This window comes from Callithrix jacchus, chromosome 3 (genome assembly GCF_049354715.1).
Source record: "Callithrix jacchus isolate 240 chromosome 3, calJac240_pri, whole genome shotgun sequence".
In the NCBI taxonomy this organism is placed as follows: Eukaryota; Metazoa; Chordata; class Mammalia; order Primates; family Cebidae; genus Callithrix; species Callithrix jacchus.
Genome location: NC_133504.1, coordinates 98492399 through 98636577, shown reverse-complemented (window position 1 = coordinate 98636577; position 144179 = coordinate 98492399). Strand labels below are relative to the sequence as shown.

General features: G+C 39.5%; 1 protein-coding gene, 1 long non-coding RNA gene and 1 other non-coding gene across 10 annotated transcripts; 1 reads left to right on the top strand and 2 right to left on the bottom strand.

The window, feature by feature from the left end:
- Nucleotides 1-49488: 49488 nt before the first annotated feature.
- EIF4E (eukaryotic translation initiation factor 4E) lies at nucleotides 49489-90810 on the bottom strand. 8 transcript variants are annotated; one of them, XM_054253126.2, is made up of 8 exons: nucleotides 90768-90810; nucleotides 73840-73914; nucleotides 71364-71470; nucleotides 59604-59699; nucleotides 57670-57733; nucleotides 56866-56979; nucleotides 54652-54791; nucleotides 49489-51325 (listed from the first exon to the last, which is right to left on the bottom strand). In XM_054253126.2, the coding sequence occupies exons 1-8, from the start codon at nucleotides 90783-90785 to the stop codon at nucleotides 51211-51213; spliced, it is 729 nt and encodes a 242-aa protein (XP_054109101.1). In that variant the 5' UTR covers nucleotides 90786-90810; the 3' UTR covers nucleotides 49489-51210. The 8 variants fall into 8 exon arrangements, with proteins under 8 accessions (XP_054109101.1, XP_035149165.1, XP_035149166.1 ...); XM_035293274.3 differs by lacking the exon at nucleotides 73840-73914 and having other exon boundaries at nucleotides 90499-90810; XM_035293275.3 differs by lacking the exon at nucleotides 73840-73914 and having other exon boundaries at nucleotides 90568-90810.
- Nucleotides 90811-92435: 1625 nt separating this feature from the next.
- LOC144581781 (uncharacterized) lies at nucleotides 92436-109504 on the top strand. The gene is made up of 3 exons (XR_013533014.1): nucleotides 92436-92540; nucleotides 103759-103852; nucleotides 109367-109504. It is a non-coding gene; the product is annotated as an uncharacterized LOC144581781 (long non-coding RNA).
- A 16411-nt stretch (nucleotides 109505-125915) lies between these two features.
- Nucleotides 125916-125976, bottom strand: LOC118152578 (U7 small nuclear RNA). The gene has a single exon (XR_004741324.1). It is a non-coding gene; the product is annotated as a U7 small nuclear RNA (small nuclear RNA).
- Between the last annotated feature and the right edge of the window lie 18203 nt (nucleotides 125977-144179).

Below are 144179 nucleotides of genomic sequence, written 5' to 3'. Positions count from 1 at the left end.
TTGATTAGGTGTTTTTGCCATTTTTCTATTGCATTTTCTTATCTTTTTCCTTCTTGATGCCGTTGAAGTACTTTATATATTCTGGTTGGCTATATATACTGTAGTTGTCTTCTCCCCCTCTATTGCTTGTGTTTTTACTATCTTAATGATCTTTTTTGAGAAATACAGACTCATAATTTTAATGTAATCAAATTAATTATTTTCTTAACATTAGTGCTTTTTGGGACATGGCCAAAGGCCATGAAGATATTATCTTCTAAATGCTTCACTGTTTGGCCTTGTATTTAGGTCTCTGATATGGTTTGGCTGTGTCCCCACTCAAATCTCAACTTGAATTGTATCTCCCAGAATTCCCATGTGTTGTGGGAGAGACCTAGGGGGAGGTAATTGAATCATGGGGGCTGGTCTTTCCCATGCTATTCTCCTGATAGGTAATAAGTCTCATGTGATCTGATGGTTTTATGAGGGGTTTCTGCTTTTGCTCCCTCATTTTCTCTTGTCGCTGCCATGTAAGAAGTACCTTTCACCTCCCGCCATGATTCTGAGGCCTCCCCAGCCATGTGGAACTGTAAGTCCAATTAAACCTCTTTTTCTTCACAGTCTCAGATATATCTTTATCAGTAGTGTGCAAATGGACTAATACAGTAAACTGATATCAGTAGAGTGGGGTGTTGTTTAAAAGATATCCCAAAATGTGGAAGCAACTTTGGAACTGGATAACAGGCAGAGGTTGGGACAGTTTGGAGGGCTCAGAAGAAAACAGGAAAATGTGGGAAAGTTTAGAACCTCCTAAAACCTCTTGTTGAATGGCTTTGACAAAAATTCTGATAGTGACATGGAGACGGAGATGAGGAACTTGTTGGGAATTGGAGCAAAGGTGACTCTTGTTATGTTTTAGCAAAGAGACTGGCAGCATTTTGCCCCTGCCCTGGAGATCTGTGGAACTTTGAACTTGAGAGAGATGATTTAAGGTATCTGGGAGAAGAAATTTCTAAGCACCAAAGCATTCAAGAGATGACCTGGATGCTATTAAAAGCATTCCATTTTAAAAGAGAAATAGAGCATGAAAGTTTAGAAAATTTGCAGCCTGAGGATGCAATTGAAAAGAAAAACACATTTTGAGGGGGTAGAAATTCAAGTCAGCTGCAGAAATTTGCATAAGTAGCAAGGAGCCTAATGTTAATCCCCAAGACCATGAGGAAAATGTCTCCAGGTCATATCACAGACCTTCACGGCAGCCCCTTCCATCACAGGCCTGGGGGATCAGGAGGAAAAACTGTTTTTGTGAACCAGGCCCAGGGTCCCCGTGCTGTGTGCAGCCTAGAGACTTGGTGTCCTATGTCCCAGCCACTCCAGTCATGGCTGAAAGGGGCCAACATACAGCTCAGGCTGTGGCTTCAGAGGGTGGAAACCTCAGGCCTTAACAGCTTCCATGTGGTGTTGAGCCTGCAGGTGCACAGAAGTCAAGAACTGAGGTTTTGGAACCTCTGCCTAGATTTCAGACAATATATGGATATGCCTGGATACCCAGGCAAAAGCTTGCTGCAGGGTTGGGACCCTCATGGAAAAATCTCTGCTAGGGCAGTTTGCAAGGGAAATGTGGGATCAGAGCCCCCATTGAGTCCCTACTGGATCACTACCTGTTGGAGCTGTGAGAAGAGGGCCACTGTCCTCCAGACCCCACAATGGTAGATCCACCAACAGCTTGAACTATGCTCCTGGAAAAGCCACAGACACTCAACACCAGCCCATGAAGGCAGCTGGGAGGGAGGCTGTGCCCTGAAAAGCCACAACAGTGAACCTGCCTAAGACCAAGGGAACCCACCTCTTGCATCAGCATGACCTGGATGTGAGACCTGGAGTCAAAGGAGAACATCGTTAAGCTTTAAGATTCAACTGCCCTGCTGGATTTCAGGTTTGCATGGGGTCTGTAGCCCCTTTGTTTTGGCCAATTTCTCCCATTTGGAAAGGCTGTATTTACCCAATACCTGTACCCTCATTGTATCTAGGAAGTAACCAGCTTGTTTTTGATTTTACAGGATCATAGGCAGAAGGAATTTGCCTTGTCTCAGATGAGACTTTGGACTGTGGACCTTTGGGTTAATGCTAAAATGAGTTAAGACTTTGGGGGACTGTTGGAAAGGCATGATCGGTTTTGAAATGTGTGAACATGAGATTTGTAGGGTCCAAGGACAGAATGATATGGTTTGGACATATCCTCATCCAAATTTTAACTTGAATTGCATCTTTCAGAATTCCCATGTGTTGTGGGAGGGACCTAGGGGGAGGTAATTGAATCATGGGGGATGATCTTTCCCATGCTTTTCTGGTGAAAATGAATAAGTCTCATGAGATCTGATGGGGTTTATCAGGGGTTTCTGCTTTTGCTTCTTCCTCATTTTCTCTTGCCCCTGACATTAAGAAGGGTCTTTTGCTGCCCACCATGATCCTGAGGCCTCCCCAGCCATGTGGAACTGTAAGTCCAATTAAACCTCTTTTTCTTCCCAGGCTAGGGTAAGTCTTTATCAGTAGCATGAAAATGGACTAATACACTTTTTATCTCATCTGGAGTTACTATGTGTGTGTGTGATATCAGTTTGGGCTAAAGCTTCCTTTGGTCTACAGCAAATCTACATTTTCCTGCACCATTTGTTGGAAAGGCCATCTTTTCCCTCCACTGATATGTACTGTCATCTTTGTCATAAATCAGGTGTTTATATATGCATGAGTCTACTTCTGGGTTTTCTATTTTATTCCATCGTCTTATTTTCTGATCTTTGCACCAAAACCCTGTATTGTTTAAGTTCCTAATACTTAAAAATAAGTCTTGACATTTGGTAGGGCAAGATCCCTCAAAACAATTCTTCTTTATTGAGTGTCTTGTCTATTTTTAGCCTTTCATTTCCACATAAATTTAAATCACTGTTAATTTACACAAAAAATTTCCATTGCCATTCTGATTAATAATGCATTAAATCTATAGCTCCATGGGCAATTTGAGTGAATTGACAGCTTTACAGTATTGAATTTTTCATTCCATGATCATTACATATTTCTCCCCTTAATCTTTCAGTAATCTATTTAGCTTCCTGCATAAAGGTCTTTCACATTTTTTTTTTCATTAGATAGATCTGTTTCATTAGATCTGTTTAGACATTTTTGATGCTAATGCTAATATTGGCTATTTTAAATTTTATTTTCTAACTGCTTATTAATGATATATAAAAATTTTCTTGGGCTGAGCACAGTGGCTCACGCCTGTAGTCCCAGCACTTTGGGAGGCCGAGGTGGGTGGATCACGAGGTCAAGAGATCGAGACCATCCTGATCAACATGGTGAAACCCAGTCTCTACTAAAAATACAAAAAATTAGCTGGGCACAGTGGCATGTGCCTGTAATCCCAGCTACTCAGGAGGCTGAGGCAGGAGAATTGCCTGAACCCAGGAGGTGGAGGTTGCGGTGAGCCGAGATCGCTCCGTTGCACTCCAGCCTGGGTAACAAGAGTGAAACTCCATCTCAAAAAAAAAAAAAAAAATTTACATACTGTTTATGAACCCAGGAACCCTGCTAAATTCTAAGTTCACAATACTATTATCTGCAAATAATGACAATTTGATTTTTTATCTCACACTTCTGTGCATTGCCATTTTCAGATTTAGTGATCTCTCTAGGACCTCCCTTACAATGTTGAATAGAAGTGGGCAAATTTATCTTTCTCCCATTCTTAAAGAGAAACATTTTTACTTTCTCTGATTAAATATAACATCTGCTGTAAATTTTGGTAGATGCTCTCTGTAAGATTAAGGAAGTTCCCTGCTATTCTTAATTTACTAACAGTATTTTTAAAATCATGGATATTGGATTAAGTGTAATCCTTTTTTTACATTTATTAAGAAATCTTATCATTTTTCTTTACTAATCTATTAATTGGTGAGTTGTGTTGGTAAATTTTCTGATATTAAGCCAACTTGAAATCCTTACATAAATCCAATTTGGTCGTGATATATCATCCTTTTTTTTTTAAGTGAAAATAAATTTATTAAGAAAATTAAAGACTGAAAGAACATCTACTCCATAAGCAGAGCAGTGGCCTGAGCTGCTTAGCTGCTTGTACTTATTGTTACTTCTTGATTATATGCTAAACAAGCAGTAGGTTATTCATGAATTTTCCAAGAAAGGGGTAGGCAATTCTGGGAACTGGGAGTTCTTCCCCAATTTAGACAATATAGGTTACGTTCTGATATTGCCACGGCATTTGTAACCTGTCACGGTGCTGCTTGGAGGGTCTTTTAGCATGCTAAGCCATTACAGTTAGCATATAATGAACAGTGAGAACGATCAGAGGTCACTCTCATCACCATCTTCGTTATGATAGGTTTTGGCTGGCTGTTTTATAAGCAAGGTCTTTATGACCTGTATCTTGTGCTGACCTCTTATCTCATCCTGTGACTAAGAATGCCTAACCTCCTGGCAATGCAGCCCAGCAGGTCTCAGCCTTATTTTATTTAGCCCCTATTCAAGATGGAGTTATGCTGGTTCAAACACCTGTGACATATTCCCTGCCTCTTTTATAAGAGAACCTGTAATCCTAATAGTTGTAGAGGAATAAACATCCATCTTCTGTAACTTCTTCAGGCTGAATGGGGGCAATGATATTCCTGCCTATTAAGGTCTCTTGTATTCAGGGTAGAGATAAGCTCAGTCACAAGCTATCTGTATGTTGAGGGCCATTCATAACTCTGAGTTCTGACAAAAGGTGATATCTGGAAGATTAATAAGTGTTCAAATTAAGAAACATTAAGTAAATTTACCCTTCATTCCTAAATAAAGAATACACCATCAATATTTTCCACAACAATAAAACCAAATCAGTAAAATTATCCAATAAATAAGAGGGCTTTCCATGAACTGGGCAATTGTTGAAACTAAGCTGACATGGGTTTGCTAGCTGATTCCAATATGTGGCCAGAATTAGAATATTGATCCAGATTTTTACATTACCCATCTTGTTTCTTCTGAGCTACGGTCAGAGATCACTTGTTGGTTCACAGGAATACACAGTCTGTCTAAATTTCTGGAAAAAAAAAACCCTCAAAAACAACTGATGAGACTAGAATCTAAGAACAGTTGTATCATAGTTCTTGAAATAATTTTTTTCTCTCTCCAGTCTCCCATTTTTAGTAAAGACAAATTATGGCAAGACTTATTTGCTTTATTGTACTTGGTCTGGTTATTTGTATAAAGTGCAGAAAGAATAATTATTTTTTACACACGCTTTTAAAATTGGCTTTGATGGACCTTTGTTCCATAAAAGGAATGTCAGACTTTTTTTTAAAGCTGAGCCTAGCCATGGGTTTGTAACCTCAAATACTTATGAATTAGGTAAATTCCTCTCCTCTTGATGTCCCAAGATAACTTGGGGCTCCTGGGCCTCTCAAAAAGTAACATTCTTTACTTACCACAGGTTAGGAATCTTGTACAGGGACTGTGTAAACAAGGTATGAGGTCAGTTTTCAGCTTTTATTGTCTCTACAAGTCAAATTGGAATCCTTAAAGGAAAGCAACTATTCCAGCCAAAGCCTTGGCAAAATAACTAGCTTCTCCAATTATGACCTGTTGCAAAAGAAAACATTCTTATTTCATTCATGCAAAGAACTATATTGCTATAGGTTAAGAATACTCACAAACAGTTTTCTAATGCTGGAGAAATCAGTTAGTGAGAAACAAATATGCTCCAAAGTTTGTAGGCAGGAGTATACTTTGCTCAATTGTTAAAAGCTTTAAATAGTCCAAGAGAAGTTTTCTTGGGTCTGATCAACAAAACAGGATCAGCAGCATTTTAAGCAAAAGGTCAAAAAGATTACTTCAGTCTTCTATTAGTTCAGTCCATGTAATTAACTTCTGTTCTGCTTAATATTCATGAACATTCCAGCTCTCAAGAAGAGCCCTGAAAGATTTTTCCTCTATTCTAATGTCACAATCACCAACATTACTAGAAACCTACATTCAAGAGTGTGGCATACAATAATTGTACATAACAATTATAATTGTTATACACTAATATCAGAATTACAGGAGTTTCCCATAATTTTGGAATACATACCAATAACATATTTTTACAAATATAGCCCAAAGAAAGCCAAACACGATTTCATATTTGACAACACTTTCTGTATGATTTTAATATGCCAAATATGTCATTTTTGGACTTTAGGGGACCTAATACCTAGAAGATTAATTAGGTAAGAAACAGACATACTTTATAATTTCATTTTGGAAAGTTTGTCAAATATTAAAGGTTTACATACATGATATTTAAAAATAGAATCTGAGGTTACTGTAAGCTATTCATTTAGCCAAAATAATAACTCAAATTTTTGAAAAGGAAAACCTTTATGTATTAATAGAGAGAAGACTTAGTTTTCCAAACATTCTGTTTGGAAACATTCTTTTTTCCCTTCTTTTTCCTGTAGTTTATTCAAAAGGCAAACAAAAAATTTTCATTTTTTAATATAACATGAAAATATTGATGAAGAGAAAGCCTAAATTTCTCCTTTGCATTAATGCATTATTGATGTTAAACCCAATTATTAATAAAACCTTATGGACAAGTCTATCAAATTTTAATCAGTTTAATTATAAGTTAAGATTCTCATAAATCTTTAATAACCCCTTATCATTTTTTTTGTTAAAGAGCAGATCATTGCTCTCAGGAAACCCTGTTGTGCTTTTATTCCAATGTTCAATTTATGGAAAAAGTGAATAATACCCCTTAGACTTTAGCTAATATGTTCACACATAATTTTTTTACAAGATTAATTTTTCATAAACCTTTCAAAACTTTTCCAAACCTTCAGCTTTTTCCTAGCTAACTTAAAACAATCCTTTAAAACTTTAGGCAAAAAGATCCACATTCCCATGATTTCTTAAAAATTTTTACCAAAAACACATTTCACTTTTCTTATATACCTAGCATGTAAAACTGTTTCTTCAGTAGTCTCAATTATATGTTATAATGTTGACTCTTAGAAAAGTTTACTTTTGGTAAAAAACCTGAGACCTAAGTGATTTTAATTATGTAGTAGGTGTGGAGCCTAGGACGTCAGACAAAGTGCAGATAAGGTTTGCCTCTTTCCAATAGCTAGGGGGCACGGCTGACTCCACATGTCCCATGCCTTATCTAGAATCAAATGCTCCAAAGTAGTTAAGTGGAACAATTTTCAAGAGTCAAAGAAGCTGGGCACAGTGTCTCATACCTGTAATCGCAGCACTTTGTGAGGCTAAGGTGGGTAGATCACTTGGGGCCAGGAGTTTGAAACCAGCCTAGCCAATATGGGGAAACTTTGTCTCTACTAAAAATACAAAAATTAGCCAGGTATGGTAGTGCATGCCTGTAATCGCAGCTACTCAGGAGGCTAAGGCATGAGAGTCATTTGAACCCAGGAGGCAGAGGTTGCAGAGAGCCAAGATTGTGCCACTGCACTCTAGCCTGGGTGGCAGAGTTAGACTTGGTCTCAAAAAAGAAAAAGAGAGTCAAAGAAACAGTTTATGATCTTAAAGCATTTAGTAAATCTGATATCTGACCTTAATTTATACCAAATGTGTAAATTTTGAAGACATTTTAATTATACCAATAATCTTCAAAACTGTCTTTATTTCCAGAAGATTAAAGTCACATGAAAGAAAAGACATTAAAGTTTCTATTTATTTTTATGAGAAAATATTATTTAAGTGCTTATTTTTCTAAGCCAATTAATCAGAGCTCTTTTATATATAAACATCACACACACAACACATATAAGTGCACAGACAGAAGATCCAGTAGTTGTAAGGTTTTTTATTTGCCTGTTTCTTAATTGGATTACTGGTTTCAGGGTGGAGCCCTTGGAGGAACAGGGCCAGGAAGGTACGCAGTTTCTAGGGCCTAATAGGAAGGCATAGCTGGAAGTCAAAACCAGACTCCCCAAATTAAGGGTACCATTTTATACTGGATCCTGGGTCCTCACAAAGAAGAAAAATACTACAGGAAAAATTAGTGCAATGCTTCTATCATGCATTCCATTGCAAGGCAACCCAAAGCCAGTCAGTCCATTCTGTGATTAGCCCAGCCCCCATAGAGTCTTCTGTCAGTGAGGGGTGAGGTGTGGGATGGCGAAATATCTCCATACCTTCCAGGTGGCCAGTAGCAAGCTTCTCTGATCCAAACATGCAAAGAGCTGAGTATCCTCCATAACTGCCATTAGACATCTCTAAAGGTACATCTCCTACCTAGTTATTACACACCAAAGCTCTCTCATACTGTAAAGTAATTTCTGATACTCCCAAAGGTCAAATATGTCAGATAATGCAATGCAAAACAAAACAGACCCTTAGATTTTGAGAGGAATCTATCCACTTTCAATTCCTGGGATTTCATGAGGAAAACAGGTTTTTCTCAAAACAGGATCTTGGCGCCTCCTCAGTTCTTCCCAAGAAGTCTCAGCCTTTACAAGCTTGAATATCTGCTTTTAATCAAGATTTTAACCATAGCGCTCTTAAAAGAAAAAAAAATGTCCTTTTAAATCTATTACCTGACTTTAGCCATGCCAAACCACCAATACTTCTGGCTTTGAACTTTACCAAAGATAATATCCCAAGTGTTCAGAGAAAAAAAAAAATTCAAGATGATTCATGGAAAGGAAGAGAATCAAAAAATGTCAATGGTCATTCAAATATCAACCAGAAAATTCTCATACCCTAAGTCAGGATTGAATCCAGGCTGCCATGGTAAAATGGCAAAGCCTTGGCTGCTGAGCAACAACATTGGGTGGTTTCCATTGTCCAATGCAGAAGGGAGTCCAGAGCAGCCAATTTTGAGCTTGCAAAGGCTTTTAGCTGCTCAAGATAATTTTTAGGGCTATGACAGGAGCCCCAAAATTCCTTTTCCATGGAAGATGAAGACTGTCGTGTGGTTACAAGGTCACACTCCCAAGGACATTTTCAACATGTGGTCTCTGGGCAGGATGAAAGAGTGGACAGTTGCCCTGAATAACAGAAAAGAAAGAAAAGAGAAAGGAAATAAAGGGAGAAAAGCATTGTCTGCAGCAGAGTGGGGAAGGTAAGGAGTTCAGCCAGAGAAAGGCCCAACCATTGCAGTGACACTGAATCAAAACTTCAGGTGGTTGCTTGTGAGTAGCGAAGGAATCTTTTCCAGCAGTTCCATCAGCTCTCGAGTTTCTCCCTTTGGGGAGGAAAAAAGTTCCCCATGTCCCATGATCCTGTACATGCCTAATCCTGTCACCCAGAGCCATCAGCAAAGAGTGCAAGGCAGATTAATCCAAAAAGAAAGCAATTAACATCCTGTAGTGCCAAACCTGTTCTTAGCTGAGGGCCTTTACTGAGAGGGACCTCTAACCTCCTAAATCTTAGGAAGAACTCTAACCTTCCTAAGTCAGGCCTTGAACCCAGGTTCAGTCAAGCGTCCCTGCCTTTTAAGAGAGCACTTTAACCAGCTCTGCCTTAGGAGAGACTTTAACTGTCCTAAATTGGGCCTGTTACCCAATCCCATCCTTAACTCCAGGTACCCCACCACTTACCCAAAGTTGGCCAATTGGTGTTGTAGTCTACTTCCTTTGGGTCAGGGGTCTCCTCATTACAGTCCCTTTGGGGTTTGCCAGGAATATGTCACTGGAAATGGGTCCTGATCTAGACCCCAAGAGAGGGTTCTTGAATCTTGTGCAAGAAAGAATTTGAGGCAAATCAGTGGAGTAAATGGAAAGCAAGTTTATTAGGCAAGTAAATAAGGCCAGGCACAGTGGCTCACACCTGTAATCCCAGCACTTTAGGAACTGAGGCAGATGGATCACGAGGTCAAGAGATCAAGACCATCTTGGCCAACATGGTGAATTCCCGTTTCTCTGAAAAAGACCAAAAAAAATTAACTGGGTATGGTGGCGCACGCCTGTAGTCTCAGCTTTCAAGGTGGCTGAGGCAGGAGAATTGCTTGAACCTGGGAGGCAGAGGTTGCAGTGAGCTGAGGTCAAGCCACTGCACTCCAGCCTGGTGACAGAGTGAGACTCTGTCTCAAAAAAAAAAAAAAGAATGTAAATTAAAAAATGGCCACACCATAGTCAGAGCAGCCAGTCATGATATATTATTTTTTAAATGTATTGCTAAATTTGTTTTGACATTATTTTATTTAGCATGTTTGCATCCGTGTTTATAAATAAAATTGGCCTTTACTTTTCTTTTCTCATTTTGTCCTTGTTGGATTTTTGTATCAAGATTTTGCTAGATTTACAAAGTGAGATGGGAAGTTTTTCTCATTTTCTATTCTCTAGAAGAGTTTACAGGATTGAGATGATTTCTGCCTAAATGTTTGGCAAAACTTTTAGTTGATGCTGTCTGGGCCTGGACACTTTTGTATGTGTGTGATAGGTTTTTAATTATTAATTCAGTTACTTTAACAGTAATACGATTCTATTCCTCTTTCTTTCACAGGTTTAATAAGTTGTATTTTTGTTGAAATTTGTCCCTTTAAATCAAACTTTCAAATTTATTGGCATAAAGTTATAAAAAATATGTTTGTCACTTTTGAATGTTTATAGAATCTGAAGTGATATTTTCCTTTAAATTCCTGATCTTGGTATTCATTTTGCTTTCTTTCTTGATCAGACTGAACAAATTAATCAAAGGTATTAATCTTTATAAGGAATCCACTTTTAGCTTGGTTGGTCCTTGCTTTTGTAGATTTATTTTCTGTTTCACTCATTCTCTTATGCTTTTCCTGAGCTTTCATTCTCTTATCTTTATTACTTCTTTCTTTTTTACTTTTTTTTCTAATTTTAAGCATTAAAATGAATGCTTAGCTTATTAGCTTTCAGCCTTTTTCTTTTCCAATGTAAAGTTTTCTGCAAATAGTGTTTTCATTGCATCTCACAAGTTGAGGAGCCACTGTTAATTTATGTTTATACTTAGAAAAAAAAAAGATTTGCTAATGTTGATTTGTCTCCCTCCTCTGGAATATAAGCTCAATGAAGGCAGATATTTTTGTTCACTGACTTATCCCCAGAAACTATTACTGTGCCTGGCTCACAGCAGGTAATCAAAAAATATTGAAGAAATGAACAACTTAGAAGTCGAGGGCACAGTGGCACTCACTTGTAGTTCTAGGTACTTGGGAGGCTGAGGTTGGAGGATTGCTTGAGCCCAGGAGTTCCAGACTGCAGTGAGCTATGATTGTGCTATTGAACACCAACATGGGTGACAGAGTGAGACTCTGTCTCAAAAAGAGAAGGAAGGAAGGAAAGAAGGAAGGGAGGGAGGGGAAGAGGGAGGGAGGGAAAGAAAGAAAGGAAGGAAGAAAGGAAAGGAAGAAAGAAGAGAGAGAAAAGAAAGAAAGAAGAGAGAGAGGAGGGAGGAAAGGAAGGAAGGAAGGAAACAGAAAAAAGAAGTTGATGCTTGTAAAGAAAATAGAACTGGGTGAAGAAGATTGGGAAACAAAATGGACTTTTTACAATTTGAGGAATTAGAGTCAAGGTAGAGCTCAATGAGCAATGACTTGAGGAGGAGTGGGAATATGCCATATGGGTAGAGAAATAGGCTCTAGGCAGAGGGAAAAATGGAAAAGCCTTGGGACTGGAATATTCTAGAAACATCAAGGAGAACAGAGTGGCTGGTGTGGAATGAACAAGGAGATTACTAGGTGAAAGTAAAAAAAAAAGAGAGAGATAAAGAGGGCCAGAGCACATAGAGTCTTTTGGATATTGAAAACTTTGTCTTTTATTATATGACATGATGAGCTATTACAGTGTTTTGAGAAAACACATTGCATTTTTAAAGGATCATTTTAAAGAATCATTCTGGCTGTGCTGAGAATATAACAGAGAAGCAAGGATAGAAGTAGAAAGACTAGTTAGAAGGTAGGTTAAGACTTAACTGAAGTGACTTCAGGCAAAAAATGGAAGAATTAAATTGGATACAACAAACAAACAAACACATTTTTGAGTTTTGCAGAAAAAGGAAACAGAAATGATTTAAGCAAAGGTTTTATTTTTTTAAGATGGTAGAGATAAACAGATATTTGTATACTAATAGAATGACCCAATAGAGAGTAAAGCACGGGGTAGGGGTTCCCAAAACCCAGGATTCTAACATCTGGGAGAGGAAAAGAACCAGTACAAGAGGGAGAAGGGAGAAGAGCAAGAAAGATATTATGGCCTGATGGAGAGTGAGGTCACTGAGAAGACTTTTGTGTAAACACTAGTTTCAAATTTAGCTACCAGAAATACCAATCTTCCTGGAAAGTTTCAAAGTAGGGTGGCCTGTCTCCATCCCCTTCCACATAACCACTGCTACAGTTACAAACCAGGGAAGACTGGTTTCACACAGAACTGAGAGTGGGTTTGTCAGCCTTTTCTCCAGCCTCCATGGGGAACTGCTATTGGCCCCGTAGTTCACATTACTACCATTTCTTCTTCGTGTTCTTGATTTTATTTTCGGTGAACTGCATGTGGTTTACCATAATATATAAATCCTACCTCCCCACTCCTGCCCCATGTTCTCTCATCAAGACAAGTACTGTCTGTTCTCTTTATTTTTCAAATCCCATAGAAGAATTAAGTGGGTGGGTTATTTGCCAGCAGGATATTCCTTTAGAGAAAGATGTAATCATCTAAATTCGGGCTTCTTAACCTCAGCACTATGACATTTCGGGCTGGATAATTCTTGGTGGTGAGGGGTGCTTTCTGGTGTATTGTAGGATGATTGACAGCATTCTTGGCCTCTCCCCACAAGATGTTAGTCACACCTTCCTCCTGGCTTTCCCCTCATCCCAATTGTGACAAAAAAAAAAAAAAAGTACTCCATACATTGCCAAATGCTCCTAGATTTCAAAAATTGCTTCCAGCTGAGAACCACTTATTTAGACATAAAATTTCTCAATTCTTTGGCCAGAAGCAATGGCTCACAGCTGTAATTCCAGCACTTTGGGAGGCTGAGGCAGGTGGATCATCTGAGGTTAGGAGTTTGAGACCAGCCTCATCAATATGATGAAACCCTGTCTCTACTAAAAATACAAAAATTAGCTGGGTGTGGTAATGGGCACCTGTAAATCCCAGATACTCAAGAGCCTGAGGCAGGAGAATCACCTGAACCAGGGAGGTGGAGGTTGTAGTGAGTCAAGATCACACCACTGCACTCCAGCCTGGGCAAAAGAGCGAGATTCCACCTCAAATAAATAAATAAATAAATATAAATAATAAGTAAATAAAATATCTTAATTTATTATCAGTAAATCCTGGTGGTGTCAATAATATATGGAAAAAAACCGAGGATTTATTATCTATATCTCTATTCTCTGATATGTCATGGATATCAGTGTTCACCTTCCACTTCTTACAACTATTCCAAAATGAGTATCACAGACCCTCATTTTAACAACTGGTACCTTTCCGCACATGATTTGCCTGGGGAGAATAAAGGAATAAGAATAGTTGGACTATGGAAATTTAAAACACTATTGGTGAGATTCTACCATCAGAGGCTCTTCAAAATATTTGCCTTAAGCATCATGGAAGAGACGTTTTTTTCTCTCAACTGATTGCTGATAACCTAAAATTGATTTTATCTGCATTGGGCCCATAAATATTTATTACTTTGTGAGGTATGAAAAAAAAAGCCACAGAAAAGGTCAATCAAGCTTGAAAAAGATAAATTTGAAGAATTTACACTACCAGAATTCAAGACTTAGTGCAGAGTTGCAGGAGTAAAGATAGTGTGGGATTGCCACAAGAATTTGCAAATAGACCAGTGGAAGAGAGGAGTCAGAAAAAGAGTTGATTTGTCACAGATATCAGTGCAACTCTGCAAGGGAATGAATGGCTGTTCAAGAATTGGTATTGGAACAATTGGACTTATAGGACAAAATTAAACTTGACCCCTCCCAATCATGATATGCAAAAATTAATTTGAGATATATCACAGTTCTGAGTGTATAAAATAAAACAATAAAGCATTTAGAATAAAACAAGAGAACATCTTCAAGACAGTCTTAAATAGAACACTAACCATAAAAGACTAGCTTCATTAAAATTAAGTACTATACTCATCAAAAGACACACCTAAACATGTCAAAAAGCAAACCATAGGATCCATAGGCTCGGCACAGTGTCTCACACCTGTAATCTCAGCACTTTGCCGGTGAAGGTGGGAGGATTACTTGAGATCAGGAGTTTGAGACCAGACTGGGGCAACAAAATGAGACTACATCTCTACATCTAAACTATACTTAAAATTAGAATTAAAAAAAGCAAACCACAACTGAGAGATTTTTATGATACATACATCCAACGAAGGCTCATATCCAAATCAGCAAGAAAATGACAAATAATCTAATTTTTTTAATGGGCAAAAGACCTTAACAGGTCTGTCACAAAAGAGGCTATTCAGGTAGCCAACAAGAATATGCAAAGGTGTTGAATATAATTATTTGTCATAGAAATAATAATTAAAACTACAATGAGGCCCGGTGCATTTTAGTGCTATAATCCCAGCACTTGGGGAGGCTGAGGCATGTGGATCACTTGAGTCCAGGAGTTTGAGACCAGCTTGGGCAACACGTCGAAACCCCGTTCTCTACTAAAAGTACAAAAAATTAGCCAGGTGTGGTGGCAGGCACCTGTAGTTCCAGCTACTCAGGAGGCTGAGGCAGGAGAATTGCTAAAACCCGGGGGGACAGAGATTACAATTAGCTGAGATGGTGCCACTGCACTCCAGCCTGGGCAACAAAGTGATACTCGCAAAAAAAAAAAAAAAAAAAAAGCTACAATGAGATAACTCACCTAACATAATGGTAAAAATTAAAAAGACTGTCAATATAATATATTAATGTGGCTATGAAACAACAATTGGAACCTTCATATATTGCTGTTCAACCACTTTGGAAACTGTTTGTCAATAGAAAAATTGATGGCACTACGTGTTAAAACAAAACAGTTCTACTTCTAGGTACACACCCAAGAGATGAATGCATGTGTCCAACAAAATATAGCTTTAAGATTGTGCACAGCAGCATAATCCATAATGCTAAAAAAACTAGAAGCCACTCGAATGTCCCTCAATAGAATGAATCAGTTATGGTATGGTCTTACAATGAACAGTACACAGTAATTTAAAAAAACTCAAAAACCTTGACACTTGCAACAAAACAGATTAATAGTATAGATACTGTATTAAGTGAAAGAGGTCACAACAATACATACTGGATGATGCATTTACATGAAGTTTAAGATTAGGCAAAACTAATGAATAATGACAGAAGTCAGAATAGTGACTGCTAAAGGTGGTATTGACTAGGATGGAACATGAGGAAACCTGAGGAGACAGAAATATTCTACAGATGGATGATGGTCTCATAGATCCTCTAGAAAGTGCAGATCACTCTTCTGAGGCATTTTGCTGTAAAGCAGAGAATGAAGGCAGTGGTTGGCAGAGGAAGTGAGGTTAGGAGAAGTTTCCTAGAGAATGAAGAAATAACATATTTATGTGCAGATAAAATAATTAAATAGCAAATGACAACTGATGATGATAGAGAGAGAAAATGATGGCGTCAGACAAGGGTGGGAGGTGATGAGACAGTGTGCTCCCTTGGAGTTGAAAGAGGTTCTAAGGCTGGGCACAGGAGCCCTCATCTGTAAACCCAGCACTTTTGGAGGCCAAGATGGGAGGATCACTTGAGCCAGAATTTAGATATCAGCCTGAGCAACCTGGCAAAACCCTGCTTCTACAAAAAATACAAAACTTAGCTGGACATGGGGGTGCATGCCTGCAGTCCCAGTTACCCAGGAAGCTGAGGTGGGACAATCACCTGAGCCCAGGAAGTTGAGGCCGCAGTGAGCCAAAATCATGCCACTGCATTCCAGCCTGGGTGACAGAGACCCTGTATCAGGAAAAAAAAAAAAAAAAAAAAAAAAGCAAACAACAACAACAACAAAACTAGCTCTATAGGAGCAGAGATGAGATCAGAATACCTGTGAGTCATTGTCTATGTGAGCAGATGAGATGGGAGCTACAAAATTTTCTTCTGATTGCCTCCATTTTCTTGGAGTTAGAAAGCAAAAATCAGCAGCGTGAGGACAGAGGAAGTGACTTGGAAGTATGGGGAAAGAGCAGCACGGGATAACTGGAACAGGAACGCAGTGAATGGACCAGGGATATATACTACACTCATGAGGTGGGTTCAGGGTGGGGAATTTCATGTGGGTGGGTTTCTCTGCAGTTATGTTCTGCTGCACCGGGCACAGGCACTTCTTTGAGAGGAGACTTGGATTTAACCAGCCTTGCAGTTTTACTGTAGGGTAAACATACCTTTTGTGCATGAGATCATGTATACCTACGAATCTTAGTTTTACCAATTAGGGCATCATCACAGCTAGGTTCTTTCAGTGCACAAAACTAGAAAATTATTTAAATATATTTGAATAAATTCATGTTAATGTTTATAATTCATATTTTAAAATTACAGGGATCTTTCTGAACTTTTGATGTGATACTTGCATCTTTTTTCTCTGGCAGTGAAAATCTTGGTTGATAATTACAATACTGGTATTACTATCAGCAATAAAACTACTAGCAAAGTTTTAAGTTCCTTTTTTTCTTAGAATGTATCCTGTTAAGGATGTACAAGTGGAGTACTATATTTAACAGTCACTTGGAATCATTAATTTCTCCGTATAGAGCCTAACAATACAAAATAAAAACAGGTTCTTTAATTGTTTGAGTTAAATTTGGATGTTTGCTTTTTACGCTTCTAAATTAATTTTTAAAACATATAATACACGTTGGTAAGTAGAAAAAACTATAGAAAAGGTTATACTCAGAAGTCTTGCTTCTTTCCTTGTCCTCTCCTTATTTCCCCCCCTCATTCCTTACAGGTGACCATTTCTTACTCTGAAAGCTGGTAGTTTAAAGGAAAGAATTAACCTCTGAGGACAAACCAAAATTTATCTGCAGCTGATGAGTGAAATTTCTTTCCGGCTGAGAGAAAGTGTCAGCTAATAAATGAAGAGGAATTTACTTGGAAAATCTTTCTGCAAATCTCAGTAAAGTAATTCAGACAAGGATGCTAAGACCATTAGATATAACGTTGTTGGAGAAGAAAATATTGGCACAGAACAAAAGTATCACCCCATTCTGAGCTGAGTTCAAAACAAACAAAGTATCACCCCACAGATTACTTGCTTGTTGCAAAGGAAAAACGTATCACTACAACAGAGAGCTCTCACGTTATCATCTTAGCTGGGTGGTCAAGCTTGACATCATGTGCTTACTGATGGGAAGCAATATGCCATACACAGCATCAACCATGAAGCTCTCTTTCAAAAATAATTAACATGATTCTAGCCAAGCTATTAGGCTGAACTTCCAGTTTAGAACTGGAAGAGGTCCAGGCGCGGTGGCTCACGCCTGTAATCCCAGCACTTTGGGAGGCCGATCACTTTGGTGGGCGGATCACAAGGTCAAGAGATCGAGACCATCCTGGCTAACATGGTGAAACCCCATTCTCTAGTAAAAATACAAAAATTAGCTGGGTGTGGTAGTGTGCACCTGTAGTCCCAGCTACTCGGGAGGCTGAGGCAGGAGAATTGCTTAAACCCGGGAGGCAGAGGTTGCAGTGAGCCGAGATCATCCCACTGCACTCCAGCCTGGCGCCTGGTGACAGAGTGAGACTGTCTCAAAAAAAAAAACTGGAAGAGGATAGAGAAACAAGTTAAACCATCAGACAAATCTGGGAGGTGGATCGTCCCACAAAACAACTGATATTGTTTCTTCAAATAGGCAGTGTCAATGGGGAAAAAGTTACAGAACTAAATGAGACTAGAGTTTTATTTCTTTATTTACTTATTTATTTTTTTGAGACGGAGCTTCGCTCTTGTTACCCAGGCTGGAGTGCAATCGCGCGATCTCGGCTCACCGCAACCTCCGCCTCCTGGGTTCAGGCAATTCTCCTGCCTCAGCCTCCTGAGTAGCTGGGATTACAGGCATGCGCCACCATGCCCAGCTAATTTTTTGTATTTTTAGTAGAGACGGGGTTTCATCATGTTGACCAGGATGGTCTCGATCTCTCGACCTCGTGATCCACCCGCCTCAGCCCCCCAAAGTGCTGGGATTACAGGCTTGAGCCACTGCGAAGACAGAATGATAAAAATAACAAAGTATTCATACCGGATACCCAAAGTGCAATGCTGTGCAATATTAACCCAACTCATTATTACTCTTAAATGTATATATAAGTAGTTGAAGAAGTAATACGTGAAATGTACCAGTGATTTTTTACACTGGCAACAAGGTAGACATTAAACATTAGAATTGCAGAGTTTTATTATATAAACCATTTATTAACATTTTATTAATGTTTCAAAAATTATTTTTCTTTTAAATTAAGACAATTATATTTTTATTGTGTCTTTTAAAAATAATGTTGAGGCCAGGCGCAGTGGCTCATGCCTGTAATCCCAGCACTTTGGGAAGCCAAGGCAGGTGGATCACGAGGTCAAGAGATCGAGACTAGCCTAGCCAATATGGTGAAACCCTGTCTCTACTAAAAATACAAAAAATAGCTGGGTGTGGTGGTGTGCACCTGTAGTCCCAGCTACTTGGGAGGCTGAGGCAGGAGAATTGCTTGAACCCGGGAGGTGGAGGTTGCAGTGAGCCGAGATCACGCTACTGCACTCCAGCCTGGCACCTGGTGAAGGAGCTAGACTCTGTCTCAAATAATAATAATAATTTTAAATATTTTAAAACACTTTTGAAAACATGAAAATAATTTTTAATATTTACTTGACTTTTCATTTTCAATGAAATGTATGTAAATATTATACATTTGAAATACATTTTTTATATTTGGTATTACTGCCAACAGAACACAAATAATGAAGAAATTCATTTAGAAGCAGAGGCAGAAAGATTGCTTGAGCCCAGGAGTTAGAGGCTGTCATGAGCTATGATTGCACCACTGTACTCCACCCTGGTGACAGAGCAAGACCCTATTTCTAAACACACACACACACACACACACAGAATTAAATTAATGATTTTGTTAGGAAGAAAGGAAGACAAAATTGAGAACGTTTCTTCAGAATGAAGATTTGAAAAGACAAGAGATCAAAACAATGGAAGAATAGCTAAATATATAGATAATAAATAGAAAAAAGCAGAGCTCCTGAAAAAGAGATTATTCAGGAATATTAAAAGGAATATTAACCAAATATATGTTTTCATCACTCACCCAAACATTGCTGCTAAACACCGGCATAAGTGAAATAATGGTCATCTTTGATATTTTGCACTGTGTCATATACAAACCACAATGTTACACATCTTTCTTAATATTATTATAATGAAAAGTTATTTGCCAAGGTAAGAAGATAGAATATACTTTATGTTTGCTAGCTTGATTTGAATATTTTATTTTATTTTTTATTCTCCCTTTCTTTTTCTTTGAGACAGTGTCTCACTCTGTTGACCAGGCTGGAGTGTAGTGGCACAATTACAGTTCACTGGAGCCTCAACCTACAGGGATCATATGATCCTCTCATATTAGCCTTCTTTGTAGCTGGGACTAGAGGCCTATGCCACCATACCTAACTGATTTTTTGCAGAGACAGGGTCTCACCTTGTTGCCCAAGCTGGTCTCAAACTCCTGGGGTCAAGCAGTCCTCCCACCTCAGCCTCTTAAAGTGCTAGGATTATAGGTGTAGCCACTGTGCTCAGCCAATTCAAATATTTTCGTTAAGAGATATCATATGCAGATCTTCATTTGAAATCTTGCCTTGGGCTCTACAGCTGCAAACATTAGTGAGTGGGCCTGACTGCAATTTTTAAATGCCAAGAATAATCAAGCAATATCTATAAAGTTTTCAAAGAAAAACATTGCAACTGAAGAATGTTAAATTATTTGTACCTATTCAAGTTTCTTTTAACATGTAAGAGAAATGAAAGAACATTTCAGATATTCAACGGCTGAAAAATATACCATCTATAAATCCTTCTTGGAAAAATTATATAAAGACCAAACAGCACAAACTACAGAGCTCAAGGTTAGGAGATTTCAGGGAATACAGCCATATGAATGTGTTCCTGCCATTCAACTGTCTTTACTCCAGCCCAATACCAACTGCTTTCCCAAGTAGACAGGTATGGAGTGTGTGAGCTAACCCTTAGGTCTGCTTAGATCATTTCCAATAAAGGAAATTTAGGACTTTCCCCTCTGGGCCAGATGAAGACGTGGGGACCTGTAAAAATAACAAGAGCCTTGGGATGAGGATTGAAAAGTCACCAATATAAGAATGGCTGGCTCACGCCTGTAATCCCACTACTTTGGGAGGCCGAGGAGGGGAGATCACCTGAGGTCAAGAGTTTGAGACTGGCCAACATGGTGAAACCCTTGTCTCTACCAAAAATATAAAAATTAGCCAGGTGTGGTGGTGAGTGCCTGTAATCCCAGCTACTTGGAATGCTGAAGCACAAGAATCACTTGAATCTGGGAGGCGGACGTTGCAGTGAGCCAAGACTCAGCCACTGCACTCTAGACTGGGCAATAGAGGGAGACTCTCTCTGAAAAAAAGAAAAGGAAAAAGAAAAAACATGTCACTGATATAAGATCATGCCAGATCTCACGAATATTTCTTTTTGAACCTCTGGCCCTTGGGGACCTGTGGAGAACTGGCAGGTGGATTGGATCCTTCCTGCCCAGAATCTGAGAAGTCAAGGGAATAGAGTGTTGTCAGCAGTGAATAAACACCTTCTGGCTTGGGTACCAGTGGGCCACAAGAGAAAACAACAGTGCCTCTCAGAATCAGTGGAATTGCCCTAGAGGGACACCAACATCAGGACTTTAGACCTGAGCAAGGGCGTAGCTGTGCAGAGGCAAAGGAAAATAACAAGACCCCTAACCTAGCAGGCAGAATGAGGAGGAACAGGCAGCACCACTATTACCTCCAGAAGCAAAACTACTGGAGGACGAAGAAGCCACCTTGAACAAGCCAAAACAAAATGCTTAGGAAAACCTGATTACAAATCACAAACCATGGGTTTTAACTTAGAAAACAAGTAAATGAAGCAGAGAAAGGTAACTATGTAGATGTCAAATAGTGAAATTTAAAGGTCAACTTGAAGGCCTAGCTCAGAGCATTCAGCAAACATGCAAAAAATTGGGACTCAACAGAGAAAAAGTAAAACCTGCTGGACAGACCCAGAGTATCTCTCATAAAAATGACAGGAGTGCTGATAGGGAGGACTCAAGATGGCGCTGTGAGAACTACCCAGGATTGAAGCTCTCGGTGAATGCACGGAGAGGGTGTCAGGGCCGCATTTCCAGACGGATCTTTGTTGCCCACAGAACGGGGAAATTCCCAGGTATAAAAGAGACGCGGGATGCCAGGCAGAGGTTTTGGCTGGTGTAGCCGACAGCTGGTGTGGCAGCGGCCCGCGCTGTAGCGCAGAGGTGCTACACAGCGTTCCGCACAAAGCGCACTGGTCCGGGTGCCCTGTTGAACCGGCAACCTGAGACTTGAGAGGGCTGAACTTGAGACTGAATGAGACTTGGACAGTGAGCCAGCCCAGGAGATTCCAGGGACACAGCGTTTGGGGTAGCACAGTGTGACAAACAAAATGGTGATTCCAAACTCTCCCGGTGGAGAGGTTCCCTGAGGGCGCAGCTCCGTGGGGGAGGGGTGTCCGTCATTACTGAGGCACTCCACCCCTACTGAGGTACACGCCCATTGCTGATGCAGCCTGCCATTGCCGAGGCAACCCATTACAACAGAGAGACTTCGCCACAGGGCAAAGCCAATGGCAGCAAGGCGGAGACCGCAGCAGAAGGGCAGAGCCTGCAGCAACAGGGCAAACCTCACACCAGCAGGGCAGAGCCTCGGCAGGCAAATAGTGACTAGACTGCCTCCTAGCTGGGCAGGACAGCACAACGAACACTCAAAAATAAAGCCCCAACACCCCCGACAGAGCATCTGAGAAAAAAAGTGTGTTTTTATGAGTTCTGTTGCAGCAGAATTAAACATAGCAGCCTAACAGCCCTGAATGAACAATAGACTTCACAGCTCAGCAGTTGAGCTCCTATAAAGTACAGACTGTCTCCTCAAGCAGCTCCCTGAACCCTCTGTATCCAAAAGACTGACACTTGGCAGGCATCATTCAGGCACAAAGATAGCAGAAAAAGAAACTGGTATCATCCCTCACTGTTCCGCAGCTGCTATAGGTGCACCCCAGACAAGCAGGGCCTGGAATGAATATCAGCAATCGTACAGCGAAGGGGCTAGAGTGGTAGAAGGAAAACCAAGTAACAGAAATACTTCATCATCAACAATCTGGGTGTCCATTCACAGACCCAATCGAAAAGTCAGCAACTACACAGACAACAGGCGGATTAATCCACAAAGATGGGAAGAAACCAGCGCAAAAAGGAGGAAAACACCTGAAACCAGACACCTCGTCTCCTACAAAGGACCAAAACTCCTCACCAGCAAAGGAACAAAGCTGGACGGAGAATGACTGTGACGAAATGACGGAATCAGATTTCAGAAGGTGGGTAATGAGAAACTTCTGTGAGCTAAAAGAACATGTTTTAAATCAATGCAAAGAAACTAAGACCTTTGAAAAAAGATTCCAGGAAATGATAACAAGAATGGATAACTTAGAGAGAAATATGAATGAATTAAAGGAGCTGAAAAACACAATACAAGAACTTCGTGAAGCATGCACAAGTTTCAATAGCCGAATTGACCAAGCAGAAGAAAGAATATCAGAAGTCGAAGATCAACTCAATGAAATAAAACGAGAAACCAAGATCAGAGAAAAAAGTGCAGAAAGGAATGAACAAAGTCTCCAAGAAATGTGGGACTATGTGAAGAGACCTAACCTACGTTTGATAGGTGTACCAGAATGTGATGAAGAGAATGAATCCAAGCTGGAAAATACTCTTCAGGACATTATCCAGGAAAATTTCCCCCACCTAGCAAGACAGGCCAACACTCAATTGTAGGAAATACAGAGAACACCACAAAGATATTCCACAAGAAGAGCAACCCCAAGGCACATAATCGTCAGATTAAACAAGGTTGAAATAAAGGAGAAAATACTAAGGGCAGCCAGAGAGAAAGGTCGGGTCACCCACAAAGGGAAGCCCATCAGACTCACAGCAGATCTCTCGGCAGAAACACTACAAGCCAGAAGAGAGTGGGGGCCAATATTCAACATCCTTAAAGAAAAGAACTGTCAACCAAGAATTTCATATCCAGCCAAACTGAGCTTCAGAAGTGAAGGAAAATAAAATCCTTTGCCAACAAGCAAGTACTCAGAGATTTTGTCACCACCAGGCCTGCTTTACAGGAGCTCCTGAAAGAGGCACTACACACAGAAAGGAACAACCAGTACCAGCCATTCCAAAATCACACTAAATACTAAAGAGCATCAACATAATGAAGAATCTACAACAACTAATGGGCAAAACAGCCAGCTAGCATCAAAATGGCAGTATCAAATTCATACATAACAATATTAACCCTAAATGTAAATGGACTAAATGCACCAATCAAAAGACACAGACTGGCAAATTGGATAAAAATCCCAAACCCATCAGTGTGCTGTATCCAGGAAACCCATCTCACATGCAAGGATACACAAAGGCTCAAAATAAAGGGATGGAGGAAGATTTACCAAGCAAATGGAGAGCAAAAAAAAAGCAGGAGTTGCAATTCTCATCTCTGATAAAATAGACTTTAAAGCAACAAAGATCAAAAGAGACAAAGAAGGCCATTACATAATGGTAAAAGGATCGATACAAAAAGAAGAGCTAATGATCCTAAACATATATGGACCAAATACAGGAGCACCCAGATACATAAGGCAAGTTCTTAATGACCTACAAAGAGACTTAGACTCCCACACAATAATAGTGGGAGACTTTAACACTCCGCTGTCAATATTAGACAGATCAACCAGACAGAAAATCAACAAGGATATTCAGGGCTTGAACTCAGACCTGGAGCAAGCAAACCTGATAGACATTTACAGAACTCTCCACCCCAAATCCACAGAATATACATTCTTCTCAGCACCACATCACACCTACTCTAAAATTGACCACATAATTGGAAGTAAAGCACTCCTCAGCAAATGCAAAACAACTGAAATCATAACAAACAGCCTCTCAGACCATAGTGCAATCAAGTTAGAACTCAGAATTCAGAAACCAACCCAGAACCGCACAGCTTCATGGAAACTGAACAACTGGCTCTTGAATGTTGACTGGATAAACAATGAAATGAAGGCAGAAATAAAAAAGTTCTTCGAAACCAATGAGAACGAAGACACGACATGCCAGAATCTCTGGGAGACATTTAAAGCAGTCTCTAGTGGAAAGTATATAGCAATAAGTGCCCATATGAGGAGAATGGAGAGATCCAAAATTGACACCCTATCATCAAAATTAAAAGAACTAGAGGAGCAAGATCAAAAAATTCAAAACCCAGCAGAAGACAAGAAATAACTAAGATCAGAGCTGAACTGAAGGAGATTGAGACACGAAAAGCCCTCCAAAAAATCAATAAATCCAAGAGCTGGTTTTTTGAAAAGATCAACAAAATAGACAGACCACTAGCCAGATTGATTAAAAAGAAAACAGAGAACAACCAAATAGATGCAATAAAAAATGATAAAGGGGAAATCACCACAGATTCCACAGAAATTCAAACCATCATCAGAGAATATTACAAACAACTCTATGCACATAAACTAGTAAACCTGGAAGAAATGGATAAATTCCTGGACTCCTGTGTCCTCCCAAGCCTAAACCAGGAGAAAGCTGAAACTATGAATAGGTCAATAACAAGGGCAGAAGTCGAGGCAGCAATTAAGAGCCTACCACACAAAAAAAGCCCAGGTCCAGATGGGTTCACAGCTGAACTCTACCAGACACACAAAGAGGAGCTGGTACCATTCCTTCTGAAACTATTCCAAATAATCCAAAAAACGGGAATCCTTCCCAAATCATTTTATGAGACCAATATCATCCTGATACCAAAACCCGGCAGAGACCCAACAAGAAAAGAAAACTTCAGGCCAATATCCATGATGAACATAGATGCAAAAATCTTCAATAAATATTGGCAAGCCGATTGCAACAGCAAATCAAAAAACTTATTCATCATGATCAAGTAGGATTCATCTCGGGGATGCAAGGCTGGTTCAACATGCGCAAGTCTATAAACGTAATTCACCACATAAACAGAACCAAAAACAAAAACCACATGATTATCTCAATTGACGCAGAGAAGGCATTTGACAAAATTCAACAGCCCTTTATGCTAAAAACCCTCAATAAACTCGGTATCTCAAAATAATAAAAGCTATTTATGACAAACCAACAGCCAATATCATACTGAATGGGCAAAAACTGGAAGCATTCCCTTTGAAATCCGGCACTAGACAAGGATGCCGTCTTTCACCACTCCTATTCAATATAGTACCGGAAATTCTAGCCAGAGCAATCAGGCAAGAAAAAGAAATAAAGGGTATTCAAATAGGAAAGGTGGAAGCCAAATTGTCTCTATTTGCAGACGACATGATAGTATACCTAGAAGACCCCATTGCCTCAGCCCAAAAACTCCTGAAACTGATAAGCAACTTCAGCAAAGTCTCAGGATATAAAATCAATGTGCAAAAATCACAAGCATTCCTCTACATCAATAACAGACTTAAAGAAAGCCAAATCAAGAACGAACTGCCATTCACAATTGCTACAAAAAGAATAAAATACCTTGGAATACAACTCACAAGGAATGTAAGGGACCTCTTCAAGGAAAACTACAAACCACTGCTCAATGAAATCAGAGAGGACACAAACAGATGGAGAAACATTCCATGTTCATGGTTAGGAAGAATTAATATCGTGAAAATGGCTATACTGCCCAAAGTAATTTACAGAATCAACGCTATCCCCATCAAGCTACCACTGACTTTCTTCACAGAACTGGAAAAACCACCATGAACTTCATATGGAACTAAAAGAGAGCCCGCATAGCCAAGTCAATTTTAAGCAAAAAGAACACAGTGGGGGGCATCACACTACTGGATTTCAAACTATACTACAAGGCTGCATTAATCAAAACAGCATGGTACTGGTATCAAAACAGAGATATAGACCAATGGAACAAAACAGAGGCATCGGAGGCAACACAACATATCTACAACCATACAATCTTTGATAAACCTGACAAAAACAAGGAATGGGGAAAGGATTCCCTGTTTAACAAACGGTGTTGAGAAAACTGGCTAGCCATGTGCGGAAAGCAGAAACTGGACCCCTTCCTGACACCTTACACTAAAATTAACTCCAGATGGATTAAAGACTTAAACATAAGACCTGGCACCATAAAAACCCTAGAATGAAATCTAGGCGAAACCATCCAGGACATAGGAGTAGGCAAGGACTTCATGAACAAAACACCAAAAGCATTGGCAACAAAAGCCAAAATAGACAAATGGGACCTAATGAAACTTCACAGCTTCTGCACGGCAAAAGAAACAGTCACTAGAGTGAATCGGCAACCAACAGAATGGGAAAACATTTGTGCAGTTTACCCATCTGACAAAGGGCTGATATCCAGAATTTACAAAGAACTCAAACAGATTAACAGGAAAAAAACAAACAAGCCCATTCAAAAGTGGGCAAAGGATATGAACAGACACTTTACGAAAGAAGACATATATGAGGCCAACAATCATATTAAAAAATGCTCATCGTCACTGGTCATCAGAGAGATGCAAATCAAAACCACATTGAGATACCATCTCACGCCAGTTAGAATGGCAATCATTAAAAAATCTGGAGACAACAGATGCTGGAGAGGATGTGGCGAAAAAGGAACACTTTTACACTGTTGGTGGGAGTGTAAATTAGTTCAAGCATTGTGGAAGACAGTGTGGCGATTCCTCAAGGCCTTAGAAATAGAAATTCCATTTGACCCAGCAATCCCATTACTGGGTATATATCCAAAGGACTATAAATCTTTCTACTATAAGGACACATGCACACGAATGTTCATTGCAGCACAGTTTACAATAGCAAAGACCTGGAATCTACCCACATGCCCATTGATGACAGACTGGATTGGGAAAATGTGGCACACACACACCATGGAATATTATGCAGCAATCAGAAATGATGAGTTTCTGTCGTTTGTAGGGACATGGATGAATCTGGAGAACATCATTCTCAGCAAACTGACACAAGAACAGAAAATGAAACACTGCATATTCTCACTCATAGGCGGGTGTTGAACAATGAGAACACATGGACACAGAGAGGGGAGTACTAAACACTGGGGTCTATTGGGGGGAAAAGGGGAGGGCCAGTGGGAGGGGGAGATGGGGAGGGATAGCCTGGGGAGAAATGCCAAATGTGGGTGAAGGGGAGAAAGGAAGCAGAACACACTGCCATGTGTGTACCTATGCAACTGTCTTGCATGTTTTGCACATGTACCCCAAAACCTAAAATGCAATTTAAAAAAAAATGACAGGAGTGCCAAGAGAAGTTAAAGAAATATGGATGAAGAAAAGGAATAATTAAATAAATTAGTAAAAGAAAACTTAAGTCTGAAAATTAAAGGGGTCCACTAAGTCCCAGTTAGGATTGTCAGAAAAAATATATATACCTACATATGGCTTCATAAAATTCTATATTCCAAGGACAAAATCATACAAGCTTCCAGCGTGAAAAAGAGAGAGTATAAGGGAGAGAAAAGGAATCTTCTTACCCCTCAAAAAAAAATTCTTTTTTTTTTTTTTTTTTTTTGAGACAGAGTTTCGCTCTTGTCGCCCAGGCTAGAGTGCAATGGTGTGATCTTCAATTATCACAACTTCCGCCTCCTGGGTTCAAGCCATTCTCCTGCCTCAGCCTCCCAAGCAGCTGGAATTCCGGGGCTAATTTTGTATTTTTAGTAGAGACAGAGTTTCTCCATGTTGGTCAGGCTGGTCTCGAGCTCCCGACCTCAGGTGATCCTCCCACCTCAGCCTCCCAAAATGCTGGGATTACAGGCATGAGCCACAGCACCCAGCCAAGACTTCTTTCTTAATCAAGTTTGAGTCCTTTCTTGAACATTTGGTTAAAATGCTGTAGGTGGTTTGTATGGTCTCTGAATATTTCTATATCTGGAAATTCTTTTTCATTGAGCAAGTAAAAGATAACTTGGCTGTGTAGCAGACATTTATATAATACTTACAATGTGCCAGGCACTGCTCTAAGCACTTTAGAAATATTAACCCTCTTAATTCTCATAATCCCCATTTTAACAGAATGGAAGTAGAGAGGTTAAGAAACTTACTCAAGGTCACAAGCTAGTAAGTGGCAAAACCTTTTCTCTTTGTTACTGTCAGTCCATGTGCATCTAATATTAAACCATATACTTCAGCCATACACCAAAGAGAGAGAGGCATCTTATAAAGAAGCAATTTATGCAGAGATAATGGTCATTAACTTGTATGAACTAACAACATACATAGATTTGTATCACAGTTTTTGATGAGAAAACATTCAAAGTTTTTGGATGAGAAAAAGTACCATAACTAAAATCAATAAACAATATGCTTGCAAAAGTATTTATAATGCTATTGCGGTGGCCCCCAGGGAGAGAAAGCTAGGACTTACCCAGTGTGAGGAAATAAACCCAGATTCTGAGCAACGCAGGAGAAAGAGATTCCAAACCACTGCGACCAGAGGCCTCGGCCAGACAACCTTGTGCACGAGCCAAGGCAGGAAACATTGCAAAGGGGCGACCAAGTACTTCTTTGGTGGTCAGCCTCCGGAGGGTGGAGTGTGTGTGGGAACGTGGTGTTGTTTGTATGAATGGTGACAAGTCCTACTGCCGAGGAATGGCCAAGGAGAATGGCACAAATGAGAAGAGTGTAAGGGACCGTCAGAAGGGGGAAGGGAGGAAACAGGTCAACCTCCCAGCGCAGGGAAGGCAAGAAATTCCTAGCTTGGGGGGTTGAGTCTTCTGTAAAAACGGAATAGGTGAGAGTCCCAGCTTGGGGGGTTGTTTCTTTGTAAAACCGGAATAGGCAAGAGATTCCTAGCTTGAAGGGTTGACTTTTCCGTATCAAATGATAAAGTATTGCTGTTTTATTTGTACTAAAGAACCGATCCTCAAGCCCGCAGCTGTCTGGCCAAAATTTGGGTCCGATGACGATTAGGTCTGTCAACTCTTAACAATGTATGTCAACAACAAAAGCACTTCTCACAAGAAGAAATATACTATGCTCTGCAGCAGGGGCCAGTTCTCCTCTACCCACTAAGAGAAAGAGGGAAAGAATCAGAGAGTAGAATAAAGTCAGGAGCAGTCTCACCTAAAAAGGGTGGAGCTTTTACCAGTGAGCAATCCACATGTAAATGGGACCCTTTAGACACCTTCCCTCGTTTCTGGCTTCAGCTCCTCCTGCTCCCACCATCCCTAAGGCACCACCTCTTCCGCCTCAGAACCCAACCCAGAATTCCCTACGCCCCCATATAACCTAGGGTCTTGGGAGCTACCATCTCAAATGCCTGATCATTGCCAGCCTGAGTCTTCTTTGAAGAAAGGGCTCCGTCTGGAGATAGAGCAATGCAAAGGAGATATTCAAAGTTTTCCTTTCCCCTCTTTTTCCAAGGAATCAGCTTCAGCTTCAAAGCTTTTTTTTTCTTCTTCTTCTTCTCTAAAGGAGATGCCTCAAGAAGGAGGCGTGGTTAGTTTTGTGAAGCCTCAAGGAGGAGGCCCCGTTGGTTTTGTGAAAGCTCCCTTAACTACTTCTAAGGTCCAGAGTCTTAAGAGAGAACTTAAGCCATTATTAAATGACCCTGATGGGGTAGCAGAATAGATTGATCAATTTTTAGGTTCCCTGTTATATACTTAGACCAAGTTAATGTGCATTCTAAGTATTCTCTTTTCAAGGGAAGAAACAGTAGATGTGGAAAGCCAGAGAGAAAGAGAGTCAAAGAGAGAGAGAGGGAGAGAAGGAGGCAAAGAGACAGAGTCAAAGAGAGAGAGAGACAGAAATAAGGAGGCAAAGGAGAGAAATTAGGAAGAAGAGAAAGAAATATTAAGAAAGTTACAGATAAAGGATGCACTTTTATTAAGGAAAGTTATAAAACAAAGAAAGTTAAGATTGTGATAGCTGTTAAAAATGTTATAAAGAATTTATGCAAGAAATGTTGTATACTTTTTTGAAAGTTTAAGCAAGTTTTGAAATGTGAATTGTAAAGGAAATTTGGTATGTAAACATATTAGATAAAGTTAAACCAGTATCATCCAGTTTTTCTGTAAACTGAACATTAAAATAAGAGCACAACCGGTTTTTCTTAAAGCACTAACCTGCTCTTTAACAAAGATTATAGAAGATCTCTTAGCACAGGCACCACTTCTAGAATTTCCGGTACACCAGCACCAGCCTGGAGACCACCCTACCTCGTGTTGCTAGCCACGAAGACTGCCGTTCGTACAGCAGGGAAGAGATGGACACATCACACATGAGTCAAGAACACCATCACCATTAGAATCATGGGCTATTGTTCTAGGATCAGACCCTACCAAGTTAAAGCTAAGAAAAGCTTAGTCTATCTATCTTTTCTTTTTTTCTTTTTTTGCCTTTAACTACTCCCCATCTTGTTATTAATGTGATTAGATCTGGCTCACCTCAAGTAGTTGCTTTGATGTCTGTTTAATTATGCCTTGTGGAGATTTGAATAACCAAGAATAGCTTGCTCCTTCAGAAGGATGTCTCTACCCCTCTTAGACTTCCTCAGATGGGGAAGACCTAACGAGTTCCTCTAAGGATACTAGTAATCCAAGGAACCGTAGCTGTATTAATTGGTAGGAATCAGACTGTTGTCCCTCAAATACAGAATCGCTATGTTCTGCTTAGTCTAATGTCATATGGAACACTAAAGGGTTAAAATAGACTGCTTCCACAGGTCTTTGTCAGTCCTTAAAGCTATATATCCACTTCACCAAAGGAATTACTCCTTTTAGCTGTCAATCACCTATGTAATCCTACATAGCTTACTATAGTTATTGCAACATCTGAAAACTCTTCTGCTTCATTAAGTCATATTTATGGTATAGGAGCCGACATTTCAGGAAAGGATCCTAAAGAAATTTTTGAAATGCACCTATTGCTCCTTCAGCCTCTTTATCAATCACTCCTTCTAGACACAATGACAAAACCAAAATCTCAATGGTAGAAGTAGAGGACCTAAGGCAAAACACAGCCAATGAAACAGGATATAAGGAGGCAAACGCCTGGTTAGAATGGATTCAATATTCCGTTCTCACCTTAAATGAAAGCGACTGTTAGGCTTGTGCGCACAGTAGGCCAGAGGCCCAGGTTGTCCCCTTTCTACTTGGTTGGTCCTCAAATCAAGCGGACATGGAATGCCTAGTAGCTCTTTCTCAGGATTCCAATGCCTAGAATAACAAATCGTGCCAAGTTCTTTCTTTGCTATTTCCTGAGATTCATCACCCTGTGGGATCAGCCCCAGAGGGCCATTCAACCTCCATCTTCTGTGGTTGGGTTCACCTCATGCCTCTCATGACAGGAGGAGAATTCAATATTCCTTGTAAATGTCACAGGATGCAGTGAAGTAAGGCAGTTTTCAGTCTTCCATCAGCCACCCCCGAACAAACGTCTGGTGGTATTGTGGAGGACCCTTACTGGACACTCTGCCAAATAACTGGAGTGGTACTTGTGCTCTAGTCCTATTGGCTCTGCCTTTTACCCTAGCATTTCATCAACAAAACATAGAGGAAACCCACAAATGACATACAAGAGGAGCCCCATATGGGTCCTTTGATTCTCACATGTACTTAGATGCAATTGGGGTCCCAAGAGGAGTTCCAAATGAATTTAAAGCCAGGTATCAGCTGCTGGATATGAATCAACACTATTCTGGTGAGTGACAATAAATAAAAATGTAGACTGGATAAATTATATTTATTATAGTCAACAATGATTTGTTAACTCTACCAAGTATGCTGTTAAGGGAACTGCAGAACAATTAAGGTCTACCAGCCAAATGGCATAGGAAAACAGGATTGCTCTTGACATGATGTTAGCTGAAGAGGGTGGTGTTTGTGTAATGATTAAGACCCAATGCTGTACTTTGATTCCAAATAACACAGCTCCAGATGGAAGTATCATGAGAGCCTTACAGGGACTTATGACCCTATCTAATGAACTATTCAAAAATTCAGGAATAAATAACCCTATTTCAAACTGGATAGAGAACTGGTTCAGCAAATGAAAGGACACTTTGGCATCAGTCCTCACTTCCCTGGTGGTGGGATTAGGTATACCTCTTCTTGTAGAACATTGTGTTATACTCTGTGTTCGAGCACTCGTGCAAAGTCTCGTTAATACTACCCTCGCTAACCTAACTCCAACTCTTCCTCTACCCTATCCAGAAAAATTACTTCTGTTGGAAGACCAAGCTGAACAACAAAGCAAGAACCTATTAGATAAGTTTGAAGAATAATTATGAAATAAAAAAAGGAGGAAACTGTGAGAGATGGGAAGGTTCTTCTTCAAAGTTTAAATCTTAGACTACATTATAAGGAGTTACAATCGCTTGCTCCATGGTCATTATCCTCTATTTGCATAAACATATACCCATGTATATATAGTCTCTAAATCAGCTACATCTTAAATCAGCTACCTTGACTCACTCTGGCATGTCTGAACAGAGCTGGGCAAGCTCCAAGCAAACCTAGTGCATGCCATTCCTTATTTGAAACCCCCCCTGACCTTCTCCTGACTAGCTTCCTCTTTTCCCTTGTCTTCTTCCTTGTGTTCTTTCCCCCTATCTATTCAGGAAATTTCCAAGTTTTTAGTCAATTGGGTCAAGTAGAATATGAGGTCCCGTTCTGGTCATTGGACACAGCAGGAGGGCGATTGGGTCAGGTTATGAGAGTTATTAATGTCCCTATCTCCTTTGTTCAGGTGTGCTCTAGTGGCAAGACTGCCGGTGAGTTGCACCTGCAGGAAGTATGAACTAGCCTTGCTGAGTGATCCATTGTCTTGGTATGGACTTTTCCCGACATTATAAACCCGTTTCCAACAACAACAACAACAACAAAAAATACTGTTTAAAAGAATAAAATGGTCATTTTCATCAGGCGATGCAACTGAAATCCAACTGACAAGCAAACAACAAAACAAAAAAGAGTAGGAGGTGGGTAAAGAATTCTTCATTCACAGAATGGAGAAATTACTGAACAAAAAAGTAGGAAAAGTAAGGAAATGTGTGAGTTTCAGGAAGAACTGGAACCGGGAACCCTAAAACACTAATTCTCAAACTCTCATTGATCCTAGCGCCCATGCACACACACACCCACCCCACACACACATCTTGGGGAAAAACTGTAAATGTGGCCAAAGTGGAGAGGTTTTACAAAAACAGAGCAGTTCCTTCTACAGTAGCAATTTTCAATCATGACTGCACATTTTATTATCTGAGGAGCTGTCAAAAATATCAGAATGGGAAACATGATAGTAAAATGGGCAAGACATGAACAATTTTTTTTTTGAGACCAAGCCTCGCTCTGTCACCCAGACTGGGGTGCAGTGGCATGATCTCAGGATCACTGCAATGTCCGCCTCGCTGCAACGTCTGCCTCCTACGTTCAAGCGATTCTCCTGCTCAGCCTCCTGTGTAGCTGGGATTACAGGTGTACGCCACCATGCCTGGCTAATTTCTTGTATTTTAGTACGTACAGGATTTTGCATGTTTCCCAGACTGACCTCGAACTCTTGGCCTCACCAAGTGCTGGGATTACAGGCGTGAGCCACTGCACCTGGCCTGATGCGAACAATTTTTAAACACACCACCACCACGCGTCCCTTAAAATATATTGTGTTACTCAGGATAAGAGAACATAAAAACTACACCAAAATTCTATTTCTCATTTTCCATTGCCAAAAATTGAAATATTAACAACATCCTCTGTTGGTGAAACTCTGGGGAAACAGGCACTCTCATACACTGCAGGTGGGAAGGCACATTGTAACCTTAAGGACAATACTGGTTACACTGCATATACACTTAATTTTTAAGCCAACAATTCACATTTCTAAGGGTTTATCCTGAATATACACAAGAATACATCTGCAGATTATTAATTGCAGTATTTTTAGTCATACATATTAGAATGTATATAGTCACACATGGGAGAGTAGATGAATAAACAATGTACAAACAGACAATGGAGTACTACGTTTCTGCAAATAAGAACAAGTACAATCTCTATGAATCAGTGGGGAGCAGTTCCAGGATACACTGTCAAGTGAAATAAGCATAGTGCAAAAGAGTGTCTGTAATATGTTACCCTTTGCATAAGAAAGGAGAGGAAATAAAATATACATGTACTTATTTCTTTGTGCAAAAAGAAATAAAGGAAAGATAACCCAGAGACAAATGTGTTTGGTTACCTACAGGAAGCCGGTTGTAAGGACAGAAGGAACTAGGGGGAAGGGCGGAGGTCATTTTTCCAAGTATAACTTTATAAGCCATTCCAACTTTTGGAACTATGTTAATGTAATGCATATGCAATCAAGAGGAAAGGAAAGAACAGAGGGGAAGGCAAGAGAGAAGAGGGAAAGAAAAAAAGAAAATGAAAAGGAAGGGAAGGAAAGAAAAGGTGGGAGGGGGAAAGAATAGAAAGAAAAGGTAAAAACAGAGAAAGAGAAAGAAAAGAGAAGTGGAGGCAGGAGAGAGGAGGAAGCTAGAAATGATGGGGACATGGGGACCTCAAAGAAACAAATGAACCAAATGACATTTCAAATTAATAACATAATTGCACAGAAGGCAGGGATGGGTGCAGGAAGAAGTGAAGTTTTGAATATGTATTTAAACTATGTGCGCTACATCTAAAGGTGAAATAAACTCTGAACATATATTGAATTATATCTAGAAAGCTAGCAATTCTTAAACTATTTTCTGTGTTCTCTAGGATGGAACAAATAAGTAAATATGTTGGGAATGATGGTAACCTGCCTTCTCATTGTATGTAGAAAAAAATTTATATATCTGTGGTAATAAAGTAAAGCAAAATGCTAACATTTAATGAATCCGAGTGAAGGGTAGTCTTGGAAATAATCATATTCTTGACTGGGCGCAGTGGCTCACACCTGTAATCCCAGCACTTTGGGAGGCTGAGGCAGGTGGATCACCTGAGGTCAGGAGTTCGAGACCAGCCTGGCCAACATGGCAAAACCCCAATCTCTACTAAAAATACAAAAATTATCTGGGTGAGGTGGCACATGCCTGTAATCCCAGCTACTTGGGCAGCTGTAGCAGGAGAATCACTTGAACCCAGGAGGTGGAGGTGAGTCAAGAACCAGGAGGTGTCTTCCAGTGAGCCAAGACAGAGCCATTGCACTCCAGCCTGGGTGACAAGAGCAAAACTCAGTCGAAAAAACAAACAAACAAAAAATTGTATTCTTGTATTAGTTTTATAATTTTTATGTAACTTTGAAATTATGTCAAGATGTAAAGTTAAAAAATACATTTACCGGGAATTTACACATAGATAATTCTAATGATTGGTCTAAAGTAAAACCTATCCATTTACAATTCTAACCTACACCAAAGGTTAGATTTAGACTTCAGTGGTTGGAAGCAATAGTTCCTAGAGGGGAGGAGTTCAGACAGATAATATGAGGGATATATATTGCATTGGAGAAATAATAGACTTTCCTCTGTGTAATAAAGCATACAGTTAGCAATGAAAATTGCCACCTTTTAGTATCAAGTAACTTTACATTGAATTGTATAAGGCAAAAACTCTTAGAAATACAAGGGGAAATGAGCATATCTACAAATTCATTAGGACAAAAGCATTAAACCAGGCATGGTGGCTCATGCTTATAATCCTAGCTACTTGGGAGGCTGAGGCAGGAGGATTACTGGAGCACAGGAGTTCGAGATCCAACTGAGCAACACAGCGAGACCCCATTTCTATGAACAAATTTAAAAATTAGGTGGGTGTGATGTTGCATGTCTGTATTCCCAGCTACTTAGGAGCTGAGACAGGAGGACCACTTTGAGCCAGGCTGGGCAATGTAGAAAGATTGCATTATTTAAAAAAAAACAAAACAAATAACCCAAAAAGCAAACACTTCATTTGGGGAGATGCTTTTGTTCTGCTCATTTACCAGTGTAAATCAGCACTTACGAAGTGCCTGGTATATAATAATAATTTAAAAAAATGTAATAGTGAGATATTTGGACATATTTCATAGATTTACAGATAATCATCATGAGGGTGAAACCATGTCCTATTTTGTTCTCCACTGTCTATTCAACACATAATAGATGCTCAATTAATATTTATTGATTGGCTGAATCTGCTCTTTGATACTTGTGAGAGATTGAGTAATAAAAACATCTTTTAATGGATCAGAATTCTAGTGGTATAAAAAGGAACATGCATATTGCCTCCACCTTCTTTTTAATTTGTAACAACATGACACCACATTTGGATAAGGTAAATATGGGCTCTCCAGCTATACAAAACAAAAAGAAGCATTCATGTTATTGCAGATGACATAGGCTTATGGTCATGAATTGCGAGACCTTAAATAAGCAACCAGTCTGGCAATGTAATTAAATGTTCCATCATTGTCCCCCTACACCCTGCAAAACATATTCCACAGAGAACCTATCTAAGACCAGCATTACACTTTTGACAGATTATTTAGCTGATTAATAGTTAACAGTGCCATGTAACAAAATGATCCATTCAATTATTTAGGGATATATTTTGTATTTATGTTAAGGGTATAACTTGAAGTTAAATTAACCAATTGTAAACAAACAATGAAGGCTTCAGAGAGAATTTCTTATGACCAAGGTGGTCAATTGTTATAAACTGCTTTGCAATTTTCATAGCCCACATTACCACAGATACTTTTTGTTGCACTTTTTCAAACTTCAGATTGTTACTGACTACAAAAAAATGCAGTTGTGTGGCACGAATGCATAATCCTAGCTACTATAGAGGCTGAGGTGGGAAGATGGCTTGAGCCCAGAATTTGAGGCTGTAGTGCACCATGATGGCACCTGTGAATAGTCACTGCATTCCAGCCTAGGATACATAGTGAGATTCTGTCTCTAAAATTTTTTTTAAGTTTTTAAATGAAATAGACTAGCATAGAAAATCTCAAAGCACAGGCCAGATGCCATGGCTCACGCCTGTAATTCTAGCACTTTGGGAGGCCGAGGCAGGTGGATCACAAGGCCAGGAGTTTGAGACCAGCCTGGCCAATATAGTGAAATCCTATCTCTACTGAAAATACAAAAAATTAGCTGGGCGTGGTGGCACACACCTATAGTCCCAGCTACTTGGGAGGCTGAGGCAGGAGAATCGTTTAAACCCAGGAGGTGGAGGTTGCAGTGAGCCAGGACTGTGCCATAGCACTCCAGCCTAGGTGACAGAGGGAGACTCTGCCTAAAAAAAAAAAAAAAAAAAAAATTCTCAAAATGCATTCCATATGGTAACACTGAGAATCACTTAATGAAACTTTGGTTTTGGTGTATACATATATCTACATGAACTGAGCCACAATATAGAATGTATTTCTTACTGTAGGTTGCAGTAAGAAACTTTTTGAAAAACACTTTATGCTTTAGAACTCTTTGCAGCAGAACCTTGACCCACTGCTAAGATGATTTGGTGGCATTCCAATCAGGTACATTTCATTATCAGACTCAACAATAAGAACAACAATCTTATTTAAGCTCAGCTCTCAAAGCATATGACTGCTCTTCAGATACTTGTCCAAAAGTAAAATGTACTGCCATTTGAAACATTAAAAGCTCACCTGAGAAAAAAATGCATATAGCACAGCTGTCCAATAGAACTTTTGGAGGTAGTAGAAATACCTGCACTGTCCAAAATAATAACCACTAGCCACATGTATTGAGTACCTGAAATGCAGCTAGTATGAGGAATTGGTGAATTTTATTTAATTAACTTTATATAGCCATATGTGGATAGTGGCTACCATTTTGGATAACACAGATACAGGGCATTATGCCTTAACACTTTCAAAATGTAGGTACATGAACAAATAAATTCTACATGTGATAAAGATGCTAAATATCCAGATTTGATCATTACACATTGTCTGCATTTTATCAAAATATCACACATGCCCCATAAATACATACAATTATCAACAAAAAATAGATTTTTTAAATGTAGTACATGAATTATAAAGAGTATCTGAAATCATTTGGGAGCTCCTTAGAAATGCTAAATCACAGACCTGACTGCAAGCATAGTCAGAATGACCAGCTGGTTCATGTGCACAGTGCATTTGAAAAGCACTGATCTATAGGACTGGTTCTCAATGGACATAGCACCAGTGAGCACTGCTGTACCAGTGAAAACTTATGGGACGCTTTGGTTGGAACAATTACTGGCAAAGTGCTTCTGGCACTACTACACATCTAAGAGCTGGCATCTCAAATGGCATTCAAATATCTTGCCAGATATTTATGTAATTTTAAAATAATCTATTCATAATAGTGAACATTTGAATTGAATTCAATTTCCCAACATTATCTAGCACTAAGTATTTTTTGTGCACCTTTAATATATTCTGAATTTTCCAGGAAAACCATATGTAATTTGAGAAAAAGATGTATTTTTGTCCAGAACTTAGTTACTAAGTGTTGTGCCCCATTTCAGAAAAACTTATTTCATAGCCTACGTTTAAAACTTGTCATGTGCACACTGATACTAGGTAGAGGTTCAATTATCAGACTACTTCATTATGTAGTTATGTGGGAACTAAAACAAATATTTTACTTAAAACGACTGCCCTCTTATTTCTCCTATTATATTATCTCTATTATTCTCCAGTTAGGACTTTTTTCTTTAAAAAGAGTAGATAAGCAAGTTATATACACATGAATTTCACTTCAGGATAATAGTGTGCACTGATTTTACATATGAGGTGCTGGGTCTAACAGACTTAACCACTGATTTAAAGATTTATGCATCTATTACCATCCCTCTAGATCGGGGGGGCCTTAATCTGGGAATACTATACAAGGATCCTCAGCCAAGATTTCTGCTGAGTGCAACTTCAGGAGATATATAAAGTTCAGTAGTATATAATTTGATGTATACGTAGCAAATGATAATCATCAAGGTGTAGCCATCGTGGGGTGAAGAACACGTAACTTTTTCAGGATGTATTAGATGAAGAACCATATATTACACGCTGAGACTGTATAAATTGGGCTGGACTATAAACTTGGGCCTCAAAATGTGGCTGATCCACCACTCAGTTACATTTACAGAATTGCATTTTGTATCATTTTATCAACCTGCATTGACGACCTCTACAAATTCAAAAGCAAAAACAAAACATAAGAGTTACATAGTCACTGCATTACTCACACTGTAGGTGTTTCTTCTTGGAGACATAGGGAAGGCTGACATCCATTAAACGTTTGCTACACACTAAACAATACACTACATTCTGTACACCTGGGAATTCATTTATAAAGTCTCGCAACCACCCTCTGATACAGATATTACTCCTTGTTTCACAAATGAGGAAACTAGCTTAGAAAGCTCAGTTAACGTTGACTAAGTTTATACAGCTAATAGCAGAACTAGAATGTGAACTTAGATTGTCTGCCTCCCAAACATGCATGTACTTTTCTGGAGAGGATGGCTATTTTTTCTTTAATATTACCGTAAAATATCTATTGGATCTTGTCTTCCATTGGCACAGACTGCTTTTTCTTTTTTTTTTTTTTTTTTTTTTGAGATGGAGTTTTGCTCTTGTTGCCCAGGCTGGAGTACAGTGGCACAACCTCGGCTCACTGCAACCTCTGCCTCCGTGGTTCAAGCGATTCTCCTGCCTCAGCCCCCTGAGTAGCTGGAATTATAGGTGCACACCATGACACCCAGCTAACTTTCTGTATTTTTAGTAGAGATGGGGTTTCATCATGTTGGCCAGGCTGGTCTTGAACTCCTGACCTCAGGTGATCCACTCGCCTCGGCCTCCCAAAGTGCAGGGATTACAGGCATGAGCCATCATGCCCAGCCAGCCTACTAGATTTCTTAGGGCAGACATTGTATCCCACAAATGACAGTTGCCCAAGCATGACATCAGCATCTTTGAGTAAATTGCTTCACTTAGAGTGGTCACTTAGAACGGGCTTTACGGAATGCATTTGGCATGCTAAGCTTACTTTTGGTTTAATCTTTTTTTCACATGCTCCCTTTCTTCATTTTTAAATTTACTTCCTGCAATAAGACAATGAACAAATAAATGCACACCACATGCTGCTTTAGATAATCCAGGAAGTACTAAGCTAGTCTTACGGCTTTATTGGATGATTCAGAAACCACCTAGAATCGTTTTTATAATTCAAAACACCAACTATCATTATAATAATAGCTTAAGTTTCAGTATATTCCACTTTGAGAGAACCCTGGTTTCCTTGGTTGCTTTCTAAAGAGTAGAAAAAGAACACCTAACAGGCAAAACAACAATGAGCATATCTGAGGGCAAAGGCAAAATAGGGAGATCAGCTGTCATGTCATTTAAGATAAGTGAGACAGGGACAATCAGAAGACAAATAAAAACTGCAGTGGACTTGGAAACACTGCCTACATGGAAGGTGAGAGGAAGTAGATCAATGTAAACCAAGCTTAGTTGACTGTGGACAAAGTCATCAATGGTGTTAGGAGTTTGCAGCAAGTAAAAGGGAAATTGAAAGAGAGTAAGCTATTTGTTTTTTGCCAACACCACCATCACTACAAGACATTTAGAGCAAGGTGGTCAGCAAACTTTTTTCATAAGGAACCAGTTAGTACATATCTCAGGCTTTGCAGCCAAATAGTCTCTGTCTACTTTAAGACAACTCCGCCACTGTGGCACAAAAACAGCCATGGATATATGTAAATAAATGGGTAAGACCATTTCAATAAAATTTTATTTATAAAATAGATGTGAGCAGTCAGAATGGCTATGATTAAAAAGTCAAAAATAACAGATGCTGACAAGGTTGTGGAGAAAATGGAACACTTATACACTGTTGGTGGGAGTGTAAATTAGTCCAACCATTGTGGAAGACTGTGTGGTGATTCATTAAAGACCTAAATAGCATTCAATCCAGCAATCCCATAACTGGGTATATACCCAAAGGAATACAAATTATTCTATTATAAAAAGACATGCATATGTATGTTCACTGCAGCACTATTCACAATAGCAAAAACATGGAATCAACCTAAATGCCTATTAATGATAGACTGGATACAGAAAATGTGGTATATATATATTTACACTACAGAATACTATGCAGCATAGAGAAAACCAAACACCACATTCTCACTTATAAGTGGGAGCTAAATGATAAGAACACATGGACACATAGAGGGGAACAGCACACAATGAGGCCTTTCAGAGGGTGGAGGATGGGAGGAGGGAGAGGATCAAAGAAAAAACAAACAAACAACAACTAGCGCATACTAGGTTTAATACATGGGTGATGTAATAATCTGTCACCCATCATCATGGGTGATGAAATAATCTGTACAGTTCTATGACACAGTTTACCTATGTAACAAACCTGCACTTGCACCCCTGAACTTAAAAGTTTAAAAGTGATTGGCACAAAGTGACAGAATGGATAATCCAAGGGCAGTAGAAATGGAAGACACAAACATTTGAAGACAACCTTCATAAAGTACTACTTACAAAACAGCATATGGAAGAGGAAAATAGTGGTTTCCTGGAAGGAGAAAAAAATGTGCTTAATAATCACTTACCATTCTGACTCAGTTACAAAACTGTGTGTGGAGACATGCAGGACATTGTGATATTTAACCAAGATAATAAATCTAAAAGTCAGAGCTAGAACACAGAGTCCCAATAGTATATCTAATATGCTTAACACCTTGACATAAACAATACAAACCAGGTTCAAGTTGGGACAAATCTTACGCCTCACATGTCCTGTGGCATATCCTACACATCAAAACATGATGTCAGGCATCATACACAAATCATTCACCCAACATTGAGTCAAATGTTGAAGTCACAAAATAAAGCAGAAAAATAATGCTCTTAAAAAGCAAACTAGCCCAGACGCAATGGCTCGGCGCAGCGACTCATGCCTATAATCCCAGCACTTCGGAAGGCCGAGGCTGGCAAATCACCTGAGGTCAGGAGTTTCAAGACCAGCCTGACCAACACAGAGAAACCCCGCCTCTACTAAAAATACAAAATTAGCTGGGTGTGGTGGTGCATGCCTGTAATCTCAGCTATTTGGGAGGCTGAGGCAAGAGAATCACTTGAACCCAAGAGGCGGTGGTTGTGGTAAGCTGAGATCGTGCCATCGCACTCCAGCCTGGGCAACAAGAGCAAAACTCTGTCTCAAAAAAATAAAAATAAAAAAATAAAAACAATCAGATGCCAAGGGAAACTGGTTACAACCATAAAGATGTGTTTGGGAAATGCTCTCATTTAGAAAATTGTGAAGTTAAATTTATTATAAGGCATAACAATAAAACTAGGTCCAATATCAGTGCATTTGATTGTTTTATCAGTATTTACAGGTAAATAGGTAAAATGAAAGTAGATAATAGTTCATAGCCCATCTTCGGGAAAGAGTACAATCCAGCAAATAAATTATGTGTATAACAATGTTGACTCATTAGAAGAAAATACATTAAAATCAATCTGAAAAAATTTCATGAAGACCAAAACTGCATAACTTGCAAAGCTGCATTATAGAACACAATGACAAAACAGATGATCTGTATACATGGATTAGAATGGGTTGGCATATGGAAAAAAAAGCTCATCATCACTGATCATGAGAAAAATGCAAATCAAAACCACAATAAAATACCATCTCACACCAGTTAGAATGGTGATCATTAAACAGTCAGGAAACGAGAGATGCTGAAGAGGATGTAGAGAAATAGGAACACTTTTACATTGTTGGTGGGAGTGTAAATTAGTTCAACCATTGTGGAAGACAGTGTGGCGATTCCTCAAGAATCTAGAACCAGAAATACCATTTGACCCAGCAATCCCATTACTGGGTATCTACCCAAAGGATTACAAATCATTCTACTATAAAGACACATGCACATGTATGTTTACTGTGGCACTGTTCACAATAGCAAACACTTGGAACTAACCCAAATGCCCATCAATGATAGACTGGATAAAGAAAATGTGGCACATATACACCACGGAATACTGTGCAGCCATAAAAAAGGATGAGTTCTTCATGTCCTTTGCAGGGACATGGATGAAGCTGGAAACCATCATTCTCAGCAAACTGACACAAGAACAAAAAACCAAACACCGCATGTTCTCACTCGTAAGTGGGAATTGACAGTGAGAACACATGGACACAAGGAGGGGGACATCACACACCGGGGCCTGAAAGGCGGTGGGGAGCTAGGGGAGGGATAGCATTAGGAGAAATCCTAATGTAGATGATGGGTTGATGGGTGCAGCAAACCACCATGGCACGTATGTACCTATATAACAAACCTGCATGTACTGCATATGTAACCCAGACCTTAGGTATATTAAAAAAAAGAAAGAAAAAAAGAAAAATAATGGTTTGGGTGTTGAAGGGGTAGATGGTAAGTGCCACTTGGTATTGATGAAGAAAATCAATCCGTCTTTATTATGCTTAGTGTAAAAAGATACAGAAACAACTCGACGGTCTGTGAAGGCAAAAATTCAATCAACAGGAGATACGTGTGTACAATGGAACACCAGACATTAAAAATAATGCGTTCTATTTACATGCACCATGACAAGTAAAAATGAGACAACAATGCTAACAGAATTTTGTGTCCAAAGAAAAAAGTTACACATACTGTACATCCGTTTTTTGTTTTTGTTTGAGAGAGAATCTGGCTCTGTTGCCCAGGCTGGAAAGGAGTGGTGCAATCTCGGCTCACTGCAGCCTCTGCCACCTGGGTTCAAGCGATTCCTGTGCCTCAGCCTCCTGAGTAGCTGGGATTACAGACGTGTACCACCATACCTAGCTAATTTTTCTAATTTTAGTAAAGATGAGGTTTCATCATGTTGGTCAGGCTGGTCTTAAACTCCTGACCTTAGGTGATCCAGCCACCTTGGCTTCCCAAAATGCTGGAATTACAGGCATGAGCCACTGTGCCCAGCCACACTGTACATCTAGTATATGCCCAAGTTTCTAGACATTTACAAGAAATTTGAGTGGCACCTTGAAAAACAACAGTGGGGGCCGGGCACAGCGGCTCACACCTGTAATCCCAGCACTTTGGGAGGTCGAGGGAGGTGGATCACTGCAGTGTTCGCGCCAAAGGCTTGAGATAGCTAGTGTGACTTGCCCTATTTGGCTGCTGGACCTATCTGCTCTCCCCCCGCTCTCGAGGGCTGTTGAGTTGAGGCAAGGGTCGTGGGCTGAGCCACTGAGGCAAAAACAAGATACAGAGCAAAGGCCTGCAGTTTACAAGGGCATGCTGACTGCTTTCATATCCCCTTTAATCTCTGTGTAAGCAACAGACTTGCTGCAATTGAGATGCCTGAGAGGGGCAAGGACCCCTGCCCATATTTTCTCAGGAGCTGAGCCTTTGCTCTACCTCCTGATGGAAAACATAATTAACAAGCCACCATGAGGACACCATTGTTTGATTGCACTGTGTACTCTTAAAAAACATATATTAACCTTTAAACTGCTTTGTAAGCTATTACCACAAGCCCCTTTAAACTGCTTTGTGAGCTGTTATCACAAGCCCTTGATAACTATTTTTATGTGGTTTCTGTTCCATGTTTACCCCCCTTTTTCTGCTCCCTTTTATGTTTACCCCCCTTTTTCTGCTCCCTTTTATGTTTACCCCCCTTTTTCTGCTCCCTTTTATGTTTACCCCCCTTTTTCTGCTGAGCTAAAGTAAATGCTAAGCTAAAGTAAATGCTGAGCTAATGTAAATATAACAAGAAAAAAGGTATAAAAGCCGTAACCCATAAAAATAAAGCTGCTGCTTGACTACAAGTCACGCAGACCTCCAGACTCCGCTTTTCTTTCTTCTTTCACTTCCGTGCACTCTCTCCCTCAGGTTGAACTAGACATCTACGTTGGCAGTCTCGGGGACTCCCACAGGTCAGCAGCCCCCCGGCAGATGTGCCAGACCCCAACAGATCACGAGGTCAGGAATTCGAAACCAGCCTGGCCAACATGGCAAAACCCCATCTCTACTAAAAATACAAATTAGCTGGGTGTGGTGGTGGGTACCTGTAATTCCAGGGAGATGCCTGGAGGCTGAGGCAGGAGGATCGCTTGAACCTGGGAGGCAGAGGTTGCAGTGAGCCGAGAGTATGCCATGTACTCCAGCCTGTGTGATAGAGCAAGACTATTTCAAAACAAAAAACAAAAAGCATGTATTATATTTGGTCAAACATTAAAGAAAAAAAGATCAGTATTTTGGGAAGGTGTCTGCAGTGCAGACACAATTGCATGTAAAATACTACACTATGCTAAAAAATGTTAACTGAATGGTGAAAAAAATTTAAAGTACAATCACATACTCAAAAAAGAGCCACAAAATTTTACTCAGACAATCATATAGAGTTCAGTAATATAAAAGTAGAAACAGTCTTGCAAAAGCTGTAATTTGCTTATACTGGTTTGCTAGGGTCTCCTGGAATGTGATTTATTTATAATCAATGGAGCTGGAAGACTATGTAGAACAAACCAGCGCTGGACATGGCTCATACCTGCAATCCCAACACTTTCGGAGGCCGAGTCGGGAGGATCACAAGTTCAAGAGATCCAGACCATCCTGGCCAACATGGTGGAACTGTCTCTACTAAAAATACAAAAATTAGCTGGGCGTGGTTGCATGTGCCTATAGTCCCAGCTACCTGGGAGGCTGAGGCAGAATTGCTTGAACCCCAGAGGGGGAGGTTGCAGTGAGCCAAGATTGTGCTGCCGCACTCCAGCCTGGTGACAAAGCAAGACTCCGTCTCAAAAACAAAAAACCAAACCTCATTTAATATTTACCTCTATAGACTACATAATCCTCAGTAATAAAACCCTAGTTCTATTTTCAATAACAAAAGCAATTTGTAGAACCTCACAGACAGATGCATGCTTTTTAAGATGGCGTGTTGCCAGCACCCAGGATGGAGTGCAGTGGCGCAATCTTGGCTCACCGGCAACCTCCGCCTCCTGCGTTCAAGCAATTCCCCTCAGGCTCCCAAGTGGCTGGGATTACAGGTGCACGCCACCATGCCTGGCTAATTTTTGTATTTTTAGTAGAGACAGGGTTTCACCATGTTGGCCAGGCTGGTCTCCAACTCCTGACTTCATGTGATCAACCCGCTTCAGCCTCCTAAAGTGCTGGTATTACAGGCAGGAGCCACTGCTACCGGCCAGACTCATGCATTTTAACATAAGTCTGCTTTTAAAACTTCTTTGGAGCAGGGTCCCAACCATTCTTTTCTTGCTCTATGCTCAGCACATGAAACAGAGTAAATAGAGGTGCTCAATACATATGTATGAGTATACATACATATTTTTCCAGAAAAGACAGGGAAGTGAGTTCTGTGCACAACTATGAGAAATCAGTGTATGAAATACAGAAAAAGCTGCAAGATTAAAATATGAAAATTAATTCCCCTAAATTGGAAAAGAAGCAACATAGGCACATGTGATCACATGCCTACAATTTCACTTTTTGCTTCTACCAGTGGAACAGTCCTAAGAATATCGAACTCTAAACCATCTAAGAAGTAGGAAGGCTACCTAATGACTACTTTGGAATTCATTAGTAAAGCAGGACACAACATTTTAAGATGCCACAGAACAGGACTAAAATTTTGACACCAAATCCATTAACTGAAGATGAAAACTGTGGACCTAACAGACCTGGTTGTTTTAGGGAATGATGGGCAAATGAGATGCCCAGGGCTAAGGGGGAAAGAAACCTGTGAGCAGAGTTTCTCACACCCTATGTGAGGGACCAGTTCTAACCCTTAAACTGCACTCTGCCAGACATACTTTATATATATGTGTGTGTGTGTGTCATGACACACACACAAACACTTTTCAATTTTGTAGAGATGGGGTCTCACTTTGTTGCCCAGGCTGGTGTTGAACTCCTGGACTTAACCAGTCCTGCTACCTCGGCCTCCCAAAGTACTGGGATAACAGATATAAGCCACTATGCCTAGCCTTTAAGATATATTATTTTAAAAACATTACTAGAAAAGTGATGACATATTAATGTCACAGTAATATAAACTTGCTATAGAAGTTTCCAGACACACACAATTTCTACACTGACCTTGAGAGATATGCTGGTTTTGTTAATGTTAATCTGGCCTAAACTCTTGAATCTGTGTAAAAAGGATCTGACATTTATTATGTTACTACTCAATAACACAAGACATATTGTAAGAAACAATTAGAGGTAAAAGATGCATAGACTTGTCATTAACTTTAAAACACTTGCTTTGTCACAATGCCTAAAATTATCCTTTTGAAACTTTAGCATTTAAGAATCTCAATTATCAATTTGAACAATTTTGCCTTATTTTGCCACTTAGAATACAGAAGCTTAAAAATGTATATGAAAACATGAGCATGCATTGCTTAATGATGGGGATATGTTTTGAGAAATGGGTCATTAGGTGATTCCATTGTGTACTCACATGAACCTGGATGGTATAACCTACTACAAATGCAAGCTTTATCAAAGTCTTACTGCTCCTAGGCTAGAAACCTGTACAGCGTGTTACCATACTGAATACTCCACATGGTATTTGTGTATCTAAACATAATAAAACATAGAAAAGGAACAGTAAAGATACAGTGTTATGTTACTGGCCCACCACCCGATATGTGGTCTGTTGCTGACCAAAACTTCCTTATATAGCATGTGACTATATTTACTTACACTAGACTCCTGAAAACTCCCGTACCTTTGCCTCCAAACTTCCCCAACTAATACAGTCAATCTAGGGAAAATTTCCATCTTTTATTAGATTCATTACCAAGGGGAGTGAAACAGAGACATGTTTGTATGCCCAACATATAACAAGCTGAGATCATTTACTATATTAGGCTATACCCTATGGAAAAAGTGTTATGTAATTATTGTCTCTGGCACCCAATTTCCAGAAATCAAATCCACCCTTTGCAACTTACAAGCAAAAGTTACTTAAATTCTCAGCAACAGTACCTACATCTCAAAAGATTATTGTGCGAGTTAATGTGCATGTAAAGTGACTGGAATACTGCCTGGTATATAAATTATTACTATGTGTTATAATTATTTAATTACATAATATTCATTAAATCCTTCTATAGAATTGGGACAGTCAACATTAAATTTATTAAATGAAATATGTCACATTCCTACAATAAAAGTGTCCACTAAAATCCTATTTCAATTCTCTATTATGAAAATACATCTATTTATAATATCTTGTTAAACAGAGAGAAAAGAGTAAGTTGAAAATAACATATAACCTAATTTTACATTTAAAGAAGGTGCTAATAGTTATAAAAGTTGCTTAATCACTGTACTAAAGTGGCAACTGCCCAAAGTGATTGAGAGTAATTTATCATCCTTTCTTGTCCCCAGAAAAAAGGTTTAAAATAAAATCATGATTCTAAAATGGTAATAACAATAATCAAATGCTACAAATTAGTTACTTCAAAAATTTGAACTGTATACATTTAATGTATTATTCCTCCTTTCCCCCTATGAGCTGATGCTTCTTAAAACTGGACTTCATCTTAGAATTCAGGAAATACAACATTAATTTCTAATAGATACACTATTTCAGTCCCACCCATTACCAACATACCACCAACACCATCACTTTTTTTTTTTTTGAGACAGAGTTTCGCTCCTGTTACCCAGGCTGGAGTGCAATGGCGCGATCTCGGCTCACTGCAACCTCCGCCTCCTGGGTTCAGGCAATTCTCCTGCCTCAGCCTCCTGAGTAGCTGGGATTACAGGCACACACCACCATGCCCAGCTAATCTTTTGCATTTTTAGTAGAGACGGGGTTTCACCATGTTGACCAGGATGGTCTTGATCTGTTGACCTCGTGATCCACCCGCCTCGGCCTCCCAAAGTGCTGGGATTACAGGTGTGAGCCACCACACCCGGCACCACCATCACTTTTAAGCAAGCTCTTCAAGTGCTCAGAACTATACATATCAACACAGACAGTAAGTCAGCTTAACCAATTACCCAAGTTTAACCAGCATATATTATGTACTGCATGCTGAGATTATAATAAAAACAAAAGATTCAGTATTTTCAGAATACTGAACAAGAGGTGTTTGTGGCATTGAGAGAGTACTGTAATAACCTGTGGTACCCCTTAAACTATTTTAAAATTCTACAATGAAATCAGTGCTATTAATTTCATGTTTATTTCATACATGGTTTTTGTCAAGTTTATCAGTTTTAAAATGATTAAGTCATAGTCACCATTCAAAGACAAATTTTCTTCTCAAACTAGTAATTTCCATTCGGCTACCTAGAGCTTGGCTTATCCTTTGGTCTGATAGCCATACTTCATTTCACAGCACTATACAAGTATGTACTATGTACAAAATATTTTCAAGTTTGTTTTCAAATGATACCTACAAATAGTAGATCAAGTTTTCGAGTTTACAGAATACCATACTACAACAATTTATCACTATAAATGGCTTAATACCTGTTTATTCCATTCGATTTAGATTGCAACACCAACAAAATTCTTAATGCATACATCCCCACCACCTGTCTTTTCCCTATACTATCATTTTGAAACTTACATACAAACAACTCAATTCACTAATCAAATGGTGATGCGTCAGATCCCAATTCTCATGAGTATTAACATATTAAGAGAGTACATTATTTACCTAAGACTGAAGGACTGTGCCTTACTTTATAAAAAAAACAAAGATAGCCACATCAATTTAATTCCATATATATGATACTACCTATTCAATTTATTAAAAATTGTAATAAACATAATAATCAAACTAGTGCTCCAAACTTATACTATTCACATGGAAGACACCACAAAAGACACAATATAGAGACTGCCTTGCAATAAGAAGTACAAATTCCTTCTATAGAGATGGAGAAATAAAAGGACAAATCTAGTTGTCTAAAAGACAATTCACTGTACACATTTTATTTACAGTTTTTTACACTGTCTTAATATGAATAGGACTGCTTTTCTACTTGAGCCATTTTTAACCAAAGCAAAATAACCTAAGTAATACAAAGTGTTAAAATACAGCATAAAGATACAAAAACAGACATACTAATTCTAGTTAGGAATGTAATTATGATGTTACATTTTTTATAATCCACAATTATGTTTAGGAAATCACACAAACATAGATCACTGATTTGAATGAAATGCATAAATTTGTAGCAAAGCTTTGTAGTTACAAAAAAAACAAAAAAATTACCAAAGAATGCACAAAATTAATGTTTATTCCACCTTTGTGTCATATTCCTGGATCCTTCACCAATATTACATGAGGAAAAAAACAAAAGCAAAACAAATGAAAAACTGAAATCAGAATCACTAATATTATCAAGTAGGGAAACAAATAAATTAAAATCTAGCAGCCATCAGCAAGAGTACAGCAAAGACAATGCTGTAAAAAGAAACAAAGAAAATTGCTAGAAAACTGTATGCATCATAATCTTTCAAAACAGCAAAATATGCTCCTGCATACAATAGAACATCAACAGAATTTTTTTCCTGTAAAGTAGAGAAATGTCAAGTTGTTTTTTGAATATTGTGGATAGGTAAAATGTATGTAATTAATGGTAATTCTACTGAACTATTACAGAGTGGGCCAGGAACACATTTATGGATTCTGGGGATGTGTACTGTAAATCTTTGATTGGGATAGTGGACACTCTAGCCAAAAAATATATATATATATATGAACACAGAAGTACAAGACAAAGGCAAATGAGACTTCTCTTATATCTCAGCAACATTTAGATGGAAATCAAATTTAAATGCAGTCCACTCTGCTTTTGGAAGAGGCTTTGGTTCAGCTCCCAAATCTCGATTGCTTGACGCAGTCTCCTATGAGAATACTCAGAAGGTGTCTTCTTAAACAACAAACCTATTTTTAGTGGTGGAGCCGCTCTTAGTAGCTGTGTCTGCATGGGACTGATAACCAATCACTATCTTTGGAGGAAGTCCTAACCTTTCCTTGTATACCCTCCTAGAAGAAAAAAAAAAAAGTAGCCATTAATTTTTATTCACAAGTAAATAAATTTAAAAATTTAGTGTTATTAGTCTTTATATTATAAAATACAGACTTGAGAGTACAACAGGAAATTAGCATAATTTACTCTTTTAGCATAATTTACTCTTCCATTTTTGCAATATTCCTGGTTAATTACATTATTTATGGATTTTTGCTCGTTACCCAGACTGGAGTGCAATGGCGCAGTCTCGGCTCACTACAACCTCTACCTCCCAGTTTCAAGCGATTCAGCCTCCCGAGTACCTGGAATTACAGGCACCCACCACCACACCCAGCCCACTAAAAATGCAATATTTTTTTAGAACATATTGCATAGATTAGAAATTATGCAATAGTTAGAAATTATGTTCTAAATTAATCTATTTAATTTAGAACTTGACAATCTAATTTTCAAGTAAGACGTGACTCATGCACACGTTTCCAAGAACAAAATGGCACTTGTCACAAGTGCCAAAGAGTAAATATAGGGGCTGTGATACTGTATAACAAGGAGATTCTAATCTCATCTACAAAATTAGAGAAGTCACCCCTTTAAATATCATGAGGTCAAAAGGATAATGTTAAGAGAATGAGCACATCTGAGAGCTGAGAAATAAAAATTAGACTGTGTGGCTATGGCTCATAAGTAAAGTGAATATGAGATAAGGCTGACAAGTTTTCAGAGGAAGAGAGCTTCATATGTCACCTTAAAAATTTGAATCTTTAAGAAAATAATAAGGCTGGCCCAGTGGCTCATACCTATAATCCCAGCACTTTGGGAAGCCAAGGCAGGTGGATCACAAGGTCAGGAGATCAAGATGGTGAAACCCCAACTCTACTAAAAACAAAAACTTATCTGGGTGTAGTGGCATGCGCCTGTAGTCCCAGCTACTTGGGAGGCTGAGGCAGGAGAATCACTTGAACCCAGGAGGCAGACGTTGCAGTGAGCTGAGATCGTGCCACTGCACTCCAGTCTGGGCAACAGAGTGAGACTCTGTCTCAAAAAAAAAAAAGGAGGGAAGGAATATAGCAAAAATTCAAAAATAAGCAATATCAAATACAAATAAAGGAATAGCCAGGCGTGGTGGCTCACACCTGTAATCCCAGCACTTTGGGAGGCGGAGGCGGGCAGATTAGCTGAGGTCAGGAGTTCAAGACCACCCTGACCAACATATCTCTACTAAAAATACAAAATTAGCTGGGCATGTTGGTGCATGCCTATAATCCCAGCTACTCTGGAGGCTGCGGCAAACTTGAACTCGGTAGGTGGAGGTCGTAGTGAGCCTAGATTGCGTCACTGCACTCCAGCCTGGACATCAAGAATGAAACTCTGTCTCAATCAATCAATCACGGAACAAACATACTAATGGAGTTAAATCCTCCAACACAATACTAAGATAGTTTTTTCATACCTTCCAAAAGATTTACCACCTTCCCCCTAAAATAAAGTATTAAAAAGAAATTTTATGGTAAAGTGATAATTATTAAATTTGCATTACAATGCAATGCATTCCTTTGAATTATACTTAATTATTGAAAACACCAGAAAGCAAGACTAACGCAAATTGGAAGGGTTAAAAAAAGAATCTTTCTTTGAAAATCTGAAGTCTTAATATAGACTCAAAAGCATTTAATATTGACAAAAATACAAAACTTCCATAGAAAAAAAATTATTAATTTCTCTAATTCTTGTTTAAAATAAAGTAAAACCTCCACAATTGGGTTTTGATGCTGGCAGAAACATTAAAATATGATGACAGATCAACTCCTTTCTCTTAGTGAACCCTATACAGCATGAAATGTAGAAAATCCCTATACCTTTTGATCTAGAAATAAATTATGTTCACAGAAAAATACATGGCTGAGAGCGGTGGATCACGCTTGAAATCCCAGCAATTTGGGAGGCTGAGACAGGCAGATCACTTGAGGCCAGGAGTTCAACACCAGCTTGGCCAACACAGCAAAACCCTTGTCTCTACAAAAAATGCTGTCATGGCTCAGGCCTGTGATCCCAGCTATTGAGGAGGCTGAGACAAGAGAGTCACTTAAACCCAAGTGGGGGACGTTGCAATGAGCTGAGATCGTGCTACTGCACTCCAACCTGGGCAACAGAGTGTAACTGTCTCAAAAAATTAATTTTAAAAAGAAAAATTAATAATATTTGAAAAAAATCACAACAGGGCAAACCAAACATTTTATGACCACTGACTGACCAGCACTTAATTTTAACATAAAATTGTGAGTCAAATGTTACTAATATAATTGAGGTAAAAAGAAATCTTAGTTAGAAAAAAATGCCAGCTGGTTTAGCATGGTGGCTCACGCCTGTAATCTCAGCACTTTGAAAGGCTGAGGTGGCCTGATCAAGTCCAGGAGTTCATGGCCAGTCTGGGCAACACAGCAAAATCTCTTCTCTACAAAATGTACAAAAAAATGAGCCAGACGTGGTGGTATGCGCCTGTAGTTCCAGCTACTCTGGTGGCTGAGGTGGGAGGATCACCAGGAGGCTGAGGCTACAGTGAGCCATGACTGCACCACTGCACTCCTGCCTGAATAACACAGTAAGACCCTGTCTCAGAAAACAAAACAAAACAAAAGAAAAACACCACCACCACCAACAACAACAAAACCATCATTTTTGCAAAGAATAAAATTTCCAAAAGTGGTCAAAAACCCCCCACATATATGGGTTTTAAATATGAATAAAAACCAAGATATGTCATGTAAATTTAATGAAAATTCTATGTTTTATGTCATACAAATTTAATGAAAATTCACATGCTTTAAATGCACATATACTATTTGTCAATACTCACTGAATTATTTTTATTATGAGCATACATTAGCTTTTTCAAAATAGTACTTTTTTCAAACAGTACTTTCAAAGTAAGAAATAATACATGCACCAGTATTCCCAGCTACTTGAGAGGATGAGACATGAGAACTGCTGGAACCCGAGAGGCGGAGGTTGCAGTGAGCATAGATCATGCCACTGTACAACACAGCCTGAGGAACAGAGTGAGACTCTCTCTCAAAATAAATAAATAAATAAATAAATAAATAAATAAATAAATGAAATAGTGGTGTAAAAAAACAAAATCAAAAACAAAAACCACAAATATATATATGAACAAGACACTGAGCACCAACAGAGCCATTCAAACTTATGAAAGTGTTCAGGAAAACAATACAAGGAAAACAGAATCTACAAACCAAAGTATATCTAAAGCTACAAATAAAATAACTTCTTGTTTTAGTCATTTTAATATTGTAAAAATAAGTAGGCAAACAGCAAAACTTACCCTATATGTGTAACAGCTTCTCTGTTTTCACATTCAGTAGTCCATATTGCTATCTTATCTCCTTTAGCTCTAACATTAACAACAGCGCCACATACATCGTCACTGTAGTCATCAAAAGATTCTCCAATAAGGCACAGCAGCTTTAAAAAAAAATCCCACATTACATTTAACAGATTATAAACAAGCTATTACACTGCAAATGTCTTTTCTACATTCGTATAGGCACAAAACTAAAGACAGCTTTTAAATCAAGAGTTAACTTTTTAAATGTCTAAATTTTATTTGCATATACAGATCAGTCCTGACTTTTTAAGAAAAAAAGAAAGAGAAAGAGAAAAGGGGGAGATCTGTCCTGCCTTTTAAATATTCATTCATTTATTTATTACCAAAAACATTAACAGTTGTCCTCACCTTTTTCAGCAAATTTGGCAGTTAATATCATGGCAGATATAAAAGCTGATTTTATAATGCTCATTTGCTCTGCTGCTGCTTCTATTTACAAGCAAACAATTAACAGAATAACAGAAATACTTATGCATGGTTAAATTAATTGCCTCTTGTTCTTATTTTTTATGAATAGTTGTTAATGGTGTGAGTTTTTTTGTTGTTTTTGAGAAAGGGTCTTGCTGTCACCCTGGCTAGAGTGCAGTAACACCATCGTATCTCACTGCAGCCTCAACCTCCTGGGCTTAAGTGATCTTCCCACCTCAGCCTCCTGAGGAGCTGGGCCTACACACAGGCACATGTCACCACACCTAGTTAATTTTTGTGTTTTTTGTAGACACGGTTTTCCCATGTTGCCCAAGCTGGTCTTGAACTTGTGAGTTTCACTGAGTGAAATACCTCGCTTGGTTTCCTGAAGTGATAAGATTACAGGTGTGAGCCTGGCCCTATTGGGTTTCTTAACTGTGGTAAAACATCAGTAACAAAATTTACCATTTTCACCATTTCTAAGTGTACAGTTCAGTGGCGTTAAGTACATTCAAAATTGTTATACAACCATCACTAGTACCATTCATCTCCACACCATTTTTTTTAACTGAAAAATGGAAATGTCCTGACTTTTTAATGTGGAATTCCAAAATGATACTTGCTGTTGATCTTCCCCCTCAAAAACAGAATTAAATTACTTCTTAAAAAGCCATTCATTTAGTAGCTAGGTGTGCTGACATGCACCTGTAGTCCCAACTACTTGACAGGCTAAGGCAGTATGTGCTTGAGCCCAGGAGGCTACAGTGAGCTATGATGGCCCCACTGCACTCCAGCCTGGGTGACAGACAGAGCAAGACCCTGTCTTTAAAATAACAAAATAGTCACTTATTTCAACATTTTAAGTGATTAACTTAGTAAGTGCTAACTATAAACCAGGCACTGTTTCAAGCGCTAGGGATACAAAAGAGACTACAAATCCCATTCCTAAAACTTGGGGTCTGGAACCTCTGTATACAGAAAATGCCTATTATCTCATATTTAATTTGTCTTGTGAAGACAAAAGTTCCAGTTATATCACAGTATGTACGTTGAATGACAGTACACAACAATTTTATTGTTTGCTTCACTGATCTAAAAAGTTTAGTGGGACAGGCACAGGGAGTCACATCAGTAATTTCAGCACTTTGAGAGGCTCAAGTGGGAGGATCACTCGAGGCTAGCAGTTTGAGACTAACCTGGACAGCATATCAAGATCCCATTTCTACAAAAAGATTTTAAAAATTAGCTGGGCATGGTGGCATGCACCTCTAGTCCAAGCTACTTAAGAGGCTGAGGTGGGAGGGTAGCTTGACCCAAAGGGTGAGGCTGAAGTGAGCCGTATAAACATCTGCACTCCAGCCTGGGTAACAGAGCAAGACCCCAGCTCTAAAAATATAAATATTTAAAATTTCAGAATACAGACAGCAATGCTGTAAGTGGGTTGCAACAACTTCAATCATACAAAATGTAAGGTTTTATAATTTTCGGGGAATGAAATGATCACAAAATTGGTGGTGAGAGTCAACTGCCAATCACTCAAATATCTGACTTACAATATGGTAGGATGTTTCACTGTACTATAAACAGAAGTCACGTGACAGAACAAAAGTAATTACTGACCCTGATTTTCTAGTGCTGGGCATCCTCCTCTTAAATCAAGTAACATATGTAAAATGTAACATATATTAAGTTTCAGTATGCCAAAACTACCTCTAAAACTGCTTTATACTTTTAAAAACTTACTGTCTCTAGCCAAAAGCGATCGAGGTCACTTCGTCTCTGCTGTTTGTTCAATGTAATTAGCCATCGTCCTCCCCGTTTGTTTTTCTCATCTTCCCACATAGGCTCAATACCATCCTATAGGATTAGAAGACACCAGTATTACACAATATTGTTACCTTGACTTTGAGAGATAATCATTAGAAACAATGAGCAACAACACTGTTAACTTCTCAGTTTATTCTCCATAAAGCTGTCGCTGATGTAGTTTTTAAAAAGCACATAAAACTTAATGCCAGAGGCATGACACTGCAGAATTACAGTCTTGACTTTGTCACTTATTAGCTAGTAAATCTTGAGTCTCACTTAATTTGAAGGTTCTTTTTCTAAGTAGCAAACATATTTTAGAAGCTCTGTACACTTCTATACCTAGAAAATACATGCAAAAACTATTCAATTTCAGTTAATGAATGTCCTGTCCCTACACCTGACAAGGCCCAATAATAAGTATTCCAAAGGCCTATGCTCCTAAGGTTAAGAATGCCTGGTAAACTCAGTCTGCTCAAATATATAAAGGAAGGAGTAGACTGGATAATCAAAGCGCTCATCAAAATCAATCTCAGTATGGTACCCATAGAATAACCCTCTCTCAATTTTTATAAACAAAAAGAGTAAGATATATTTATACTAAAGCACACTAAAGCCAATTAAATTATCAGCCAGCTCACCATACTATCAAACACTCCTAAGTTTATGGCAAGATTTCTTAATGATTACCAAATGGCCCAGTCCTATAATAAATATATAAAAATCACCAATTACACATACCTTAAAAAGTGAGTAGTCACAGCCAGGCATTAAATTACTAGACAACTGGATATGGTTGTACAGACTAGGTAAAAGAAAATGAGAATTAAAAACACAGAATATGTAATACAGAGTTTAGGTGCTTACACATATATACATTTAGAAAATATGAAAAATAAACAGATAAAAGTTCATGTCTACTTGTTTCTAAGAAGTCAATTTCTTAAATGGACAAAACAGATCTTAAAAGCAGTTCAATAATCAACTTCAGATGACAGGTATAATTTTCGAAAAATTTCTAGTGATTGATCTGACAAAAATATATTTTTATATGTTAGTTAACTCAGTGCATACATATGTGTGTATGTAAGAAACTGAGAAGAGAGATATATGGTGGCTTTAAGTAAATGAAATAATTTCTGAAATTAATCAACAGTTTTGTTTTTTCACAAACACATTAGGAAAAAAAAAAAAAAACAGAAAAGATGAACTTCCTGACCATCGGGATTGTGTGGCTAAAAGAGTCAACATTATTATCCTCGAGAATATCCAAGAGGAGAATAGACCAATGGTTCGCAAACACCACTAACTGACGCTGGTCAGTCAATACAATAATCATTTTAAAAATGATTTTAGAAAAATATAGTTCCAAGCACTACCTCTTGGGATTATAACCACCTAAATATGAAATGAAACCCTGGAATCTGTATTTCTAAACTATTTCCCAAATATCAAAATAACAGAATAACATTTGCAATGACTCAGTCGCTTGCCTGAAGGCAAGAGGCTTAGATCATTTGATCTCCTGTAATCACTTACAGCAAAATTGGTTTTTAAAAAATTGGCAACTCTTAAGAATCTTTTCCTCTGTAGCAGAATGAAGAGCTGTGTGTGTGTGTGTGTGTGTGTGTGTGTGTGCAGAAGGCTGGAGTTATTTAAAAGTTCTAAATAAACATAATTATATAAGAAAAACTACCCGATGTTTGATGACAGGCAAAGAAGAATAACCCTAGTTTAACTAGACAACTAGACCTATAAATTATTAGGACCTAAATGTAGTTATTATTAAGTTTCAATGCTTTTATGCTTATTAAAGACTTTTGTCTTTCATGGTCTCAAATAGTCCCTCCCTACTCATTCTCCAAATAAGTTAGACACACTGGATTAACTTTGTTTTTAAGAGAATCAATTATCAAAACTTCTTAATTTAGACGTTACAATTTACATATTTTATAGAGAAACAGGAACTCATGTTGACCAGGCTGGTCTTGAACTCCTGGACGCAAGTGATCTTCCTGCCTCAGCCTCCCAAAGTATTAGTATTACAGGCATGAGCCACTGAGCCCAGTCTTAAATTTTGCTTTGAAGTCATACAAAAGTTGATGATCCCAATTCTTAGCTTTCTGCTATATCAGAAACAAAATTTCAAAAATATTTCCAATATTCTTCTTGATACTGATCAAAGTATAATGAAATGAATGAAGTATCATGATAGATACTGGCATTCCCTTGACAAACCCTGAATTCCAAACATTTCAGCCTTTGATATCTTAAAATCTGTGGTACAGGAAATTCCAGATGTTCCACTAAAAACAGTTCGCAAAAATGAGGACCCAACAATGCACTGGAATACCTGGTTATGAGGCAAATGTATCTTGTCAACCAAGAGAAGAACAAGTTCCAACTAATTGTCCAAAGTTCTAAGGGCAATAAAGGATTCCTGAGCAAAGGATACCTCAGGACAAGAAACAGAATAATCAGGGCTGAGGGATGACAAGATTTAAGTTTTATAAAACTAATAAAGCATAATCACCAATTCAAACATTTGTGAGATAAAAAAAGATGAACATTCATTAATTGTTCACCTCACACTTCATTTTGTGAATTCAACTTAAAAATAAAAAGACTACACAGCTAATAAAACAACAAACATTATAAAACAAATGGTTACTTACGCCCAAAAGTCTTCAACAGTATCAAACTTAGAGATCAGCCGTAGGTTTGCTTGCCAAGTTTTGCTTTTATCATTTTTAAAAAACCAGAGTGCCCATCTAAAAATAAAAAGTCAATGTCAAAAAATGATACTTGCACCCCCATGTTAAAAGCAACATTATTCACAACAGTCAAAAGGTGGAAACAACCCAACTGTCCATCTACAGATAAATGAAAAAAAAGTATATATATACATGACGAAATATTTAAAACTCTGATGAAAGAAATTCTAACACTTGATAAAACATGAGAAGCTAAGAACATTACATTAATAAGTCAGTCCCCCTGCTCCAAGAAAACCCAAATACTATATGATTTCACTTATATGAGGTGTAAGAAGAAATCAAATTCATAGAAACAAAAAGAATGGTGGTTGTCACTAGCTAAGAAGAAGGGGTAATGGGGAGTTTAATGGGTTACAGAGTTTACAAAGCTTTGAAAGATGAACAGGAGTTCTGGAGATTAGTTGCACAGTAATTGGTCACACAAAGTACTTAACATTAACTGAACTGTACACCTAAAAATAGTTAAGATGGTAAATTTTATGTTTACCCCAAAAATTTAGAAAAAAAAAAAACTGTAAAATGCTAGTTGCTATTACAGTGGCAAATAATGAGAGCTCTCCATTGCTTTCATTTAAAAAATATGTTATCCTATGCCTACTACATAACAGATTCTCTGCCATACCTAGAGACCCAAGACACACTGAAACTCATCACTGACCCAAGACACACTGAAACTCATCACTCAACAGAATTCACAGAAATGAGGCAGAGAGACAACTATAGTGTGCTAAGTGCCATGACAGATATAAGCAAACAGTTATTTAAGAGAAACACAGAAGAAACAACTATAAAAGAAGGCGAAGGGGCCGGGCATAGTGGCTCACACCTGTAATCCTAGTACTTTGGGAGGCTGAAGCAGGCAGATTGCTAAAGCTCAGGAGTTCAAGACCAGCCTGGGCAACATGGTGAAACCCATCTCTAATAAAATAGAAAAAATTAGCTGAATGTGGTGGTGTGCACCTGTAGTCTCAGCTACTTGGGAGGCTGAAGCAGGAAAATCACTTGAACTCGGGAGAGGGAGGGGTTTCAGGGAGCCAAGATCATGCCACTGCACTCCAGCCTAGGAGACAGAGCAAGACTCGGTCTCAAAAAATTAAAAAAATTAAAGGCTAGGTGGCTCAAGTCTGTAATCCCAACACTTTGGGAGGCTGAGGGGGTTGCAGATTATTTGAGGTCAGGAGTTCAAGACCAGCCTGGCCAACATGGTGAAACCCAATCTTTACTAAAAATACAAGACAATTTATTTAGCCAGGCATGGTGGTATGTGCCTGTGATTCCAGCTACTCGGGAAGCTGAGGCACGAGAATCACTTAAATCCAAGAGGTGGAGGTTGCCATTAGCCAAGATTGTGCCACTGCACTCCAGCCTGGGTGACAGAGGGAAAATCTCAAAAAAAAAAAAGAAGGCGAGGAACAGGATGACTGATTTTTCAAAGGAACCAATCAGTCAAGTAGAAATGAGAATGCTGTGCTAGGAGTGGGGAAAATGATTAAATGTGATTCTGCATTTAATCAAACACCTAACTGGGAAAATAATAAAGATTAAGTAATGCTGCATAGATATGTTCTGAAATAATGTGTACCAGTTTTAATATATCTGTATATACTCACTTCTGTTAAAATAGTTTTATTGCTAGATAATATATAATAGCTTATACATATCTGACATACTATATAAAAGGCATACCTTGGATATATTGTGAGTTCAGTGCTAAGTGAGTATCACAAAAAAGGGACTATCTTTAAGGAGAGTCAAACAAATTTTCTGGTTTCCCAGTGCATATAAAAGTTATGTTTACACTATACTGTAGTCTATCTTATGTCTGAAATAGCATTATATCTTAAAAAAAAATGCACATACATTAAAAATTCTATTGCTTTAAATGAAAGTTGCCAGGTTAAAAAAAAAATTGTATTGCTAAAAATGCTAACAGTCATCTGAGCCTACAGAGAGTGGTAATCTTGCTGATGGAAGGCCTTGCCTAGATGTTCACGGCTGCTGACTGATTATAGTAGTGGTTGCTAAAGACTGGGGTGGCTGTGGCAATTTCTTAACATAAGACAACAACAAAGTTTCTCACACTGATTGAATCTTCATCTCACAAAAGATTTCTCTATAACACGCAATACTGTTTGTAAGCATTTTACACACAGAATTTCTTTCAAAATTGGAGTCTATCCTCCCAAACCCTGGGGTTGCTTTATCAATTCAAGTTTATGTAATAACTTAATCCTTGTTGTAATTTCAACAATGTTCACAGCATCTTCACCAGAAGTAGATTCCATCTCAAGAAACCTTTTTTTTTTTTTTTGCTTTGTTTTGTTTTTGCTCACCCACAAGAAGCAACTCCTTATCCATTCAGGTTTCATCATGAGACTGCAACAATTCAGTAACATCCTCAGGCTCCATTTCTTACTATAGGTCTCTTGCTCTATATCTGCAGTGACTTCTCCCACTAACGTCTTGAACCCTTCAAAGTCATCAATACAGGTTGGGAATCAGATTCTTCCTAACTCTTGTTCTGACCTCCCATGAATCATGAATGTTCTTAATGACATCCAGAATGCTGAATCCTTTCCAGAAGGTTTTCAATTTACTTTGTCCAGATCCATCAAAGGAATCACTATGTTCAGCACCTATAGCCTTATGAAATATAATTCTTTTTATTAAATAATAAGACTTGAAAGTCAAAATTCTTCTTTGTTGCTCCACAGGCTGCAGAGAAGTACGCTGTGTTAAGAGGCATGAAAACAATTCATCTCCATCAGAGCTCTTGGGCATCATCAATGATCACCTATTTTGAAAGGAAACTTTTCTTCTGGGCAGTGAGGTTTCAAGAGTAGGCTTTAAGTATTCAGTAAACCATGCCATAAATCAATACACTGTCATCCAGGCTTTGTTGCTCCATTCCTAGAGCATGGGCAGAGTAGATTTAGCATCATCCTTAAGGACTCTTAAGATTTTGGGAATGGCAAATGAGCACTGGCTTCAACTTAGAGTCATCAACTACATCCTTTGTAGCCTTGAAGCTAGGCACTGACTTCTCTCTAGCTAGCAAAGTCCTAGATGGCATCTTCTTCCAGTAGAAGGCCGTTTTGTTTATAATGAAAATCTGTTGTTTAGTGTAACCTCCTTAATCAATTACCTTAGCTAGATCTTCTGGATAGTTTGGTACAATTTCTGTATCTGCACTTGCTGCTCCACCTTGTACTTTTATGGAAGTGGCTTCTTTCCTTAAACCTCATAACTGACATCTGCTAGCTTTCAACGTTTGAGACAGAGTCTTGCTCTGTCGCCCAGGCTGGAGTGCTTATGAAGGTGGCTTCTTTCCTTAAACCTCATAACCAAACCCTGGTAGCTTTCAATTTTTTTTTTTTTTGAGATGGAGTCTTTCCCCAGGTTGGAGCACAGTGGCACGATCTTGGCTCACTGCAACCTCTGCCTCCCAGGTTCAAGCGATTCTTCTGCCTCAGCTTTCTGAGTAGCTGGCACTACAGGCGAGCGCCACCACACCTGGATAATTTTTTTAGTAGAGACAGGGTTTCACCATATTGGCCAGGCTGGTCTCAAACTCCTGACCTCGTGATCTGCCCGCCTCAGCCTCCCAAAGTGCTGGGATTACAAGCGTAAGCCACAGTGCCCGGCCCACTTTCAACTTTTATTCTGCAGTATCCCCACCTCTCTGAGCCTACATAACACTGAACACAGATAGGGCCTTACTGAGGATTAGGCTTTGTCTTAAGAGAATGTTGTAGCTGGTTTTATTTACTACCCTGACCATGTGAACTTTCTCTATATCAGCAATGAGGCTGCTTTGTTTTCTTATCATTCATGTGTTTGCTGGAGCAGGACTTTTCATTTCTTTCAAGAACTTTTCCTTTGCTTTCACAAGCTAGCTGACTCGTTTGGTGCAAGAGACCTAGCTTTCGGCCTGTGTTGGCTTTTGACATGTCTTCCTCATAAGCTTAGTAATTTCTAGCTTTTGATTTAAAGTGAGAGACATGCAACTCTACCTTTCACTAGAACATGTAGAGGCCAAGGTTGGGCTATCAACTGGCTTAATTTCAATATTGTTGTGTCTCAGGGAATAGGCAGACCCAAAGACAAGAAGATGGAATGTCCAGTCAGTGGAGCAGTCAGAACACATAGAACATTTATCAATTGAGTTTGCCATCTTATATGGCCAACATTCATGGCACCCCAAAACAATTATAATAGCAACATCAAAGAGCACTGATCACAGATCATAACAGATATAATAATCAGAAAGTATGAAATATTGTGAGAATTACCAAGTAAGCACATGCCACTCAGAAAATGGCATCAACAGAAATGTCTGACATAGGATTTCCACAAATTTTCAATTTATAGAAAAGGCATTATTTGTAGAGCACAGTAAAATGAGGCATACCTGTATAATATTTTCTCTAATACCTTGAAGATAAACTCAGGGAACATTGAAGTTACACTTAAACATTATTATCCCAAGATGATTCTCCTTTAGAAAAATTAAACTGAATATTCTCTAAAGAACACCACCAAAGGGAAATTCCATTTTCTCATCAATACAAATGCTGTATGAAGAGCCTTCAAACTGTGCATTTCATAATCCTCTAATTAATGCTTGGTAACCTTACCTAGACAGAAAAATGAGACACACTGCAACATGTACTTGGTATTTTGTCAGCACCTGCCACCCCATTATCAATAAAAAAGAATAAGGTAAGGGAAGAAAACCCCCAACAAGGTCAAGTGCTACACTCTGGATTTTTAAAAATATAAATCGGCTGGACGCAGTGGCTCATGCCTATAATCCCAACACTTTGGGAGGCCAAGGCAGGCGGATCTGGAGGTCAGGATATCGAGACCATCCTGGCTAACATGGTGAAACACTATCTCTACTAAAATTACAAAAAATTAGCCAGGCGTGATGGCACATGCCTGTAGTCCCAGCTACTTGGGAGGTTGAGGCAGGAGACTCGCTTGAACCCGGGAGGTGGAGGTTGCAATGAGCCAAGACTGCACCACTTCTCTCCAGGCTGGGTGACAGAATGAGTGAGACTCCATCTCAAAAAAAAAAAATCAATCTTTTTTCAAAACAACAACAAAAAACACTACACCCAGCCAGTTAAACATATAAAGAACTATGGGATCAGGCAAGATGGCTCACACCTGTAATAACAGAACTGAAGAAGCCTGAGACAGAAGGATCACTTGAGCCGAGGAGCTCAAGACCAGCCTGAGTAACATAGTGAGACCTTGTCCCTACTAGACATTTAAAAAATTAGTGAGGAATGGGCCAGGCATGGTGGCTCACACCTGTAATCCCAGCACTTTGGGAGGCCAAGGTGGGTGGATCACCTGAGATTGACACCATTCTGGCTAACATGCTGAAACCCTGTATCTACTAAAAATATAAAAATTGGCTGGGCATTTGTGGTGGTGCATGCCTGTAGTCCCAGCCACTTAAGAGGCTGAGGGAGGAGAATCACTTGAACCTGGGAGGCAGAGGTTCCAGTGAGCAGAGATTGCCCCACTGCACTGTAGCCTGGCAAAAGAGCAAGACACCATTTCAAAAAAAGAAAAAAACAAAAAAATTTAACCATGTATGGTAGCATGTCTGTAGTCCCAGTACCCAGGAAGCCAAGGTGGGAAGATTGCTTGAGCCCAAGAGTTTGAGGTTGCAGTGAACTATGATCATACCACCGCATTCCAATGTGAGTGATAGAGCAAGACCCTGTCAAGAAAAAGGACTGGGACAGGGGCAGGGAAGGGAAAGGCGAGAGGACTGCTTAAAGTCAGGAGTTTACAACAGCCTGAGCAACACAGCAAGACCCCGTATCTCTTAAAAAAAAAAAAAAAAAAAAAAAAAAACCATAGCCAGGCATCGTGGTGCATACCTGTAGACCTAGCTACTTAGAAGGCCAAGGCAGAGAAGATCATTTGAGCCCAGAAGTTTGAGGCTATAGTGACTTATGATCATACAACTATACCCCAGTCTGGGTAACAGAGTAGGACCATGTCTCTTAAAAAAAAGAAAAAAAAAAAAAAGCCAGGCATGGTGGCTTACGCCTGTAATCCCAGCACCAGCACTTTGGGAGGTCAAAGTGGATGGATTGCTTTAGTCTAGCAGTTCAAGGCCAGCCTGGGAAAAGCAAAACTCCAACTCTACAAAAAAATGCTAAAATGGTGGTGGTGCATGCCTGTGACCCCAGATGGGGAGGAAAGATGGCTTCAGCATGAGAGGTCAAAGCTGCAGTGAGCTGAGACTGCACACTCCAGCCTGGGTGACAGAGCGAGACCCTGTTTCCAAAAACAAACAAATCATGTTTTTAGTTTTGGAAATTTTGAAAACTTACTAAGTGCTTATCAACAAGCAATTATCTAAATCAGCTGTTCTCAAAATGTGGTTTGCAGACGGCAGAAGGCCCTAACATACTTTTTCATATGCTAAGATGTCACTTTGCTTTTCAGTGTTTACATTTGTACTAATGGTAGAAAAGCAATAGTAGTTAAATCTCCTGGTGCCTTAGCAAGAATCAAGACACTGACACCAAACTGTCAGTAGTCACTGTATCCTTTATTACTACCAACTCTCACAGTACTAATAATGTGAGTTTCATATAAGTATGCCTTTGGGCTGGGCGAGATGGCTCACAACTGTAATCCCAGCACTTTGGGAGGCTGAAGTGGGCAGATCACCTGAGGTCAAGAGTTCGAGACCAGACTGGCCAACATGGTGACACCCTATCTCTACTAAAAATACAAAAATTAGCTGAGTGTGGTGGAAGGTGCCTGTAATCCCAGCTACTTGGGAGGCTGACACATGAGAATCACTTGAACCCGGGAGGCAGAGGTTGCAGTGAGCCAAGATCACGCCTCCAGCCTGGGCAACGAAGTGAAACTCCATCTCAAAAAAAAAAAAAAGAATGCCTTTGATGAGGCAATAAACATGACCCATTTTATTAAATTTCAATCTATTTCCATATTTTTCTTATAATCTGCACAAAAACTACTTCTAGTACAGTGCAACAAAACATAGTATCTACGCAATTGTCTGAATTTAAGACTGTTGCTTAAAATTTGAGCGTTCAGTAGAAAAATCAGAATTCTGAAAGATTTCATCTGCCAACTGTAAGCTTGACAACTTCCTAAAAATCAGATACTTAATAAGTTTAGAGGTAATATTAAGGAATTATTATTGCTTGATGCTATATAAAAAAAATGTGTCAACATTTGGAAGATCTGCATAACTTACTGAACCAATATTTTCCAAATAAGAAATGTATGATGTTAAAAAATCTTACATAGATAAGAGAGATCCATTCCAGATGTGAGACAAACCAATGGATTTTAATGTGACAAAGTAGAAAAAAAATTCTTGGATTTTAGATTCTACATTGCGACTAACCTCTAAGAAACCTAGTATCTCTCTGAGCATGTATTCTAGGGGAAAAAAGGGGAGCTGGCAGCTCATGCCTGTAATCCCAGAACTTTGGGAGGCTGCACCGGGTGGATCACCTGAGGTCAGTTTGTTCGAGACTAGCCTGGCCAACATGGTGAAATCCCATGTCTACTAAAAATCAGCTGGGCGTGGTGGATCACACCTATAATTGTAGATACTTGGGAGGCTGAGGCTGGAGAATCACTTGAACTCAGAAGGGGGAGGTTGCAGTGAGCTGAGATCATGCCATTGTACTCCAGCCTGGGCAACAAGAGCAAAACTCCATCTCAAAAAAAAAAAAAAAAAAAAAAAAAAAACAGGGGGTGGGGTGTGTTGTGGGGAAGAAACCTAGCAGTATTTAAGGAGAGTATCAACGGTTTTCTTTTTTGAGATGGAATCTCACACTCTGTTGCCCAGGCTGGAGTGCAATGGCACAGTCTTGGCTCACTGCAACCTACACCTCTCAGGTTAAAGTAATTCTCCTGCCTCAGCCTCCCGAGCAGCTGGGATTACAGGCACATGCCACCACACCCAGCTAACTTCTGTACTTTTAGTAGAAAAGACAGGGTTTCACCATGTTGGCCAGGCTGGTCTCAAACTCCGGACCTTAGGTGATCTGCCTGCCTCGGCCTCCCAACGTGCTGAGATTATAGATGTGAGCCACCACACCCAGCTCAACAATTATTTTTAAAAACTATCCTCCCTTTTCCAACTTCTTATACTTCCAATGAAACATCTTAACTTCACAGACTGAATGCAAAACAGCTATGAAAATCTAGTTGACTTCTATTAAGTCAGGAACTTAAACAGTGCAAAAATGCTATTCTTCCCATTATATATTTTTTATTTCAAACAATATTTTCATCATAAAATGTTATTTATGTTAATGTGATGAATTTTCTAAACAAATATTAATTTTACATTTCTCAAGTTTTTCAGGTGAAATTATATATTCTTTTATTTTTTCGAGACTTTAGTACATGGAGTTTCACTATGTTGGCCAGGATGGTCTTGATCTCTTGACTTCGTGATCCTCCCTCCTCAGTCTCCCAAAGTGCTGGGATTACAGGCGTGAGCCACCACACCTGTCCAATACATTCGTTTTTAAATGTGAAAAATAACATCTTAGCATTATTTACATAAAAATATAGTAAACAGCAATAGATAAAAACTCACATAAAACTATGTGGAGTCCTCAATAATTTTTAAGTGTAAAGAGATTGTGAGACCAAATACTTGAGAACTGCTGATTTAAATAAAATATACATCCGTGCCAGTGACTACTATGCAACTACTAAAAAGTTTGAAAACAAAAAGGTTAGTTTAAACAAAAAAAGTTTAATTGTGTGATGAAGTTTTCCTAAAACTGATATGAAACCCAGAAGCTACCAAGGAAAAGCAGTATTTGCCTACATGAAAATTAAAGATCTCTTAAAAACAAAACAAAAACACCACATAATTCCACAGACAATGTTAGAAGAAAAATGATTTAGACAACTTGTTTCTGACTTAATATTCCTCCAGCTTTCCTTCCTTGGGTGAGCTAGGACTCTAATATAAAATGCTTGGAAATAAACTTGAAAAGTTTATCCATAACTTCTTAGCTTGAAAGTAGGGGGAAAAAAGATAATCCAAAAGAAAAAAACAGAAGAACCAAACAATCTGTCCTTAGATAAAAGCCACAAATCACCAATACAATATGAAAATATTTTAAAACTTAAATTTTAAAATTTTGTTTTCCCAAATTAGACTAGGACCGACCTGATTGGTAACAACTTAAAAGACTGATAACAGCAGTTGGCAAGGATGTAGAAACCAGGAACTCTCAAACTATGAAGTCTAAGCCAATAAAACAGAATAAGGTGGCAGTTTCTACGCAAAAGTTGTTAAAGGGTAATCTCTGTTCTAAGAGATCTGAAATTCACACAAGTGCACAAGTATATAAGGATGTAAATTATAGCATTGTGTGTAAACAGAAAAATCTATACAGTCATTAACGTAAGCCTAATAAAATACGTGGCTGTATATTAATATTATACAAGAGAGTGGTTTAAAACAATGAGGTAAAATCTGCACATACAAACAAAAAAGTCAATTGTATGGACATTTATATTAAAAAGCATATACATGTTCATTTAATACTTCTGGAAGAATATAAACCAAATTTAACATCAACTACTCTGGAGAGTGGAGAAAAGTAAAATGTGAGAAGTAAATAATGAGAAAACTGCCAAAATTTAAGCCATAAAACATGGTATTTTTCCAAAGGATATTTGCTATTTTACATAAAAAATAGAATTTGTAGAGAAACTGAAGTCCCCAGAGACTTCATTTTAGGATATAAATTTTTTTTTTTTTTAAACTGATGAGGACACTTAGGAATCCCTTCCTAACTTTCATTCAAGCTGTGAGGGATATACGCCTTGTTTACTTCTCCAATAAAAATGACACCAAGAACTGGGCTCACAGACAGCTAGAAGATATAAAAGTTTGTTTTATATCACTGAAAAGATGGGGAAAAAAGTAAAGTTTTGGTGCTACTATTAGGTTAAACTATATAAAACTGCCACTAATGAATTCTTCAACCTAACACATGTGGTACATTGCTTTCCTGAGGATTTTATCCTTCATAGACTGACTTCTGATGTCCCCACTAGCTGACAATCTCCACTGTCTAAAAAACTGATTTGTTCCTCACTGGAGGATATGGTGAACCAAAGGTTCTCCTATGAGAAAACTACAAACAGTATATTTGAACTATTTATTTCAATAGGTCTTCCATGATGAATAAAGGAAACGTTTTTTAAAAATTAAGATCATAAAAAATTTTTTAATAAAATAAACTATATAATAAATAGACTTGTGGACTCTTTTAAGTACAGAGTGAATGGTTTGCCCTAACAAAAAGTAAATAAAAAGAAAAAAAGGCAAAGGAAAGGAACTGAAATACTTTAAAAACCTCAGAAGTTAATTCCAATTTACTTTCCTCTAGATTGTTACAATGTTTCCAAGCTGCCATTTTCTTCCCACAAGTTAATTCTCATTATATAACCCAGAAAATAAGTATATAACCCAGAAAATAAGTAAAAAACAAACCTACTGGGAAAGAGTGGGAAGAGTTGGGAAAAACCATATAATGAACTAATACTCAATTTCCTACTACACTGTTAACTATGAAATTTAACTAATTTTAATCTTTCCCTTTTTCCTCTCCTTTCTTTCTCAATTACAAACCAATCAGCCTTCAAACTCCACATTCCCTGGCTCTCATTTCTCATTCTCAGTCTAACTTTAACTTTTCTTATTCTGTACATCTGTATATCTCCTACTCACTCCTCAAACTAATCTCTTTTTCTATGTTTTATGGAACCATTCTATGGAACTTATACTCTATTAAAAAAACTTTTTCCTAAGTCAATAGGGACTTTTTTTTAAGTGTTCAATCCAATGGATATTTTGACACTTTGCTTTATTTGGCCTTTTTAGGGTGCTGTTAACCACCCTAACCTTAGCACTAACAAACCACCTTCTTGGTTTCCATGCCACCACTGTCTTTTTTTTTTTCTTTTTTTTTTTTTGAGACAGAGTTTCACTCTTATTGCCCAGGCTGGAGTGCAGTGGCATGAGCTCAACTCACTGCAACCTCCGCCTCCTGGGTTCAAGCAATTATCTCGTCTCAGCCTCCCAAGTAGCTGGGATTACAAGCACCCGGCACCATGCCCAGCTAATTTTTGTACTTTTAGTAGAGAAGACATTTCACCATGTTAGCCAAGCTCGTCTCAAACTCCCAACCCTCAGGTGATCCACCTGCCTTGGCTTCCCAAAGTGCTGGGATTACAGGTGTGAGCCACCATATCCAGCGACCACCACTCTTAGTTTGCATATCCATCCTTCATAGGCATTCTTCTTCAACAAAAGCCCCCTATATGATGCTAGTATCCCAGGTCTTTGTCCTGAGTAAAGTTCACTTCTCCTTAAAGGAACTTACTTAATAATGTGGCTTCTATTACGTCCAATATACTGAAGAATTTCAAACTAATCTCTCACCTAGTTTGTTTTGAGCTCAAGACTCACACATAAAACTGTCTGCTAGTCATGGATCATCCAAGCGAAAAATAGAACCCTCAACCTTAGCATATCTAAAACTAGCCTCATAATCTAACTTTCCCTTACCTGTGGCCTAACTCAGAAAACCTAGGTGTCAGAAAGCTTACCTGTTCTGCAGAGGATGTTTAATATAGTGTTCTGGATTAGCGACCTCCTGATTAGATTCTGGTTTTTCCTCTTCTGTAGCCGGGGGATTAGGAGTAGGGGTGGTTTCCTAGTATAAAATATAAAACATTATTTTAAATTTCTTAACACACCTATGATAGGAATATTCTAATTAAACCTGAACTGACATGCTGATAATATTTTTTAAGAAGAAGTAATTAGAGCAGATTGCTTCATTAAACAGACCATAGACCAACCTCTAAAGAACCATTCTCTATTCTTGTATCTCTTCATTAAGAGCAAAGGGTTTCTCAAACTGGAAAATATAATAGTATCTATGGTTATCCTTCCACTTATACTTTTTTTTTAATAGCAGGAAGACTGTCACAGATTATGCAACAAAGTTAGGAAAATCTGCTATCTTTCTTAACATACCATCTCATTAAGATACTGTATATGGTATTGAAGGTGATATCAGGATGGATAGAGGATTGAAACTAAAGTTTCAAGAGTGTAATAACTTATCACTGAGCACTGTGGTGCATGCCTATAATCTCAGCTACTCAGGAGACTGAAATAGGAGGATTGCTTGAGCCCAGAAGTTTGATACCAGCCTGGGCAACACAGCAAGACCCTGTCAAAGAAACAAACAAAACTATATTATGATGACAAAATAAGCTTTGTAAAGTGATCAAGCCAATGATATGCCAGTCTTGCCTTCATGGCATACTGTTTACCCTATGGTAACCTAAAAGTTCGGCAACTTAACATTTTCAATGGACTCTAAGATGATGGACATTGGTTTGAACTTAAATCTTCTTTTAGGCTAGGCATAATTAACATTGTCATCTAGAAATATCAGTAAGAAAAGAAGAATAGTAATTTAAAATAGGTGTTCACCACATTCTTCCATGTAGCTCTTCACACTACAATAAATTGTTGTCACCAGAACAAGACATCCATAGAAAGGCATTAGGACAAAGACTGATACAAAAAAAAAGGGGCAATGCAACAAGTGTCTGGATATCAGATTTACTGAAGCAGCAAACAAAAGTTAGAGATATATGTTAACACAACAAGATATGTAGTCAAATATTTATTATCCAAAAGACCTGAGAGTAGATAGCTAAATTCTCTTAAATTTACTCATAAGCTCAAAATCCTCACTATAAACCATACTTTTGCAACACTTATTTAAACCTTTTACCTCAGCAGCACATAAATAGTGAATTACAATATGATTAATTACAAGTTTCATAGAGTCCAAAACATCATTTTAAAACTAATTTAGTTCTTTCTCTTCTTTTCTATTATTCCATTCTTTTCATTCTTGAGGAAATGATGGAATACTAACATGGTAATCAAATCTTTGGACATACAGAAACTAAAAGTAGATAATCACTCAGGAAAAACATTCAGTTCCTAAAATTTTAAAAGTGTTATTTTGAATTAGAAGTCCCATTTTAAGTAATTGATACTATAGTCTTCATATTAAGAACACATTATTTTGTACTTTTCCAACAACTTTAAAAAGCTACACATTTTTAAACAAAAAAAAGCTATACATTTTTAAATGTGTGTATGTACAAATCAATAAGTATACTAATTTAAACTCTCTAATCTTCACTTTTAATTATATAGATTGATTATGAAACAAATGCTCTATAATACCATAAGAATTTTTAATGGCCACAGCCATCTTTTCATATCATCTATTTGGGAACTAAAAAATACTTCCAGAAACAAGTTCTATTTTAAGATGTATAATCTTATTTTTAAGGTTGCTTCCTATAGACACTTAAAAAGTTTTAAGTTTACATTCAATTTAATAACAAAACTCGGCTGGGCGAGGTGGCTCACACCTGTAATCCCAGTACTTTCGGAGGTCCAATACTTTTGCTCACGCCTGTAATCCCAGTACTTTGGGAGGCTGAGGTGGGTGGATGACTTGAGGTTAGGAGATCAAGACCAGAGTGGCGAACCTGCTGAAACCCCATCTCTACTAAAAATAAAAACATTAGCCAGGCATGGTGGCAGGCAACTGTAATCCCAGCTACTCGGGAGGCTGAGGCAGGAGAATCGCTTGAACCCGGGAGGCAAAGGTTGCAGTGAGCCAAGATCAAGCCATTGCACTCCAGCCTAGGGGACAAGAGCAAGACTTCCATCTCAAAAATAAAATAAAATAAAAATACTGCAAAGTCCTACCATATTCCCCTCTCTGCTCTCTCAGGCTGGTGTTCTCTCAGTGAGAAAATTTCACTGGAAAATACATCCTAAATGACCAACCTCAGGTTCTATTGGGGAATTAAAAAAAAAAAAAAGTAAAAAAAATTAAATGACCAATATTTCTAGGTTTATAAACTACCTGAACAAAAAAGTAAACGCTAATTTAGCAGATTATGGCTAACTCAAAGTAATCGAACACATTTTTAAACTAAAATAGACAATCTTCCCTTGAAAAAGCATTGTGTAACATACTTTAGGTGAGTAGAACAGAGTGTAAGAGTGAGGCCATGGATGGTGCTGTGTTCCTCCAGATAGTAACCAGTGTGGCTGAAAGACAAAGTTTATGAAAGGGAAGAGCTAGAATGATAGGTTGGAGTGAGACTGTTAAAGGCCTCAGGTCAGGCTAAAAGTGTACCTTTCATCTTGGGGGCAATGAAAGACATTAACTAGAAGGTCAAAGAGATTAAATCCAAATGGCAAGAAAACAAAAGATCACCAATTTAAGAGCAAAGTATTAAACCTGGTTTTAGATTTGCTGAGTTCATCAGCTTCAAATAAAAATGTTTAGTATTAAAATTTAGCAAACCCAGGGCTGAATAAACTGTCATAGCAACAAAAGAAAGTTGAAAGGGAAGAAAAAAGACAAGCAAGGGTGAGAAAACCCTAACAATTAGCTGCCAAGAATGTCAGGTAGCTTTTTACTACATTCTGCAAAACTAGCACAGGTGTAATATTAATCTTATGGGACAATCCTAATTTATAGAGGCAAATATTTCCCAGGTCTAACATCATTCTGTGGTGTTTTCAATAAATCTGACTAAATTTTAGATTCTCCTCACCATGTTCAAATCTACATTGCTTAAATTCCAAAACCATGATGTGCTTTTCCACGGTTTTGAACATTCAAGATTTCTCACAGCAATTCTCAACCCAAATACACATAAAAAACACCTATTTACTCATAGGAATTTCCAAAATTTTTTTTCCAGGTTAAGACAGATCTCCCCACGCCATATTTGAAGTACGTAATCATCATTAATCCCCCTGGGCACTAATAATAGTTTGAACCAGTAACTCAAAGTACAGTCCACAGACTATCTACAGACTGCTACTGCTGGTCCACAAACTGGTCATGGTTGACAGTGAGGTTAAGTATAGAAATGCAAAGTAAACACTTAGAAAATCTGTAGCAATTTGACAATTTTATATCCGCTGAAACTAATCAAATTCAGGCTTACATTTTGTATGTATGTCTTCATGTTTATCGTTTTACAAAAGTATTATATTACAATTTTTTTAAAAAGGCCAGGCATAGTGGCTCATCCCTGTAATCCCAACACCTTGGGAGGCCAAAGCAGGAAGATCTCCTGAGCCCAGGTGGCCAAAACAGGAAAATCCCTTGACCCCAAAAGTTCAAAGGCTACAGTGAGCTATGATAGTACCACTGCACTCCAGCCTGGGCAACACAGTAAGACGCTGTCTCTAAAAAATTAAATTAAAATTAAAAAACAAACATAAACCAGTTTGTCACCAGAATATGAGATGCACTAATTCAAATCACATCCTCTAGAACCATGTTACCCATGTTGGAATCCCAGCTCTGCCATTCACAGTTGTAAAATTCAGAGCAAGTAACTTCCGTGGCCTCAATTTCCTCATCTTAAAATGGGCACTGTGACATTTATCTCCTAGGATTACTAGGGATGAAATGAATTAAAAAACAAAAGCATTTAAACTGTCTGGTACATGGGAAATGCAAAATAAGAATTGATCCTTTAAAAGTAGCTAAATATTTTAAGTGTATGGCTACCTGGCTTTCCATTCATTCATACACAGCAAACTGTATGGCCAGACACTATGCTGAGTTGTGTTATATGATTTTAGAAAGAAATTTTTTAAAATTATATTTATCACTTTCTTCCTTCCTAAATGCTTTCTGATATATGTAGATATAGATATTCCTCCCAGAACAATAATGATTTATGACAATATAAAATCATTTAAAAGTAATATTCAAGTGAGGAAACCTACTTTTCTTACTTTAAAAGGTACTCCCAGATATCATATTTCCCCTTTTCTGTACTGAAGGCATCATATCTTTGGTCTCATTCCCCATACTCTTGGCCTCAGTGAATTAATGAATGGCTAGAATGTGCCATTGAGCTGACCTATTTATTATCAAGCAATAGCATAAAGGACACTGAAACCAAGTATCAAAATAAGGCACAAAAAAGGAGCTAGAGGAAGAAAGAAATTCCACATCAGCACATTCATTCACATACCATCTTTTGTGCTTCCAAATAATGATGCAACTGACAGTCTGTATATATACCAGGCTGGGACTTCACTACTACAGTTTTTCTCTGATAAAAGAAAAAGCAATCCCAGGTTTACCAATCTCTGATGCACTAGGAGGCAATACTACAAAATGGGTAAAAGCCAAAGCTTAACAACACAGCCTGGATTCACCTCTAATCCCTGTTTGATGAGTCCTTTTAAGTCTTAAATATGATAGGAGAAAATTTTCAGAGAATAAGGATTGTTTAAGTGATCCTTAGGGTAAGTCCTTAAAACCCGTTAAGGAGCAGTTTCTTCACTTTGTAAACAGTGCTGTGTGGGTTTTCATCAACAATCCAAAAGTTTGGCACTTAAGTGATCAATAACTGTCAGCTACCATTAGTAATCAGTACTTGAGATGATTTTAATTTAAAAGTTTACTGGCTGGGCGTGGTGGCTCACGCCTGTAATCCAAGCACTTTGGAGGCCAAGGCGGGTGAATCACCTGAGGTCGGGAGTTCAAGACCAGCCTGATCACCATGGTGAAAACCTGTCTTTATTTAAAAAAAAAAAAAAGTTTACTAAGAGCTGAGTAAATGTGGCAGACTGAACCAGGCTTCAAACTCTGGAGGAGGTTTGGCTAGTCCTTTAAATTTTAAGATTAAGAAAAAATTTTTAGGACAATAGAAGATAAATCACTAACATTCATATCCCAGTAATATATTAAATCGTGAGTGGTAACCTAAACTGCCTAGAGTATGTTCTCTAAATTACTGTCCTGGCTTATTAACTTCTCCTAACTACCCTCAAATCCTTACACCTGACCTTCCCCCACCCCCAATCATACACACAGTAAACAGGGATATGGAAAGAGAAAGAACTGGTGATTAACTTAGAAATAACTACCCAGATGACTGTTACCACGCCCAAATAATTCTGATACTAACACTCTCCACCTTCCTGATGACACAAAATAAATGTGTAGAGTCAAGGATACAGCACCAAATAATGAATAACAATATGATTAGTAACCCATATCTAGTAGTACTTCCTTATATTCCCCCTTCCTTGCTTCACTTTCTGTAGCTGAACTGGAAAGACCATCTGTGTCTATATTAGAAATATAAATGCTACATATGGCAAAGTCAGCAATTATTTCTACAAAGGTACTAACACAACATTCCAGTAAATTGAAGGCACTATATTAAATAAAGGTATGAAACAATGGGCAGGATAGGCATAGTAAGAACAGAAAAGGGGGTGCTTTATGATTTTGACAAGCTCACACCCCATCCAAACTATGCGTTTTTACTTGATAGGCAGCATTTACCAAGCAGTGACTATCAGGCCATGTGCTACACATTTTCATACATATTATCTCAATGTATCATAAATCTTCTCAATATAGTCAATCTTCACAATCCCTGTGAAACAACTATTGTGTCCACTCTTCAGATAAAACCAAGCCCTAGAAAAATAAACAAGTCATTTAAATCTGGGACTACCAGGGTTTACAGCTACAAATACCACATGTCCTAATTCAACCTGTTCGTTGTATCAGTATAATTGTTACTAGAACTCTCATTCACTCTAAAAGATGGCCAGGACTGAATAAATTATATGGTTACAAAGATTCATTCTAGGCAACATAACCCTATAATATACACTGTGCTCTGCTCTACAGCTTCAGGCTCAATACTTTTGCTCATCCTGCCAATGCCATGTCACTGCCAATAAACGAGTAAAAACGGCATGAATGGTACACCTCACCTTTCCTCCCAGACACACAAAAAATTCCACTACCAGGAAAAAAAAAGCAACTATATATTGAGTTTATATTATTATGCAAAACAGGACACTAAATACCTATTGGTCAAATATCTCACACACATACACAGGTTAGGTGTAAGTAAAAATCTCTTTTATGTGTACAAATAACCTTAATGAGAACATTATTTAATACAAATATGTAAACAAACTTCATACTTTTCTGTTCCTTCTAGTATCCACTCAGAATCTGTTTTGTCATTTATTTGACACATTAAATCAGGCAAAGAAGTGTATACAACCACATAAAAAGAATCACATTCTCCCACCTGAACACAAAGCAGTGGTCAAAAATAATTAAACGTAAACTGGACCCCAGGATTTAATGCAAAAAACATCTTATACAGAAAAGTTTCAGGCTTCTAACTTCACTGAATCCAGTACTAAGTATTCTTTATATTCCTCAGCTTCTTCCAAGTCTTTTTCACTTTCTAACAACTGCCTAAGAATGGTATATGTAGCTTCCAACCTGTGCTGTCAATCAAGCTTATCGCCTGGGATTCTTGCAGGATTTCTGCCTGCTTTTTAATGGCATCGTTTTCATCATCTTCAGCTCTCTTTTTTTCTTTTCTTCTTGTTGTTTTCCTTCTTTTTCATACATCAGTTTTTCTTTTTCTTTTCTTTTAGACAAGAGTCTCGCTCTGCTGCCAGGCTAGAGTGCAGTGGCATTATCTTGGCTTACTGCCACCTCTGCCTCCTGGGTTCAAGTGATTCTCCTGCCTGAGCCTCCAGAGTAGCTGGGACTACAGGCGCACCCCACCATGCCAAGCTAATTTTTGTATTTTTAGTAAAGACAGGGTTTCACCATGCTGACCAGGTTTGTCTTGAACTCCTGAGCTCGTGATCTGCCCAACTCAGCCTCCCAAAGTGCTAGGATTAGAGGTGTGAGCCACCACACCCTGCCTCATCACTTTTTCTTTGACCAACTGCTTCACCACAGGAGTCTTTTTGTCTCAGGCCAGGATCAGCCATGGTCCCACAAGCACCATGAGAAGGGAGGGACAGAGGGCCAGGATAACCATAAAACAAGCGGCTGCCAGTCCTCAATTCTTTTCAACAAACCATGTATTTCCTCACAGCACCCTCCCATATGTAAAGTAGTGTAATTAATTAACTAGTATACAAGAACAAATATAGTCTCACCACCTGTCTTGTAAGGAACAAAAAATTTGGTGAAAACACTGAAAAACTGCCTCAGATAATTAAACTGTTTTGGTTTTTAGTTTTCAAATACCTATTTATAGTAAAAAAAAAAAAAAAATACCAGCTACATCGCCCATGGAAGTGTGGCTGTGGATTTTGCAGGTCTTCTTCCTTATCTGTAATAAAGGATCAACACTATGATTTTGGTACACCTCCCTTAGAAAGTTGAGGCAGAAAAGTAACACATGGAGATCTAGCAAAATACAAATCTTTCAACATTAAAACATTGCTCACATGGAAAATTTTTTTCACCTAAAAGAACCTGAGACATCATCTATCAATTATGATTCAAAAGACAATACTTCTTAAAGTGCTTTTCAATTAATGTAAAATGACATCTAATCAATAATTAAAAATCACTATTAGCTGGGTAACTAAAGGAAAGAGTTGTAATGATGTGTACAAATTGTGCATTGTCCAAAAATACTATAAAAATTCAACAGCTGTTTACTCTATTTAAATAATCTAATTATTTAATCAAAATAAACTCATGAGTGAATGGAGCTGATTGAGTTTGTAGGGCTATAGCTAAAGATTTATATTTCTGAATACTCAGCAAGCTATACTTAACGTATTTTATTAATTAAAAAAAATCCCAAGAGTCCACACTTGCATTTCTGATCTTCAAATAAACAATTTCAAAACTTGGATGCATTCTTTTTGAGACGAATTCTCACTCTGTCACACAGATTGGGGTGCAGTGGCACGATCTCAGCTCACTGCAACCTCTGCCTCTCAGGTTCAAGTGATTCTCCTGCCTCAGCCTCCCAAGTGGCTGGAACTGCAGTGCCTGGCCAATTTTTTTTGTATTTTTAGTAGATGGGGTTTCACCATGTTGGCCAGGTTGGTCTTGAACTCCTGACCTCAAGTGATCCACCCACATCGGCTTCCTAAAGTGAGTGAGCCACCCCACCTGCCTCTTTTATATAACAAGGTTTTGAAATCACCTTTCAAAAGAAAATATTTTGAAGAAATACATTTCTTAAAAAAAATGTACAAAATCAGGTATAGTTTCATATGTCCCCAAAACTAGAGTATGTAACCTTCTATTTACCTAGTTTAAGTTAATGAACTATCAAGCTTCCAAATGTAAAAGTATCTACTGAGTTTCAAGTTAAAGCTAAATGAGAAAATAGAAAAATAATAAAATTAAAATAAAAAGATCTACATTATTTAACCCAGCAATTAGACTTCTAAGAAACAATATATCTATCAACAGATATAACCAAAAGGTAACAGATAAACCATGGCATTTATGATGCAAGCACTAAACATGTTTGTAAAAATTACTTTAAAACTAATATAAATGTGAGCCAGGCACAGTGGCTCATGCCTATAATCCCAGCACTTTGGGAGGCAGAGGTGAGCAAATCACCTGAGGTCAGGAGTTCAAGATCAGCCTGGCCAATATGGGAAACCCTGTCTCTACTAAAAATACAAAAATTTAGCCGGGCGTGGTGGTGGGTGCCCGTAATTCCAGGTACTTAGGAGGCTGAGGCAGAAGAATCACTTGAACTCGGGAGGCAGAGGTTGCAGGGAGCCAAGATGGCACCATTGCACTCCAGCCTAGGCAACAAGAGTGAAACTCTGCCTCAAAACAAACAAACAAAACCGCACTAATATAAATGTGGAGAAAAGCAGATTATAGAACCATATAAAAAATGAGCACTTTTTTTTTGCTCTTGACCTATTTTAAGAAGTCCTAAACTGTAGTGCATCCAGACAATGAAACATTACTGAGAACTAAAATAAAATGAGTTATCAAGCCATAAAGAGACACAGAAGGAACTTAAATGCATATAACTAAGTGAAAAAAGCTAAACTGAAAAGCCTACATACTGTATGATCCCAACTCTGTGACATTATAGAAAAGACAAGATTAGTGGTTGATGGAGAGTATAAACAAGCAGAACAAGAGGATTTATTTTTAGGGCAGTAAAATCATTCTGTACGATATTATAACGGTAGATACACATCATTATACATTTGACAAAACCCACAGAATGTACAACATCAACAGTGAATCCTAATGTCAAGTATAAACTTGGGTGACAATCATGTCAATTTAGGTTCATCAATTCTAACAAATGTACCATTCTGCTGCGGGATGTTGACAGTGGGAAAGCTGTGCCTGCACCGGGGCAAAGAGTAAGTTATGGAACTCTGTTTTTCTGCTCAATTTTTCTCTGAACCTAAAACTGCTCTAAGAAAATTAAGTAGTTAGTTTTTGAGACAGGGTCTCGCTCTGATGCCCAGGTTGGATCACGGGGACACAATCACGGCTCACTGCAGTCTGGACCTCTAGGGTTCAATCAATCCTCCTGCCTCAGCCTCCTGAGTAGCTGGGACTACAGGTGCATGCCACCACACCCAGCTAGTTTTTTGTATTAATAATTTTAGTAAAGACAGTGTTTCACCATGTTGCCTAGGCTGGTCTTGAACTCCTGGGTCTGAGCAATTCACCCGCCTGAGCTGGAATTTCAGGCATGAGCTACTGCACCCAGCAGACAATTAAGTATTTAAAGGTGGGGTGGGTACGAAGAGGGATATGGTAAAAAATTTTTTTAAAAAGTTCACAAACAAGTGAACCCAAATATCACCAGAGAACACCTAGTTGTTGAGATTACAGTTTTCACACCGATCTAAATGTTCCAAATGAAATATAACAGTTATATTAAAGCCCAAATATACATCTGAAACTACTCCAGGACTGTTCAGTGTATTCCAATAATCTGCACATCCCCTTCTGTGCCAATATCATATTTTTGTAAATTACTTTTTTTTTTTTTTTTTTGGAGACAGAGTCTTGTTCTGTCCGCTATCTTGGCTCACTGCAACCTCTGCCTCCTGGGTTCAAACAATTCTCCTGCCTCAGCCTCACAAGTAGCTGAGATTACAGGCACCCGCCACCATACTCATCTAATTTTTTGTATTTTTAGTAGAGATGGGGTTTCACCATGTTGGCCAGACTGGTATCGAACTCCTGACTTGAGGTGATCTACCCGCCTCAGCCTCCCAAAGTGCTGAGATTACAGGCATGAGCCACTGTGCCCAGCTGTTACCTTTAATGTTTTTCCTCATGGTAGGGTAAGCTCCCCATTCACCTTTGCTCTTCCTTTTCAAAACTTTGCTTCTGCTCATGCCTGTAATCCCAGCACTTTGGGAGGCTGAGGTGAGCAGATCACATGAGATCAGGAGTTCAAAACCAGCCTGGTCAACATGGCAAAACCCTATCTCTACTAAAAACACAAAAATAAGCTGGGTATAGTGTTGGGCACCTGTAATCCCAGCTACTCGGGAGGCTGAGGTGGGAGAACTGCTTGAACCCAGGAGGTGGAGGTTGCAGTGAGCCAAGATGATGCCATTGCACTCCGGCCTGAGAAACAGAGTGAGGCTCTGTCTCCAAAACAAACAAACAAACACACATCTATATATTTCCTCAAAGGAGTAAGTTAAGATTTTGCATGTATATAACAATTACAGGAAGCCATAAAAGTGAATATTCAGAGGACAAGAAATAAAAAGAATGGAATGGAGAAAATTAATACCTGGAAATTCAAAATAAATGGAAATTTAAAGTGAAGGCTGAAAAATGAATGAAATTTCCCAGAGAACTAGTCCAAGAGATCTAATATCTGAGTAACTGTTTCAAAGAGAAGAAAAAAGAGAGGAGAATCACCAATAAACCTGTGAGAAGTGATGGACATGAGTTGCCATATTAAAAAAGCCCAATGAGTAGCCAGTATAATAGATGAAAACAGACTTATACTAAGGTATATCATTGTGAAACAGGAACAAAAAAAATAGTCTACAAATTTCTAGGGAGTGAGGGTAAGAGAGGAACAGGTCACACTAAAACAATTTTTAAAAACCTATCAGAATAATTTCAGAGTCATCGACAGCTACAACGGAAGTCCACCATGGAACATGATGTCAGAATCCTGAAGAATTCTATGTTCAGCCAAAGTACAGGTATGATGCTTAATATTCAAGGTCTCAAAAAAATTTTTACTATGTATTCAAAAAACTGCTGGAGATGTCGCCCATCAAAGTGAGACAAGAAACCAAATAAGAGGAAGATACAGGGCACAGCAAATGGAGGGGTGGAACACAAAAGTCAATGAAAGAATCAGGAACATGGTAAAAGGAGATCCAGGGAAGACAAATATTTACCATATACAGGGCAACGGTCCATACTAGAGCAATGAGATTCAGGTGAATATGACTGGAGCAATGTGATTTAAAGGCTGTTATGATCAAAATGCCTATTATTCTACCTTTTCTTTTCTCTTTTTTTTTTCTTTTTTTTTTTTTTTGAGACAAGGTCTTGCTCTTGTTGCCCAGGCTGGAGTGCAATGACCCGATTCCGGCTCACTGCAACCTCTGCCTCCCAGGTTCAAGCTTCTCCTGCCTCAGCCTCCCAAGTAGCTGGGATTACAGGCACCTGCCACAACACCCCACTAATTTTTGTATTTTCAGTAGAGACAGGGTTTCACCATGTTAGCCAGGCTGCTCTCAAACTCCTGATCTCGTGATCTGCTCCGCCCTGGCCTCCCAAAGTGCTGGGATTACAGGCGGGAGTCACTGTGCCCAGCCTTATTCTACCTTTTCTAAACACACACATACACAAAACCCAAATGCTCAAGTGTCCAGCCCAAACTTTCTACTTAACTCTGCTTGACCACATGTTCATTAAGTTCCTCTTCTCTCCTTTATACCCTGCTAACCAAATTAGATAATTTCATATCAACAGAGTTCACCTTTAATCTAATCTTAAAACAAGATACAAAGCAGCATATTCCCAAAGACCACTCTCTTACTGAAAATTCATTGCCTGGTCCACAAAGCAGCCTCACAACTATAAGTCCTGTGTTTCCCAGGACATGTTCATGATCATGCCCACTGATTTCCTCAAGGCTCTAGTAGAAATTACAGGAAGCTGAAGCCAAACTATCAAGGAGAAAATATTTTTATAAGCCTTCATCCAACAGTGGCAATACCATCTTTCCCCTTATACACCATCCAGCTTTTTAGCTTTTTCAAAATTAAACATAGCTGAAAGATATATACACAGAATATTGTAGAAAAAACAAAAAGCAAGGAAATAATTAATTCAAAAGTCAGAAAAGAAGATGGAGAAGGGGCCAAACATACGAGAATGCAATCATGGAATACTAAAAAAGTTGAAATGCTGCTATGATGTCCTAGGTCATGGTACACGGCTCTTCAGTTTACTAATCTAAAACCTGGCCAGGTGTGATGGCTCACACCTGTAATCACAGCACTCTGGAAGCCCAAGGCGGGAGGACTGCTTGTGCCCAGGAGTTTGAGACCACCCTGACCAACATGGTAAAACTCCATCTTTACTAAAAATACAAAAATTAGCTGGGCGTGGTAGCATGCACCTGTAGTCCCAGCTACTCGGGAGGTTGAGGCACACACCTGTAGTCATAGCTACTCGGGGTGGTTGAGGCAGGAGGATCACGTGAACCCAGAAGTCGGAGGTTGCAGTGAGTAGAGATCACACCACTGCACTCCAGTCTGGGCAACACTGAGAATATGTCTCAAAATAAAAAGAAAAAAAATTTAAGGAAAAAAAAGTCAAGATTAAAAAAAACTTTTGGCACCGAAAAGGGACATTAAAAAAAAACTTTTTTAAACTTATGTACATATTTTATACTTTTCTACACATAACCATTTTGTTATTTTGAAAAAGGGTGGAGCACTAAAAGAAAATTGTAGCCTGAAAGCCAATTATAGTTGCAAAAGTGTTTTATTTGACCAACAGAGTTTAAAATTTTTCAATTTGTTGTCAAAACATCTATTTTACAATATATTATCTCGTATATGGAATGATACAGAGGAAAGTTTATTCAAAAGTTTCTTGCTAAGTCCAGGAATACTGGTACTTAACCCAATCCCAGTACTGTTTCAAATAGCAAATGGTTGGAAATGACCTAAATATTGATTAACATAGAAATAATTATGTTAAAACCATATAGTGTAACATATACCATCAAAAAAACAAGAAGTGGAAGCTTTATATGCCGATATGTAATGCTCTACAAGACACATTAAGTGAAAAACACAATGTGCCAGAAAACTGCACATAGCTGGCTACCATTTTCTTTTTATAAATATATATATTTGCTTGTATATGCACAAATCTCTAAGTTAAACAAATGACAATGCTGGTTGCCTCTAGGTCATCTGCCTGAATACAGATCAGTTTGAGGAGACTGTGTACTCTTTTGCATAAAACTTGAGTTTTGAATAGCGTAAAGTACTGCCTATTTACATACACATTGAAAAAACTAGCAAAAAGGCCTGCACAGTGGCTCACGCCAGTTATCCCAGCACTTTGGGAGGCCAAAGATGGGCAGATCATGAGATCGAGACCATCCTAGCCAACATGGTGAAACCCCTTATCTACTCAAAATATAAAAATTAGCTGGGTGTGGTAGCATACACCTGTAGTCCCAGCTACTCGGGAGGCTGAGGCAGAAGTCTGAATCCAGGGGGTGGAGACTGCAGTGAGGCAATATGGTGCCACTGCACTCCAAGTGGGTGAAAGAGTGAGACTCCATCTCAAAAATAAATAAAAATCTGGCCAGGCACACTGGCTCACACCTGTAATCCCAGCACTTTGGGAGGCCGAGGTGGACAGATCACGAGGTCAAGAGATCCAGACCATCCTGGTCAACAAGACGAAACCCCATCTCTACTAAAAAATACAAAAATTAGCTTTGAATTGCTTGAACCCAGGAGGCGGAGATTGCAGCGAGTCAAGATTGTGCCACTGCACTCCAGCCTGGCACCTAGCAACAGAGCAAGACTTTGTCTCAAAAATAAATAAATAAATAAAAATCCTTTTTTCTTTTTTTGGTTAGATAGGGTCTCTTTCTGTCACCAAGGCTGGAGTGTAGTGATGTGATCACAGCTCACTGCAGCTTTGACCTCCAGGCTCAATGGATCCTTCCATCTCAGCCATCCCAGTGGCTGGGACACAGGGGCACACCATCACATCCAGCTAATTTTTTTTTTGGAGAGATAGGGTCTCGCCATGTTGCCCAGGCTGGTCTCAAACTCCTGGGCTCAAGTGATCCTCCTTAGTCTCCCAAAGCCTGGGATTACATGTATGAGCCACCAAGTCCAGCCCGTTTCTTTTCCTGCAGCCATGATTAAGGACTTATGAAAGAACACTAGTGATTTTTATGGTAGGGATAGGAGAGCATCTGAGGATTCTGAGTCACAGGCTTTGCATTTCTTGCTAATGGTAAAGGATTGATAATTAAAAAGCAGCGATGTGAAATTCCTAGAAAAGAAGGAAAATGATATGTAAATGCATGGATATATCTGAGTATAAAACATTCATACAATGTCAACTTTATCTAGTTCCTTACAGTTAACAAACTATTATCTTTGAATATGGCATTTAAAAATTGAAATCACCATAAAATATTTTATTCCAACTAAGAAATTTCAGTCTTCAAGATAACTCAGATTTTAAAATAAGACTATAACCCATGCTCATTTCCACTTCTCACAAAAGTCTCTGACTAAAATGGTGCAACTCACTGGTACTAACAGATTAAGGAAATTTCCAATGGTAGCAAAGGAGGAAAAGTAGAAATTACCATTGCTAGAACATTTCACAGGTTACTTGTTATGTCCAGGGATACTGGTACTTCTATCATATTCCTCACTTTATGTAAATTAAACAATATTTTACTTAAATGTTTTTTTCCTACAGTTTTCTGTCCAAATGAGAGTAAGCTTACACAATTCATTTTGCATATTATCCCTTCTGCAACTTCTGTGTGTAAACTGAGCGTCTACATTGAATTTCTCTAAGTCTAATAATTGTGTATATTAACTCAGATTATAAAATGAAGTGTGAAATTTGGTATATACATATTTTTTTTTATGGAGTTTCACTCTGTCGCCCAGGCTGGAGTACAGTGGCATGACCTCAGCTCACTACAACCTCCACCTCCAGGTACAAGCAATTCTCCTGCCTTGGCCTCCCCAGTAGCTGGGATTACAGGTGCTTGCCACCACGCCTAGCTAATTTTTGTATTTTTAGTAGAGACAGGGTTTCACCATATTGGCCAGGCTGGTCTCAAACATCTGACCTCAAGTGATTCACTTGCGTGGGCCTCCCAAAATGCTGAGATTACAGGTATGAACCACCACACCAGGCTGGTATATTTTTTCTTTTAATTGAAGAAATTTAGAGTAGGAACACCAGAACCAAATTTATGTGGATTATCGAGGAACTCTGATATTGTGGGTTCTTTCACTAAGGAAAAAAAAATTAATCTGCAGTCTGCTTGGCATTCAATAGTTCATTAATATGAATTAAACAGCACAACATGTATTTGTCAATATGTATTTAAGCCTTATTTACTCTTATTAATAAACTGCATAGTACAAAGCACGTTTCCAAAGTATAAAAAAGCATTAGATCAGCTGATTGTCCAAGTTGATTTACTTATGAAATCAACAGACTTTTAAAAAATTCAAGAGCTAGGCTGGGCGTAGTGGCTCACACCTGTAATCCAAGCACTGGTGGAGGCCAAGGCAGGCGGATCACCTGAGGTCGGGAGTTCAAGACCAGCCTGACCAACATGGTAAAACCCCATCTTTGGGAAAAAAAAAAAAAATTCAAGAACTAAAAATTATATACCTTCAGTTAAGCTAAAGAAACCAAAATTAATCTCTTACCTCAAAAGGAACTACAAAAAAAATTTAATTCTAATACTGAAGGATGTAGAATAAAGAGAAAGCTACAAAGAAACAAGACCCACTAGAGGTAAGATGGCCTAAGGAAACTGCCTTGCCATTTTCACACACTGGTATTAAACCTAATTTTGACCTAGCCCCAATTCAAATGCCAATAGAATAATAGCAGAGTATTCTTTGTCCTAATGTTTAAATTTTTGCCAAATTATCTGTTAAGAGGTAAAATGTTTTTCTCTTTCAAGCTTCTCAACAAATTTAATATCTGTGGGCCACATCTTCCGTAACTGAACTCATACAAAGAGAAGAACACACAACAATATCAAGGTGAAAATAGTTTACGTCATGTCCATGGAAAAAAATCATCGAGATACCTATGAATAATGGGATAGGCAGGAAAAACATATGGTTCTTTTTAAGTGTTTATGATCACGCACAGTAGAAAAGCATTATGGAAGCTCACACGTTAGCTGAAGTAACAAAAAACATGACTTTTGCAGGCTTCACGACTTTTGCAGGATTGTACCTCAGGTACAATCCAATTCTTACCAGTTGCTTCAAAAATAAATCCAGGCCAGCCTTGGTGGCTCAGACCTGTAATCCCAACACTTTGAGAGGCCAAGGTGGGAGAATCACTTTAGTTTAGGAGTTTGAGACTAGTCTGGGTAACCATCACGAGATTCCAACTCCACAAAAAATTTAAAAACTATCCGGGCATGGTGGCCTGGGCATGGTGGCCAGCGCCTGTAGTTCTTGCTACACAAGAGGCTGAGATGGGAGCATCTCTTGAGCCCAGGATCACACCACTGCACTCCAGCCCCAGTAACAGAGAAAGATCCTGCACCCCCTCCACACACAAAATCCAACTATTTAAAACTGCCAAAAATAATTCTACGTAACTAGCCTGTGGACAAGGGTACATTAAAAGTACTAAAAATTTTCATTTCCCACTAAAAATAAACATTTTGATACTATTTTATATACATTTTCAAAATACTTTAGTTTCCACCTTCACACACTTTGTTTTCAGGTTCCCCTATTCCCCAAATTTAAATGTACCATCCAAATCTCCCAGTCTGCACCAGAACAAACACTGTATCACTGACCACACCCCTAGGAATTAAGTAAATCCTTAGGAATTTACATTCGACAAGGTATAGAGTCACATCTTATATCACTTTATATCCTAAAGAACACTTGGTACAAGACCTTGGATATATCAGGAGCTTTTAATATTTACTAGCTCAAAATAGTCCTTCATCGCTTTGTAGTTCTGTTCTGTGCTGCTGAAACAAAACTGCATTAACTGCAAAATCCAAGGGATCTCAATGTGACAGAAACTTAACAGAATTCATTACTGTTTTGTAGTTTGCAGACTTGTAGCCTTGCTCCTATTACCAGATGTAATGCTTTGTACTGACACCAGTATAGTGGGGAAGAGATCTAGTCAAAAGTGGACATCAGAACCTGTCAAAAGGGTTTAACTTATCCTTCATCAGTGTTATGTAGCATTAATGTCCTAAAGTTAGTTTACTATATCAACAACTTAAAGAGTTTTTCGATCTAACTCCCAGGAACATAAATGAAAACTGGTGCCAATAAAAAAAAAGCAAGCAAGCAAAAAAGCTGCCTTGAATTCTGACAAGGTAAGCAGAGTTTACACCAACACAATGAAAAATAAGCCTCTGTGTAGTCTATAAGAGTTTTTAAATCATTTTATAAAAGTCTTTAAAAGTCAAAGCAAACTGGTAAACCATTAGCGAAACCACAGGCTACCATCAAAAGACACAAAAGTATCTGGCAACCAAGTTCTAGCTGGTTCCAGAGTGTGAAAGATTTTCTGATTGCTAATAAACTCCATTATGTACCCAAGACACTGTCACTTAGCTGTGTCATTTCTAAAAAGGCAACGGGGGCCCAGAAGTTTCAGTGAGCCGGTACTGGCAAACCAAAATAAGAAAAAAAATACTCTCTGCTTTAAGAGTAATTACAAACCTTCTACCCTGGGACCAACTTCCTTCAGTTAAGTTTAAAACGGTGCCTAAATTCAAAGGAAAGCCTGTAGCATGGATAAAGAGGAAAAAAAAAATCAAATGGAAAAGTAAATTTAAAAGTTTCTATTTCCAATAAACTGCGTCTCAGAAATCTTCCAGGCGATAAAGACTCGAAGAACAGAGGGCTCTAGACCCATTCGCATTCTCTGAGGCGTGCGCACTGCGCGGAAAGGATGAATGAATGGAAGACCGGCGCGTGTGAAATGCAGCAGGTCCGGCCGGCTAGCCGACCCGCTAAAGCGATCAGTAGGCCTCGCTCCACCCCCTTCCCTCCTCCATGACAGCCCAGTCCCAAGCATGGAGGGGCGAGGACAATGTGATACCCCTTCTCACACCACCATCCCTAATTCTACTTGGAGAGCTTGACCGTGAGACAGGAGTCTTCCTCCCCACCCCAAATCTTTCTCGCCTCCCCTGGCGCAAACCCCTCCAACTCTCCAGCACCGTGGATTAACAGGCATTCGCCCCTCTCAACTCCCCGAGGCGAGATCGAAGCTCCTGCGTGCGTGCAACCGTACCACTCCCGCCTAACCCACCCTCCGGCAACACTCGTCCACCGGCTCCCCAGTCAACCCGGCTAAGGAAGACGTGCGCGCGCCCCACACCCGAGCCCAGGGGCTGGAGCTCTGGAGGAAGGGAAAGGCTTCCCCGGAGCTCCCTCCTCCAACTCACTCCAGGCCGGCTCGCCGCCCACCCTGCCTGCGGATACCAGTGCTCGCTGGGAGCCGGCCCCGCGCCCTCCGATCAGGAAGACACCATCCCCACACACCCAGCACAGAGCCCCAGCTACCCTCCACCCTGTAGATACCTCGCGGCTCCACGGGAGGCGCCACGCCGCCCCTCCCCCACACCGCTCCCCCAGCTCTCGGGCCCCCACCAGAAAGTGTGCGCTACACGCCGCCTCGGCCAGCCTGCGGGACCTCCCCACTTGTCCGCGGGAGTTCAGGTCCAACATGAGGGGGAGGGGGCGACGAAGGGTAGAGTGCGCGCCGGGAACGCAGTCCCGTGGACTCCCCCAGTCGGAAGAGAGACGGAGCGCGGGGACCCGTGGGGGTGGGGGCTAAAGGCAATACTCACCGGTTCGACAGTCGCCATCTTAGATCGATCTGATCGCACAACCGCTCCAGAAGGGGGGGTGAGAGAGGAAAAAAATGAGATTCAAACCGGATTGGCCAGCTACTGGCCACGTGACAGACGTGTCCGTTTGGCCCTGGCGGCGCCTGCGCAAGACTGCGGCTGCGTGGGTAACGAGAGGCTTCTGGGAAGTGGAGTCTCTCCCCCACCCACCCCCTTTTTTTTTTTTTTTTTTTTTTTTTTTAAGGCAAAGAAGTTTTTTTTAAAAAAGACTAGTCACGTGGTCGATGGGTAGCAGCGCGGCGGACACTCGCGTGCTGGAGGGTAGTTGCAGTCCTCAGGTCTTCCGCCTGAATAGCTGCGGTCACATTTACTGCGAGGCATGCCTTCTGTGGCCCTTGTCGCCCTGTCCTCCCATCTTCCCCGGAAGGTTGGGAACTGCAGGCTTAGCACACACAATTAGGCTTCATTTGCTTAGTCGAGGTCCCCGGACAAGTTGCCTGTGTGTTTACCTACTTTTCTTTTGAGCTCCCACCATTTTCTCTTAGTTTCAAAAAGAGGCAGCGATGCAGAGTCGTTTAGGCAATAATCAACCCTCCCCTCTCCCCGGCTCCGCTAATGCTGGTGGTCACTCGTTGCCATCTCTGCGAAAAGGGATGGGCAGAACCGCCCGCTGTATCTGCTTGCTACCGGCCTGGGGCGAAGTGGAGGAGAGGACAGCTTTTCCTATCCCAAATCCTGAGATTAGGACCTCAGGGCTAAATCTTGCGTGGCAGTAAAAATTATTTGGAAGCTCTGTGCAACCGTTCCAATATTCTGCTTTAACGTGCACGGAAATAGCCTAAGTCCAGGTGCCAGCCAGGGAAGCCACTCCGGGCCCCGCTGACTAAGCCCTGGACTGCTGGTCTGGAGTCGTTAGGCTGGGTCAACTATGACTCTTGACATTGACTCATTCTCCTTAGGCAAGTGACTTAATCACTCGGCGCCTCAGCTTTTTTTATTTATGAACCAAAGGTGATGATACACTTACCTCACAAGGGTGTGCTTTGGTGATACTGTAACCAGCTTTGAAAATGCACCGGACTCTAGAAATGCTTCATAATAAGCAACCTCGTGCCTTCTTAAAGACCAGCTGTTTCTCCTGTTTGTTTTTTTAACAAAGTTTAAATTTTTTTCTTATGTTTACTTTATTTGATTATGATGTACACCAGTGTAGTTTTAAAGTTTCATTTTTTTTTGCCTTTACAACTGCTGCTGTCTTCAGTAGAGGATTTCATGTTCACGAAATTATTAAGCTCACAACAATCACTGGCAATCAGAAATTTGTCCCCACACTGGCATCTTACATTTCCTTTCCCTCTAAGATACTGTGCTATCATTTCTCAAGACCGTGTTTTTTGCACAATCTGGCTACTACAAATATAGATGAAAAAATCTAGGAGATTCCCAAGGTTCTAATGAAGAAGACACTGTCTCATTACTATTTCTCATGCTTCTTAATAATGTTGACGCCGGGAAAAGGAGTGTATGCAGGCTGATCGTGCCTGTCTGCTTACAGTGTTACTGAGGTCCAGAGCTGTGTCATACCTATTATTGAGTACATAATGGATGCTTGAGTTGACTAACACATAATTGAGGCTGTATAAGAACCCAAAGCTACTGCCTGTTCATATGTTTTGGTTTACCTGAATATCAGAAGTGATTAATGAAAGCTTTTGTCTCGTGGGCTTAGCTCTACTAGGTTTTAAAGTAGATAGAATTATAAAAGATAAACAGGTAAGTGGATTTCTACTTACAAAGACTATCTATGGTTACTTAGACTATCCAAAGTAATTCCAGTTGATGGCATTGATATTTTCCGTTGCTGGTGTCGGGTTACCTTCTTTGAAGAGACAAAGAGACAGCATAGATTTCCTATTTTCTTCCTATCTTCCTTCCTTCCTTCCTTTCTCCTTTTTTTTTTGAGAGTCTTGTTCTGTCACCAGGCATCAGGCTGGAGTGCAGTGGTGCGATCTCGGCTCACTGCAACCTCTGCCTCCCGGGTTCAAGCAATTCTAGCAATTCTCCTGCCTCAGCCTCCCTGGTAGCTGGGACTACAGGCGCACGCCACCACTCCCAGCTAATTTTTTTTTTTTTTTTTTTTTTTTGTATTTTTAGTAGAGACAGGGTTTTACCATGTTGGCTGGGATGGTCTTGATCTCTTGACCTCATGATCTACCCACCTCGGCCTCCCAAAGTGCTGGGATTACAGGCTTGAGCCACCGCGTCCAGCCCCTTTCTTCTTTCTCTTTCTTTCTTTCTTTTTTTTTTTTTTTTTCAAGGTATCACTCTGTTACCCACGCTGGAGTGCAGTGACATGATCATGGCTTACTGCAGCTTTGACCTTCTGAGTTCAAGGGATCTTCCCACCTCAGCTTCCCAAGTAGCTAGGACTACAGGCATGGGCCACTATGCCTGACTAATTTTTTTATTTTTTGCAGAGATGCGGGGAGGTAGAGGGGAGCCAACCATGTTCCCCAGGCTGGTCTCAAAGTCCTGGGCTCAAGCAGTCCCCCTGCCTGGGCCTACCAAAGTGCTGGGATTGCAGGCATGAGCCACCATTCCTGGTGTCCTATTTCCTTTCTTCCTTCTCTCCCTCCCTCCCTCCCTCTCTCATTTCCTTCCTTCCCTCTCTTATTCCCTCCTTCCTTCCTTTCTTTTGAGATGGAGTCTCACTCTGTCACCCAGGCTGGAGTACAGTAGCACAATCTTGGCTCACTGCAACTTCCGTCTCCTGGTTCAACTGATTTCGTGCCTCAGCCTCCTGAGTAGCTGGGATTACAGGTGCACACCACCATGCGTGGCTAATTTTCATATTTTTAATAGAGATGGGGTTTCACCATGTTGGCCAGGCTAGTCTCAAACTCCTGACTTTGTGATCCACCCACCTTGGCCTCCCAAAGTGCTGGGATTACAGATGTGAGGTACTGCACCAGCCTCAGATGTCCTATTTTCATGAAGCTGTTACATAACAGCAAAAAATCGATGAACTTGGCAAGGAAATACCTACATGGGACTGAAAACTAATGATGTTCTTAAAATCTTTTTTTTGGCGGGGGGGATGGAGTCTTGCTCTGTCGCCCAGACTGGAGTGCAGTGTCGCGATCTCGGCTCACTGCACCCTCCTCCTCCCAGGTTCAAGCGATTCTCCTGTTTCACCCTCCCCTGTAGCTGCGATTACAGGCACGTGCCGCCACACCCGCCTAAATTTTTGTATTTTTTTAGTAGAGACAGGGTTTCACCGTGTTAGCCAGGATGGTCTTGATCTCCTGACCTCGTGATCCACCCACCTCCGTCTCCCAAAGTGCTGGGATTATAGGCGTGAGCCACCGAGCCCAGCTTAAAACTTTTTTTAAACAGTTTTCATTTTCATTAAGTTTTCTCTTGATCAGTCAAACAAGACTTATACTTTTACAATACTTATGGATGCTCTATTCTTGTACGGATTAGTTTCTTTCCATTTTTTAAATAGTTTTCAACATTTTTATTTTTTTTTTGAAGCACAGAGTTTCAGGAAAATCTCTGCTTTTGCATATGCTTTGTTGCATGTGTTTTATAACCATTCATGTGTCTTTGCCTATTTGAGATTCTACCTTGTCAAAGGTTTAATGATTAGGTTTTTATGTATGTGTGTATGTGGTTGTTTTGATTCTGCCAATCTTAAATATACAGAGCTGAAATTTTATGTTTTATTTTTCTATCCTTTTTCTCTGTTTACTCTCTATTATTCTTTATTGCTCTTCAAAGGACTTAAGATTCCAAGTTCATTTACCGAACCTACCAGAAACCATCCAAGTACTAAGTTAGTAATGGGAACTGTGTAATCAGTGGAGGATATTTAAAGGACACAGGAAGTACAGGCACTTCCTTCCCTGACTGTAAAATCTGGTTGGCATACTAAGTCATAGAAATATAAATAGTTCGGTACCCATATAAAGAAGTGTGACTAAGAACCAAAAGGATGCAGTTAACAAGCACCATAACTAGCACACATTCGCGTAATAAATGAGAGAGTCACATACTTCCTTTCCTTATTTCATTCAGGACTCTGTTCCAAAGTCATCTCCTAAAAGAGGGCTTCCTCGATCACCCTATCTAAATTGCCGTTCCCATTACCCATTATCCCCTCACTCTGCTTTGGTTTTCTTTTTCATTTACTTATTGATTGATTGATTGATTGATTGATTTACTTAGAGGGAGGCAGGCAGGCTGGCTTGCATTTATTTATTTATTTATTTATTTTCTTATTATTATTTTTATTATTTTTTTTTTTTGGAGACGGAGTCTTGCTCTGTCACCAGGCTGGAGTGTAGTGGCGCAGTCTTGGCTTACTGCAACCTCCACTTCCTGGGTTCAAGCGATTCTTCTGCCTCAGGCTCCAGAGTAGCTGGGACCACAGACGCGTGCCACCATGCCTGGCTGATTTTTTTGTATTTTTGGTAGAGTCGGGGTTTCACCATCTTGGCCAGGATGGTCTTGATCTCTTGACCTCGTGATCCGCCAGCCTTGGCCTCTCAAAGTCCTGGGATTACAGACGTGAGCCACCGTGCCCGGCGTGCTTTGGTTTTCTTTAGGCCACTTCACATAACCCTAACTCTAAACTTGCTGTTATGTTACACATAACCCTGACCCAGCTCCCAGTGGTTACATGTTTAGGTAATTTCCAGTTTTGTATTATAATGTTCTAATGCATACGTTTGTGAGAAATGTGTTTTCCTATTTAGATAATTCCCTTAGGAAAATTTTTCATCAGTAGAATTAAATAGTTTATAGGATACAAACACAGTTTTGACTGTTTATACAAATTGGAATTAATGTTGCTCTCCAAAAAGTGTAGTATCAACATGTCACAACAGACTTACCAGTGTTGGGTAGTAAAGGAATTAAAAGAATATATTGTTAATAATTCTTATTGCTAGCTTCAATATTTATTCATAGCCTTTACCTTTGTTCCATTACCTGTTATTTTGGAAATGTTGAAATCTACAAAAAAATGGAAACAATACAATGAAAACTTATAAACACTTCAGCTAGATTCTCTAGTTGTTAATCTTTGAATCAATAAGGATTGATAAGGGCCGGGTGCAGTGGCTCACACCTGTAATCCCAGCACTTTGAGAGGCCGAGGTGGGTGTATCATTTGAGCTCAGGAGTTATAGACTAGCCAGCCAACATGGAGAAACCCCATCTCTACTAAAAATATAAAAATTAGCCAGGCATGGTGGCGTGCACATATAGTCCCAGCTATTCAGGAAACTGAAGCAGGAGAATCACTTGAACCTGGGAGGCAGAGGTTGCAGTGAACCAAGATCAAGCCACTGTATTCCAGCCTGGGCAACAAAGTGAGACTGTCTCAAAACAGACAAACAAATAAGGATTGATAAGAATACTGATGTAATTTTGAAAAGTATGTAGTAGCCAGTGGGCCTGTCCCTTATGGAAGAGTTACAGAAATGGTTAATAGAACTTGGAGTCTCTAGGTGCAGCACAGATGGGCAGCCAAGAAGAGTACTATTCAATTTGTACTATCAAAAAAAAAAAAAAAATCAGGGCTGGGCAAGGTGACTCATGCCTATAATCCCAGCACTTTGGGAGGACAAGGCAGGAAGATTGCCTGAGCCCATCAGCCTGGGCACCATGATGAGCCCTGGTCTCTTAAAAAAATAATAAAAACAAAAATAAATGATGGCTGGCACGATGGCTCACACCTGTAATCCCAACACTTTGGGAGGCCAAAGTGGGCAGATCACCTCAGGTCGGCAGTTTGAGACCAGCCTGACCAACGTGGAGAAACCCCATCTCTACTAAAAAGACAAAAAATTAGCTGGTTGTGGTGGCACATACCTGTAATCCCAATTACTCGGGAGGCTGAGGCAGGAGATCGCTTCAACCTGGGAGCTGATATGGCAACATTGCACTCCAGCCTGGGCAACAAGAGTGAAACTTTGTCTCAAAAATAAATAAATAAATAATAAAAATAAAAATAAATGATGGATGATAAGGAGACCATAGGCAGTTATGCCAAGGAAACATCACAATCTCCTGCCAAGTTCCTGGACCCGAGCCAATTTTTAGACCCAAAATCCATTGACTGAAGAAGTTATGTGACAGGAGAAAGGAACTGTGGCAAGCAATAGGGTTAATGATTCCCCAGTTCTTTCCCAAAATGATTTATGGCCGTTTATTTGTGTAATTGTATACTTTGAAAAGGGGAACACCCAAGCATTTCTAATATTGCCGGACTCAGGTTTGACTTGACATTGATACCCAAAGCCTGAAGTACTAACACAGCCCTCCTGTTTGAGTGAGGGTATACGGGTTCAGGTAATACGTCAAAAGCAAATAAAAATGGAAGATCCAAAATTCCTTAAAAGTATTTTAAGCAACATTAATAAGAGACTATTATATACAGTTGACCATTGAACAACATGTGTTTGAACGGTGTGGGTACATTTACACCTGGACTTTTAAAACAAATATATTGCAAATTTTTTTGAAGATTTGGAACAATTTGAAAAAACTCACAAACTGAATAGCCTAGAAATGCTGAAAATTTAAGGAAAATATATGAATGAATAAAATATATGTGTTAATAGATAATTATGTTATTGGTAAGGCTTCTGGTCAACAGTAGACTATCAATAGTTAAGTTTTAGGGGAGTCAAAAGTTATATGTGAATTTTCAGCTGGGTATGGGGGCTCATGCCTATAATCCCAGCACTTTGGGAGGCCAAAGCAGGTGGAGCACTTGAGGCCAGGAGCTGGAGACCAGCCTGGTCAACATGGTGAAACCCCATTATCCAGGCATGGTGTTGTGAATCCATAATCCCAGCTATTCAGGAGCCTGAGGCACGAGAATCACTTGAACCCAGGAGGTGGAGGTTGCAGTGAGCTGAGGTCATGCCACTGCATTCCAGCCTGGGCGACAGAGCAAGACCCTATCTCAAAAAAAAAAAAGGTGTTTTTAAATTTAAAAAAGTTAAATTAAGGCTGGACGTGGTGGCTCATGCCTTAATCCCAGCACTTTGGGAGGCTGAGAGGGGGGATCACTAGGTCAAGAGTTCAAGACCAGCCTGGCCAAGATGGTTAAACCCCCCATCTCTACTAAAAATACAAAAATTAGCTGGACGTGGTGGCGGATGCCTGTAATTCCAGCTACTTGGGAGGCTGAGGCAGAGAATTTGAACCTGGGAGTCGGAAGTTTCTGTGAGCCAAAATCACACAACTGCACTCCAGCCTAGGCAACACAGCAAGACTATGTCTCAAAAAAAAAAAGTTATATGGGAATTTTCATCTGCGTGGGGGCTCAGCACACCTAACTACCACATTGTTCAAGGGTCAACTCTACTGGGAAACAAACAGATGTGCCTTCTGTAATGAAAACCATGCAGAACCTGTAGAATGTAGTGGTCACCCATTTTGTAGATTTGAAATGAAGAGGGAATAACTGTTCTACTCTCTGGGAGAAGACTATCAGTAAGAGAACATCCAAACTGATGAAATTGTTAAGGTACTGACATGAGATTACAAAGTACATTTTATTCTAAGTACAAAAAAAAGAAAAGGCATTAGAGGAAGCTGAGGCAAAAGAAAGTTGGCAGGAGACAGTTCAAATATTTCTTTTTCTTTTTTTTATTTTTTATTTTTTAATTTTTTTATTGCATTTTAGGTTTTAGGGTACATGTGCAGAACATGCAAGACAGTTGCATAGGTACACACATGGCAGTGTGTTTTGCTGCCTTCCTCCCCTTCACCCACATTTGGCATTTCTCCCCAGGCTATCCCTCCCCAGCTCCCCCGCTCCGCTGTCCCTCCCCTAGTCCCCCCAATAGACCCCAGTGTTTAGTACTCCCTTCCCTGTGTCCATGTGTTCTCATTTTTCATCACCCGCCTATGAGTGAGAATATGTGGTATTTCATTTTCTGTTCCTGTGTCAGTTTGCTGAGAATGATGTTCTCCAGATTCATCCATGTCCCTACAAAGGACACGAGCTCATCATTTTTGATTGCTGCATAATATTCCATGGTGTATATGTGCCACATTTTCCCAATCCAGTCTATCATCGATGGGCATTTGGGTTGGTTCCAGGTCTTTGCTATTGTAAACAGTGCTGCAATGAACATTCGTGTGCATGTGTCCTTAGAGTAGAACGATTTATAGTCCTTTGGATATATACCCAGTAATGGGATTGCTGGGTCATATGGAATTTCTATTTCTAAGGCCTTGAGGAATCGCCACACTGTCTTCCACAATGCTTGAACTAATTTACACTCCCACCAACAGTGTAAAAGTGTTCCTTTCTCGCCACATCCTCTCCAGCATCTGTTATCTCCAGATTTTTTAATGATCGCCATTCTAACTGGCGTGAGATGGTATCTCAATGTGGTTTTGATTTGCATCTCTCTAATGACCAGTGATGATGAGCATTTTTTCATATGTTTGTTGGCCTCATGTATGTCTTCTTTTGTAAAGTGTCTGTTCATATCCTTTGCCCACTTTTGAATGGGCTTGTTTGTTTTTTTCCTGTAAATCTGTTTGAGTTCTTTGTAAATTCTGGATATCAGCCCTTTGTCAGATGGGTAAACTGCACAAATGTTTTCCCATTCTGTTGGTTGCCGATTCACTCTAGTGACTGTTTCTTTAGCCGTGCAGAAGCTGTGGAGTTTGATTAGGTCCCATTTGTCTATTTTGGCTTTTGTTGCCAATGCTTTTGGTGTTTTGTTCATGAAGTCCTTGCCTACTCCTATGTCCTGAATGGTTTTGCCTAGATTTTCTTCTAGGGCTTTTATGGTGCCAGGTCTTATGTTTAAGTCTTGAATCCATCTGGAGTTAATTTTAGTGTAAGGTGTCAGGAAGGGGTCCAGTTTCTGCTTTCTGCACATGGCTAGCCAGTTTTCCCAACACCATTTATTAAACAGGGAATCCTTTCCCCATTGCTTGTTTTTGTCAGGTTTATCAAAGATTGTATGGCTGTAGATATGCTGTGTTGCCTCCGATGCCTCTGTTTTGTTCCACTGGTCTATGTCTCTGTTTTGATACCAGTACCATGCTGTTTTGATTACTGTAGCCTTGTAGTATAGTTTGAAGTCCGGTAGTCTGGTGCCCCCCACTGTGTTCTTTATGCTTAGAATTGACTTGGCTATGCGGGCTCTCTTTTGGTTCCATATGAAGTTCATGTTGGTTTTTTTCCAGTTCTGCGAAGAAAGTCATTGGTAGCTTGATGGGGATAGGGTTGATTCTGTAAATTACTTTGGGCAGTATAGCCATTTTCACGATACTAATTCTTGCTAACCATGAACATGGAATGTTTCTCCATCTGTTTGTGTCCTCCCTTATCTCGTTGAGCAGTGGTTTGTAGTTTTCCTTGAAGAGGTCCCTTACGTTCCTTGTGAGTTGTATTCCTAGGTATTTAATTCTTTTTGTAGCAATTGTGAATGGCAGTTCATTCTTGATTTGGCTCTCTTTAAGTCTATTACTGGTGTATAGGAATGCATGTGATTTTTGCACATTGATTTTATATCCTGAGACTTTGCTGAAGTTCTTTATCAGTTTCAGGAGTTTTTGGGCTGAGGCGATGGGGTATTCTAGGTATACTATCATGTCATCTGCAAATAGAGACGATTTAGCTTCCACCTTTCCTATTTGAATACCCTTTATTTCTTTTTCTTGCCTGATTGCTCTGGCTAGAACTTCCAGTACTATATTGAATAGGAGTGGTGAGAGAGGGCATTCTTGTCTAGTGCCGGATTTCAAAGGGAATGCTTCCAGTTTTTGCCCATTCAGTATGATATTGGCTGTTGGTTTGTTGTAAATAGCTTTTATTACTTTGAGATACGTTCCATCGATACCGAGTTTATTGAGGGTTTTTAGCATAAAGGGCTGTTAAATTTTGTCAAATGCCTTCTCTGCGTCAATTGAGATAATCAGGTGGTTTTTGTTTTTGGTTCTGTTTATGTGGTGAATTACATTTATAGACTTGCGTATGTTGAACCAGCCTTGCATCCCCGGAATGAATCCTACTTGATCATGATGGATAAGTTTTTTGATGTGCTGTTGCAATCGGCTTGCCAGTATTTTATTGAAGATTTTTGCATCTATGTTCATCATGGATATTGGCCTGAAGTTTTCTTTTCTTGTTGGGTCTCTGCCAGGTTTTGATAACAGGATGATGTTGGTCTCATAAAATGATTTGGGAAGGATTCCCTCTTTTTGAATTATTTGGAATAGTTTCAGAAGGAATGGTACCAGCTCCTCTTTGTGTGTCTGGTAGAATTCGGCTGTGAATCCATCTGGACCTGGGCTTTTTTTGTGTGGTAGGCTCTTAATTGCTGCCTCGACTTCAGACCTTGTTATTGGTCTGTTCATAGTTTCGGCTTCCTCCTGGTTTAGGCTTGGGAGGACACAGGAATCCAGGAATTCATCCATTTCTTCCAGGTTTACTAGTTTATGTGCATAGAGTTGTTTGTAATATTCTCTGATTATGGTTTGAATTTTTGTGGAATCTGTGGTGATTTCCCGTTTATCGTTTTCTATTGCATCTATTTGGTTGTTCTCTCTTTTCTTTTTTGTCAGTCTGGCTAGTGGTCTGTCTATTTTGTCGATCTTTTCAAAACACCAGCTCTTGGATTTATTGACTTTTTGAAAGGTTTTTCCTGTCTCTATCTCCTTCAGTTCTGCTCTCATCTTAGTTATTTCTTGTCTTCTGCTAGGTTTTGAGTGTTTTTAATCTTGCTTCTCTAGCTCTTTCAATTTTGATGATAGGGTGTCAATTTTGGATCTCTCCACTCTTCTCATGTGGGCACTTATTGCTATATATTTTCCTCTAGAGACTGCTTTAAATGTCTCCCAGAGATTCTGGCATGTTGTGTCTTCGTTCTCATTGGTTTTGAAGAACTTCTTTATTTCTGCCTTCATTTCGTTGTTTATCCAGTCAACATTCAAGAGCCAGTTGTTCAGTTTCCATGAAGCTGTGTGGTTCTGGGTTAGTTTCTGAATTCTGAGTTCTAACTTGATTGCACTATGGTCTGAGAGACTGTTATGTTTCAGTTGTTTTGCATTTGCTGAGGAGTGCTTTACTTCCAATTATGTGGTCAATTTTAGAGTAGGTGTGATGTGGTGCTGAGAAGAATGTATATTCTGTGGATTTGGGGTGAAGAGTTCTGTAAATGTCTATCAGGTTTGCTTGTTCCAAGTCTGAGTTCAAGCCCTGGATATCCTTGTTGATTTTCTGTCTGGTTGATCTGTCTAATATTGACAGTTGAGTGTTAAAGTCTCCCACTATTATTGTGTGGGAGTCTAGGTCTCTTTGTAAGTCATTAAGAACTTGCCTTATATATCTGGGTGCTCCTGTATTGGGTCCATATATATTTAGGATCATTAGCTCTTCTTGTTGTATCAATCCTTTTACCATTATGTAATGCCCTTCTTTGTCTCTTTTGATCTTTGTTGCTTTAAAGTCTATTTTATCAGAGGCTAGAATTGCAACTCCTGCTTTTTTTTCTCTCCGTTTGCTTGGTAAATCTTCCTCCATCCCTTTATTTTGAGCCTTTGTGTATCCTTGCATGTGAGGTGGGTTTCCTGGATACAGCACACTGATGGGTTTTGGTTTTTTATCCAATTTACCAGTCTGTGTCTTTTGATTGGTGCATTTAGCCCATTTACATTTAGGGTTAATATTGTTATGTGTGAATTTGATACTGCCATTTTGATGTTAGGCTGCTGTTTTGCCCGTTAGTTGATGTCGATTCTTAATTTTGTTGATGCTCTTTAGCATTTAGTGTGTTTTCGGAATGGCTGGTACTGGTTGTTCCTTTCTGTGTGTAGTGCCTCTTTCAGGAGCTCTTGTAAAGCAGGCCTGGTGGTGACAAAATCTCTGAGTACTTGCTTGTTGGCAAAGGATTTTATTTTTCCTTCACTTATGAAGCTCAGTTTGGCTGGATATGAAATTCTGGGTTAAAAAAGTTCTTTTCTTTAAGGATGTTGAATATTGGCCCCCACTCTCTTCTGCTTTGTATGGTTTCTGCTGAGAGATCTGCTGTGAGTCTGATGGGCTTCCCTTTGTGGGTGACCCGACCTTTCTCTCTGGCTGCCCTTAGTATTTTCTCCTTCATTTCAACCCTGGTGAATCTGACAATTATGTGCCTTGGGGTTGCTCTTCTTGTGGAATATCTTTGTGGTGTTCTCTGTATTTCCTGGATTTGAGTGTTGGCCTGCCTTGCTAGGTTGCCGTCTTTTTATTTTTTTTTTTTGAGATGGAGTTTTGCTCTGTTGCGCAGGCTGGAATGCAATGGCATGATCCCAGCTCACTGCAACTTCTATCTCCAGGTTCAAGTGTTTCTCCTGCCTCAGCCCATGCCCAGCTAATTTTTTAGTTCAAATATTTCTAAGGCCTAGCCCCTTGAGATAGACCTGTAGCCAATAATTTACACAATAATAATAAAAATGGCAAGGGAGTGAGTAAACTTAAGTGGTTCACAGGGCAAGGCAGGATGCAAGGTGTGAATGGAATGGGAAAGTGAAATGTGTTGCCTGATTATACAGAACTTGATATTTGGCTTTTTTTGTGCTTTTTTCTCGAGACAGATTCTTGCTCTGTCACTAGGCTGGAGCGCAGTGGTGCAATCTTGGCTCACTGCAACCTCAGCCTCTTGGGTTCCAGGGATTCTTCTGCCTCAGCCTCCTGAGTAGCTGGGACCACAGGCACATGCTACCACGCCCAACTAATTTTTGTATTTTTAGTAGAGACGGGATTTCACCAGGTGGCCAGGATGGTCTCGATGTCTTGAGCTCGTGATCTGCCCCCCTTGGCCTCCCAAAGTGCTGGGATTACAGGCATGAGCTACTGTGCCTGGCCTCTTTCTTTTTTATTCCTTTTCTTCTTTCTTTCTTTCTTTCTCCCTCTCTTTTTTTCTTTCTTTTTTTTTTTTTGAGACAGACTTTCGTTCTTGTTGCCCAGGGTGAAGTGCAAGGGTGCCGTCTCCACTCACTGCAACCTCTGCCTCCCAGGTTCAAGCGATTATCCTGCTTCAGCCTCTGAACGCCTCCAGCGGGTATGCAAATTTTCATAAGCAGCAAGGAGCCTCCATGTGAAAAGGAACCAAGACCTAGAACATTTCTCTTTTGATATTCCAATGTGTAAGAATGTAATAGATTAGATGGTCCCAACTGGTGCCCTCTACCGGAAAATAACACCAAAGCCACCAGGAATTAGTCATGAAGAAAGGGGGCATCTGGAGGTGTTAGATATAGTGAACCCCAAGTTTCTCTTCAAAGAATCAGTATGTCAGTATGTTCAGCTCTCTTATTCTTTAATTCTCTATTTTAAAGTTTAACGTTCTTGTAACTTCAGTAAACCACCTTTTCCACCAGTTCTAATCAGTAGTCCATATCTGTTCCCCTGGTCCCCTGTCATGTCCTGACTTATCCCGGTCACCTGCTCCGACCTCTGCTTACTTGCTCTGACCTGCCTGTAACCGCTTTTCCTGCCAAACTACTCACCCTGCCACTCCAGCTCGTACCCCTGCTCCCTTTAAAATAGCCAGTTGTAATTAGAATAGACTGTGGTCTACCCTAGTCAATAGGAAAACAACACAGCAGTTGGGGCTACCTCCATCAGGGCATAAGTACCCCTCCCCTCCTTGTCCAGGTCTGTGCTCACCATTGTTCCATCTGTGAGCTGCACCCTTCTATAGAAGTAAATTGCCTTGCTGAGGAAATTTATATTTGAGTGCTACTTCTTTCGGGGCATTGAAAACTCTACTTAGAGGGAAGTGACCAAGCAAGTGCCAGTATTTGGCAGAGGATATGACTGACAAGAAGCTTTTCACCTTCTACTTCACATCTTACTTGTCTTAGAGAGTATGTTCTCAAATATGTCAAAAATGCACCAGGTGTGGTGGCTCACGCCTCTAATCCCAGCACTTTGGGAGGCCAGAGAGGATGGGTTTCCTGAAGTTGGGAGTTCGAGATCAGCCTGACCAGCAGGAATAAACCCTGTCTCTACTAAAAATACAAAATTAGCCAGGCATGGTGGCGCATGCCTGTAATCCCAGCTACTTGGAAGACTGAGGCAAGAGAATCACTTGAACTCGAGGCGGAGGTTGCAGTGTGCCAAGAGCATGCCATTGCACTCCAGCCTGGGCAACAGGAGTGAAACTCCATCTCAAAAAAAAAAAAAGTATATATGTATATATATATATATATACTGTCAAAATGTGATAGCTTGGGGCCCAAACCTAGGGTGGCCTGTAACTACCAATACCAGCAAGGTAATAATAGTTGCAGTAGCAGGCAAAAGCATAACCACAAACTAGGACTGCTGGTAGACTGATCCACTTCTCCAGTTCTCTCTTCAGCAACTAAGTAGCTTGAAATTAGTACAGTCCTCTTTGGACTGGTAAGGTTCTAGGCTTTTTAATTAATTCAAGGGGAAATGCAAAAACAGAAACTACTTCCCCAATAATGAATGGAAAGTACCAAAATTAAATAAAGATAACTAGGGTGTAATTTTAGGGAAGGACAATTGGATTGTGATTTTAACCAAGAAACATAAAACTAAGTGGTTACAATATATTATGCCTGAACAAAAGAAGTGCTCTAATGGAGGAAAGGGAATTCATGGCAGTCTCCCTGTTACCTTGAAAAGGAAAGTCCAAGCTGGGCGTAGTGGCTCACGCCTGTAATCCCAGCACTTTGGGAGGCTGAGATGGGTGGATCACCAAATGTCAGGAGTTCGAAATCACCCTGACCAACAAGGTGAAACCCCCCTCTCTATTTAAAAAAAAAAAAGGAAAAAAGAAAAGGAAAGTCCAGAAAGATTTGGCTGTGTGTTGCCTGCACTACTCGGGGCCCTGGAATACAAATATGGTAGCTGACTCATGCATGGGCTGAGTATCTCCCTATATCAGACGAGGAAAGTTAGTGACACTTGTCATTTTTGAATAGGTTATGAAACTCAAGAAGAGTTAGGCCAGGCACGGTGGCTTATGCCTGTAATCCCAGCACATTGGGAGGCCGAGGCAGGAGTATCACCTGAGGTCAGGAGTTTAAGACCAGCCTGACCAATGTGGAGAAACCCCGTCTCTACTAAAAATATAAAAAATTATCCAGGCATGGTGGTGCATGCCTGTAATCCCAGCTACTCTGGAGGCTGAGACTGGAGAATTGCTTGAACCTGGGAGGTGGCGGTGGCAGTGAGCCAAGATCGAGCCAGTGCACTCCACCCTAGACAACAAGAGTGAAACTCCATCTCAAAAACAAAACAAAAAAACAACTCAAGAACAGGACAGATGTGGTGGCTCATGCCTGTAATCTCAGCACTTTGACAGGCTGAGAGAAGAGGAATACTTGAGCCCAGGAGTTTGATACCAGCCTGGGCAACATAATGAGACCCTGTCTCAATTTTCAAAAATATAAACAAAACAAACCTCAAATGCAACCTCACAAAATTAATCCTGACAATTGCTCCCAGATGAATGGTGATGAAGGTACATGAAGTCTAAAAGCAGTACTAATCTCGCTTCTACCTCACCAAATGTGTTTATTTTCCTGAATTCTTCCTTTTTTGTTGGGGCGAGGGTGGGGGACAGAGTCTCCCTCTGTTGCCGGGGCTGGAGTGCAATGACTCCATCTCACCTCACTGCAAATTCTGCCTCCAGGTTCAAGCGGTTCTCCTGCCTTAGTCTCCCGAGTAGCTAGGATTACAGGTGTGCTGTAGTACAGGTGCACTACCACACCTGGCTAATTTTTTTTTTTTAGACGGGGTTTCACCATGTTGGTCAGGCTGATCTTGAACTCCTGACCTCAGGTGATCCGTCTGCCTTGGCCTCGAAAGTGCTTGGATTACAGGCGTGAGCCACCACGCCTGGCCATGCCTGGCTAATTTTTGTATTATTAGTAGACATGGGGTTTCACCATGTTGGCCAGGCTGGTCTCGAACTCCTGACCTCAGGTGGTCTACTTGCCTTGGCCTCCCAAAATGCTGGGATTACAGGCGTGAGCCACCGCACCCAGCATTCCTGAATTCTTTATCCTGGTTAATGATAAAATCATCTTCCAGTCACTCTTTTTCTAAAATCTTGTCATCTTTCCAATGATGGTAACTCTTTCATTCCCCACATCTAGTAAATCAGCAAGTTTTAGCAATTATTATTATAATTGTTTTTTCAAGACATAGTCTCCTTCTGTTGCCCAGGCTGGAGTACGATGACACCATCTTGGCTCACTGCAACCTCCACCTCCCAGGTTCAAGTGATTCTCGTGCCTCAGCCTCCCGAATAGCTGAGATTACAGATTTGCCCCACCACACCAGCTAATTTTTGTATTTTTAGTAAAGACAAGGTTTCACCACATTGCCCAGGCTGGTCTTGAACTCCTGACCTCAAATTATCCACCTGTCTCAGCCTCCCAAAGCACTGGCATTACAGACGGGAGCCACTGCACCTGGCCATATTTTTATGTTCTCAAATATTCCCTCTCCTCTTCATTCTCACAGTCTTAGTATAGTGGACACCTATAGAGCTATAGTTCAGCTTTCTTTTTGTAATAATTGCAATTCTCATCTTTTGGGGACGTATTCCTTCTCACTCTAACCATGGGTTCTACTGGGACTAGCCTTATGGTTCCCCTTACACCAGCCACTATTGGAGGCACATGACCTGGGTGGAAAATTAGGAGCCATAACTCAATGCAGAAACTTGACTTTATGCAAATCAAGGTTATTGTAGTGGTCATGGTGGATGACTTTTTATCAAGGGTCTCTCACAATATTAGTCTAAGCCAGAAGTCACCATACTGTTGACATTTAGGGTCAGATAATTTCCTAGTTGGGGCGGTCGTTTTATGTATTGTAAGCTGTTTAGCAGTATCCCTGGCTTCTACCCGTTAGATGCCACTGCACCCCTTCTCTAGGGTGTGACAACTAAAAATATCTCCAGATATTGCCAAGTGACCCCTGGAGGGTGAAATCATCTCAGGATGAGAATTACTGGTCTGAACTATTTGTGGCAATCCTATTACTTTCTTCATTGGCCTCCAAAAACAGTCCAATGTATAGCATTAAGTTATTGTCCACTAGAGGGCTTCTGGGAAGGTTTCCACAATCCTAAGAAAGTGGACTGGAAGAGCATTTTCTTGAGAGAAGTTGTTTTTATGTGAATACTTAAACTAGCTGCAGCCAACATGGAGGAGGAAATGGAGAAATAAGGAATGTAAAGTAGTAGTTAGAATAAATTTTAATCCTTAACTATTGAGCTGATATTTCCCTGCATGCACTTAAAACAATCTTAGTGAAAAAGAAAAAAAATACAAAAAGAAAAAACAAAACAAAACAAAACAAAATCTTATCTCTGTATTACCACTTATTTTTTAGTATATATGTATATACTAAAAAAATACACATGCTTGAATGGGAGTATACTGCATATACTTTGTGTTATTTCTTTTTACATATTTGTAGATGATGCCTCCGCATAAGTATATGAAAAGCTGCCTCATTCTTTTCATTAACTGCAAATTATTTCATTTCATAAATGAGAAATAATTTATCTAACCAGTCAGTATCTTTGAGTCTTTTATGTTTTTTTTTAATTTTTCTAATGCAATGGATGGTTCCATAAACTTCCATTATACACAAGTCATTGGAATAGACATGAGAAGGGAAATTATTAGGCCAGTTGTCATGGCTCACACCTGTAATCCCAGCACTTTGGGAAGCCAAGGCGAATGGATTACTTGACCTCAGGAGTTTGAGACCAGCCTGGCCTACATAGTGAAACCTGTCTCTACTAAAAACACAAAAAAATTAGCTGAGTGTGGTGGCATGTGCCTACAATCCCAGCTACTCAGGAGGCTGAGGATTGCAGTGAGCCAAGATCATGCCACTGCACTCCAACCTGGGTGACAGAGTGAGACTCCCTCTCAGAAAAAAAAAAAGACGAATTATTAGGTGTGCATATGTGATTTTCACAGATATTATAAAACATCCTGGGCAGAGATTGAATTAACAGTCTCATTATCAACATATGGTAGTGCCTGTTACCTCATACTCTGATGAATAAAGTAATCAAACTTTTTGTGCTTTGGTAATTTCATGAAATATGATATGCAATGTCATTTCAGTTTATATAATAAAACTTGTCAGAATCAAAATGGAATCATTTGTGTAAAACTCTGGCAAATGGAAGACAATGAAAGGAGGGGTCTCACGCACATATGCAAGAACTATCACGAAAGATGGCAAAAAAACACACAATCTTCCACAGAGGCTGCTTCAAACTCTCATGAAAAATACTTCTGTGAAAAACAAAAATACTTAGACTAGGACCCAGGGAAAAAAAATAAAAAGAAAAAAAAATATTTCTATGAGCACATGTGCTGAGCAACTGCCTGTCCAACCTGGGACTGACACCATCCTTATTATTGGTCTCTGTAGTCAAAGATAATTGTTTCAAAACAGTTATGTAATCCCCCTCATTTTTCCTTGAAAAACCTTTTACCTCCCAGAACATGCTCACTGTATTCTCAGTGCATTGCTCAATTCTCAAAACTCTCATTTTCTTTTGGAGAGTCTCTCTCTGCCTGCTATTTAGGTTGCGATAATCTGGTGTGGAGAAGTGGGACCCAAAGTGAGCTCACCTTAATAGATCGGTGACCCCTGGAATCAAGTGAAGTTCCCACACTGAGCCCCTTTGAGTTCTCCAGTCCTACAGCTCACCTCTTCTGTCACGGTTAAACTCCTTGCATTTTGGTGAGTTCTTTGACTTTCTTTGGGATTTGTTTTGGATAATGGCTGCCTTAATAAAGGACCATGTATCCCTCTTGAGACTAGAAAATACTTTTTTTTTCTGGGAAATCCTTTCGGTACAAAGACATTTTATCTTTCTGGTGAATATACTCTTCTGATTTCTATAAAATTTACCTAATGTATTTTCTGGTGAGTTATTTTTATTTTTATTTTTGCATGCCTCAGCAGCCATCATACAATTCAGTGAGTCCTAGCTGTAATGTAAAAACACCTGAGAAACTAACCACTAAATTTGAGGCTTAAAAAAAAAAGATAAGAGAGAGTTTTTTCTTTTTACCAACTGCTATGGAGATGTAACTCAGATCTAACCAAAGAATTTATGTTACTTATATTTTTCAGTCTCATGAATACATTTAAAAGTGAAAGCTATAAGATCTTTGTTAACATCATATGTGTTTATGCATGTTATATGTTGTGTCTACATAGCAAAAATCTGGCATAACTGACCAGAAATCCCTTAAGAAATCCTATTTATTTTGGCTTAGAGATAAATGGGTGCTCATGTAAAATTATATCTAAAACTGTTAAAATATGTAGTAATTAACCCAAATGCCTTTTGGTTTATGTGATTTAAGTGACTCTTTGATAAATAAGCTGGTTTTAAATATGTCAGTAAAACAGAAATGTCTTTAGAATTGTCAGTATACAGGCCGGGCGCAGTGGCTCAAGCCTGTAATCCCAGCACTTTGGGAGGCCGAGGCGGGTGGATCATGAGGTCAAGAGATCGAGAACATCCTGGTCAATATGGTGAAACCCCGTTTCTCCTAAAAATACAAAAAATTAGCTGGGCATGGTGGCGCTTATCTGTAATCCAAGCTACTCAGGAGGCTGAGGCAGGAGAATTGCCTGAACCCAGGAGGCGGAGGTTGTGGTGAGCCGAGATGGCGCCATTGCACTCCAGCCTAGGTAACAAGAGTGAAACTCCATCTCAAAAAAAAAAAGAATTGTCAGTATACATTTTTGCCTGCATTTATTGTTCAGACATTTTTATACTTGTTCTAGCTGTTTTAAAGTGTCAGGACTCAACACAAAGGTCATAAAACTATAATTCCAGCCTTAGAAGCAAAATTATCATTGTGTGACTGTTAATACTGAGTGTCAACTTGATTGGATTGAAGGATACCCAATATTGATCCTGGATATCTGTGAGGGTGTTACCAAAAAAGATTAACATTTGAGTCAGCAGGCTGGGAAGGTAGATCCACCCTTAATTTGGTGGGCACTATCTAATCAGATGCCAGAAAATAAAAAGCAGGCAGAAAAACATAAAAAGGAGAGACTGGCCTAGCTTCCGACCCTACATCTTTCTCCCATGCTGGATGCTTCTTGCCCTCAAACATTGAACTCCAAGTTCTTCAGTTTTGGAGCTCGGACTGGCTCTCCTTGCTCCTCAAGCTTGCAGACAGCCTGTTGTTGGACCTTGTTATCATGTAAGTTAATACCTAATAAGCTCCGCTATATATATATAGATATATATACACACACACACACACACACGTATATACATATATATGCATATATATACATATATATACACAATTACCTAGAGGGGACCATGACTAATATAGTTTGTGACACTTTTTTTTTTTTTTGAGATGGAGTCTCACTCCGTCACCCAGGCTGGAGTGCAATTGTGCAGTCTTGGCTCACTGCTGCAACCTCCACCTCCTGGGTTCAAGCGATTTTTCTGCCTTAGCCTCCCAAATAGCTGGGATTACAGGTGTCCACCACCACACCCTGCTAATTTTTGCATTTTTAGTAGAGACGGGGTTTCACCATGTTGACCAGGCTGGTCTCAATCTCCTGACCTTGTGATCCTCCCACCTCGGCCTCCCAAAGTGCTGTGATTACAGGCATGAGCCACCTCATCTGGCCATAACACTTTTTTTTTTTTTTTTTAAGACAGGATCTTGCTCCGCAGTCTGGAGTGCAGTGACATGATCATGACTCACTGTAACCTTAACCTCTCAGACTCAAGCAATCCTCTCACCTCAGCCTGCCACCAAATAGCTGGGACTTTAAAAAAAAATTTTTTTGTAGGCAGGGTTTTACTATGTTGCCCAGGCTGGTCTCAAACCCCTGGGCTAAAGTGATCCTCCCACCTGAGCCTCCCAAAATGTCAGGATTAAAGGAGTGAACCAACATGTCCGGCCTATTTTTGTGCAACTTTTTGATGAATAAGTCTAGTTTAATATGTTTACTTTAGTGAAAACAGCTATAACTTCAAAGTAATCAACAAAATATCCATATATTTAACTTTAAAGTTCTTACTTAAGGTGAACATCTAACATCCACATGCTGTAAAAACGGCTAACAGAAAGGTAACTTGAAATAATGATTAGCTCCATGTGATATCTGTTTTCATAAGTAATCTAGGTATAATTGTTAAAAAAATAAATTAGGTAAATGTGGCTGGGCATGGTGGCTCACACCTGTAATCCCAGTTCTTTGGGAGGCCAAGACAGGTGGGTCACGAGGTCAGGAGGTTGAGATCAGTCTGACCAACATGGTGAAACCCTGTCTCTACTAAAAATACAAAAATTAACCGGGTGTTGTGGTGTGTGTCTGTAATCCCAGCTACTCGGGAGGCTGAGGTAGGAGAATCGCTTGAACCTGGGAGGCAGAGGTTGTGGTGAGCTGAGATCTCCACTGCACTCCAGTCTGGGCAACAGAGCAAGACTCCATCTCAAAATAATAATAATAATAAATTTGATAATTAAAAAGGGAATAAGCATTTATAAATGAACTTTTCATGTAATTTGAGATCTTGAAGTTATGTTAAATAGGTAATAGTTATTCATTAAATATCTGGGTCATGGCCAAATATGAGAAAATATAAAAACATTAATTACTGGACATAAATTCAAATTAATTTATTTTTGGCTTTTTTTGGCTGGGGGGAGACAGGGTCTCACTCTCTCAACCAGGCTGAAGTGCAGTGGCATGATCACAGCTCACTGCAACCTCCACCTCCCAGGTTCAAGCAGATCCTCCCAGTTTAGCCTCCCTAGTAGCTGGGACTACAGGTGTGAACCCACATGCCTGGCTAATTTTTTGAGGTTTTTATTTTGTAGAGATGGTGTCTCTGTATGTGGCTCAGGCTTGTCTTGAACTCCTGGGCTCAAGGGATCCTCCTGCTTCAGCTTCCCCAAGTACTAGGATTACAGACATGAAACACCACACCTGGCCTACTTTTGGTTTAAGTTTTAAAGAAAGAGAAAAGATATTTGGGCCTAATAATAAATATGTTCTGTTTCACATTGGAAATTTGTTCTATGAGAAAGCATATGTTTCTACAGATTATGAAATACATATTCATAGGATGTTGATGTATGTCAGATAGTTAGAGTTTGGTTGTTTCCTGGGCTTTCACTAGAAATTAGGGTTACTGGCTGGGCATGGTGGCTCACACCTGTAATCCACGCACTTTGGAAGCCAAGGCGGGCGGATCACCTGAGGTCGGGAGTTCAAGACCAGCCTGACCAACATGGTGAAACCCGGTCTTAATAAAAAAAAATAATAAATAAATAAATAAATAAATTAGGGTTACTGAGAGTTAAAAATTCTAATTAACGTATGTGAATTCTGCATGCAAGATGTAGAAGAAACTAAGTTGTGTTTAATGAAAAAATTTTAAAGATAATAATTTTTTTAAAAGAAAAGAATACTTTTGTCTAAATTCAGAGGTTATTTAAGGTTGTTTTAAAAAGTAAATTTAGAAAGAAGATAGCAGCAAGACAGAAAGGAACCAGTAGATAGAAGAGAGGCTTGCAAATAAAGTAGAAAGTTATAGGTATAAAGATGTATTTTTGGAAAGGGAGGTTAAAAAGAGGAGTTTTTTTTTTTTTTTTTGGTATGAGAGAGAATCTCAAGTGGTCAAAATCAAAAGAAAAAAAAGAAGCAAATTTTGTCCTAAAGTAAAATGATTGGTTGTTAAGGAAAGAGCAACTATAAATAGGACAAAACCAAAGGTCTAAGCAGTTCACAGAAGGTCTGAGCTAGTTGTAAAAGGTTTGTGAAAGATGATACTTATGAAAGAAATTTTGCATGTGATCGAGTTGGCTAAAATTACACTTGGTTTTAGCCAAAAGGCCGAGAAGCAATGAAGTTGGCTAAAATTAGGAGAGAATTATTATTTAATATTTCTAAAGATTTAGATTTAATTATATATAATTAAATATATATGGCTACATATGTATACATATATATAAATGTGTTATGGATACAAAACTAAAATTTTAGTCCCCGATGTTAGAGCAACTTTTTTTGGAATATTGATCTGTTCTTCACAAAATTTGTAAGAGGTTTGAATTTCTAATTCTGAAATCTGTTTCTTTAAGTTTTTAACCATCTTCTGAACTAAGCTTTCTTCTGTTTTATAGTCTCTATTTAATTTCCATAATTCCAGGTTAAAAATGTTATCGTCTTCATTTAGAATAGCAATTTCATTTCTCAAAATAGAGTTTTTCTTTGGAAGCTTTTCAGATTCATATCTCAGAAGTTCGAATTTCGCTGTATCTCACCACATGTGACCTTCAGCTTCTCTTTTTCTGCTCAACAAGGTACTCTTTTTGTTTGGCTGGGGTGATGACTCTTTTCTTCAACTTTTTTGTCAGCTCCTTTAACTTTTTTCTCCAGTACTCACTCTGCTGTTGTGACACAACACTGAATATGTTTGTCTTGAAGGCCTGGGAGAGCAATTCTTTCCTGCAATATAACTGGATTCTGTACTCTTGGCTTTTCTTAATGTATCTGGATTATTCAATGTAATCAGGCAATTTCACATACTTTTGCTTTTTCTAAGAGCCATATCTTCTCCCTGCTCAAGGGACTGGTTTTCTGTTTACTTCTATGATACAGTGTACACTCATAACCTTAGACATACACTCTTCCAGTGTCTGATTGAATTCGAGCACCTTTATATCAAATCTAACTTCCAGGTTATCTGAATGTGCTTCCCATAAAGAAAAGCAATCCAAATGCTGGAGGTTTTTCTTTACCCTTTGGTAATTGGCCTAGGAAACAAAATTTGGTGTTTTATCAAGATAATTTCCCGTGTATGATATTGTTTTCATTAGGTTTTTGATTATGTAGGAAAACTGAGCTTTAAAAGAGTTAAAGGTTCTTTTCTTGCTTTGTTTTTGTTTTACTTTGCATCTACATAATATCCTGTATTTGCTTTTGAAATATTTTAATTATCATTCTGGTCAAGTGAATGATAATTATTTCACAATGACATGTGATCCCATTTTGATCAGATGTTTTAAACTTTTGACGTCTTTGACTGGCTTCCTCAGTACCAAAGTTCTAAATTAAGTTTTCTGGACCTACAACTAACTTTGAGATTTTCCACTTGGGCCTCTGGAGAGCCTCCAAGAATGTATTTCTCATCTGGTAGAGATGTTAATAATTAGGCTTGTTGGATGTATTAAATTATATGGGAGGCATTGTCAAATAAATGATGCTAAATCTTTGTTAAAGTTATATTTATATGAATATTATATGGATACTGTGTTCTGAAGATTATGTAAAATTTCTGAAAGTCTGATGATCCTGATATGATGCTGTCGGTCATGATTCTGGTTGTTATTTTAAAATGATATAAGAAATAGAAATAACTGAATTTCCTTGTCATTTGCTAAACTTTCATCAGATTTTTCACCATGGTTATTCAAAGTCTCTGTCATCCACAATTTTGATTTTTCTTTAAAAGCATCTGCATTCACACTGGGTATGGTGGCTCATGCCTGTAATGCCAGTACTTTGTTTGGGAGGCTGAGACAGGAGAATCACTTGCAGCCACAGGTTCAAGATCAGCCTGAGCAACATGTCAAGATCCTGTCTCTATTTAAAAAAAAATAAAATAAAATAAATAAAAAATAAAAGCATCTGCAATAAGATTCACGGAAAGACTCTGGCAAAAGCTCTTGATATACATTTCTGATAACTTTAAAATCAATGGCTTTAGTAAAAATTTCCAGAATTCTGTGGCCGGGCATGGTGTCTCAGGCTTGTAGTCCCAGCAGTTTGGGAGGCTGAGGCAGGCAGATCACCTAAGGTCAGGAGTTCAAGACCAGCCTAGCCAACATGGTGAAACCCCGTCTCCACGAAAAATACAAAAATTAGCTGGGCGAGGTGGCAGGTGCCTGTAATTCCAGATACTCAGGAGGGTGAGGCAGAAGAATCCCTTGAACCTGGGAGGCAGAGGTTGCAGTGAGCCAAGATCATACTACTGCCCTCCAGTCGGCAACAGAGTGAGACTCTGTCTCAACAACAACAACAACAAAAAAATGAAAAACAGGTCTCATCCAATTTCCCATGGCCATTTGATTTATTCAATTGGTTGCTGGTTGCCTTTAAGCCTAAGTTCGTGGCTTAAAACCATTATACAAACTGGGATTATCATATTACTATTAATTTTACCCAGTATTTTCTTTTTTAAACTTTGTAGCTGTTGCCTGTCAAATTTCTGCAGATATACGACTCTTTACAGAATAATGCTGGTCCAGCACTTTGAGATGATAGACAACACCTATGGAACACACAGAGACTTAACAATGGACTGCAGGTGGATTTAGCCTGAGAGTCACTTCCTCCAAACCTCCTTTGACAAAATGATTTTGCCACTGACTCCTAGTCACGAGTCACTCTCTCCAATGTAGTACTAGACAACAACCTGGGACACATAAGTCTTGGCATTGAGGGACAATGAAAACCTAACTCCATAGCTGAGTGTGATGGCATTTGCCTGCTGTCCCAGTTACTTAGGAGGCTGAAGCAAGAGGATCACTTCCACCAGGAGTTCAAAGCTATAGTGTACCATGACTGAGCCTATGAATAGACACTGCACTCCAGCCTGGGCAACATATCAAGACTTTTTTTTTTTTTTTTTTTGAGAGTCTCACTCTGTTGCCCAGGCTGAAGTGCAGTGGTGCAATCTTGGCTCACTGCAACCTCTGCCTCCCAGGTTCAAGCAATTCTCCTGCCTCAGCTTCCTGAGTAGCTGGGACTACAGGCATGCACCACCATGCCTGGCTAATTTTTGTATTTTTAGTAGAGACAGGGTTTCACCATGTTGGCCAGGATGGTCTCGAACTCTGAGCTCAAGTGATATGCCCGTCTTGGCCTCCCAAAGAACTGGGATTACAGGTATGAGCCACCACTCCTGGCCTACTTTTTTTTTTTTTTTTGAGAGGGAGTCTCGCTCTGTTACCCAGGCTGGAGTGCAGTGACGCAGTCTCGGCTCACTGCAACCTCTACCTCCCGGTTCAAGCAATTCTCCTGCCTCAGCCTCTGGAATAGCTTGGGACTACAGGCACATACTGTCACTCCTGGTCTTTTTTTTTTTCACTAACTGCCTGTCCAGTCTTGGCCAGTCCAGTGATGCCACCCTTGTTATTGATTCTTGTAATAAAGAATAATTGTTTACAAACACTTATGTAATCCCTTCATTTTTTTTCTTTAAAAACTCTTGTCTTTTATTGCCTCCCTGAATATGCTCACAATGTTCCCATTTATGCTCAATCCCAAATAAATATCATTATCAAACCTGAATAATTATCAATAAATATTTTTAAATTTAAAATATATGCATATATATATTTATAGTATATACAAATATATTTATAATATAAAGTATGTATGTGTATGCATATATGTGTATATATATACATACTTTTTGAGACAAAGTCTCATTCACTCACCCACGCTGGAGTGCAGTGGCATGAACATGGCTCAATGCAGTCTCAACCTCCTGGGCTCAAGTGATCCTTCCACCTAACCCCTCTGGATCACAAGGACTACAGGTGTACACCACCATGCTTGGCTAATTAAAAAAAAAAACTTTTTTTTACAGACAGGGTCTCCTTGTAGTGCTCAGGCTGGTCTCACACTCCTGGCTCAAGCAATCCTCCTGCCTTGACCTCCCAAAGTTCTGAGATTACAGGCACTTACAGGTGAGCTACTGCATCTGGCTATATATATTTTTTTCATTTAATTTATTATTATTTTTTTAGAGACCAGTTTTCACCATGTTGGCCAGGCTGGTCTCAAACTCCTGACCTCGTGATCTGCCTGTCTCAGCCTTCCAAAGTGCTGGGATTACAGGTGTGAGTCACTTCGCCCGGTCTATTTATATATTTTTTTATTCCACCCATCTGTACACTGAGTATGTGTGTGTGTTTAATCTATTTTTATGCAGTTTCATGTTTTAGATCTTAAGTTTACATCTTTGTATTATTTAGCAATTTTTTGGTTTAATGTGTTATAAAAAACCTTTATATAATGTTTTATATAAAAACCTTTATTTTTTCTGAACTATTATCCGATAGTACCATGATGTTTTCTTTTAGTTTGTGTACTTATTTATTATAGTAGACTTTTTCCAAGGTTCATTATAAGCAGTTATGTCCAAATCTGCTTTTCACCCAAAAAATGTTGGTGAATTCTCCTTCACTCTCCACTCTCTTTTTCCTGGGAACTGTAAACTGTACCATAATATTAGGAATCAGTATTGTAATAACATCTACACTATAGGGTATGTGGTATGTACAAACCCAGCTTCTGGAACCAGAATGTCTGATTGTGTGTGTTGCTTACCATCTGTGTGCCCTTGGACTTTTCTTTTTTTTTTTTTAGATGGAGTCTTGCTCTGTGACCAGGCTGGAATGTAGTGGTGTGATCTCGTCTCACTGCAACCTCGGCCTCCTGGGTTCAAGCAATTCTGCTTGAGCCTCCCAAGTAGCTGGGATTATAGGCACGTGGCACCACACCCAGCAATCTTTTTTTTTTTTTGAGGCGGAGTCTTGCTTTGTCGCTGGGGCTAGAGTGCAGTGGTGCAGTCTAGGCTCACTACAACCTCTGCCTCCTGGTTTCAAGCGATTCTCCTGCCTCAGCCTCCTAAGTAGGTGGGACTATAGGCACGCGCCACCACGCCCGGCTAACTTTTTTGTATTTTTAGTAGAGACGGGGTTTCACTCTGTTAGCCAGAATGGTATCGATGTCTTGACCTCGTGATCCGCATGTCTTGGCCTCTCAAAATGCTGGGATTACAGGCTTGAGCCACTGCCCCTGGCCACCCTGGGACTTCTTCGCTTTTCTGTGGCTCAGTTTTCTTATCTGTAAAATAAGACTGTTGTTAGGATTGCATAAGTTAATGCTTGTAAGATGTGTAAAATGGTTCCTGGTACATAGTTAAGGATTTGCAAGTTTTAGAATTTGGATTATTCCCCTTCTGTGGCTTAAGAGAGCGAGGAAGACGGCTGAAGCCATGGGAATCTTGACTATTTTGTGGGTCTTGGTTTCTGATTTAGAAATGAACTCAGTCTTGCTCAGAGAGTCTGTTCTTAACCTCTAATGTTTTTGTCTCTCTATTTTTTCAATTTAGTCCAAATTCTTCTGTATTTGAAAGATGTTTTTCAAAGTTTAAAAAATCATTTAAATGTTTTAATATAAAAAACTCTAAACATTAAACAAAAGCTGGAGGAATAACAATAAATCTCATTTACTCACCTACCAGTTTCGTTTTTTATGTTATTTTCTTTTTTGTTTGTTTGCTTGTTTTGAGATAGAGTCTCACTCTTGTTGCCCAGGCTGGAGTGTAATGGCATGATCTCAGCTCACTGCAACTTCCCCTCCTGGGTTCAAGTGATTCTCCTGCCTCAACCACCTGAGTAGCTGGGATTACAGGCATGTGCCACCAAGCCCAGCTAATTTTGTATTTTTAGTAGAGATGAGGTTTCTCCATGTTGGTCAGGCTTTATTCTATTTTTAAAGAATAGAAGCAGAGTCTCACTATGTTGCCAAAGCTGGTCCTGAACTTCTGGACTCAAGTGATCCTTCTGCCTCAGCCTCCCAAAATGCTGGGTTTTGAAGGCATGTGTCACCATTCCCGGTTCATCATCCAGTTTTAATTGTTATTGTCTTATGGCCTTCAAAGGTTTTGGTATATTGGGAGGATTACTTGAGCCCAGCAGTTTGAGACCAGCCTGGATGATATAGGGAGATCTCAAAAAAAAAAAAAGTCTTGGTATAAGGTTGAGAACTCTTCCCTAGTTTCCACATAGATGGTGCTATTGTTCCTAGCACCTAAGAGAAGGAAGTTTTGTGGGTCTGTACCTATCCTTTCAGATTTGCTGTAAATCGTAAACCCAATGTTGAAGTCTTTTATTTAAGATTATGCTCATATGGTGACCAGACCTATGATATGTCAACTGGTTAATATTTGTTTTTGGTTTTCTTTAGGCCCTTTGCAATTTGGGATCTTTTGCCTTGCCCATCAGCACTGTCATAGGAATTCCCGCAAACCTCAGCATTCTCTTCATGTTTACGTCTCCTGGGTGCCTTTTCCTGTTCACATGCATGATAATTTCTATCCTGAAAATTAACTTTCTTTCTTTTCTTTTCCTTTCTTTCTTCCTTCCTTCCTTCCTTTCTTTCTTTCTTTTTTTCTTTCTTTCTTTCTTTTTCTTTCTTTCTCTCTCTCTCTCTCTTTCTCTCTTTCTTTCTTTCTTTTTCTCGGACAGAGTCTCTGTTGTGCAGGTTGGAGTGCAGTGGTGTGATCATGGCTCACTGCAGTCTCAACCTTAAGGGCTCAAGCAGTCTTCCCACCTCAGCCTCCTGAGTAGCTGGGACTACAGGCATGGGCCACCAGGCCCACCTACCTAATTTTTTGTTTCTTTTTGTGTGTGTGTATTTTTTTTTTTTTTTTTGTAGAGAAAGCGTTTTGCTATATTGCCCAGGCTGGTCTCAAAATCCTTGGTTTAAGTGATTCATGCTTATTGGCCTCCCAATAGGTGGCTCATTCCTGTAATCCCAGCACTTTGGGAGGCTGAGGAAGGTGGATCACCTGAGGTCAGGATTTCGAGACCAGCCTGATCAGCATGGTGAAACCCCATCTCTACTAAACATACAAAAATTAGCTGGGCATGGTGGTGGCTGCCTGCAATCCCAGCTACTTGGGAGGCTGAGGCGGGAGAATCACTTGGACCTGGGAAGCAGAGTTTGCATGAGCCAATATCGTACCATTGCACTCCAGCATAGGCGACAAGAGTGAAACCCCACTCAAAAAAAAAAACTAGCTGGGCACGGTGGCTTGCATCTGTAATCCCAGCTACTCATGAGGCTGAGGCAGGAGAATTGTTTGAACCCAGGAGGTGGACATGCAGGGAGGCAGAGGTTTCAGTGATCCTGAGGTTGGGCCACTGGCCTCCAGCCTGGGCGGCTGAGGGAGAGCCACTGCACCCCGCCAGTAGGCAGTATGATTATCCCCATTTTCAGATGAGAAAACTGAGGGGCAGAGATGTTAAGTGCATTGCACAGGTCACGCTGCTAATACACGCAGAGTCAGAATACGAACCCTGGCAGTCAGCCTCTGGTCCGTACTCCTGGCCACTTGGCCATGCTGCCTCAAAATATATAAGGGAAACATTCTTTTACACAAGACAAGCATTCAGTGGCATCTTTTATCATACTATTTGGGATATATACTATGAAAAACATGATCTTCCACGAATGGTACAGACAATAGAAAGCAAATGTCTAAGCGTTCCAGAAACTGAAGAAATATGTAAACTCAGTACAAAATAAACAGTTTAATCAATTAGTGACATATTATAGTCAGATTTTTTTTTGAGATGGAGTCTTGCTTTGTTACCCAAGCTGGCACCCAGTGGTGGTACTATCTTGGGTCACTGCAGGCTCTGCCTCCTGGGTTCAAGTGATTCTCCTGCCTCAGCATCCTGAGTAACTGAGACTACAGGCATGTGCCACCAGGCCCAGCTAATTTTTGTATTTTGGGTAGAGACAGGGTTTCACCATGTTGGCCAGGCTGGTCTAGAACTCCTGGCCTCAAGTGATCTGCCAGCCTCAGCCTCCCATAGTGCTGGGATTATAGCCATGGGCCACTGCACTGGCCTATAATCAGATTTGAAGTCAACTTTTACCTAGTTCATGATAAATTATTCTTGAATCCTCAATGAGTACTTTCGGTATTTTTCAACAAAACAAATTCAAAACTTCATTTTATTTTTTCCTATTTAATTCTGTTTAATTTGGATAAATACTTTGCTCTAAACAAATGTGATTTATTTACTTTCCATGGATGACCATGATAGATTTAGTCTTTATTTATTTATTTATTTGTTTTGTTCTTCAGTTTTTTTGTTTTGTTTTGTTTTTTTTTGAGATGGAGTCTTGCTCTGTCACCCAGGCTGGAGTGCAGTGGTGCGATCTCAGCTCACTACAACCTCCACCTCATGGGTTCAAGTGATTCCCCTGCCTCAGCCTCCCGAGTAGCTGGGATTACAGGCACCTGCCATCATGCCCAGCTAATTTTTGTATTTATAGAGACGGTTTCACCATGTTGGCCAGGTGATCTTGAACTCCTGACCTCAGGTGGTCCACAAAGTGCTGGGATTACAGGCGTGAGCCACCACATCCGGCCTTTTGTTCTTGGGTTCTGTGAGCTACTGACAGCTTTCTAAATTATTCTAAGATTCTGGATTTCAATGATTTATTATTTTTGAAATTATTTCTGTAAAGTTTCTGAAAACTGTGAGTCTATAATTAATTACACATATTAGACTAAGCAGTTGGCTCTGACACACATGAAGTAAGTTTTGTTTTTCTCAACAGTATTTTTAATCATTATGTTATCACTTGCAAATGTCTATAGGGATGCCTTGATTCTCTTTCAATGGTGGATACAGCATATGTATTTGTGCATTACTTGAAGATCTTCCAATCTACCAGATGAAACTGGGAAAGGACAATGTACTAAATAGTATCGAAGCACAGCAGGGAATCTCAATTTGAAGTTAGGTCAATTTCCAACATGAACAGTGATGTCTGGCAAACTGGTAGTGTGGGCCCAACAGGAACCACTTTTATAAGGAAAAGTTTCCTCTTGGGAGAAATCACGTTGAAGAAAGGCTGAGTCAGAAACAACAAACTTGAGTTTGTAAGAGAGCCTTCGTAGGAGGATGATAGTGCTCTATAGGCAGCCTGGTGGCTATCATTCAGCTCCTTATCATATACAAGTCCCCGGAATGGGTATCTGGGACCTAGGGAAAGAGTGGTCTGTTAGTAAAAATCGAAAGTATTATTTCACTGAAAGTTGTAAAACATTAATGCCACTGGTTTGGATTCTGCCTGCAGAATTGAATCCAAGAGGAAGAGCAATCTTCCTTCAATGCCTTTGTAGTGATGCTTGGTGAGAGATAGTGGTGAAGGCACTGCCTAAAAAGAGAGGCACTGGCAGGCAGAGCAGTGGTTGCTGCCCTGCCTGGTGGAGCAGTGAAAATTGCCCTGCCCGGTGGAGCAGAGGCAGAAGCTGATGCTCAGGCTCTACAGCATCTATAGGGAGCTTGGTGCCTGCAGTGCTCATCAAATGATCCAGGGGCCTCCTTGAACCTTGCAGAACCCGGAAAAATTACCATGCCAACAGAGCAGAACCAGATCCTCTAGGGAAACACAGTGCTGGTGGAAGAACTATAGCTCCAGTAAGCAAATGTGGTGCCCAGTGGGTGGTTGCTGAATCAGTGTGTGTTTGTGAGCATATGTGAGACACCCACTGCAGATGCCTAAAAACACCACTGAAGTCCTGCATTATGCAGGTGCTGTGAGCCTGTGACTACTGGGTTATTCCACTTAATGTGACTTACTTTATTATTTTTTTTTTTTGAGATGACGTTTCACTCTTGTTACCCAGGCTGGAGTGCAATGGCGCGATCTCGGCTCACTGCAACTTCCGCCTCCTGGGTTCAAGCAATTCTCCTGCCTGTCTCCTGAGTAGCTGGGATTATAGGCACGTGCCACCATGCCCAGCTAATTTTTGTATTTTTAGTAGAGACGGGGTTTCACCTTGTTGAGCAGGATGGTCTTGATCTCTTGACCTCGTGATCCACCCGCCTCGGCCTCCCAGAGTGCTGGGATTATAGGTGTGAGCCACCGGCCCAGCCTAATGTGACTTATTTGTATCTACAAGCTAGTGGAAGCTGGGTGCTATAGCTTAAATATTTGTCTCCCCAAACCTCATGTTGACATTTGATTCCCAGTGTTGGAGATGGGACCTAATGGAAAACGTCTGGGTCATGGAGGTGGATGCTTTATGAATGGATTAACTTCCTCACTGTGGGAGTGGTGAGCTCTCACTCTCTTAGTTCCCTTGAAAGTTGGTTGTTAAAAAGAGGCCTGCTGGGTGCTGTAACTCACGCCTGTAATCCCAGCACTTTGGGAGGCTGTGGCAGGTGGATCACCTGAGGTCAGGAGTTTGGGACGATTCTGGCTAACAAGGTGAAACCCTGTCTCTACTAAAAATACAGAAATTAGCCAGGTGTGGTGGCGCACGCTTGTAATCCAAGCTACTCGGGAGGTTGAGGCAGGAGAATTGCTTAAACCCAGGAGGCAGATGTTGAAGTGAGCTGAGATCGTGTCACTGCACTACAGCCTGGGCGACAAGGAGAGACTCCATCTCAAAAAAAAAAAAAAAAAAAAAGAACTTGGCACCCCCCCCCGCCACCATGTCTCTGCACACACCAGCTTCCCTTTGCCTTCTGTCATGAGTGAAAGCAGCCTGAGGCTCTCACCAGCTGCCCAGTTTTGAAACTTCTAGCCAGCAGAGCTGTGTGCTAAATAAACCTCTTTTCTTTATAAATCACCCAGCCTCAAGTATGCCGTTATAGCAACACTAAACAGGCCAAGTGCAGTGGCTCATGCTGTAATTCCAGCACTTTGGGAGGCAAGGTTGGGAATATTTCTTGAGCCCATGTGTTTGAGACCAGGCTGGGCAACATAGTGAGAACCTGCCTCAAAAAAAAATTTTTAAATATTAGCTGGGTGTGGTAGCATGCACCTGTAATTCTACCTATTAAGAAGCCTGAGGCCAGGGGATCACTTGAGCCCAGGAATTCAAGGTTACAGTGAGCTATGATCATACCACTGCATGCCAGTCTGGGCAACAGAGCAAGACACTGTCTCAAAAGAGATAAAATATAATAAAACATTAAACAGATGAAGACACTGAGCAAATGGATCCTCAAAATAATCTAGAGATTAGAAGCTGTCATCAAAAATATTAGGAATATTTAGGGGGCCACTGGGCAACTTATGTTATAATAACTTAGGTTCAAATAGAAAGTGTAATTTCATCTTGTAGTCACAGGTTACAATATGGTATACGTTCTTATTTAATACTAAATAACCTAGACCGTGAGAAGGTACCAATTTAGACTTTGGTCTTTGTCTCATAGAAGTCATAGGACCAAACAATGTCTTCATGAGTTGGGGTGGGATTTTATTCCCAAAGAGAAAGGATATATTTATGCCATCCTGAGAGTAGTATTTGCCTTATGTTCCTTACTTTTAACAGCAGTACTGAACAAGCTAAGCCTTCAGATAGCTGTCTGCTTACAGTCCCTTCAGAAAGAATTTTCCCTCTTGTCTTCTTCTAGAATACTATTTCTGTGTGTAATTCTTTTCTTGTTTTAAGATGACTCTGTCACCTTAACCACAATTGATATGAACGACAGCAGTTATCTAATCCATGGAAAAGCAATCCATCATTCAGTCAAAAACCTGTGAGTTGTCCCGTCACGAAGAATGTTCAATGGGGATCATTGTAGCTAACTATACTGAAGAATATCACCTTTCTTTGAAAGAAGTTCAACTGTTAGCAAAGGCAAAAACTGAAAGAAAAAGATTAAGAAATGTAACTAGTAGAAGCCTGCAAGCAGGAGAAGCCAAGAAGAAGCAGCTAATACAACAGATGTCATTATGTTGAACAAGAGAGTACATGCACTGGTGGCTTATTGGAAGGACAATCAGACTCAGAATAATTGTCTCCATTATAGTGGAGCATACAATGGAGTCATTAGAAGCTACCCAGTTACCAGAACGGCTAGACATCAAGAAGGAATTTCTAATTTTCAAGTCATGTTCTGTCTCCTTGCGTCCTGCAGGGTAGCTTCAGCACGTCTTCATTCCTATAACCTACTAAACTCTAGCCACTCCCACATGGCTGCAATGAATTTTACCAGTTTAAAAAAAATCAGTACTGATTTAAGTAAGTAGGATAACTAGTAGGCATTAGTAACAAAGTAAAATAAGACTGACAGAAATCAAAATTTAAGAAAAATAAACTAATAAATATTATTTTTTCCTTTTCTTTCTTTATTTATTGTAAAAATGAGGTTTTGCTTTATTGCCCAGACTGGTCTCAAACTCCTGGGCTCAAACCATCCTTCTGCCTTGGCCTCCCAAAGTGCTGGGATTACAGGTGTGAGCCACCATGCTCAGCCTTCTTTTTTATTTCTTTTTTCCCCCAGTGAAAACTGGAAAAGCTGCTAGACAAATTCTAAAAAAGATGTAACACTGGTAAATATTCTTATCCTGTGGGTACTGAGCATGAAATTCGAATCTTGGCTTCCCAGTATCTAAGGTAAAAAGAAAAAAAATGAGAACAAAAATATTTTAAAATACTTAACTTTTATCTCTTTTATTTCTCTCATATTAGCCAGATCTGCGTTTTCTTCTTCAAGGTGAAGTCTGTTGTAAGGATGGACATTGAACTTGCCTAGAAAATTATCTGGTTTTATTTCAAAGGCTTAGCCTCAGTAGAGGAGAGAAGTTGCAGGTAAAGATAAAATGACTTACAGAAAGCTGAAGTAAAAGAACTTTGCTCAGTTGAGAAAAGATATTCCACATGCTTAGTAATACCAGAGGAACTTGAGTTTTGGACATGGGGACCCTGATCATGATTTGTGGTAGCGTTGCTAGGGAGAGAGTAAGAGACGCCAAGTATCAAATTCTCAGCCTTGGCAAAAAATACCCATGCTGCAAACCTGGTGTGAAAGCAGCTAAGCTCTACTTGACCTGGAGGGCTAATGCAGAAAGAGCATGGAAAGGGCTATGACGAGGTGACCAAAGACCAGTGGGCCTTTCTGTTACCTCCTTGATGCCCTGGCACCACAAAAGATTCCAGAACCACAAATGACCCTGGGGAGATTGGCATCAAGCTTAAAGAAGCAACCAAGTAAAATATATACATGCTGGGTAGAATTGTGGGGTGGGGGAGTGTTGCTCAGAATCAGAAAGTATCTTGATGTACAAAATTTTTTGCACATCTGTACCTGAGCCCTGATATTCCCACCCACTATACCTTCTCAGAAAAGACAAGAATCAAGCTGACTTCTGCGTTTCAAATGACTCACAGTGGCTGCAAGGACAGTTAAGCTTTTTTTTTTTTTTTTTTTTTGAGACTGAGTTTTGCTTTCGTTGCCCAGGCTGGAGTACAATGGCATGATCTCAGCTCAATGCAACCTCTGCCTCCTGGGTTCAAGCGATTCTCCTGCCTCAGCCTCCTTAGTAGCTAGGATTACAGGCACCTGCCACCAAGCCCAGCTAATTTTTTATGTTTTTAGTAGAGATGGGTTTTACTTTTTTTTTTCCTTATTACTATTACTTCCTCTTAACAGAGATGGAGTTTTACTATGTTGGTCAGGCTGGCTCGAACTCCTGACCTCAGGCAATCCACCTGCCTCAGCCTCCCAAAGTGCTGAGATTACAGGCATGAGCCACCATGCCAGGCTTTATTTAGGCTCTTTCTAATCACCAGCCAAAATGACATGCTTAGGGAATTTTAGGTAATGGGTGTTAAACTAAAGAAGACAAATTTCTGTCTTACTGCCAGTCCCCCCACCCCTGTTGGAATGAATCTGTAAAATCATTTGGGATATTACTAGTTCTTGCCATTGTGTTCTCATGCTGCAGTGGATTCCTATTGCAGTCCTGTACCATTCTGGTGACTCAGCTACTCTCTGTAGCTGCTATTCCTGCTACTGAGCAATGAACTGACTTCTCTCCATTGTCTTTCTTAGCTTTTGCATTCATCGTTTCTGACTACTCTTGGCTTTTATTGTCTCATGGCTTCTGATCATTGCCTTTTCTGTGGGTTTTGGTTGGCTTTGTTCTTTTCTTTTTTGAATTCTACCCTCACGATAAACTGCTGACTTACTCTGTGTGATATACACTCAGCTTTTTAAGAGAGAATACTGATCCATTCATTCAGTCCTGGGCATCTCTGTTGGGCAGGGCTATCACTCCTGAATCATTTGCTTCCCCCTGGTCCAAGCTGCAGCCAGGGATAGGGGTTCTCAAGTTTTTCTTTCTTTTTAATTTTTTAATGTATTTTATATATATATATTTTTTATTGCACTTTGGGTTCTGGGGTACATATGCAGAACATGCAGGATTGTTGCATAGGTGCTTATCTTTTTTTTTTTTTTTTTGAGCTGCTCTCTCTCTGTTGCCCAAGCTAGAGTGCAGTGGTACGATCTCAGCTCACTGCAACCTTTGCCTCCCGGGTTCAAGTGATTCTCCTGCCTCAGCCTCCCAAGTAGATGGTATTACGGGCTTGTGCCACCAAGTCTGGCCAATTTTTGTATTTTTAGTACAGACGGGGTTTCACCATGTTGGCCAGGCTGGTCTTGAACTCCTGACCTTGAGTGATCCACCCTCCCCTGCCTCCCAAAGTGCTGGGATTACAGGTATGAGCCACTGTTCCTGGACAGTTCTCAAGTTTTTCTGAGCTTACTTCACAAGGAGTTGTAATTGTTGCAGACTCTGTGAGAAGAATAAAAGCTAACACTTATAGAGTGCTATAAGGGCCAGACATTGTTCTAAGTCATTAAATATTCTAGTTTGAATCTTTCCCTTTTTTTTTTTTCGAGACGGAGTTTTGCTCTTGTTACCCGGGCTGGAGTGCAATGGCGCGATCTTGGCTCACTGCAACCTCCACCTCCCAGGTTCATGCTATTCTCCTGCCAAAGCCTCCTGAGTAGCTGGGATTACAGGCACACACCACCACACCCAGCTAATTTTTTCTATTTTTAGTAGAGATGAGGTTTCACTGTGTTGGCTAGACTGATCTTAAACTCCTGACTTCGTGATCCACCCACCTCGGCCTCCCAAGTACCCACAATTTTTAAAAAAAATTTTTAAATATCAGAATACATGTAATAAATAGTAATGAAGATAAAATTACTTGAGAATATCTAAAGACACATTATTCTTGTAGTAAAGAATATTATTGAAAAAAAACTTGCCTAAATGCAGCAAGTGTTTTGAGAAGAAATATGATTTAACTGTAAGATATGGAAGGAGACTGAAATGCATTATTCAGTTGCATTATTCATTTTGATGCTAAGACTGAGATACAGCAAAGTGGATGGCTTATGCAATCCCAGGTTGCATATTTCCACTTTTTGAATTACCAAGAGACACTTGATTAAATAGCGTCACACAGTCATTCTCACAACAGCAGCTGTACTCACAGCCGGGTGTAGTGGCATTCTCACAAAGGCATTCTGACCATGGTAGCGTGTCTGACCTCTCCTCTGGGACTTCTCTGCTAGCTCCTGTGGCTCTCACCTCTCACACCGCTTTCAGATATGCCCAGAATAGAGCTGAAATGGAGTCCTGCCATAATTCAAAGTCTGTGAATGGATACTAAAAAATTCCTAATTTATATGCTATGTGGTATATGTTCCTTTGAGAGACATAAAGATATGCACATAGAGTAACCAGAAAGGACTGATGTAAAAGTACTATTTTGCTAAGAAAAGAAGCAACAGAAATAGTAAACTCACTTCATGTGAGAGTATCACTAAGCAGTGTGAAATGGCAGCTGGAGAGGGGCTTGGAAGAAGCTGATAAATGTATGAATCAAACAGAGGCTTTTCTTTCATTTCCAAACTGGTTTGGTGTGATGTAGTTGTCTTTCCTGCTACCTACTTGGAAGACGTGACAAAGTCTTCTGTGTAATTTGAGCCCAAACTGGAACGTATGAAAGAATTGTACTTCCTCTTGCTTCTTTCCTTTTCCTGGGCCTCTTTCTGCTGAAAGGGTTGTTGTGAACTTAAGCAGAATATAAAAGGTTATTTCCTTACATACAAATTTCATGTTCCTGGATAATCAAGTCTTTAGATCCTACTAGCCTGTATGATGTATTATTTCGCAGTTCAAAATAAAGTTCAGAATTTGCAGTGAGGCTTTGGTGTTAATGTACATATCACATATTCCACAATTTATGGATATTTGTCTTAGCTGTAATTACTCCAAGTTTCCACTTATTTTAAACGTATCACAAGCACTCAAGACAGAAATCAGAATGGTGCTTATTTTATACCACATCTCTAGACCCACTTTGTGAAAAAATTACTTTTAGTTTATCTTACCTCCACAATTAATCTTAGAACAGTTTTGTAACACATTGTATAATATGTCAGCAGAAATCAATTCAAGCAACTCTTCAGGATATCCTGCTAACCTCAAAGGAATAGCAGATGACACCGCTTGCCATTTTAATTTGTTAAATGGTATTGAGGGAAACCAGATGTGGAACACATATTTCCAATTAAACTTTATAGTGCTTGGTTGATATTTATCTGAAGCATTGCATTTTAGATGCTGGCATTGTAGTAGCACAAAATTTTACTCAACTAATTTTGAGGCTGAATTGTAGAGTGAGACATGTTGTTTTCTATGAAAAGTAGAAAGGATAGTACCTGAAGTGTGTTAGGTTTGTGAGTCCAGAACTCTTTCTCATGCTACTTTTTTAGAAATGTTAATGTCAAATTCCCCATTTTTATATCTGAACTGAAATGTAGACCTTGTAATAAGTTAAAAGGAAGTAGGAAATTTTGGAAAATAATGTGGTCATTATATTATTGTAAACAGCATATTATGTAAGGTAAAAAATAATGCTTCTTCTTTTAAAAATAGCTTTTCCTCTTCTTTTAAAATTATTTTTAATTAACACATAATAATTGTATGTATTTATGGTATTCAGTGTGATAATTCAGTTAATGTATACAATGTGTAATGATCAAATCAACCCCTTACTTTATTTAAAAAAAAATCTTTTTGAGGCAGGGTCACTCTCTGTCACCTGGGCTGGCGTGCAGTGGTGCGATCACAGCTCATTGCAGCCTCACCCTCCCGGCTCAAACAATCCTCCTGCCTCAGCCTCACGTAGCTGGGACCACAGGCGTGTGCTGCCATACCCAGATAATTTTTGTATTTTTTGTAGAGATGGGAGTCTCGCCATGTTGCCCAGGCTGGTCACGACTTCTAGCCTCAAGCTGTCTTCCCACTTAGACCTCCCAAAGTGCTAGAACTGTAGATGTGAGCCACTGCATCTGGCCTCAACACCTTAATTTTAAGAAAGCACATATTCATCAACTGATACTAGAAAATATGGAAAAGCATAAAGAAAAAAACTGTGGTTGTCCCGTAAAAGATAGGTATTATCTATATTTAGGTATGTTTCCTCTATACTTTTTTTTTTTCTGAGATGGGGTCTCGCTCTGTTGCCCATGCAGGAGTGCAGTGGCACAATCTTGGTTCACTGAAACCTCCACCTCCCGGGTTCAAGGGATTCTCCTGCCTCAGCCTCTCAAGTAACTGGGATTACAGGAATGCGCCTGGCTAATTTTGTGTTTTTAGTAGAGATGGGTTTTTGCCATTTTGGCCAGGCTGGTCTCGAACTCCTGACCTCAAGTGATCTGCCCGCCTCCCAAAGTGCTAGGCTTACAGGAGTGACCCACGGTGTCCGGCTGTTTCTGCTATACTTACTCTTCAGTTTTGGGTTGTGTGTTTCATTTATTTTATTTTATTATTATTGTTGTTTTAGAAATGGGATTTCGCTGTGTTGCCCAGGCTACACTCTAGCTTCTGGGATCAAGTGATCTTCCAGCTTCGGCTTCCTGAGTACCTGGAATTATATGCATGTGCCACTGTGACTGGCTCTGGTTGTGTTTGTTTTTATAAGATTTTTAAATTCTTGCCTTTTCAGTTAGCAATATAAAATAGAATTTCTCTATGAATGCTAATACATACATTTACAAAGAAATTTAAAGTATAGTACAACTTTCCATTACATGTAGGTTTCATCATTTATTTATCTAGTCTCAGATCTTTTCAGGTTGACCGAGGTTTTCACTTTCATAACGTATACCACTGTATCTTGATGTATGGAAAATACTCTTAGTTTTGAATTTTAGATTCAATATTTAGGCTTTTTTGTCACAAAGGAAATGAGATGGAAAGACTCATGTTTAAAATGTATCATCATCAGAAATCTATGACAATGCTTTGCTTCATGGCAGTCTTGCCAGCATTAAATAGCATCGTGTATGTATATACACATCACTTCCTATTAAACATGGTAGAATGACCGTATACATTTATTTTCTTCTCTACTCAAACTTTTATTAAAGAGTCAGCAAAACAGTAAAATATATGTACAGACCCATAAGATCAAAGAAAATGAGAGCGAAAACAGGAGATTTGGAGCAGAGAAAGCTGTGACTTCAAGAGCTGACCAGGAGAATAAAATGAAAATAAACTCTTTTGGGTCTTCTGACCTCAAATACAGTCAGATGTATGTCTTTTTGGCATGAAATAAGAGAGTTTTTTTTTTTCTTTTTTGAATTACAAGATTAGGAGAAAGGACCACCAAATAACAATGTTCCGGGCTCCCTGTACAATGTCCAGCTTTTTGTCTGAAATATTCAAACAAAAACTAAGTGAAGACAAAGGATAGAAACACAAAAGAGCTTAGAAACCATATGGAACATGAAGAAGTAATAGAATACACATGTAATTTAAATTTATTTTTTTAATTTCATTATAAATTGATAACTGATAATTGTATACATTTGTGCGGTACAGAATTATGTTATGATTTGCATACAATGTGGAAAAAAATTAAATCAAGTTAACGTATTTATCACTTCAAAAAAATTATTTTTTGTGGTGAGAACATTTGAAATTTGCTCTCTTAGCAATTTTGAAGTGTACAATAAACTATTACTAACTATACTCACTACCCTGTGCAATAGATTTTTTAAAATACCTTATTCCTCTCGTCTGAGATTTATAGCCCTTTGACCATCATCTCCCCATGTCCTCCACCCTCCAGCCTCTCACTACCATTCTACTCTCTGCTTCTATGAATTTGATTGTTTTAGATTTCACATCTAAGCGAGAATATACAGTATTGGTCTTTCTGTGCCAGACTTATTTCACTTAGCATAATGTTCTCTGATTTCATCTAAGTTGATGAAAATAACTGAAAGCTGAATGATATTCCACTGTGTGTATGTGTCACATTTTCTTTATTCATATGTCTGTTGTTGGACACTTAGGTCAATTCCATAATATTGTTGCTGTGAATAATATTGCAATAGCCATTCATGGGAGTACAGATACTTCTTTGACACATGGATTACTGGATCATATAGAATTCTATTTTTGATTTTTGAGAAACTTCTATACTGTTTTCCATAGTATTTGCACTCCCACCAACAGTTGTACAAGGGTTGCCTTTTCCCCCCATTTTTGCCAACATTTATCTTTTGTCTTTTTGAAAATTGTCATTCTGACAGATGTGAGGTGATTTGTAGTTTTAATGTTCATTTCTCTAATAATTAGTGAAGTAGAACATTTTTTTCACATATCTACTGGCCATTTGTACATCTTCTTTTTTTGAGAACTATCTATTCAAGGTCCTTGTCCCCACCAACATTTTTTTTGTCCCCACCAGCCTAAGGTTCTTGCTCTTAGGCTGGAGTGCAGTGGCACCATCATAATTCACTGTAGCATCAAACACCTGGATTCAAGCAATTCTCTCTCATCCTCCGGAGTAGATAGGACTACAGGTATGAGCTACTGTGCCTGACCTTTTTGCCTGTTTGTAAATTGAATTTGTTGTTTTCTCGCTATTGAGTGGTTTGAGTTCTTTATATATTTTGACTATTAACTCCTTTTGGATGTATGGCTTTGGCTTACAAAAGCTTACTCCCAATCTGTAGGTTGAGTCCTCACACTTTTTTGGTTTTGTTTTTTTGATATGGAGTCTCGCTCTGTCACCAGGCTGGAGTGCAGTGGCACGATCTCAGCTCACTGCAATCTCCGCCTCCCAAGTTCAATTCTCCTGCCTCAGCCTCCCGAGTAGCTGGGATGACAGGTGTGTGCCACCACACTCGGCTAATTTTTGTAATTTTAGTACAGACGGGGTTTTGCCATTTTGGCCAGGATGGTCTCGATCTCTTGATCTCATGATCCACCTGCCTCAGCCTCCCAAAGTGCTAGCATTACAGGCATGAGCCACCGTGCCCGGCAGTCTTTACACTGTTAATTGTTTCTTTTGCTGTGCAGAAGCTTTTTAGTTTGATGACATCACATTTGACTACTTTTGTTTTTGTTTTCTGTGCTCTGGGGACAGGTCAAAAAAAAAGAAATCATGGCCAGAAAAATGTTGTACAGTTTCTCTTCTCTGTCTTCATTCAGTAGTTTTACAGTTTCTGGCCTTTAACCCACTTTGGGTTGATTTTGTATACAGTGTGAGATAAGGGTCCATCTTCATTCTTCTGCATGTAGATATCAAGTTTTTTCAGCACAATTTCTTAAAGACATTATCCTTTTCCCATTGTGCATTTTTGACACTTTTGTAGAAAATCAGTTGACTGTACATGTGTGAGTTCATTTCTTGGATCTCTGTTCTGTACCATTGATGAATATATCTATTTTTTTATTCCTAGTACTATGCTGTTACTATATAACATATTACTATATATGTTATATAGCATATTTTGCTATATAGCATATTTTGAAATCAGGTTACTGTGGTGCCTCTGGTTTTGCTCTTTTTACTCATGATTGCCCTGGCTATTCTGTTTTGTTTTGTTTTAATGGTTCCAAATGCATTTTAGGATTTTATTTTCTAAAATAACATTGGAATTTTGATAGGGACTGCATTAAATCTGTAAATTGATTTGAGTAGTATGGACATTTTAACAATATTCATCTAATCCATGAACATGGACATTTTTTCATTCATTTGTGCCTTCTTTAAAAGCTTTCCTCAACTTTTTTTTTCGTGAAAATCAAATCACCCTGTGCATCCAAAGACACTATCAACAGAGCAGAAGGCAACTCACAGTATGGGGGAAAATATTTACAAGTCATATGTCTGATACAGGGTTAATATCCAGAAAATAGAGTAAATTCCTAAAACTCAACAACAGCATGTTTAATAACACGTTAACAATACATTTAAAATGGTTAAAGTAATTAACTTAATGTATTTTACCATGATTTTTTAAAACTGGAATAAAAATTACAGGATATCCAAGGTTTCAACCGTATTCTGAACACTTACACTACTGTCTCCACTGACTCCCATTTCCAGCCCAAGTGTGTGTTAAAAACAAAACAAAGCAAAAACAGGATGAAGACACAAGAGAATACTGCAACTTCTTAGATGAATTAATATATTTAAAGTAGAGGCATTTTTTTCCACATTTATTTATTTATTTGGTTTTTTTTTTTAGATGGAGTCTCACCCAGGCTGGAGTGCAGTGGCTCAATCTCGGCTCACTGCAACCTCTGCCTCCTGAGTTAATGCAATTTTTCTGCTTCAGCCTCCCAAGTAGCTGGGATTACAGGCATGCACCACCGCACCCCGTTAATTTTTGTATTTTTAGCAGAGACAGGGTTTCACCATGTTGGTCAGGCAGACCTCAAACTCCTGACCTCAAGTAATCCACCTGCCTTGGCCTCCCCAAGTGCTGGGATTACAGGCCCAGTCATTTTCTCAATTTAAAAAATAGGGCCAGGCTGGTCGCAAACTCCCGACTTTGGGCCTCTTTTATAACAGCACTAATCCCTTTTATGTGGGTGAAGCCCTCATGACCTAATAAACTCCCAAAGGCACCACTTCTTAATACCATCACATTAGGGATTAAGTTTTGATATATCAATTTTGTAGAGACACAAACATTTAGAACATAGTAGGTAATTTTCTAGTTTTGAAAAATAAATGTATGAGTTTACTTCTGAACTCTCAATTACATCCCACTGATTTATATACATCTGTCTATAAGCCTGTATGTTCTTTTTCCTGATAGTAGTTATCTACTCCTGATATTTATTTATTTGATTATTGTCTGAACCTTCAAAAACATAAATTCTTTGTTGTCTACTGCTCACTGATGTATCTTGAGAACCTAGAACAGTGCTTGGAATATTGTAGGTGTTCATGTATTTAGATGATAAAGTTGAATTTTGAAATATTCTTCTGTTTTGAATAATTTTTTAAATAGAATTTTATAAAATTCTAAATATCCAATTTTACTTATTTTAGTTATTCTTTGACTAATCTTATCTTTAATTTTTTGGTTTTGTTCTTTAATTCATCATTTAAGATTTTTTTCCAAATTGTTAACTAATTATTCTGAAATTATTTATTTAATCATTCTTCCCTTTAACACAAATTTGCAATATTGTCAGTAGACATTATATATAAATAAACTGTCATATATGGGAGGGTACAGGGAGAAACTAACTGCAAAGCAGATGAATTAGAACTTAAACTCTGGCCAGGCATGGCGGCTCACACCTGTAATCTCAGCACTTTGGGAGACTGAGACAAGAGGATAGCTTGAGCCCAGAAGTTTGAGACTAGCTTGGGTGAAAGCAGGATCTCATTTTTACCAAAACAACAACAACAACAACAAAGAGAGAGAGAGAAGAACTTGAACTCAGATATTCTTATTTTTCCCTCTCTGCTCTCTAGACAATTTTGTCCCTTGAGACTATATTATTATGGTAGCATCTCTACATGGTAGTATTAGGCTTTTCATTTAATTTATGTCTCTTCCATAATTTGTGGCTATCCTTGCCTACTTCAAAAATTATTTAAATTATTTCAATACAATTAACAAAACAATAATAATATATCTCACTGGTTTCGTAGTCACAACTAACCTGTATATTAGTTTGGGGACAAACTAACAATTTTAAACTTTTTTTTAGACAGAATCTCTCTCTGTTACCCAGGCTGGCGTGCAGTGGCACAATCTTGGCTCACTGCAACTTCTGCCTACTGAGTTTAAGCAATTCTCCTGCCTCAGCCTCCTGAGTAGCTGGGACTATAGGCCTGTACCACCACACCTGGCCAATTTTTGTGTTTTTGGTAGAGATGGGATTTTGCCAAGTTGGCCAGGTTGGTCTCAAACTCTTGACCTCAGGTGAGCCGCTGGCCTCAGCCTCCCAAAGTGCTGGGATTACAGGTGTGAGCCACTATACCCAAACTCAAACCAAAATTTTTGAAAAATTTGTCTTCCTGTATATAAATATGTATCTTTCCATTTATTTAAGTCTCTCAATAAAGTTTTCTAAATGTTTTCATCTTGTTATTAACCCATTTCTCAACAAGCTACTCACTGATTTTTTTTTAATTGCATTTTAGGTTTTGGGGTACATGTGCAGAACACGCAAGATAGTTGCATAGGTACACACGTGGCAGTGTGATTTGCTGCCTTCCCCCCCTTCACCCACATCTGGCATTTCTCCCCATGCTATCCCTCCCCAGCTTCCCCCCCGCTGTCCCTCCCCTATTCCCCCCAATAGACCCCAGTGTGTAGTGCTCCCCTCCCTGTGTCCATGTGTTCTCATTGCTCATCACCTGCCTATGAGTGAGAACATGTGGTATTTCATTTTCTGTTCCTGTGTCAGTTTGCTGGGAATAATATTCCCCAGATTCATCCATGTCCCTACAAAGGACACAAACTCATCGTTTTTGATTGCTGCATAATATTCCATGGTGTATATGTGCCACATTTTCCCAATCCAGTCTATCATCAATGGGCATTTGGGTTGGTTCCAGGTCTTTGCTATTGTAAACAGTGCTGCAATGAACATTCGTGTGCATGTGTCCTTATAGTAGACCGATTTATAGTCCTTTGGATATATACCCAGTAATGGAATTGCTGGGTCAAATGGGATTTCTATTTCTAGGTCCTTGAGGAATTGCCACACTGTCTTCCACAATGGTTGAACTAATTTACACTCCCACCAGCAGTGTAAAAGTGTTCCTATTTCTCCATATCCTCTCCAGTATCTGTTGTCTCCAGATTTTTTAATGATCGCCATTCTAACTGGTGTGAGATGGTATCTCAGTGTGGTTTTGATTTGCATCTCTCTAATGACCAGTGATGATGAGCATTTTTTCATATGTTTGTTGGCCTCATGTATGTCTTCTTTTGTAAAGTGTCTGTTCATATCCTTTGCCCACTTTTGAATGGGCTTGTTTGTTTTTTCCTGTAAATCTGTTTGAGTTCTTTGTAAATTCTGGATATCAGCCCTTTGTCAGATGGGTAAACTGCACAAATGTTTTCCCATTCTGTTGGTTGCCGATTCACTCTAGTGACTGCTTCTTTTGTCGTGCAGAAGCTGTGGAGTTTGATTAGGTCCCATTTGTCTATTTTGGCTTTTGTTGCCAATGCTTTTGGTGTTTTGTTCATGAAGTCCTTGCCTACTCCTATGTCCTGAATGGTTTTGCCTAGATTTTCTTCTAGGGTTTTTATGGTGCCAGGTCTTATGTTTAAGTCTTTAATCCATCTGGAGTTAATTTTAGTGTAAGGTGTCAGGAAGGGGTCCAGTTTCTGCTTTCTGCACATGGCTAGCCGCTTTCCCAACACCATTTATTAAACAGGGAATCCTTTCCCCATTGCTTGTTTTTGTCAGGTTTATCAAAGATTGTATGGTTGTAGATATGCTGTGTTGCCTCCGATGCCTCTGTTTTGTTCCACTGGTCTATATCTCTGTTTTGGTACCAGTACCATGCTGTTTTGACTACTGTAGCTTTGTAGGAAAGTTTGAAGTCCGGTAGTGTGATGCCCCCCACTGTGTTCTTTATGCTTAGAATTGACTTGGCTATGCGGGCTCTCTTTTGGTTCCATATGAAGTTCATGTTGGTTTTTTTCCAGTTCTGCGAAGAAAGTCATTGGTAGCTTGATGGGGATAGGGTTGATTCTGTAAATTACTTTGGGCAGTATAGCCATTTTCATGATATTAATTCTTGCTAACCATGAACATGGAATGTTTCTCCATCTGTTTGTGTCCTCTCTTATTTCGTCGAGCAGTGGTTTGTAGTTTTCCTTGAAGAGGTCCCTTATGTTCCTTGTGAGTTGTATTCCTTGGTATTTTATTCTCTTTTTAGCAATTGTGAATGGCAGTTCATTCTTGATTTGGCTCTCTTTAAGTCTGTTATTGGTGTACAGGAATGCTTGTGATTTTTGCACATTGATTTTATATCCTGAGACTTTGCTGAAGTTGCTTATCAATTTCAGGAGTTTTTGGGCTGAGGCAATGGGGTCTTCTAGATATACTATCATGGCATCTGCAAATAGAGACAATTTGGTTTCCTTCTTTCCTATTTGAATACCCTTTATTTCTTTCTCTTGCCTGATTGCTCTGGCTAGAACTTCCAGTACTATATTGAATAGGAGTGATGAGAGAGGGCATCCTTGTCTAGTGCCAGATTTCAAAGGCCATGCTTCCAGTTTTTGCCCATTCAGTATGATATTGGCTGTTGGTTTGTCATAAATAGCTTTTATTATTTTGAGATATGTTCCATCGATACCGAGTTTATTGAGGGTTTTTAGCACAAAGGGCTATTGAATTTTGTCAAAGGCCTTCTCTGCATCAATTGAGATAATCATGTGGTTTTTGTTTTTGGTTCTGTTTATGTGGTGAATTACGTTTATAGACTTGCGTATGTTGAACCAGCCTTGCATCCCTGGGATGAATCCTACTTGATCATGGTGGATAAGCTTTTTGATGTGCTGTTGCAATCGGCTTGCCAGTATTTAATTGAACATTTTTGCGTCTATGTTCATCATGGATATTGGCCTGAAGTTTTCTTTTCTTGTTGAGTCTCTGCCAGGTTTTGGTAACAGGATGATGTTGGTCTCATAAAATGATTTGGAAAGGATTCCCTCTTTTTGAATTATTTGGAATAGTTTCAGAAGGAATGGTACCAGATCCTCTTTGTGTGTCGGGTAGAATTCGTCTGTGAACCCATCTGGACCTGGGCTTTTTTTGTGTGGTAGGCTCTTAATTGCTGCCTTAACTTTAGACCTTGTTATTGGTCTATTCATAGTTTTGGCTTCCTCCTGGTCTAGGTTTAAGAGGACACAAGTGTCCAGAAATTTATCCATTTCTTCCAGGTTTACTAGTTTATATGCGTAGAGTTATTTATAATATTCTCTGATGATGGTTTGGATTTCTGTGGAATCTGTGGTGATTTCCCCTTTATCATTTTTTATTGCATCTATTTGGTTATTGTCTCTTTTCTTTTTTATTAATCTGGCTCATGGTCTATTTTGTTGATCTTTTCAAAACACCAGCTCTTGGATTTACTGATTTTTTGAAGGGTTTTTCATGTCCCTATCTCCTTCAGTTCTGCTCTGATCTTAGTTATTTCTTGTCTTCTGCTAGGTTTTCAGTTTTTTTGATCTTGCTCCTCTAGCTTTTTCAATTTTGATGATAGGGTGTCAATTTTGGATCTCTCCACTCTTCTCATTGGGCACTTATTGCTATATATTTTCCTCTAGAGACTGCTTTAAATGTGTCACAGAGATTCTGGTATGTTGTGTCTTTGTTCTCATTGGTTTCAAAGAACTTCTTTATTTCTGCCTTCATTTCATTGTTTATCCAGTCAACATTCAAGAGCCAGTTGTTCAGTTTCCATAAAGCTGTGTGGTTCTGAGTTAGTTTCTGAATTCTGAGTTCTCACTCGATTGCACTATGGTCTGAGAGACTGTTTGTTATGATTTCAGTTGTTTTGCATTTGCTGAGGAGTGCTTTACTTCCAATTATGTGGTCAATTTTAGAGTAGGTGTGATGTGGTGCTGAGAAGAATGTATATTCTGTGGATTTGGGGTGGAGAGTTCTGTAAATGTCTATCAGGTTTGCTTGTTCTACGTCTGAGTTCAAGTCCTGGATATCCTTGTTAATTTTCTGTCTGGTTGATCTGTCAAATATTGACAGTGGAATATTAAAGTCTCCCACTATTATTGTGTGGGAGTCTAAGTCTCTTTGTAAGTCATTAAGAACTTGCCTATGTATCTGGGTGCTCCTGTATTGGGTCTGTATATATTTAGGATTGTTAGCTCTTCTTGTTGTATCGATCCTTTTACTATTATGTAATGTCCTTCTTTGTCTCTTTTGATCTTTGTTGCTTTAAAGTCTATTTTATCAGAGGCTAGAATTGCAACTCCTGCTTTTTTTTTGCTCTCCATTTGCTTGGTAAATCTTCGTCCATCCCTTTATTTTGAGCCTTTGTGTATCCTTGCATGTGAGATGGATTTCCTGGTTACAGCACACCGATGGGTTTTGGCTTTTTATCCAATTTGCCAGTCTGTGTCTTTTGGTTGGTGCATTTAGCCCATTTACATTTAGGATTAATATTGTTATGTGTGAATTTGATACTGCCATTTTGATGCTAGCTGGCTGTTTTGCCTGTTAGTTGATGGTGATTTTTCATTTTGTTGATGCTCTTTAGCATTGGGTATGTTCTAGGAATGGCTGGTACTGGTTGTTCCTTTCTATGTGTAGTGCCTCTTTCAGGAGCTCTTGTAAAGCAGGCCTGGTGGTGACAAAATCTCTGAGTACTTGCTTGTTTGCAAAGGATTTTATTTTTCCTTCACTTATGAAGCTCAGTTTGGCTGGATATGAAATTCTGGGTTGAAAGTTCTTTTCTTTAAGGATGTTGAATATTGGCCCCCACTCTCTTCTGCTTTGTATGATTTCTGCTGAGAGATCTGCTGTGAGTCTGATGGGCTTCCCTTTGTGGGTGACCCACCCTTTCTCTCTGGCTGCCCTCAGCATTTTCTCCTTCATTTCAACACTGGTGAATCTGACAATTATATGCCTTGGGGTTGCTCTTCCAGCGGAGTATCTTTGTGGTGTTTTCTGTATTTCCTGGACTTGAATATTGGCCTGCCTTGCTAGGTTGGGGAAGTTTTTCTGGATCATATCCTGAAGAGTATTTTCCAATTTGGATTTATTCTCTTCGTCACATTCAGGTACACCTATCAAACGTAGATTAGGTCTCTTCACATAGTCCCACATTTCTTGGAGACTTTGGTCATTCTTTTTTGTGCTTTTTTGTCGAATCTTGCCTTCTTGTTTTATTTCATTGAGTTGATCTTCGACTTCTGATATCCTTTCTTCTGCTTGGTCAACTTGCTGTTGAAACTTTTGCATGCGTCGTGAAATTCTCGTGTTGTGTTTTTCAGCTCCTTCAATTCACTCATATTCCTCTCTAAGTTGTTTATTCTTGTTATCATTTCCTGAAACCTTTTTCAAGGTTCTTAGTTTCTTTGCATTGAGTTAGAACTTGTTCTTTTAGCTCACGGAAGTTTCTCATTACCCACCTTCTGAAGTCTGATTCTGTCATTTCATCACACTCATTCTACGTCCAGCTTTGTTCCCTTGCTGGTGATGAGTTGTGGTCCCTTGTAGGAGGCGAGGTGTTCTGGTTTCGGGTGTTTTCCTCCTTTTTGCGCTGGTTTCTTCCCATCTTTGTGGATTTATCCACCTATCATCTGAGTAGTTGCTGATTTTCTGATTGGGTCTCTGAGTGGACGTTGAGAATGTTGATCATTAAGTATTTCTGTTTCCTAGTTTTCCTTCTAACAGTCTGGACCCTCTGCTGTAGGACTGCTGAGGTCCACTCCAGGCCCTGCTTGCCTGGGGAACACCTGAACCGCTGTGGAACTGTGAGGGTTGCTACCAGTTTCTTCTTCTGCTATCTTTGTCCCTGAATGATGCCCACCAAATGTCAGTCTGATCAGTCCTTTGTGAGGTGACTCTTTGGATATACAGGGGTCTGCGAGCTGCTTGAGGAGACAGTCTGTACTTTATACTTGAGGAGACAGTCTGTACTTTATAGGAGCTCAAGTGCTGAGCTGTGAGGTCCATTGTTCATTCAGGGCTGCTAGGCAGGTACGTTTAAGTCTGCTGCAGCAGAACTCATAAAGCCCCTTTTTTTCCTCAGGTGCTCTGTCTGGGGGACATAGGGCTTTATCAATGAGTATCCATTGCACTGTCCTGCCCAGCAAGGAGGCAGTCTAGTCACTGCCTGCTTGTTGTGGTTATGCTGAGCTGCTCTGGGCTCTGCCCTGGTGCTATGGGCTCCAGCCTGTTGCTGTGGGTTCCGCCCTGCTGTCATGGGCTTTGCCCTGCTGCCCTGTGTTATTCCCTGTAGTCCTTTTTATATGGGTGTGGTTAGAACTGCTGTGGTGATGGTGGCCTGCCTCTGTAATGGCGGACTCTCTCTGTTATGGTGGGTTGCCTTGGCAATGGCAGGTTGCCTAGGTAATGGCAGGCTGCGTCAGCAATGGCAGAGTACCTCTGTAGGGTTTGAGTGCCTTGGTAATGGCGGAGGCTCCTCCCCCACGGTGCTGCACCATCCTGGGTTCAGCTGTGCTTGCCATGAAACTCTCAACCCCTAGCGTTTCCAATTGCTGTTTTGTTTGTTTTTGTGGGGGTGGGACCCACCAAGCCTGATTCCCTGGCTTTCTGCCTCAGAGCCCTTTTTTTTTTTTTTTTTAAGTTGAATGGTTGACTCTCTCCCAGGTGTTCCAGTCGCCTGCTGAAAGGGCGCCGGGATCTGTGTGATTTCCCATGCGGCAACCCACTGCGCCGGCTGAAACAACATTGGTGCCAGGATTCTCCTGGCCTGGCTTTCTGTTTAAGTCCTGTTTAATCTGATCGATGTGCTAATCTGCCTTCTGAAATCTCCAACTGCCAGTTTAACAGGGCAACCAAACCAGTGTATTTTGTATGGAGTGCCACTGTGCTGCAGCACCAGCCCAAACAGCCGCCCTGGCCCAAACAGCCACGCTGGCAGCCTGTGGGGCTCCTACACCTGGGAATCTCCTGGTCTGTGGGCAATAAAGATCTGTCTGGACATGTGGTGTCCACTCACCCTCTGTGCTTTCACTGGGAGCTGCAATCCTGAGTTCATCCTACAGCACCATCTTCTCCCAAGGTGGGAATCACTCACTGGTATTTTTTAAATTACAATTATAAAAGACATATTGGCTGAGTTCAATGATGTGCTTGTAATACTAGTATTTTGGGAGGTTGAGTAGGGTGAATCATTTGAGCCCAGGAGTCCAAGACCAGCCTGGGCAACATGGTGAAACCCTTATCTCTACAAAATACAAAAAATTAGCCAGTGTGAGGATGTGTGCCTGGAGTCCCAGCTACTTGGGAGGCTTAGGTGGGAGGATCACCTGAGCCTTGGGAGGTTGAGGCTGCAGTGAGCCATGATTGCGCTATTGCACTCCAGCCTGGACACAACAGAGTGAGACCTTGTCTCAAAAGAAAAAGAAAAGAAATATTTTTTTTGTTATATTTCTTAGTTTATTATATCTACTAGATGTTCTTTACAAAGTAAGAAAATTATCCTCTTAAAAGCACTAATAACGTTGGGCATAGTGGTTCACACCTGTCTGAGCTCAGGGGTTTGAGACAAACCTGAGCAACATGGTAAAATCTGATCTCTGTTAAAATACAAAAAATTAGGCCAGGCGCAGTGGCTCATGCCCTGTAATCCCAGCACTTTGGGAGGCTAAGGCAGGTGGATCATGAGTCAGGAGTTCAAGACCAGCCTGAACAATATGGTGAAAAACTGTCTCTACTAAAAATATAAAAATTAG

Bases quoted from the DNA above. Each gene is read 5' to 3' on its own strand.
- EIF4E (XM_054253125.2), bottom strand. From the start codon at position 73,526: ATGGAAGTCTTGCTCTTGTCCCCTAGGCTGGAGTGCAATGGCTTGATC. The intron at 59,700-71,363 runs GTAAGCTTTCTG...TTTTATTTTTAG, and splicing joins AAACATCCTCTGCAGAACAG to ATGGGCACTCTGGTTTTTTA. The intron at 51,326-54,651 runs GTAAGTTTTGCT...TTTTTCTTCTAG, and splicing joins GAAGCTGTTACACATATAGG to GAGGGTATACAAGGAAAGGT.